At 39.2% G+C, this 142,252-nt stretch overlaps 9 protein-coding genes and 1 long non-coding RNA gene across 16 annotated transcripts in view; 3 read left to right on the plus strand and 7 right to left on the minus strand.

Annotated features, from left to right (window-relative positions):
• The first annotated feature begins 2,742 nt into the window (after positions 1–2,742).
• Positions 2,743–19,714, plus strand: si:zfos-911d5.4 (uncharacterized). The gene is made up of 7 exons (XM_005471399.4): positions 2,743–3,006; positions 3,472–3,596; positions 4,320–4,420; positions 4,673–4,821; positions 5,693–5,921; positions 7,244–7,464; positions 18,273–19,714. Exons 2-7 carry the CDS (start codon positions 3,478–3,480, stop codon positions 18,438–18,440), a joined length of 987 nt encoding a protein of 328 aa, XP_005471456.1. The 5' UTR covers positions 2,743–3,006; positions 3,472–3,477; the 3' UTR covers positions 18,441–19,714.
• Positions 19,715–31,830: 12,116 nt separating this feature from the next.
• On the minus strand, positions 31,831–37,706 carry bub3 (BUB3 mitotic checkpoint protein). Of its 2 annotated transcripts, XM_005471398.4 has the most exons (8): positions 37,529–37,706; positions 35,014–35,208; positions 34,853–34,922; positions 34,596–34,747; positions 33,946–34,104; positions 33,654–33,831; positions 33,194–33,410; positions 31,831–32,216 (listed from the first exon to the last, which is right to left on the minus strand). In XM_005471398.4, exons 2-8 carry the CDS (start codon positions 35,206–35,208, stop codon positions 32,207–32,209), a joined length of 981 nt encoding a protein of 326 aa, XP_005471455.1. In that variant the 5' UTR covers positions 37,529–37,706; the 3' UTR covers positions 31,831–32,206. The 2 variants fall into 2 exon arrangements, with proteins under 2 accessions (XP_005471455.1, XP_003441831.1); XM_003441783.5 differs by lacking the exon at positions 31,831–32,216 and having other exon boundaries at positions 33,190–33,410.
• Positions 37,707–38,735: 1,029 nt separating this feature from the next.
• Positions 38,736–42,302, minus strand: hmx3b (H6 family homeobox 3b). Its single transcript, XM_003441784.4, has 2 exons — positions 40,317–42,302; positions 38,736–40,034 (listed from the first exon to the last, which is right to left on the minus strand). Exons 1-2 carry the CDS (start codon positions 40,594–40,596, stop codon positions 39,442–39,444), a joined length of 873 nt encoding a protein of 290 aa, XP_003441832.1. The 5' UTR covers positions 40,597–42,302; the 3' UTR covers positions 38,736–39,441.
• A 580-nt stretch (positions 42,303–42,882) lies between these two features.
• acadsb (acyl-CoA dehydrogenase short/branched chain) lies at positions 42,883–47,627 on the minus strand. Of its 2 annotated transcripts, none has more exons than XM_003441785.3 (11): positions 47,521–47,627; positions 47,027–47,192; positions 46,838–46,938; positions 46,533–46,739; positions 45,506–45,676; positions 45,090–45,215; positions 44,905–44,997; positions 44,737–44,826; positions 44,497–44,634; positions 44,188–44,287; positions 42,883–43,668 (listed from the first exon to the last, which is right to left on the minus strand). In XM_003441785.3, the coding sequence occupies exons 1-11, from the start codon at positions 47,551–47,553 to the stop codon at positions 43,592–43,594; spliced, it is 1,302 nt and encodes a 433-aa protein (XP_003441833.1). In that variant the 5' UTR covers positions 47,554–47,627; the 3' UTR covers positions 42,883–43,591. The 2 variants fall into 2 exon arrangements, with proteins under 2 accessions (XP_003441833.1, XP_019218058.1); XM_019362513.2 differs by having other exon boundaries at positions 47,447–47,560.
• Positions 47,628–48,035: 408 nt separating this feature from the next.
• Positions 48,036–50,632, plus strand: LOC100692689 (zinc finger protein Pegasus). 3 transcript variants are annotated; one of them, XM_003441786.5, is made up of 4 exons: positions 48,036–48,127; positions 48,417–48,573; positions 48,665–48,853; positions 49,030–50,632. In XM_003441786.5, exons 2-4 carry the CDS (start codon positions 48,438–48,440, stop codon positions 49,956–49,958), a joined length of 1,254 nt encoding a protein of 417 aa, XP_003441834.1. In that variant the 5' UTR covers positions 48,036–48,127; positions 48,417–48,437; the 3' UTR covers positions 49,959–50,632. The 3 variants fall into 3 exon arrangements, with proteins under 3 accessions (XP_003441834.1, XP_013124964.1, XP_005471453.1); XM_013269510.3 differs by having other exon boundaries at positions 48,096–48,186; XM_005471396.3 differs by lacking the exon at positions 48,036–48,127 and adding an exon at positions 48,186–48,281.
• Positions 50,633–51,382: 750 nt separating this feature from the next.
• Positions 51,383–54,384, minus strand: pstk (phosphoseryl-tRNA kinase). 2 transcript variants are annotated; one of them, XM_005471397.2, is made up of 6 exons: positions 54,052–54,384; positions 53,160–53,361; positions 52,838–53,039; positions 52,657–52,732; positions 51,870–51,963; positions 51,383–51,773 (listed from the first exon to the last, which is right to left on the minus strand). In XM_005471397.2, the coding sequence occupies exons 1-6, from the start codon at positions 54,268–54,270 to the stop codon at positions 51,559–51,561; spliced, it is 1,008 nt and encodes a 335-aa protein (XP_005471454.1). In that variant the 5' UTR covers positions 54,271–54,384; the 3' UTR covers positions 51,383–51,558. The 2 variants fall into 2 exon arrangements, with proteins under 2 accessions (XP_005471454.1, XP_013124965.1); XM_013269511.2 differs by having other exon boundaries at positions 53,124–53,361; positions 54,052–54,383.
• A 1,143-nt stretch (positions 54,385–55,527) lies between these two features.
• Positions 55,528–66,605, minus strand: adam9b (ADAM metallopeptidase domain 9b). The gene is made up of 22 exons (XM_005471391.4): positions 66,422–66,605; positions 66,017–66,123; positions 65,853–65,929; positions 65,682–65,760; positions 65,524–65,600; positions 65,113–65,305; positions 64,958–65,020; positions 64,586–64,657; positions 64,321–64,490; positions 64,100–64,190; positions 63,447–63,577; positions 60,909–61,080; positions 59,876–59,965; positions 59,570–59,765; positions 59,336–59,447; positions 58,350–58,530; positions 58,132–58,218; positions 57,937–58,042; positions 57,456–57,576; positions 57,270–57,369; positions 56,294–56,331; positions 55,528–56,162 (listed from the first exon to the last, which is right to left on the minus strand). Exons 1-22 carry the CDS (start codon positions 66,489–66,491, stop codon positions 56,039–56,041), a joined length of 2,457 nt encoding a protein of 818 aa, XP_005471448.1. The 5' UTR covers positions 66,492–66,605; the 3' UTR covers positions 55,528–56,038.
• Positions 66,606–71,325: 4,720 nt separating this feature from the next.
• LOC112847626 (uncharacterized) lies at positions 71,326–73,147 on the minus strand. Its single transcript, XR_003221265.1, has 3 exons — positions 73,033–73,147; positions 72,652–72,839; positions 71,326–72,338 (listed from the first exon to the last, which is right to left on the minus strand). It is a non-coding gene; the product is annotated as an uncharacterized LOC112847626 (long non-coding RNA).
• Positions 73,148–73,216: 69 nt separating this feature from the next.
• LOC100700545 (poly(ADP-ribose) glycohydrolase) lies at positions 73,217–97,526 on the plus strand. 2 transcript variants are annotated; one of them, XM_005471394.4, is made up of 18 exons: positions 73,217–73,762; positions 73,852–73,940; positions 74,039–74,497; positions 74,603–74,787; positions 75,069–75,191; positions 76,914–77,000; positions 77,258–77,332; positions 81,155–81,247; positions 81,829–81,983; positions 84,832–84,911; positions 84,997–85,057; positions 85,177–85,252; positions 86,351–86,498; positions 90,286–90,364; positions 91,163–91,271; positions 93,917–94,022; positions 95,202–95,330; positions 96,692–97,526. In XM_005471394.4, the coding sequence occupies exons 1-18, from the start codon at positions 73,650–73,652 to the stop codon at positions 96,865–96,867; spliced, it is 2,343 nt and encodes a 780-aa protein (XP_005471451.1). In that variant the 5' UTR covers positions 73,217–73,649; the 3' UTR covers positions 96,868–97,526. The 2 variants fall into 2 exon arrangements, with proteins under 2 accessions (XP_005471451.1, XP_005471449.1); XM_005471392.4 differs by having other exon boundaries at positions 74,039–74,787.
• Positions 97,527–134,125: 36,599 nt separating this feature from the next.
• chatb (choline O-acetyltransferase b) overlaps positions 134,126–142,252 on the minus strand; it is a 12,019-nt gene continuing 3,892 nt past the window's right edge. The window contains exons 6-15 of the mRNA XM_005471390.4: positions 142,104–142,252; positions 140,057–140,234; positions 139,776–139,945; positions 139,599–139,699; positions 139,361–139,489; positions 139,133–139,255; positions 138,894–139,035; positions 138,594–138,656; positions 138,036–138,173; positions 134,126–135,905 (exon numbers count right to left, since the gene is read on the minus strand). The exon at positions 142,104–142,252 is cut by the window's right edge and continues 32 nt beyond it. Coding sequence (XP_005471447.1) covers positions 135,639–135,905; positions 138,036–138,173; positions 138,594–138,656; positions 138,894–139,035; positions 139,133–139,255; positions 139,361–139,489; positions 139,599–139,699; positions 139,776–139,945; positions 140,057–140,234; positions 142,104–142,252 — 1,460 coding nt within the window. The 3' untranslated portion in view covers positions 134,126–135,638. The remainder of the gene's footprint in view (positions 135,906–138,035; positions 138,174–138,593; positions 138,657–138,893; positions 139,036–139,132; positions 139,256–139,360; positions 139,490–139,598; positions 139,700–139,775; positions 139,946–140,056; positions 140,235–142,103) is intronic.

Genomic DNA, 142,252 nt, shown 5'->3' on the forward strand with positions numbered 1-142,252 from the left:
GGTGGTGATTGTAGACAATATTAAACTTCACAAAGGAGCTTTTGTTCTCAAATTCCTGCGGCAGTTCAGCCAGTATCGCCTCTGCTTTAATTTAATATCTATTTATTTTACTCCATTGTACGGGTTTTATTGAGGTTGCGCCTGCTTTATCGCCCCGATCTAAACCAGAAGTGAAGGTCAGGAGAGGCAGAGTGCCTCTGTTTATTGGCTTCCATTGAGCCCATATGAGCTGATTTGGCTATCTGCTCTTTCATAGTATTTTGTGCTATCCGGATATTGTTTATCACCGCATTGAGATATTCACTGTGTATTTACTGCTGAATTAAATATTCTTCATCACTTTTGTAATATCCTCTCTGTAGGCTCATGCAGGATGTGAGAATCCTGTTGGATGTGCCAGCAAATCCTCACTGACGATCTATGAGTTCAGGAAGAAAAAACAGCGTGGAACATATATTTGTCATCTGTGTATGCTTTGAAAATGTTAAATCACACTATTTTAGACAGCTTCACTAAATTATTTTGAAGTCTGGACTTGGGAGTGTGAATAAATCCTAAATTCACTTTAATCTTACTCAGCTATACCATAACATTAATCACCCAACTTAGCTGGTTATAAACAAACACAACTGAAAAGCACATTCATATTCATCAGTATGTCCAAGTTGTTCCAGCGACCTCAGATACAGTGTAATGTAAAAAAGAAAAAGCCCAGAAAACTCAGTTCAATACATTTGTGTGTATTTTCTTAATGTTTGGCTTTTCTTATTGCTTTTACAAATAATTACATATTTACACAAAGGTTCTGGTAACTTTGTTTGTTGTTTGAATAACTATAACTATAACTAAGACTGTACCATTCTGGTTTTGAACTCAATACCTTTCACATGATATGGTGAAAAGGTGGTAAATACACTAACTACTACCTGGACAAATAAAGGTTATTCATGTATGCAAAAGTATTGACGTACCTTTCATTTCCTTATATTTTGCCTCCAAGGAGCCAGACTTTCTTGTATTTTTTAACATGGTTTTGAGCAATAGTTCTCCAAGTTTTCTGATTGTCTTTCAGGATATTTTTTTTAATTTGCTGCTTTCTTGATCATTTTCAGTCTTCAGTGATTCCCTTCAGTTGCTCCATTTACTGTTAACTGAAGCCCTAGTCAGAAATTGTCTCAGTGGAAGGATGGCTGTCAAGAAGCCATTCCTAAGGAAGGGAAATGGCTGAGATGTGCCAAATTATACAAAACTGGACTGAAAATCAGTGGCAGTAGATTGTATGAAGTCATGAATCCAAATTTGAAATTTCTAATTCAAGTCGGTGTAAATTTTTTAGTGAGGAAGTCAGGAGAGACAGTCAGGAACAGTGAGACTCTACAGCCATTTGTAAAACAGGGTGGAGGTCCTTTTATGGTTCGGACCTGCATTTCAACCAGTGGTGTTGGGGATCCTTTGATGGAATTATGAACGCAGAAATGTAAAAATATGATTAGATTTTGATCCATCACGCAATGCCATCTACAAAATGCCTGACGGCAGTTTCATTTTTCAGTATGACCATGACCCAAACACAAACTCCCAATGCAGTCAAAGCGTTCGTGCAAAGTATCAGTCATGGACTCATCAGAACCCGGACCTCAACAGATACCAGAACAAAAGGCAGACAAGATCCAAAGAAGACAAACGAATGTCCAATGGGTACCAGTTATGGAGCTGTTTATCATACCATGTGAATGGAGTGATCTTTTTCCTCCCAACACTATTTATTTCTATTATCTATTTATTTTGAAATTTCATGAAAGAAAACTGAATGATCATGAAGTAAAATTTAAAGCTGCTAGATGATAAAGACACATGAACAGTGAAATAGAAACCAATTAGGAAGAAAATGATACTACATCAACCTTAACCTACATCTTGCCAGTTGTCTGATATTGCACAACTGTCAGAGGTGGATCTAGAAAATTTTACATGGGGGGCAAAAGAGGGGGAAGAGGTATACAGAGGGTGGCACATACCTCTTCATTAAACCATGTGAAAACCCCTTATATGTAAATGGAATCAACAATATATACACAAAAACACTTTAAAACTATTCATTGTATCATGATCTCTTCTTAGAAAACAAGTACAATTTTTTAGGTATAAATAAAATAAAAACATTTCCAAAAAATAAATACAAAACAAATACAGCAATAAAGAAATAAAAAGGAAAACAAATGCAGGAAAAGAACTTAAATTACTGTACAGGACTGATTCCAGCTATTCCTTTTAGGAGAGCTTAAGCTTGAAGTAGGGGGAAGGAGGGGTAAATAAGGCTCTACAGCAGGGTGGGCAGTTGACCCCTTTCCCCCTCTGTAGTTCTGGAATAAGCTGTATGGCGTCACTGCAGCCTCGAGAGTCTTGCATAATGTTGCCTCTTGTTGGTTTTTTGGGGGGTTATTTGTTCCTCCTTTACACAGGAACTGGAGGGGTCCTGTTTTGCCCGTGTGTGTGAAACAGATGAAGCTTGGTGTGATATTTTCCCTCACCTAGACTCTGCTACTGTTCATTTTTCACTACGTTAGTCTCCAAATACACCTACACTTGTTTATATTTACTCACACATATCATTGTGTGGCTTTTTCCTGTACCGACTTTGTACTTTTGTACAGTGTTATTGCGATTTGCACAGCGGATGAAAACAACAGTAATGGTTCCCTGAATGCATCATCATGCAAACACTGCAGTGATGGCTGAGTGACGTCACTCCTCCGTGGGAGAAATCTGATGCTGCAGGTCTTGCACGTGGTCTGTTGTTTACTTCTTCCAGGAACAGTGGAAGTGCAGTCAGATAGGGGGAGGAGGGGTAGTCGGCAGAATTGTGAAACAGCTGTCCTGGATAGAGTTACCTTGGAGAGGGGGAAAAAAGACGCGCAGGCTGACGTTAACACCGGGAAAATGTCGAACTGAATTCTCTGATGTTTCCATCTTCAGAGGCTCCGTAAACAGCGCGATACCTGAACAGTACGTATTTGTTTGGCGTCAGCATGCCGCTTTGCTCTCGCTCTTTGTTCTCCTCTTTGAGGTTCGTTAAAGTTCAAGCGTCCAAAGACCGTCAACAAAGCTGTTAACCCGAGTGTAGTTACGAGCACGCCGTTAAACGCAAACAGTGCAAATGCTGGAGTGATGAAAATTGTGAATTTGTTTTGCTAAAAGTTTGATTGGACTGAAAAAAGAGAAAAGAAAGGGGGGGGGAAACAAAAGAGGAAAAGTGTACACAAACATGCTGGATTTTACGACAACATCGCGTTTAATAAAGGGTTTCTGCTGGTCTCCAGTTTATGAGTTATGGGAAACATCTCCCGTTACATATAGACAAATCATTTACATTTCCTTACAGTAGCCGTTGTCTTTCTGTAAATATACCCCAACAACTATAATGCTTATGCTTTTCTTTATTCTCATTTTGTTTATGTGCTTATAATGAAGACTAGGATGTTTCAGCTTGGAAGTCTGCTGAGCCAGCTCCATCTCAGCTCCAAAGCTTCAGAAGCTGCTCATGGCCAAATCCCAAAGCAGACACCGACAGTACCTGACTTTTTACAAAGCGTGATGTAAGTATTAGGTCAACTTAAATCTGCATTAAATTTAGTTGTACAGTTAGTGTGTGTCAAGTGTGTACAGGGACACACTGGCAGTGGTAAACCCCCAGGGGCACAGTTTACTGTGGAGGGGGTCACCTGGGTCCTAAACAGGGCTTAGAAATGATTGAAGTCCAGATTTTTCTTTTTCTTGATGCATCATATTAAAGTTGTAGCACCTGTGCTCTAATGAGCAGCAGAAGAGAAAGAGTGACTGTGGTCCTGCCTACCGTTTATAATCCGTTACAGGTAATGCATGAGCCAAGCCCCCAGCTAGCAGTATTGTGGGCAATAAAGCCCATAATCTTTGTTTTGGGGTTTTTTTGGTTAAGTTGGGTAGAGTTGTCCCTTATAACGATCTTTGCCTATAATTACTGTTCCCCTACCCACTGCTGAAATCAATCCTCTGCCCATGCACTTCACTCTGAGCATTGCAGTGTCTTTCAGTTCATTGTTCTTGTCCATCGCCTACAACCTGCAACCCTAACACTGGTGTCCACAACCTGTGACAGCACTCAACAGCATAATAGTGGAGATGGAGCAGCTTAGGATGATCTAATATAACCTCTATCGGGGTAGCATTGGTGGAGTTTAAAGGCAACATGATAATTCATCACTATTCTGCTTGCAGCTTGTACCACTGCGCTCAAGTGGAGTAACAAAAATATATATTTTTACCATTTACTTCCTCTGTAGGAAACTCACCGGGCTGAAAAAGGAATATGTTTTCTGTAATCTGCGTATCCCCGACCAGCTTCAGACAGCCAAAGATGACATCAACCTTGTCATCCTTTCAGGTGGGTATCTGCTGAAGAAATGCATGGAATAATATGTGAAAATAATATACATATGACATAGGGATGTAAGATTTAGCATCTCCATCTAGATGTTTAAGATTAATTATGTGGACAACAGTTTTTGTAATTGTCTATTTTGCTGCATGCTACGAATTAAAATGGCTTTAGGAAAGAATAAGTTATATTCTAACAGTAACACTAATAGTATAAGACTAGTGACAAGGATTAATGTTTCATGATCTCTTTGCTAAGGTCATGGAATCTTCTGCATAGATGTTAAACCCTGGAGAGGCACAGTGTCTGCTCACAACCAAAACTGGCATGTGCAAGTGAAAGAAGAGGACCAGAACTTTACCAATACCTGCATTGAGCAGATTGAAGATCCACTCAAAGCTATCATGGTAAAAAAAAGACAAGTTTTATCTGAAATGTAGCAATGGCTCCATGAAAACCTAAATGTCAAACTGTCTGGCACACTCGAGTCCAAGGTCCAACCAATTGTCCAATACACTGTTTTCATCCAAACTGTGGTCGGGTTAAGAGATTCTGAGTCACTATAACAATTTATATGGAAATTTTAAATACAGAAGTGCTTCCTAAACTTCCCAAGTGGGCACTCTTCATTTGAAAGGCCGTAATTGTATTCACGGTTTGAGGAGGATGGGGGTGGGGGGTGGGAATGAAAGCAGGCAGGTGCCTAAACACAGCTGTCACCTTATGTGGCTGGGTCTGTTAGGAGTCATTCATTTCCATTTCTATAGATGCTCAAATTGGACTTGAAGCTTGACAGAACAGTTCAATGGCAAACACACACTGCAATATTGAAACGTGTTCTGCTTGAATTGGATCTATTAACTTCATTAATCTACACAAAACACGACAAATTTGAGGTTACATAATTTCTCTAAATGGGCCCTCTTTGAAATTAAAAAGTACACATCTACATCGTGTGTGTTTCAGGTCATCGCAGGAGGAATGTTGAGACATCCTGTGAATGTGAGCACATGCTCAAATTGATGAGTCTCAGCATTGTTCACGTAAATACTGGAACATTTAATACGTTAATCAGCTGGTCTTTAAATTAGATAACTGCTGGACATTTTGCTACTTTTCTCCAGGTGTTTTATGCAAAGTGGATATCAGTGTTGGCTGGTTGGATGAAACAAATCATCTTTTTAACCAAAACAATCCAGGCTTCTGAAAAGGTTTTTATTATTTAGATACTAATAAACAAACAAAATAATAAGTATCTACCTAATGTCTGTCTCTTAGACTAAAACAGCAAACTTCTGCAGTCATTTGAAGAGGAGTGGAGTGTCTGTGCGCCAAAGTCTCTTCTTCCCCAGAATCATCTTCCTCTCACCAGATTGTGAACTGGATAAGGAGCTGAGGAAGAAGAGGGAGCTGGTCTCCCACAGCCAAATAGAGGACTTCCTCAAATCTTTCAAGGAGGGCTATATTGCCTGGATATCAGATGCGCTGACGCCCTCCTGGATCTCTGGTGAATATGCATTAACACTTCGCTCAGTGTTCCAACACATTGCAAAAAGAATTGATCTATAATAACACGATATATGTCTGTTACTATGTCCTAAAACTTGTGAAGATATCCACTGCTGCCTAAAGTTCTGGTGGAATCAATCGCAAATTTACAGACACTCATCATGGGCAAGAATGTCATGGTAATTTGTACAGCATACATTTATCAATTTTGAATTTATTTAGGATTTTCTCTAATCCACACATGGCCAAAGTATCAATACAGGCCTAATATAAACATATACCCCCACTAATATTTGGTTAACTGTCCCTTAGCAAGTTCAACACTTTTGGTAGCCATCAACAAGTGTCTTGCGTAATTCTGCCTGGATATATGTTTAAATTGGTTGGTTTCTCCTGACATGGACCCGACGTTTAAGCATGGCCTACAAATTTTTAATAAGGTTGAGGTTGGGTCTTTGGGAGGGCCATTTCAGAAGCTTAATGTTGGCTTGCTTTATCCATTCCAAAGCCAACTTTGATGTGTGTTTGGGATCACTGCAACTGATCAAGCCGAAGAAACTGAAGGTAATCCTACTCCTTTATTATTCCATCCACTTTGTGCAATGTACGACTACCACTGGCAGCAAAACAGCCCTAGAGAGTGATGCCACCACCACCAGGATAGTGATGCTAGCATTCCAGCAATTTCTAGTTCAGGGCAGGCTTGGTGGTTCCTGGGTTGGTCCTGAACATGGTAACCATTTTCTTCTCATTTGGCAAAGATGTCATACATTTGAATAACTTGTACTTTCATACAGTTGTTTGAGCTGATGGTCTTGGAATCTGCAGTTTACCAATTCCTCCAAGAGACCATCTCAACTTGTGTAACTCTATAGTGCTCTTTCTTAGATCTTCACTGAGTACCTTCTCCATTGTTCTACGCGTCAATTCAACGAGAGCTGTCAAACATACCCTTTTTATGCCGAGAAAGAGAAACTTTGTGGGCCCTGGCCTTGTCAAGTTAAAAGACATAGTATAATTTTTAGCACTACTTATTAAAATATTGAAGTAAATGTATGTATAGATTTTGTATGGATACTTTTGACCCTGTGTGGATTAGAGACAATCCAAAATCAACTCACAACTGTGAACCCCTTGTTTTATGAAGATCTATGCTGTGCAATTATTCCCACCTGTAAATAGAACAGTTGAAAGAAATCATTTACAGCCCCAAATTACCACGACATTCATGAGTGCTTTGTAAACTTCTGACTTAAATTTAGCAATAAATATGACTGGCTCATAAAAGCCAGTTCAACTTGTGTTTTTCTTGTCCTGCAGGTCATCTGTCGTACAGGCAGATGGAATCAGTGCGAGAGGTCCTGAGGAGGGTGGGAACGTGGGATTTGGTGCGGCTGCACTGTGGCGAGCAGCTAAAAGGAGACTTCCAGAGCTGCCCGTATATCGCTCTCAACCGCCGGGAGACAGACACCCTCGAGTTTTCCAGTGTCAAGACCCTTTCTGCTGACTCGCTTTGGGCCCTGCTGGGACACGCTCCTCAGGTCAGTCCGCTACTGTGGTTCTGATGAAGCAGTCACAAACATAAACACCATTTGTAACTTGGGATCAAATGCTTTGTCCAAATGATAGTGTGAAGCATCACGCTCATCATGAACCAGCAGGTGGCAGTAGCACTTTATGACTGCCTCTGTCAATTATCCCGTTCTTCTGGTAACTGGAAAAACACAGGTTTGATTTGTGCTGAAGACCTCCAGAACATGACACCAATTTCACAATTATTTGAATACAATTAGGATCATTTCTGTTTAGAAGTATGAGAAAATTACTGTATAAACACAGATGAAGTGATACAGTTTAGCAATTAAGATAAGAAAGTGAACCGTTTTTTCTTTTTTTTTCACCACACCACAGAGAGCAGTCTAAGCGAGTACAGTGTTCAGCATTTAGATATAAATTAATTTAAATTGTACTGACCAATTTTCCAAACAAATGCTTTTTCACAAAATGTAAATGGTTGAATTTGGTTCTTTTTTTTAAAAACCACTTCGACCACCTACACTTTCTCTCTCAGATCATTTTAATGGACACCCTGGGTGTTATTGAAGCGTTAGGGCAGGTATTTTGTTTGCATCACAGTCTAAAAGGGATAATTTGAGCTGATTAAAATTGAGTTTATGTTTTGGGTTAATAAGCAGATTTCATTCAGACTCTGTAAATGTTGCCTCTCGGGATGCGATTGGCAAATCTTAGCAGTCACTAGAGCAATAACCGAAAAGGTGGTTTATATAGAAGTTTTTTTTCTTCCAAAAAGCAGTATCGAACCTTTAATTATTTTCACTTGGCAGCGGTGCCTCATTTCTGCTTGTCAGTTAACTAAATGTTACCTCTTTAAAGACCAGTGAGTGTGACCCGGCTCAGCATCCATTACAGATTCACACCCACCCTCGGCACCCAGACACTCAGCCTGCGATGTCCATGCAAGCCTGCTCAGGCATTAGTTTGCCCCCACCACCACCCAGCACCCCAGACTGTATGTACTCTCCCCCCTCGCCTCCAGCTGCTGTGTATTTGATACATGACCCAGCAGTCATTAGACAGTCTCCAGTGGGCTCTTTTCTTGCCCAGGGGGACACAAAACATGACAAGAAAATATATTATTTTCAAAGAAATATTTGCAAATGGAGGCACAGTGATGCAAAATTCATCCTCATATTAAAAACAAAAAGAAGGAAATTGGAGAATAGATGGTTAATATGCTTTTGTGAAATTGGTTTTATTTCTCTGATCGGGTTCTAGGTGTGTTGATGCCGTCCGCACCAGGGGAAATCGATTCTGGCACTGAATTTGGATTTTAAGCATTTGAAGGTTTTGCCCTTTTTAATTCAACGACTGTGTCACCTAATTTGCCTTTAGGAGAGAAAAAAATGCTCTCTGCTCATGTGCAGCAGCTGCCAGGGGAAGTTTGGGGGGGCAGCAAAGAAACCTGATAGCTACCCCCATTTTCAGAGCCTACAAATAATGCATGATTTTGATTTTTTTTTTTTAAACTTGTAAACACAGGCTAGAAGATCTCCAACATGACCTACGGTTTCTCTCGGGCATCTGTTAGGTTGCATGAAGTGGCACCAGATGCATTCAGAAAGCTGCTGTGGAGGCAGTAGGTGTGTTTTCTGTGAGCGCAGGCAATTACTCTGCAGAGAATGGGATGTCTACATGCACCAAAGTGGAGAATGATTGAGTGGAGTGGCTGTAATTTATTAATTATGGTCTATATTCTTAGACCACGGTTCTGGCTTCATTCAATTTGTATGGATTGAGGGGTAATTACGGTGTGTGTGTGTGTGTGTGTGTGTGTGTCTGTGTGTGTTAAGGAGAGAGAAAGAGCTGAAGATCTATTCATGTCATAATTTAAAGTGCAGGTTACTTGTGATATTCATCTTCATATTGTCCCCTCTTCTAATAAGGCCAGTTCATATAATGCAGTTTATTCAAGAGAAGACCCTGATTTTAAAAAAAAAAAAAAAAAAAAAAAGTTTCTGACTTGCAGTCAGCCTATACAGAGCCATCTATTAATTGCAGAACTGTGAAGCAACAATTAAGTTCTTTTGAGCGTAACTTGACTACACAGCCCCTCCTAGCTGATTAATAGAGGCAAAGCCGGTAGGTGAAAATCTGCAAATTCACAGACAACATCTCGGCTAACGGAGAATGGTACAAATAATCAGATCTCGGTTGCCGGAGATACATCTTGTCTCCCTGACAAGCTACAGATTCCACACAAATGTAGCTTGTTAATTTAACTCCACCATGACATTCCTCTCCATTTGGCCATCTCCCAGGCTGCACGCGTCACGGGCCTGTAATGGACAGCTGGTGCACTTGGTGCTTAGCACAGAAAAGGCAGAGAGGGTAGACATCAACTGCTTTGTGTGATAATGAATGGAGGCACACAAAAGGCCAGGAGCAGGCCATTTACAAAGCCTGCAAATTCTGCTGTCTAAATAGATAATATTGTCAGCCACTGTGTCTTTTTGGGTTTCTTTTACTGTAGTGAAAAAACAGCATTCATCCTTTTGAGGTAAATATATGCCTTCCCCATTACTTTCAAATATTTATGTTAATCATTAGAAACCATATTCTATGTGTTCTGTATGAGCATGGCAATATCTCCACTTATCAAAGGATCTGTTTCACTAAAAGAAAAAAAAGAAAGAAGACAGCTGTAGTTTTTTTTATTTTCAGTTATGCAAAATTAAACAAAGCGCACTTTAAAGTTGTGTCACTGAGACTACAATTTAGGCGCTAATTCCAGATTCATAGCTCACTTATTTCATGGCGTGCCCAACAAGCCTGTTGGGACACAGTGCGTAGGATGATATCTCCACTGCGGAAAAGTTTTCAAAGAAAAGTTTTTAGATGGATTTTTTTTTTTCTAGAAAGAAAGATCTATGAGTTGCATTGCATTTCCCAACAGAGATGAAAATTATGTGGACACTACCGTGATGTTCAGATTTCTGTAATTGGAGGATCGCTCTCGAAAGGAAACTGGAATTGGAAATAATTCGCGCCAAAGAGTGTGTAGGAAGCTATGGAGGAAAAATAACCGCGCAATTACGCATGAGAAGAGTGCTGCAGATTCACAAGTGTCTGTAATGAACTAGTGAAGACACCGGCACTTATACAGTGGAAGGCAATGATAAAAGCTGCCTTGTAATAGCATGTGATTAAACTTGGTAAAAAAAGAAAAAAAAAATCTATTTTTTCACTCGAGCACTGAACCACAGTGAAGAGTCCCGCGGAGAGATTCTGCATCTGTCAGTTTGAAGATGACTCAATGTGTTTCCTCCAAATTCATCACCCAGCATGCAGTTCCAGTCATTTTAGAGGGCTCTTCAAGTGCTCTTTTGTTAATTTAGTTAAACATGAAACGTTAGAGTTCATGTTTTACACATTCCTACTTAACACAGGTGGAGTTTGAGTTTCACTAAATTTGAATACATGTTTAAGATTAAGCTCCAAGCCATTATTATTCATTAGCAAATAATTTCCGTGAATGTGGAATGAGCCGGGGTTTGCAGGGCACTGTGGGTAATAATATCTGCTGTACTGCATGCATATATATAGAATATTAATTTGTATACTTTGTCTAGAAAATACAGTGCGTGCATTGATAGGGTTTTGTAATATGGTTGCACTAACAGGATTTTCTTTTTAAATATGTTACCACTCAGTTCAAATACACGAATGTTCAGCTATGTAAAATGTTCAAATACTTTTGAATTGAAACCATAAGAAATATTGTATAGGCACATTATAAATCGTTAGAGGATCAAAACTCTGTCACTGATCTTTTTGCAAGATAACTAAAGAACTAGGATGAAATTTTTCCCTCTTTTGTGCAGTTTTACAAAAAAACAACCTACAAATATGAAATAACTCCAAAGTATTTGGTAATGAAAATCATTAGTTATATATTCCTGACTGTATGATTCTGTAAACACAACTGAAAGTCAAAAACTAGTAATGAATTGTTGCACAGTCCTTTGTCGCAGCACATTTAATAAGACCCTATAAGCTTTTTTTTTCCAGTTGATGATTCTGTGACATTACCTAACTTGGCATTAAAAGCTGGTTTTAGTATTTAAAAGGAACTTTTCTGTGGTCATTGGCCAACATGTTAATTTTTATCTCTGTAGGCTCAGTTATTTGTTTTATGGATTCAGGATATTAGAGTGATCCCCGCAGCATAGGTTCTAAGATATGATCAATAGGGATTCATGAATAATGAAGAGGCCGAGTGGAGCAGAGGCACTTAATTACAGCTTCAAAAGCCATTCTCGTTAATTGAGGAGAATAAAGGTGCTGAAGTGGCTTGAATGGCAAAAACTGTAATTTTTTTAACTATTTTATTTTTTTAATTTAATGTCACTTTTCTTTTTTTTAAATTACAGCAAGTCTCTACCTGAAAGCCAGATGGATGCAAGTTCTCACCTTTTTTTCAAATAGATACATTTGTGTTTTTATATTTAGTTTATTTTTGTTCTCAGGCTTTCTTTGACCATTTGTGAGCAGACTCTCATTCTTTTAATGTAAATGCTAATATGCTGCATATCCAGACAGTGTGTGACTGCTGTGCACTGCAGATACAGTATATAATTGACAGCCCTGCCATCTGTTACAGTTATGTGAAATTATGGATAAACTAGTTAACAGACACTTTGGCCCATTGTCTGTTGTTTTGATAATCACCCTTAATAACGGACGGCATCAATATGGTCTTTAAACCTGATTTGGGAGTTAATGGAGTCAGATGGGGGCAGTCAGTGTATGCTCTGGGGGTAATGCTGTTAGAGATGTTCGTAAAGAGCAAATTAAATCAGTCATAGATTGTGCCCTCTCAAGTCAGCCAGACAACCAGACCTATTGAGGAGAAAAAGGAGGGGGATTCATATTTTAACCTCTCGCAGAAAATGCACTTATGTGGATGGAAATACAGTCAGAGCTGGGTGACCGCATGCAAATGGTTATTGCCCAGCCTAATGGCTTCCTGTTAGCTGAGGCAGGTTGGAAGGGGAGTCATATCTAATCGGAACTTAACCGGGCATTTTTTAAAAATATATATAATTTATTTATTTCTTTTTGTGGCCTCAGACGAGCACAGTTATTAACATGGACAGAAATGTCACCACCTCTATCTTAATGGATAGGGTTGGGAGTCAAAGAGAAACTCATATGATTCAATATGTTGCCCACGATAATATTGGTATCACAATACAGCCATTCCAAGATTCAAATAAATGAAAGAAAAAAAAAACAAAATACAGAATTGAAATGCTTAAAATTAATTGATATTCACTTTATTTCAATAGCTCTCTGATTTGCTCTGATATGCTTCATGGCATAGATTGAACAAGGTGCTGGAAAGGTTCCTTGGATGTTTTGATCCATATTGAAATGATAGCAGCACACAGTTGCTGCAGATTTTTCTGGCTGCACATCCATGATGCAAGTCTTCTGTTCCACCACATCCCAAAGGTGCTATATTGGACAAAGGTCTGGTGACTGTGCAGACTCTTAGAGTTCAGTGAACTCACTGTAATGTTCAAGAAACTAGTTTGGGAGAGGTTTGTGACATGGTGCGTTATCATGATAGAAGTAACCATCAGAAGATGGGTCAGGAACAATACTCAAGTAAGATGTGCCATTTAAATGATGCTCCGTTGATACTATGGGCTCAAAAAGGGTATTCTCAAAAGAATATCCCCCAATGCATTATACTGCCTCTGTCAGCCTGAATTGTAGATGGACTAATGCTTTCGTTTTGCCAAATTCTAGCCCTCTATTCAAAGCTCTCTTTCCTAGCGGTTCATGTCCCGCTCATGAAGGGTCCACATGCCTTCCTCCACTTCTTCCTATCCAGAGCGTCTTCTGGTGTGACATTTGCAGCCTTCATATCATCTTTGATTCGGTCCATCCAGTGATTTTTTTTTTTTTTTTTTTTTTTTTTTTTTTTTTTTTTTTTTTTTGGGTCTTCCTCATGGCCTGTTGCCGCCCAGGTCTAATCGTTGGGCTGTTTTAGCGATCAAGTTCTCATCGCTACAGACAACATGGCCGTACCATCGGAGACTCGCATCTTGTCCGTGATCGGCGCCACTCCCCATCGTTTCTTGACGTCTTCATTCACTCATTCATCACTAGCCCTCTATTCAAATGTTACAGCAGAAATCCAGACTCATGAGGCAACATTTTTCCAATCTTCTACTGCCCAGTTTTGGTGAGCCTGTGCAAACGGTAGCCTCAGTTTCCTGTCCTTAACTGATAGGAGTGACACCAGGTTGTGGTCTTCTGCTACTCTTACCCATTAGCTTTGAGATTTTAAATGTTGTGTCTTCAGAGATGGTCTTCTACGTACTTTGATTGTAACAAGTGGTTATATGGCAGTCTGGCCATTCTCCCCTGATGTCTGGTATCAACACAGCCATTCCTGATGCCTGTTTTGAACATTTGGTTATCTTGACCATGTCTACATGCTTAAATGCATTACTGCAATGTGACTGGCTGATTAGCTGTTTGCATTAATAAGCAGTTTAACAGGTGAATTTAACTCAGTGGTTGAATGTATTGTAGAGATAGAGATTGGACTCAGAATATGGGATGCTGTTTACATTTCTTTTTTTTTTTTAAATATCTTGTAAACTCAAAAAATAGCAGGTAAAAACAAAATCTTATCATATATTAAATTAGAATAAAGCTGGCTTATTTACTTGAGCCACTTCTATGGGGGGAAAACACTTTTGGCTGATTGTTAATCAGATTCTGTTTTGTGTCTTAATGGAAAATCATTGAGTCAGATCATCAAGATCATGACTTGCGTTGAATCAAATTACCGCTGGTAGTCACTCACTCAACGGATTGTTAATATATTCATCTTCTGAGCCAAACCACACAGTGCTTACCTAATTGCCTTGCAAACCATTTTTGGTCCATTTCCATGACATTTGGCCCATCGACAAAGAGGTTTGGTGCGCCAAAGGTGTGTTGCTCAGTGTCCCCCCCTTCGTCCGTGTCTAGTGAGACACGAAGTGGAACAAAGAGCCCGTCGTCTGAAGCTGGTGTGGCTTTACGCTCACTCAGAGTTCACCTGAAACACTGCACCATGGCTCCAGGTAACAGCCTCTGCTGACTGATACACCGCTGGGATTCTTTGACTTTATCAGGGGAAGAATCTGAACTTTGTGAATGGCAATACATGCAGGTGGTGACATGTCCCTACCCAATTACACAGTTCCTCGGATTTGTCATACCTGTCAGACCTTAATGACCAATAAATACATTTATACAGAAATAATTCTGTAGTCACGATTAAACATCATTGATTCATGTTGGTTTTATTAGCAGAAGTGATTTAGGACTCCTGAACTATCTTTAAAAGAACTAGCTCTAAATCTGTGCCATGAAGATCCCTGCAGATGGGAGATAAGATAACCACTGGAGATGGCTATCAGCAATTTGCATGGAGAGGTTTTCAGAGAATGAGTTGTCTTGTTGAGTATAAGAGGTTAAAAGGTGAACAGTGAACCAGACGTAGGATTTATGACTAGTAGCAGACGGTAAATAAGAAGAAGTTGTCTTGTTGAAATGTGAGGAGTGATGTCATTCACATGGCTCCTGCGACACTGAAAGTGAGAGGGAGATCAGGGTAGACACCGTTAGGTGAGCTCTCAGCCCTTTGTGTGACACCCAGCCTTAGCCCCAAGGGTCTTGTTCTTTCCATGAAATGCACCATTTTGGCCTGCTGGTGCTTGAAGTAGCGATGGTTCTCTTACAATTGTGAACAAATCACAGAAAAACCTAATACCTAATTTTAGTGACTTTAAAGTGTTCGTTTTGGCTTATTGGAGAGTGTGTCGCTGTGACATGTTGCATTTCATCTTAAGTGTCGGATAGATGACATTTTTGTTGCTATCAGCAGCTACTTTACTGGGGGGTTTTTTTCTTCTGCTGCAAGTCAGATACAGAATGATCTTTTACTCTTTAACACACCCTCTCATTCACTTGAGGGATAACATGCACTGACAGTTCCTGTACCTGGCACGCGGTCTGTGCTGAGCAACATCTGGCAGGCAGCTTGTCTAGACCACACAGAAACTTGTTTTGCTCTTTTGTATTTGAAATCTGTAGCTTACCTGCTTGGTAACTATTGTTTGGCGGATGATGCCGCAGAAACGGACGATGATGAATTTAAATGGCTGTAAATTAAATTTGACACAATTCATCTCTACACTAACATTCTCAGACAGGATTTACGTATACTCCAAAGCAACCACGGGCAGCAAATTAGCATGGTTGTTACTGTAAATATGTTTCTTAATATAATTTGCAGGATTGTTCTGCGGCGTGTTTTATAGCTTCCCTGCTTCTGTGTGGGTTTTGTATTGTCTGCCTCTTGTGCACTACAAGTATGGAAGTACTCAACTTTGGCTCCATTAAATTAGCTAATTGCTGATTATGAACTATTGCGCTGCGCTGTGATTTGTTAGAATAATTCCTTTCTGATGTCTTTGTCTCGGTTTGTGTGCCTCTCTGCCACCAGCTGTCATTAAGCTATTTTTTCATGTATCCCAAATTAATAGACACTCACTCACTCTGAAGTGTCTGATGCTATTGTAACAGAAGCCACGTGGCATTCGGCCAAGGCTGCAATATAAGACGCAATTGTTTAGCTTTTTTTCATCTTTATCCCTGTTTTAATGCACAGTAATAAGTAAGTAAATGCTGGAAAGACGTGTGTCTGAAATCGCAGTGGCCTTTGTTGTAGATAATTAGGTTAGCAGCAAGAGTGTGCAGGTGTTGAGGGTGTGCTGTGTGCTCATGTTGTGTTATCGACTTGCTCATATTCGTAGGCTGTCAGGGGTGTCGCACTTTCCATCAGCCCCAAAGCTCACCAACCTCTTCACTATTAAAATGATCACTTTCAATAGCAGACAAAGGAAAGAGGGAACATATCTAGTGCAGGGTATTTTCCCCACCTCTAATGCTTATCTGCCTTTTGATGTCGGCGTAATAAAAGGCCTATTGGGCTTTCACAATGACCTGCAAAATGGACAAGGGCCGATATACTGGGCTCTGACTGTCGCTACCATTAACTAAAAGGCCCAGACATTATGGAGAGCCGGGGATGAAAGTACATGGAAAAAAAAAATAATAATTGAAAAATTGCCTAATGCTAAAGTGAAAGAAAATGGAACTGTGAAAAGGCACTGTAATATTCTGTTATCCCCGGTAAATGCAGCCAAACAAGAGATGCAGCAAGGCATTCTTTTTGAAATGGATGTGGTTCAATTACCTGTATGTCTAAATCTAGTTAAGGCTTCCATTGTCGGGCTCGAAACATAACAGGCAGTTTTTGTAGTGTTAAAGCGTATTATGCCCTACAACCTACATAGAATCAAGAGAGGTATGACTCCATTCAAGATGCGGAGGGAATTAAAATTCACAGTGAGACCGAGGTTAATTTATGATTTAGTCTGTTTCGGGCTACTGTTTGGATCACTGTTCTAACAGAGTTCGAGCTCAATATTCGAACAAGCTCGAGAAGAACGTTTCTAAATATGTTTTAAAGAGTATTGAAGGATTAGCATCCAATAAAAGCAGAATCTGGTTTGTTTTACTGTGTAAAACAGTTGACTAATTCAGACTAGACTAGGCTACGTAGATGGGCATGATATTGATGAACAAAACTAGCAGACTGGCAAATATTTTACTAGTTTTACCTTTTCTTATATAATTTATTATTTCTTTGATATTATGTATTATTTATATTTTCAGTTATAAAGACACACAAAACCTAACCTGTAAACCTTGAGTTTGATGTTTAAGTAAATGCCTTAATGTTGGTGTGTCTGTGATAATCTAAAAAAAGAAAAACATGTGCCTTTAACCTATAATTTTTAAAAAAGACATATAGTAATATAGTGCATGTATTGATTTGTTTGGTCAATAATTTAAGATCCCAGTTGTAATACACATTGTACACATCTTACTTGAAATGTACCTGCCCCTGATTGGTTAACCTCAAACTGCTGACTTCATAGTAAATAAGTGAACATCTGTATTTAGATCTATTCTGTATATAATACACGAATGATTAACAACCACAAAAAATGTCAAATTAAAAATACAGTTTTACAATTTATAAAATTTTAAAATTTACATGGGGTTGTGCAGTCTTGGTGGTCGTCAATAACTTCTTCTACTTTACCATAATTAATCGTCATCTGTTGAGCTATATGTCTGTGATATCTAAGAACTTAATTTCTAATTCCGTATTCCATATTTAGTGGCGAGTCAGATACAGATTTAGGTATTATAATACATCTTTTTTTTTTAAAACATATAGATGGTTTCAGATTGGCCCAGCAGTTAAGGATGGGAGGAGATGGGGTGCATACAGACATGTATGCATACGCTACAATTATTTTAGTAAGGTTTACATATTATAAATTGATTCTATAGTGTTGTGGTTTACACATTGATTTATCCAAGTCGCTGGTTTTATTCTAGCTGAAGACATAAATCCCCTTTTGGGTCGTGGCATCTGGCGTTAAAACTCACTAGACATGCAGAGCCACCCATTGTAACAAGGAGCAGGTGAAAGTACCTTCATTCAACATTGTTATAAACTGATACAGTGATTACAGAAGAAACTGTAGATTTTTTTTTTAGTCATGAAAAACATCATTACCTGAAGTACTACTTTAGTAAGTTGCAGGTGTGATGCATACACGGTCCTAAAACCAAGAAATATCCAATGAATTTACTAATTATTTCTCTCTGTGGCACTTTGCAGGTAACTGTTAAAATGTATAAGCGCGGATCTAACAGCTGGCTGGGGAAATCCCTGAATGCCACCACCACCATCCCCTCCAACACCTCTGTGATCTTCAGGATCAGCGGCGAAGAATCAGATGCTAAAATCCCAGCAAACGCCATTCACAGCATCACGCTCAGCATATGACTGTGTGGAGATAATACAAACAGGATCGCCATCGCAACATGGCACTGAAGAAGCAAGGGGAAGAAAAATTGCTTACTTGTGTGTAGCATCTTTTTTTAACTGAGTGCCTTTTAACATGCAGTGTTTGTACTTTGCAATATTGTAGGACTTCCAGATGTTTTTATGTGCTCATTTATTGGGGAAAAAAGGAAATAGAAAAAAGGTCCTATTTGCCAATTTCCCTGATTCTCCTTAGTGACAATATTATGTTAATGTAGATGGTTTCAGACAATTAGCACGATTAGCTTTCTCTTGTTTTGAATTTCTAGGGCTGGCCCACACTTTACACTAGCCATTAATGAATCATTATGCAAGCTGATTGTGTCACACCGATTTAGGACTGAAGTGTTTAATGTGTTAATTGTGGCGGTTAAAAACCGGTGGCCTCCGGCACATCGAGGGCCGAGGATGTAACTGCCTCTGTGGGTTTAATGGGAAGTTATTTACGGTCTGTTTAGACAGTGGAACTGTAAGGTGCTTTATTAATATGCTCCACCGCACGGAGGAGATGATAACTATTCAAGAGCACACGGGCACAGCAACCAGCACCATTCATAACTGTGTCTGAGTCACTTTCCATCAGTTGCCCAGGCTTCCACAGCTGCGCTAACAGCTAGCAATTGCATTTACTGGGCCTGGCAGTGGTCATAATGAAGTTATTCCCAACAGGATATCAGTGCCTTTAGCTAACAGCTCTCTCTGTTGATGGTATCTTTCTGTATGGCATGTCTACCTGAAACATCATTACACTGTACTCAAGCTACTCACTTTTTCAAATGTCTGTTTACTGGTTTACCTGAGGGGCAGATCATTGGTGGTTTTAAAGCCATCACTGAGTTGTTTACATTGGTTGCTGCATATTTTTGAGACTGGTTGTTTTGTGGTTTGAGTCAACATTGCTTGAAATTATAGGTGTTTTCATGAATTTATTGCCTATACATATTTAAACCTACATAGTCCTCAGGAACTGTTTTCTCCAAAGCACTTGACAAACAATATTTGCAATATCAGATGGTCTGGTATGGGAAGGACTTCAAGGAAATTACTATGTGGATATCTGATAAGTGGTGGGTGCATGCACGTTTTACTGTAATTTCATTATACATTGAACCATGCTTCTCAGTTGATTTATTCAGGCATGTTTGCTTTATTCATTGGTGTGTGGGGTTTTTAGGCCATTGAGCTATCAAATGTTTGTACCACGTGTTGTTGTAATAAAGAGATGTGACTATTGATTGGTTCGGTTAGTTATTTATACCATTTTTGGACTGAAGTGGCCTCAACCATCTCAGTCCTATTTTTTTTTTTTGTTTTATTTTTGTAGTGTCATTATTGAATCATCTTAGGATACAGCAGAATAACAGGAATGGTTTGGAATCAGCCGATGCAGCTCTATCTCTGTAGTTCTTAGTTGTTATGCTGCAGCATTTTGGTTTAAATTCAGGTGTTTTAGAGTCCAAACTATTGTAATGTTCTTAATCATCCAAAAGTAACAAATGCATATTAGTGTCTCATAACAATTATACACTCCCCAGCCACTTTTTGGGGGGTATCTGATCAACTTTGGGGCTAAGAGTTGCCCACCAATTTGAATGACAGTGTATCGATCACTGAAACCTCTAGTCTGCATGCCAAATGTATCCGCGGTCAAGATATTGAACCCCAAGTTGCCCCCAGTGTATTTATTCACTGTCTATGTGTGTGTAAATGCACTTACACATAGGTACAACTCCTGCATGATTTTTTAGTGGAAAGTGCTTTGAGTATACTGAAAAGCAAGGTGCCAAATCTAATAAGCCAATCACATGGCAACCACTCTATTCATGTAAGTAGGACAACCTGCTGAAGTTCAGTCGAGCATTGGAAAAAGTTTTGTTCATGGCAGACGTCAGAGAATGGACTACTTCGAGCTGATAGGAAGGCAACAGTCAACCCAAATAACCACTCATTACAACAACAAGGCGTGCAGAGGAGGAACTCTGAACACAAAACACACTGAACTTTGTAGCAGATGAGCTACAGGAACACAACAGGTGCTACTTTTGTCAGCTAAAAACAGGAAACCGAAGATACAAATCACAATTGCTCACCAAAATTGGATTCTTGCTTTGGCATAATCAACATGGATGGCTCATGGATCCATCCTGCCTTGTATTGAAGTTATACTGCTGCTCATGGTATAATGGTTTAATGAAGTCTTCTTGGCCCACTTTGGCTCCTTTAGTACAAATTGTGCATTGTTTAAATGCCACAGCCTACTTACCTGAGTATTGTTGCTGACCATGTGTCCATGCATTTATAACCACAGTGTACCCATCTTCTAATTGTTGCTTCCAGAAGATGAATGCACCATATCACAAAGCTGAAAACATTCCAAAGTGGTTTCTTGAAGATGATGATGAATTCACGTACTCAGATGACAGTTACCTGATCTCTTAAACCAAATGCTCCAAATACAATTACTTCAATTATGTCTGAATTTAGAATCATGGATTGTTCAGACCTTTGTGTGCTCAAAATACCTTTGAAGTGTGACATTTGATCAGTACACGGACAAACATAAAAAACACTGTTTTTTAATATCACTGATTAAGGAACACATTTGTATGGGGAAAATTTTGGTTTTTATATTTTTGTTAATATTATTATATTCATTTTCTGTTTCCTTTAAGGACAATATGTTTCATTGTCTGTATATAATTGCGTGATAAATGGGTGTCATAGGCAGGATTAAGATAGAAAGACAAATGTGAGGATGAGTCAGTCGTCTAAACCTATTTCATGATTGTTGGTCACTTTCACCATTGCTGTTACTTTGCTTTGATGGACTCTTGACATAAATGATTTGAAACTGTTTTTCAAATATTTAAGAAGTAAAAGTGAGGTTTGCTGAAAGACTTGGATCAAAAGTAGGGTTTTTAGGTAGATGTTTTTACTTATACTTAATATTGTACCTAATTGCTTCCCTAAAGCTATAAGGTATCTGTAATAGTGAACCCCATATACAAAGTCATTTGTCACTACTGGGCCACAAGGTTTCTTCAAAGCCTTATTAGTGAGATGGAGGGCATCCATCAACAGCTTACCCTGCTCTTTGAAAGCATGCAGCATGTCTCCAGCACAGTAAAAGACTGGAGATTAGGAATGGATGGCTGGCCACAGGGACAAAGAAAAGTCTGTTGGACAGCGCTGTGGTGACTGGGAGGGGAGGCTGAGCGGAAATGGACATGGAGATCAGACCAGAACATAGTGTGACAATGTAACAAGGTAAACTGATCCAGGCTGTAATTCCTCTAAAAAACTGAATCAATGAGGGTTCTGTTAAAATGGAAATTCTCCAGGATATCGAGTTTAGGTGAATCTGGGAGTACATAATCAGCTGTAAATTTACAGCTGTCCCTTGCTGTAGCTGTATGAATATGTCAGGTAACCTGCGGATGGGTGTTCTGAACATCTCTAAGTTACACGTCATTGAACCAGAACATTCATGAATTGAATCTATCGTTTGAACCTACAGGTGTCCAACTTTGACCTCTAGTCATTCAATATGGTCCCAAGGGTGGCCAGGTCAGGTAGCTGGTTTGACCTTTTCTTTGTACAAGACATGGGACTCTTGCAACTTAGAGATGAAGGCCTAATCCCTCTCAAATAACAGCGAACGAGCCACTGTCTCAGCCGCAACCCTCGTGTTTCTACGCCACAGTAGCTGTATTCACATAAGTCCTCAAGTACTGACTGACCTAACTGTTTTTCCTCTCCAAAATGTTTGCTGCACTCCCTTTCACCTGCAGTTTCCCACTAGAATGTCAGCACTGCGCAAATCCAACAAACAGTTTGACCCCATTATGTGAGCGGCACATCTTCTGTGATGTTGCTGCTTCAGCTCGACTAGCTCAAAGGTTCTGATCAGACCCAGGTCAATGCACTCTTTTTAACTGTAATATTTTCTGAGATGCAAGCCTGTTTCATCTGTAGAGGGCCCTAGAGATGAAATTGTGTTGTACTCAGAGCCTAACCCTACGTGATAACCCTGTGGTTTACTGTAAGTGGGGAAATGGGTAGGAATAACTCCTGGCTCTGGTTGTGCCCTAACATAAACACTCTGAACATCAAAATGCCTGAAATTGCCAGTGAATTTGTATTCAGCAGTTAACAATTCTCGACTTTACTCTACATCTCTTATCTACCTGTAATTACAGCGGCAATTTTGGTCTCAGTTTTTCCACTTTTATGTATCCTGAACTCAAAAAAACTGGAAAAAAACTTGCACAATCACTGAGGCCAAAGCAAGTCAGGTCACCCAAATTTGAAAATGATGTTTTTCTTTCTTATATGTCCATTTTTGAGCTATCAGTCACATGGGATTTGGCTAAATTCTGTGTAATTAGTGTAAAAGCTAATTATAAAAATGGGTGGGGTGGGGGAATAAATCCACATATTTTGAGAAATTTCACCAAAGCAAAGCAAAACATATCAGAAACCCCACAAATATTAATCTAATTATTACAAAAGCATATGTATGAACATTATAGAATACTGTGTGCTAGTACTAAGATATTATAGCAGCTAAGTAAAGAAACTTCAACAATCAGAAAGTGCTCTATTATGAAGCACTTGGTGAAAGTGGGAAGGAAAAACTCACTTTTAACAGGAAGAAACCTTCAGCAGAACCAGACTCAGAGATGGGCAGCCATTCGCCATGACTGGTTGAAGGTTACCAGGTTATGGTGTATGTTTTTGGTACCAACAGCTGTACCAAATTTTATGGTCATGCATTTGACAGACCAAAAAGCTTACATCCATCCATAAACTCACACAACAAGCGCAGCTAAAAATTAATGGATACATATTTTACTCTCCAGTGAACATATTTTGCTCTTTATACTAAAGAAATAATGGGGTCAGGATTTGTGAAGGTGTAGAAAAATAAATAAGGAACAAAATTCTGCTTCCCAAAACTAAAAAAGAAACAATCGAAAGAGGTAAATCAGTTATGAATCATTGATTGAACTGACAGCTCAGAGATGTGGGTGACAAGAGGGTTGAAAAAGGCTTACAAGCAAACCACTGCTATACTTTAAAGTGTTGTGATGTAATTTTATTGCATGTGTGAATAGTAAATGCTTAAAATACTCACATATAGCACAGTATCCACGAGGAAATCAAAAACTCATGAGCTGGGAATAATCCTGAAAAATATCAGCAAAAGCAAATAGTAGATATTCCCCCTGAGAACTTTCTTGGCATCTGTATTTTTATAAAACTGATGTATGAGAGGGTTAAGAGTGCTTAAGAGAATAATGTACTGGTGTAACACAGCGAAAAATCTTTGAATGCATTTTACTGCAGCATAAAGTGTAATTGTGGTGAAAATACAACTGCAAGCTACATTTTACAGGCTTTTATACAACTACTACAATGTGATGATAAAAGGAGACGAGCCGCCCCTCTAATGCCCACCAACCCCTATTCTGTCACCACTACTTTGCTGAACAGCAATAAAGCTTTCAGAGTGTGAAAGCAGCAGGACTCGTAAGAGATTAAATATTTTCCCGCCTCTTGCGGATGTTCGAAATTAAGTGTCATCGAAATTCTATTAAATGTTCAATTAAATGTTTAGTTTTTAACACATTTCAGTGTCCAAAAAAAAGAAAAGAAAAGAGGAAAGAATCAAACAGTTGTGTATTTATGAATAAATAAATAAATGGCCACGCAGGCAGGAAGAGACAGGAGGCTGCAGAAATTAGCCGGTTTTGAAACTACTTTCAAAAGCACCACACTTGAACGAACCTACAGGACAACAAAAGACATACAGGAGTGAATAAAATAAAGCTTCCTTGCCAATTACTGTTGCGAATGCGGCCACGGTGGGGCTTTTTGTGCTTCACACAAGCAGTCTTTTCTCCCCTTATCCCCGGCTATTGAGAGGGATACATTAGCCTGGCAGGATGGATGTGGTGGAGAGGAGCAGAGCAGAGAGTTCGCAGTCATACAGCTCACTTCACGCCCAGTATTACAGATCTCTCTTATGATTTCACTCACAGTGCTCGCACACGATGTGATTTTTACCAAGTCTTTTTCTGCTTCCTAAGACTTCCACACAAATCTGCTCACTGTGCTCTTTTATCTTAAACATTTGGGTATAAAAGAGCTTTTAGTCTTTGAAGTCAGTTCATTAAAACACAGACATTTAAATGTTGCTGAAAAACTGTAACCTAAACAAGTAACCCGCTTCGACACTGATATGCTTTATTATGCTGAATATGCTTTATTTTATTTATTTATTTTGTCGCAATCATACCTCTGGACCACCTCGGCTCTTTATTATTTATGACAATTCCAGCGGGCTCTTCAGGGTCACAGTTATGTGTGAGTAAATGCTGGGTTAATGCTGCGGATAACAGCATCCATCATGCAGTTTCATTAGCACTGTCCTCTGACCCCTTCCACATAATGTTGTGAAATGTGTCAGGTGCCAGATTATGGGGAGGCATGACGATCAATACAGAAATAAGAGAGACGCGTGCGATGTTTCTGGCCCGGCTGCAGAATAAACCTTCATCCAGCATTCTGCCGCCTGTCACAAATCTGAAAAACAAATGCACTTGCCCACGGCAAGAGCCATCAATAATAATATAATGTGTGGACAATGATGAATTAGAGCCAGACTTCTCAGTGCATTGCTGTTCTACACACAGAAACATTATTGGATGAATGAATTGATCTCTGTATTCACATTAGTTTGCTTAATCTGTATTTGAGTCGATGGGACAACATACTGTTTCACTTCATCGAATTCAAAAAAGTTTATCATGTCCAATAATCAAAAGCTGTTTATGAAAGCATCTCCTTTTTGTCTCATTGATTAGGCACCATAATGCAGCCCAATCACTAATCACTCAGACAAAATGCACTTAGAAAATGACAAATGTATTTTATATTCAATAACATCGATTTTTTCTCCCCCTGCTTAGGTAACAGGTTGGAGCTTAAACAGAAGGGCAATCAAATGTATTTCCGCATAACAATTACCGACACTAACTGTGAACAACGAACATGTTTAAAATAGGTCGCTGTGTTTAATCAAAGATGTTGTAGTAACAGTTCAAATTCCCTTCAGTTTTTGTCACTGAACTGCTTCGGATCTGGGATGTTGCAATATGATCACATCAACAGTTGCTGCAGGTTTGTTGGCTGCACATCTTTGATGCGAATCTTTCTTTCCACCACATCCCAGTGGTGCTCTGTTGGATACAGTGCACTACAGTAAACTAATCTTCATATTTAAGAAATATCTCTTAGATGATTTGACCAGAACTTTTTTCTAATGTTCTGTTGTCCACTTTGGTGAACCTGTGTGTATTTTACCCTCAGTTTCCATTTGGTTGTGTCTTCTGCTGCTTCAAGGTATAACATGCTGTGGGTTCAGAGATGCTCTTCTGCATACTTCTTCATACTTCATACCTCTAACCTCTGGCATCAACAAGGCATTCCCTAGAGATGGTTGTAGGGGAAAAATCCCAGTAGATCAACTGTTTCTGAAATACTCAGACCAGGCCATCTGGCACCAACAACCATGCCATGTTCAAAGTTTCTTTAATCATCGTTTTTCCCTAATGATGCTTGTTTTCAACTTCAGCAGGTTGTTTGGCCATGGTCACATGCCTAATGCACTGAGTCATTGCCATGGGATTGGCTGATTAGATTTTTGACGTAATGAGCAGTTGAACAATTGAAAAGGTATAACTAACAAAGTGGCAGTTGAGTGCATATTATTAGTATTATACTATTTAGCACCAGTAATCGATGCCAAATATCGTAGTATAACTTGTAGTTTTTAAACAATACTATGGTCAACCTACATAAACGTCCACAGGTCCTTGTATAAACTAGTCAATATTACTGAATATAAAGAAAGCTAATACCAGAAAACAGCTCCAAGCAGCTTCATTTAAGTAGTTATGTTACTCTAGACCCATGAGATCCTCATGGCCCACAATGACAATAGCATTGGTATACATGTTCCTGTGATCTGTGTCTTGACCCAAATGTCACAGGGCATATACAAACACAAAAAGTAATAATAGTGCTAAGTGTTTTCATTTTCTTATGATGCAGGATTTAGACAAATAAATGAGAAGCAAATATAGATTGATAGTGAAAAGGAAATGGACTATATTGATTTGAACTGAAAATGAAGGCCACTGGCTACTGTGGCTTTGCCTTCCACCCATTGTGACCCGAGTGTTAATATAAATGCAAGTATTTAACCTTAAGCTATGCTGTATATAATTGCATGGTAAGCCCAGGTTTAGCTGTGCCTTCTTCTATTTGACACTAACACTTAATTGTCTGATAATGGCTGTCTTGAAATTTTATTCTGCAAGGGATTTTGCCAATAACCTCTAATAAAGCAGGTTGAAATGGATACAAGGAGTAAGTTAAATCTTGGCCACACTCACCCAGAGGCACAGAGGAAACTTGAGCCTCAAAGATTTGGTGCATTAGTTCTGCTAAGCTAACCGTGAATGCTAATTGCAGGAAGGACAAACTGTAACCCCTGCCCTGTGGCCATGAACCCATTAAACAGCACAGAGAGTTCATAGGTATGGAGAGTGCACAAAGAGGCTTGCCTGAAAAGACCTGCAATCTGATTTCAGTTTAAATGGGGATACCTACTTACTGTTTTTCAAAGGTTCCCCAGGGATGTGCCCTCCCTGTATTCAAAGTAAGACTGCTTGTCACTCCAAAACTGACCGCAAATCATCTGTACAATGCAACAGGTTCTGGAGTCTGTTGTGTGATACAGAGAACTTGGGTGTCTCTCTACAGGACACAGATCAGTTATGTCTAAGTGCTTGTGGTTTCACGCCCTGGAGGGTAACAACCCAGTCATGGTAACATATGACACCCTGTACATGGAAAAGGTGTTCTTTATGATAAGGAGCAATAAAGCATTGCCACTGAATCACCAACCTTAATTATTTAGATTGAACTTTCATTTAGGCATAGATTGCTAAAAACACACCAGACAAAATACAAAACCATGCTAGTGATAAAACATTACCACGAATGCTATTATGCACACAACAGTATCCCAATTTAGATTGATTGCTTGCTAATGTTTGCTGATTAGCACCAAACATAAATGTGTTTGTTCAAAACCAGATGCTGGACAAACCAGATTCTTTATCAAATCTGACATTTGATAAAGTTCATGATTTCTTAGTTTTGTCCATATTTCTCACACTTAAATGTTTAAAATCTTCAAATAAATGTTCATATTTGACAAAGGTAACTATAAAAAAAAAATCTCAATTTTATTACTTTATGAAAAAGTCACAGCTACTTTCTGAATGTGCCATCTGCATCTGCTAACCACTCTTCTGCAGAATAAGTGGTCAAATGGTCCATTTATGAGGCCTTGGACAGTTTACATTGGTGGAAGATACACACAAGTGTAACTGATAACCTGGTAGCCGAACGTTCCACGTATTAATGCTTACGTTTGTTTACGCTGTTTGTGTAAAATACAGAAATACATTTATTATGTGATGCCCTTTATAGTGAAGTTAGTCTAAATGTAATACCTAATAAGATGTGGTAGTGTGATTAACACAACAGTGGCTGTGTAATTTAAAACAGCATCAATTTAGTTTTTATACAAGGTTGTTACACTGATAATTTCTTTCAATTTCTACAGTTTCCAAAGTTAATATCATGGTCTTTTCCTCCCCAGATTTAGCATGCTGTGTCCACTTCATCCAAACTTCGGGGAACGAAACCCAACCCTTTCACTCGGACATGGCTGTGGCCTGCCTCAGCACCTCGCTCCTATCTGCCCCTGCCCCAGGGAGGCTTTTAAAGGAGCTTTGGTGGGCGAGACAACATCTTCTCAAGAGCATTGTAGTTACATTAGAGCGTAATTAGGCGATAAAGCTTAAGGCCATGTAACCCACTGCTAGGTGTCACACTCACAGCTATCCATCTCTTTTACAGGGCTGACAGGGGACAGGGGCACTCCTCTGGGAGCTGGACTGTAGTAAATTAAAAATCTCTGGGCATGACAAGGGGGGTCACAGTTATTTGGTTTGACGTTCCATTTTGGCTCGTAAGCTTTGCGCTGGAGATTAAGTTAAATACAGTGCAGTCCAAATCCTTATTTAAATCATTTAAAAATTTAGTAAAGGTCTCTAAAATTATTAATTTGGATTACATTTCTTTATTAAATTAAATGTATGAATGATATTTTAGAAAAAATATAAAATAAATAACTTTTTAACCTCACTGGTGGCATAGTGCTATGAAAAAGTACTTTCCCCCATCCACATTTTTTTTTTTTTGCACGTTTTTCACATGTGTTTGAGATCATCAAACAAATTGTAATTAGACAAAGATAACTAGAGTGAATGCAAAATGCTATTTTAAAATGATGGTTTCATTTATTAAGGGGAAAAACCTATCCAAAGCTACCTGACCCTGTGCCAAAAAGTAATTGCCCCCTAAACCTAATAACTGCTTGTGCCTCCCTTGGCAGCAAAAACTGCAATCAAGCATTTGTGATAACTGACAATGAGCCTTTCACATCACTGTGGAAGAATTTTGACCTACTGACAATTCTTTTGATTCAGCCCATTGAAGGTTTTTCGAGCGTGAACCTTCTGTTTAAGGTCATACCAAAGCATCTCAGATTTAGGGCTAGACTTTGAATAGGCCACTCCAAAACCTTCATTTTGTTTTTTTGAGCAGAGGTGAGTTTACCGGCATGTTTTGGATCTTTGTCCTGCTGCATAAACCCAGGTGTGCTTACGCTTTAGGGCACAAACTGATGGCCAGACTATCACACTACCGCCATGTTTCACTGTTGGTATGAAATTTGTATTATGAAATACAGTTTGGCAAATGTGAGACAGCCTTGTTTGGTCAACAGTAGTTTTCACCTTGAAACTTTCCCGTGGGCTCCATCTTTGCTCATCCTCTTTCTTATTGTTGAATCATGAACTCTAACCTTAAATGTTTTGGGTGCTTTTGTGACCTGGATGAGTCGTCGATGCACTCTTGGAGTAATTTTCATGAGCTGGCCCCTGCTGGGAAGGTTTTCTCTCCATGGTTTGCTGGAGTCCCAAATCCTTAGAAATGGCTTTGCCACCCTTTCCTGCCTGATAGATGCCAATGACTTTGTTTCTCTGCTAATTCTTTAGATCATGGCATGATGTGTTGCTTCATGAGATCTTTTAGCCTCCTTCACTTTGTCAGACAAGTTCAGTTTAACTGAAACTAAACTCACTTTTCCAAAAAATGCAGTTAATAACATTTAATTTTTAATTTAACAAAGGGTATATTTACCTTTTCTCACACAGGGATACACAGGTTTGGAAAGCTTGTTTCTCTTATTAAAATAAATCATTATTTGTATATACTTGGGTTAATTACTGTAATTTTACAATTTGTTTGATAATTTATGTAACAAATATGCAAAAATAACTGAATAAAAACCAGGAAGAGGGCAAACATTTTTTCATAAGTATTAAAGGAGGCTTTGTTAGAAAATGACATTCACAACATTCTGCTCTTTATGCATTTACTCAACACCGCCCCCCCCAAAAAACCGTAATACCTTGAACACTGAACCATATTAGGTGTGCTGATATGGTTATGAAATCTTGTAATCAGTTTTCTTCCAGCATGAAATATAATTTATGCTCATTAAAGATTACCATAGTCTAATTTTTATGATTTAAAATTGTGATTTTACAATGAAAGGCTTGAAGGAAGTGCATTATAGCATGGTGTCACTGTGTGTCTTTGTGGTCTACAGTAAGTAACAATGAAATGTAAGACAAACCAGAATGTGGTCAATAGTTTCCTGATGCATCATGTGATTTCCCCATTTTTCCCCAGCTCACGAAGGACGCAGGGCTATCATCAGCTTGATATAATATTAGAAACCGGTCTTGAGAGATAAGGTGTCTGCTGAAGGTCATCTGCGCCCTCTTGAGTGAACATAAGAGCCCTTTGTGGTTGGGTTAAATGCACCTGACAGGCTGTTGGAGGACAATCACCCATTTTAATTGTCATGTAACGGTTTCATGTAGAGCCAAAGTGTCTGCAACACTTCAGTGGTTGGAAATCAGAGCCCAGCCACACAACCACAGATGTGGTTATCTGAACATTTGCTAGAGGAAATTTAAAAAAAAAAGACATTTGGAAGAACATGCTGATAGATAATCCAGCTATCTGCAACAATTTGTTAAATTACAGAGCTTAATAAATCTTTTAATAAAAGGGTTGGAAAAATACTAACTGCCTTAATGCACCTTTCAAATAGACTGCTAAATTACTTTTTCCTGTGTAACACCTATCCAATATGGGTTTAATGAACACTCACTAAATTTTGCAATTTAGTAGAAGCCAAAAAATGACAGGAAACAAGGTAATTCACTACAGCCACAATAACAAACCCCTGCCCATTCTCCCTCTATTTCCATGAATGCCATTTCATATTAAGCTGCAGTCCTAATCCAACGTCAAAGACAGACTCATTATCGACAATCATGGGAATTAGTTACATCATTTCACCAAAGTGGACTAATCATTTCCAGGATACTGCAGAAGCAGATAAAACCATTAGGAAAAAAATAGGATCTCTTAAATAGAATAATTGACATCTATATCTTCTCTCATGCTTAGGCTGAAAGGTTTCAGAAACTGCATTAGATGCCATTGAAAATCTGCAGGAAAAAGACATCGCTTATATTTTTCCAGAGCTGCGCTGTGCCAGTCGTATATTACCAAATACTGCATTAAAAAAGCCTGTGTTGCATCTAATTCTGTCACCAGTGTAACAACTGGCACAGTCTAGCAGATAAATTCAGTGATAATACACTTTTAAAAAGTTTTAGTCCTCTGAAATATCACTGCTGTCATCTGCTAAAACAGCAGAATTAGCTCAGTGTTTATGGGTTGGATGTTACCATAAATCCACTACTAAGGGATCGATCTATCTATTTAAAAAAACGACTAAACTTGATGACCCGGCCTATTTAATCATCCTTTTTTTAAAAGGATGATTAAATAGGCCGGGTCATCAAGTTTAGTCGTTTTTTTTTTTCTCCAAATTTTTCCACAGTAATAAACCAGGATCTTGTTTAGGCCAAAGACCTCTGATGTCTATCAGCAGAGGTCACTGTCTGGGGGCAAGTGGAGCCCACAGCAAGATGAGTGGATCATCACTTTCCCTCAACACATCATCAAGAGAACAATCCTTATTGCCTTGACACATTCCTAGCATTTCTCCAGCTGTTGTTCATGCAGGTAGCATGTGACAGAATATAAATGAACTTCATGCTGGTCATATTTGAACATTTATTAAATTCCAAGTATCAAACTGTGAGCATTGAAAGACTGATCCAAGAACAGCTGCAACTGTGCCTTGTTAAAATGTCAAAATACCAAAATGACCAAGGGGAAAGAAAAGTCAAAAAAGTACAGTATATACAAAAATGATTTTAGTCAAGAAAGAACAAGACAAATACATGAAAGAATGACATATTTAACACAGACCAGAAACGAGAAGAAAATGTAACAACTGTTACTTAAATTACAAATGCTGTTTGGGAATGGAAAGAAATGACAGGAAACGATATAGTAATGGTACACTGGATGCCAGCAGATAAATCCAATGTGATAAAGGCTTCAAAGGCAGAGGGAAGTCTTCCTCTGTGCACTTAGGTTGACCTGTAAACCAAAAAACACAAGAAGAGATTCAATTAACTTGAGCAATCACTGAATAGATACATGGAGACAAGTCATATCCCATTTGGTAACTACAGTTTTGTATCATTGCTTCTTTTCAAAGTTCTCGACAAAAGCCACTCGCCTTTAAATTAAGTCGGTACTTTAAAATTACTTTTAACATCTGCTTATTGAGATTACAATCAATCTTTCTGCATCTAAAAGCTGCAATGAAAAAAAGCACATTTAAGGCATCCTGAGGTGAAGGACAAGATAACCTTAAAGAGATTTGGATTTTTTGGCCAGAGTCCCAGTATAGTCATGGCTATGATATACACCACAAAGATAAGCCTCAAAATGCCAGGTCGTGGTTACCAAACACATGACAAGAAACTGTTGAGCTCTGCAACCAAGTTCTAGGGACAAGTATGGCTGATGGTGAAAGAGACAATCTGGTATTTGAAAAGTATGTTGTGATGTTTATGGACTATTATGGATGTTTACCTGCCAGTACCTATTCAGCTTACTCAAATAAAGCTGAAAATGAACTCTATTAAAATCTATGATTTATTTCAAATTAGATACAGATGGAAATATTAAGAATTCCTTTTAAAATACTTTAGGTCTGGATTGAAAAACAAGTCAAAAGAACACCTCAATGCTTTTGACATTGATAAAACAGGGGTAGTATTTATAACAGGCCCACTTTAATGGACTGCCTCATGCTATACAGAAGGTTTATATTTATTTGGTCACTGGGTGTATATTTATAACAGCCATAGATGTACAAAGTGAAAGGGGGACTTCAAGTTCTCATCTATCTTTCACTATCGGATATTGAAAAGTGGATGGACAGAGATAAAGATCAGCATATGCTGCAGCTCGACGTGCACATTGTAAACAGCACTGCTCAGAGATTCAGAGGTATGAAACTGCCATTCTGAGCAGTACTTTGCACAGCAGACAAGAGGAAGACTCACTTGGGCTTTGTCTCAGCATCTGTGACCTGGCGGATAAAGATGGCATCCTCTGGATGGCTGATGTCTCCTTTCTCAAACATGTAGGAGGCGGCGATTGCAAGCATGGTGCCATCATTATTAAAGGCCAGTGATGCAATACTGGTCGGGTACCGATGGAACTGACACAGACGCTTCTTGTTGAATGGATCCCAGATGTTCACAAAGCCATCTGAGCCACCTGGTAAAAGGAGAGGTTCAAGGTCAACCTCAAAAAGTTTTTAAGCCTTGGTATTGCTGAGATTTGGATCTATATTAACAAGAGTTCTGGATGCAACCTTGGCAGTTAAGAGGTGAAGGTCAGAGAAAAATCTGAGATATTTTCTGTAACTGTGACTTTTTTTGTATATACATATATAAGCTAAGAAAGGTCTAAGAAGAAACAAATACCTGCTTTTGTCAAGTACTAACTAGCCAATCTTACCTGTGGCAAAGGTGTTATGAACACTGTGAAATGAGATGGCATTGACAGGATAAACATGCTCGATTCCTTCTTCCTTCAGCCTGTGGCACTTGAAAGCGTATTTCTTCTTCTGAACTTCCTGGCTTGGGTCCAGGTACTCCACAGCTACACGTCCCTCAATTGAACTCAAGACATACCCCTGGAGCCAAGACAGAAAATATGAGGTTAAAATTTGACTCTATATTATCAGGTTCTATTAAGAACAAATTATCAGCCAGGTTTTAACACAGTCTTTATATTTTATAAAGTCTACCTGTTTGTTGGGGAAGGCTCTAATGCAGCGCGTCTGATACTTCAGACTGGACTCTCTTCTTTGCTGTACATATCCCATGTTTCTCAAATCCCACACCAGTACTCGTCGTCCTGCTGTGCCAACAATCAGCCTATCTCCAGCCACAGAGAGGGTATACACCTTTGACAGAGACAAGTTATGAGACAAGATGGCGACATCACTAGCAGTACCAAAAATCATATGAAATGTATATGCATATGCATACAACATTACTTAACCACATGCAAACATATTAAACTTAACATCTTTTTCTGTGTTAACCATTATGGGAAAGTAAATGAATACAATGTCTAATGTAGGGAGCTTTCTAGAAAGTATCTTAATAGCTACATCACTGTGTACCAGTATTAGGAGTAAAGCCAAAATAAAATGTAAATAAAATCCATCAAAAAAATGTCCTGTTTTCATTAATAGTCTTATCAACTCATTCTCAATAACAACTGCTGAACAAATGCCCTCCCGAGAATCCAAAATACTTTGTTGCTTTGAAAAGCATGAATCTCCAAAAATGTCATGTTTTCTTTTTAAACTTTAATAGCAATTCTGAAAACATGTATATAACAATCTTATAAACAATGTGATTAAGCTCAGTGGTGGCTCGACTGCTTTACCTTGTCTGGCTGAGTAAAGGTGCCAGCGTTGCAGGGCGTTCGTGGGTCCCACAGTCGAACTGATCTATCCCAGCTACCTGTTACCATGACATTAACTTCTGGGCAGTACTCTACACAACGAATGGCAGCATCATGTGTTCCAACAATTGTGTCTGTTTAAAGAGAAGAAACCAGCAGAATATAGATGAAAGCATTCCAACATATATGTTTTACTACTACTACTACTTCTTAATCCACCTACCAGATTAGTAACATACCTTGGTCTGTGTTCAAATCATGCATTTTTAACTGTGCATCTAAACCTCCACTCCAAGAATGTGTTGGATCCTGAAAGTTAAAGGTTTCATCATTTGAGCACACCAGACTTCAAGGTTATAATATAACAAGAAGAAACCTAAGCACAAAATATGTGACCTACATAAAATGCACAATCCAGAACTGGAGCCGTGTGCTGGTACTTCATTCGCATGGTGTTGCCTCCCACGTCATAGAGACGGACAGTGCAGTCCCAAGAGGAAACCAGGAGAAACTGTGCTGTGCTGGGACTGAACTTGACAGCAGAGATGCCATCCTCTGGTCCCTGATTGAGCTTGTACTCGTTTGAACCTGTCATCTGCAGCAGAGAAAAATGAGCAAGCGATTTAAACTTTAATAGTAATCAACCCTGCAAGGTGTTTTAATGCAACCTAACTGACATTTAGACTGGAGTCACAACAAAACACAACAGAGGTCAAACATTATAAACTGGGCTGTTAATTTCAATCTAACTACCCAGTTTTAAATACTGCTCCACTATGAACATCTATGACACTGTCAAAACACATATTTTATTCATTTCCTCATTCATTTGGAAAAAAATGTCTGTATAGAAATTTTTAACACTTTATTGGGTAAGGAGCTATATTTGGTAACTTAATAGCCAAAATTAGCACCCCAATGCTTCATATTAAGATTGTAGAGCCATGGATTCCTCCCAGTGAGTCAGCAAAGATCAGGTTATACACACACACACACACACACACATATGTATATATACACATATATATACACATATACATATATATATGTGTGTGTGTGTGTGTATGTATATATATATATACATACATACATACATACATACATACATACATGTATGTATATATATATATATATATATATATATATATATATATATATATATATATATATATATATACACACACACACACACACACACACACACACACACACATATATATACATACATGTATACGTGTGTATACGTGTATATACGTGTACGTACGTACGTACGTACATACGTACATACATATATATATATATATATACACACACACACACACACACACAGACAGTGACCTACACTTCAGTATTCTTTCACAAATTGGGGAACTGTGTTTTTGACCCTTATCTACTCCCATACCATTCATCATAAAATTGAAATTAACACTGGTAGCTGTGCATATAGTTCCAGTTGTATAGTTGTGATAGAAGTTGAGATAGGTGTTGTTTGTTCAGGATTTCTGGAAATTTGAGACATCTGTGGCATAAAAACGGTAGCAACATATTTGATCATATGACCTGTTCACCTGAAACTGGTACAAGGGATGTCAAGTCCACTTTAGACACACAATGGATGTATCTAGCAAGCCATACTTGTGTTATGAAAAACAAAAAAAATAAAAAACTATTATAAACGTAGGACAGCAGATGTCAATTGTATATTGAACCTTGCCACAAGTTTGTGTGATAATATAAAGTGATTCAGTGATAAATTTATTCCACTTGACATTTTCAGGCTATAAATAGAACCACAGATGCTATATGTAGTTCATTTTATAAGCATACATCCATGTATTTTTTACCGTGAGTCTTGTTACTGCTAAAACTGACTTAGTATTTCAATATATGTGAATAATTTATTTTTGACTGAATCACATGTAAGAGAAAATAAGTGGTACCACCACTAGTTATACCATTTTTACTCCTTGTTATACATTTACATTCTGCATCACCATTTTAGATTAAGGCTTCACTGTTAATGCTCACCTTCAAAGTTGGCTGGATATTTATGTTCTCTCTTTTATTTTGCATTTGAGTAGTTGCAACCTTTTTTAAGTACCATGCCACAAAATAAACCCTATATCCGGGTGGATACACATGCAGCGAAAGAGCTTAAATTGTTGCTGGAAATTATAAATATTTTGTTACAATGTCTTATTGGAAATTATGTCACCTTACAGAAGCTTCACCAAGTATCATAAGGCCTGTGACTGAACAGGACTGCTGTTATCGTTGTGACAAATGCCAGTATTATACAAGATAAAAATGTTTCCCTAAAATCGTTTTTAGTTTTTCCAGTACTTTATTTTATATACACACACTTTTTGGAAACATGTTTACCTAAGATGGGGAGGAGTGACTATACTGATTGTGATTTGCAACACAACGTGCTCCAATGACACTTCAGATTTGAAATTTTGAATTTCCACGTCTTTCAGTGACTCCCTTATAAAGGGTTACTATTACTTAGAAGTTATTAGTGGCTTCAGTGAAAACCAAACATGCGTTTTTATACACATTAGAAAGCTAAATAAATTACCTGGTCGCAACCACAGCCTAACAGCAGCTGGTTAAAGGCTTTGTTGCTTGTTTTTAATGCAGCCCACCGACAGAATACCCGCCCCAAATAGTAGCTAGCAACCATATAAACTAAAATACATGTTTATATGCCTTTCTGTCAGTTGAATGACTGCGTTACTTGTGACTTTATAACCGCATTACTTTTTGTTCCACACTGACTGGACTCATTGTTCAGTTAAATCCAGGAATTACACCAAGCCCACTACTACTACTCTTGCCACTGGTGTTAGCTAATGCTAGCTTGAAAGGGTAAAAGCAACGAGCACAAATGTTAGTAGTTTCACTTCACTTACCGCTTCAGTCAGATGTCGTTCGGACGTGACCAGTTGGTTTATTTGTCAAGAGCGATTATTATACCTTTTTAGTTAACTATAAAATATAAAAATATATGAATATACGAGAACACAATGTGGCTGCGTGAGGCTAGCTCGCTACCGATGGTCCACAAGGCGCTGATTGGTTGAAAGAAATGTTCAAGTTCGCGCCTGCGATTTCATTGGCTGAGCTGATTTCTACGGTTATTTCCGTTGTTTCAATACAGAACACGTGACATGGGTCCCTTTTCCGTCTTACGCCGTATTTCTTACTAGAGCCTACTTTCTAAGATGATTAGCCCTGATATCTATCTATCTATCTATCTATCTATCTATCTATCTATCTATCTATCTATGCAAGCATTTATCTGTAGTTTTATTCTAAAATCATGAAGTTGTATAGCTCATATGTTAAATAAACAGGTAGCAGAAAAGCTGAGAAAAAAGTGAGCACATTTTGAAACAGGCACCTGTACAATGTGCCTTTTTTGTTGTCCATTGTTTTGCTTTTGGCTTTTTGGTTTTGGTTTTTGAAGTTTGACGAGGAATTTACCACATACATTAACCACCATAAATCAACCATATTGAGGCACATGTAATGGTATATTTTAGTTTAAGTTGCTCTCATGCGCCATTCAATAAGGGAAATAATAATAAAAATTAAAAAAAAAAGAATAATAAAATAAAGCATTTAGGAACGTGATGAATTTATGAAAAATTAAGAAGCCTGGCTCTCAATCTTTCGGATTCATTTTGTAATTTAGGCTAGTACATTCTAATTTGTGTGGATATATGACAGTTTTGTTTCTTCTAATTATAGGACATGTTTTCCGCAATATTTTTTCTTAATTATATAAAGCAAAAATTATATAAGATGATGAGATTTAAAAGAGCAGACGCTGAGGCCTAAATGCTTCACAGAAACCCAACATTTGGTTCATCCAATGTTCCTATAATTTAGAATGCAGTTGTTTATTTTCTAAGTCATCGGTATAGATATTGTTGTCACTCTAATGCTGATCCGTGTTTTACCTTCGAATAAAACACGGATCAGCATTAGAACAGACTTAAGAATCCTTAAGAACAGACCCCTCACAAATGTTTGAAACCAAGAAACGACATCACTTGAATAAACATTCGTGTTGCACACACCACAGCTATATAAAAGGAAACATTTCTTGCTTGAATGAATTTTTACTGAGTGCGAGACCATATAATATACAGAATTTCAATAACAACATCAGAAGAAAACCATACACAAAAACAGAGGCTTTTTTGGCTTTTTCATGGCTTTAAAATTACGCCAACCACTGCGTCATAAAGACAAATGCCTGTATCATCTGCAGTTGTTTTTTTGGTGGTGGGGGGGTGGGGTGGAAGGTATTTTAAGAATGACATGATTGTCCTGACTATTACAAAGTGAGCTATAGGCCTATGGGAGACAAAGGCTGGCAGCCTAATTTAAAGCCAACAGTATTGCACAATATTGAAAAATATTAAAATATTTAATCCCACATTCAAACACTGACACAAATCTCTGTAAATTACATAGCCTATAGACAGCCAACCCTGTTCAACTGAATAGGTTCAAATATATGCACCCATTTCGAAATCGATCGTAATAATTAAAAAGAAAAATAAAATAACCAGTAATCCATTACTTTTGTTCCCCACACGCGTGGGAGCTGTAAAAGGGACCCTGTCTTGCTCAAGGACACTTTAGTAGAAGAAAGCATGATTACACATGATCATCATAATAATAATAATAATAATAATAATAATAATAACTACCGTGTCCGTTCAATCTACAAAATATACAAAATTGTATTTTTTTTTTTCCAGTTAATCACTCTCATTTAAAAATATATGTACAATGCTTTATGACACAAATGTTAAACGGGTCTCAGCAGTGGGACTGGGTGAGAATAGTACATGTGATGGGGGAAAGCCAAGAGTGCTTGGCCGCCCGGTGAGTTTGTAGCAGGGCCCCCGCTCGTTTCTGGAGCTCCATTCTCGTGGTAGAGTATGGGAACCCGCACAATCCTCTGTGCCGCCGCATGGCTCAGGTTGGCCGCCTCCAGCTCGGCGGCCAGCTGCCTTTTCCACTTATTCCTCCGGTTCTGGAACCAGATTTTCACCTGCGTCTCGGTTAAGTGCAGGGACGCGGCTAGGCCTGCCCTCTCTGAGCTGCTCAGGTAGCGCTTAATGTCGAAAGTGGACTCCAGCTGAAAGACCTGACTTCTGGAAAACACGGTGCGCGTCTTTTTCTTCCGACAGGGCTTCTTCTCGGAGTCCAGCTCGTCGTTTTTTCTCCTCCAGTCGTCCTCCTGGTCTGTTTCTTTCTTTGGCTCCTCCGAGTCACTTTCATCCAGGGCGATGTCATCGTCGGCGCTTTCATCTTTGGCATCTTGATCACTTTTCTGGAGATCCGGAGAGCGCCTGTCCGGTGCCTGTGATGCTTCTCTTAAGCTGACCTTCTCAGACCCTGGAGAAAAACACATTTTATTTTGTTAAAACCTACTCTTCAACGACATAAAATTCTGCCGTGAAAGCTATCCTACCTGCATTCTATTTTTTCCCCTTTATGTAATAGGTTTATTGTTGGGATACATTAAGTTTAATTTAGAGTTTTAAGTATTTAAAACATTTTATTAAGATTTACGTATCCATTCACGATGTTAAATACACCACAGCTTTTCCGATAGAAGAACGTGAATTAATATTAAAACACTATAAGTCCCTCGTCTAAAGCAATACAATAATTTACCTCCAGTCCTAAAATGTGCTCCAAGCGTGTAGGGGTACCACCAGGTAGATGCTCTTTCCAGATATTGCGCGGATAGTCCAATTCTCTGTGCTGGCAGCTCAAATCGAGGAACAGACAAATCACCGAACCGAGAAAAGAAACTGCCTTCCAAAACCCCCTTGTGCGAGCCGAGGATGCTTTTTGGCTTCGTGGGTTTGTCTTCAATATTCAGCAGGTTCTTTATGGAGAACGGCGAGTCTTTTGCAGGTTGGCGAGCCTCTTGAGTATCAGAGTCTGCCATCACCGTTTAGTGTCCGACAGGGATCACCATCAAAAGCTGAAAAAAGATATTAAACAGATCTAAAGGATTCTCTGGCGTTAAAGTCCGAGCTAAAATAGTTCGCATAAGATGGAGGGAAAACTCGGAAAGTCGCGTAAAGCTGCGCCCAGCTTCCCCCCCACGAGAATGATCAGCGTGAGAGCGCAGAGATCACTGCGTCAGACTTGCTCCGGATCGTAGTGATGAAATAAAAATGCCATCCGAGTTAAAGCGTGCTCGGTGGCTGCTATTGGACAGGTACAATAGCAAATGGGATTTGAGATGAAACCGCGTGGGGGTCTGACAAGAATGGACTCCAAAGAAAAAGGCCGCGCGAGAGTTTTGGCTTCGGGCTCAGCAGTACGCACCCACTTATCAACCAATTAGATAAAAGAGGAAAATGTATCAGGGTTATGAGGGGCGTGCGCGAGCCACAATTACCTGTCAGTAAATTGAATAAATGGTCCATTGATTAAATGGTCCAGCGAAATCAAGCAACTTAGCCTTATTAAACAAATTACGCATAGGTTTTACGCTCGAATGTAAGCTACGATATACAATAACAAAACGGCGAAGAACTATTATTCTTAACCCACAAAAAGATTCAGAAAATTGTTAAATATTTAGTCATTTAATGATTTTTGTCATTAAAAGCGGACGCTGAACACTATGACGCACGATTTCGGCGTGCCACTCTTCTGTTGCGTCCTGACGCGCATGTGTTCGGCAGGAAAGCTGTCCATTTCACCTGCACCGGAGCGCATTGACTTCGGTGTAATTTTATTAGCCAGGAAGCGCTACAGGCAGACATCAAATTGAATGCTTAACCATCGTGATAAAGTCTTTTCACATCAGCTTAGTACCAAAGCAGACAAACCCACAGGGGCAGCAGGTGATCTAATGCGCGAGGATGACAATAGGCCTGTTTCTGTCACACACACACCAGTGCTAGTACTTGAATTAAGCAAATTTCAATTGTGTACCTGAAGAGACATGTATAAGAGCTGTTCGGTCACATTTTATTTGTGCGTATGATGAACGAAAGAAAGACCAGGAAAGAAAATGAATTTATAAGCACACTGCTTTTCTGATCTCTATTTAGACTAAGGGCATATATCTCTAAAATGGAAGAGATATCAACATTTTGCGTGTCTGTGTATTTGGTATACGCATACTCAAAGAAAAAATGAGACACTAAAAAACATTTAAGATGCACCATTTAAACCAAAGTTGAAGCAAATGCAGAGAACTAATCAAACAAATTGAATTTGCTCAACCTGCAAATATGCAGCCTGTCCTTTTAGCTCGTGGAGCGCTCTCCAGCTCTAGAGGACAACACTGTGTTTTGTGAAAAGCTACTTGAATCCTTGCATAATTAGAGGTCTCATAGCTGTGTTAAAGATGGGGGCGGAGAAAGAGGCTAGCTGAGCAGCATTTTGCCGAAGCAAAGTGAAAAGCGGATAGCTGTGTTTTCATCAGATTATGTTCATTAAAGAGAGGTGGGGGGGGGGAGGTCCACGAGTCAGAGTGGATCAGAGGGGCAAACAAAGTACACTCAATCAGTGATGCAAATGCAGGCTTGATTTTCTGTTCTATCTTTATGTGATTAAAAAAAAAGAAAAAAAATCTTTTACTTAAACATTATTCTAAGAGAAATTTAGGTTTAAAGAACAGGTGTTTGTATGCAGTTACACTGGAGCCTAGCACGTTTGATTCTAACTTCTATCAGCGAAGTCCCAGCAGTAAATAACGCTCAATTCATCTTTAAATTCAAAGCTTTTGTTACAGATACAGCGGTGGTGTCAAGAATTATACTGATCTTTAAGAAACACACAGGTAATCCTAGAATTTTTATGAGGGCAAAGACATTTTAGTCCATTTCACTCTTCAAATGTAAAAAGATTAACAGCTGTCGTTTCTGATCAGGCCACACAAATTATTATACAAATACATGAAGTAAGAAGCAAAAGCAAATCTTAATATAAAATTATCTGCTACAAAAACATTAAGTTTCTGTATTATAGCCAGGAAACGGTGTGACTAATAAAAATCATCAAATAGTATCCATGTCTGTTTTAATTTTTCCCTCTCCATTTATTTAACAGTAATAAAAAATAGCAACACATAACTATTTGCAAGACGTCTTGGCTAAAAGCTTAAAAGCTGTTTAAACAATAGACCTTATTTTGCACAGCACATGTAGCCTGTGCAAATTTAATCAGTCACACCCACAAAATTATCAATGAGTCAATTATGCAAGGCGAGCTCTTTTCATCTGAAGCACCGGCATAATTAAATTGATATAAAATATCATTAGAGGTGACAAGCTGTTAAAAGACATGATAATTGACTGCCCCGTCTGTGAGCGGCTGTCACTCGGGAAAATGCTGCCATCTAGTGAGAGGACTTGGTATTAACCTGGACTCCTCAGCAAATACAAACGACCGTACATTGCACTACAGCATACTTCACATTTAATAGTACTGACAGATCATTCTTTACAGATGATTTCCTGAAAGTATGTAGAATCACTTGCTGTACAGAGAACACACACCTTTACATCACTGATCTCAGTAATCGCAAATCTTCCGAAGGCACTGAAACATAATCCTAATCATCAGCTTTCAACAACTGACTCCCACATTGCAAATGTATGGATCATTTATGTTACTGTTACATTAATAATCATCCTAGAAGAAATGTGGGGTGAAGTTAGTAAAGGTCTTAAAATGATATACAGTTTCTTACTCATTGTCTTTGAACCGATGGAAAGCTCACTGAATACAAAAAGGAAAAAAAACATCATTAAACCAGAGCAGCTTTATCTCTAAACCTGAAGAAATGTAACCAAAACACCAGTAACTATGAGCTGCTACACGAGAACTAATCTATAGCAACATGGTGTGGATCAATCCCATTATAATCACTGGGGGGGGAAAATGCGGAGTGTAATCGTTTAGGCTTTGCTCATAAAGTTTCAAACATTGTACTCCTTATCAATGAACTTGGCCATAGTGGACAGCTGGATATTCGTCGTGCCCTCATAAATGGTACCTGCACAAAGAGAGAAAACAAAGCATTAGCACAGATTCCTGACATACACAACAAAGTCCATTTTGTCAAACTCTGCACACTACATGAATCCGCCGCTTTCACAAGCAGGAGACAAGGGGGCTTAGCGAGCAGCTAGGTCTGTCGGTGCTCCAGCCGGAGAGCTCGGGAGCCAAAGTGGCAGTGATGAAAGGAAAAGTAACATTTTGCAATGGCAGCTTCCTTGGCTGTGTGCTGGTATAATGGCACTCTGAGGGGTCAGACTGGGGAATTCCAGCAGAGTCCGATTACAGCCACTGCTATCGGGCCTTCTCTCTCCGCCCCACTCTGGTCCAATCATGAACATCTACACCTGACCCTCCTGTAGCACTCACAAGTTTCGCACTTTTCACAGTAGGACTCCAGCCACAGTTACACTAACTACAGCTTATTTAAGCAGCAATCTCACTAACAGCATACAAACACAAGCCAATATTTGCAGAGTGGTCCAGAGTCCAAGCACATTTGTCGAGTTAGGCTCACCAATTTTACAGTCTCTGTAGTATTTTTCAATAGGGTAGTCTTTAGTGAAGCCTACTCCTCCCATCCACTCGATGCACTTTGATGTGGTAAGGGTGGCAACCTGAAGAAAGTAAATAATAAAAAGAGACAGAGAAAATAAAAAGACTTTTTGAGTTGAACATGAAGAGTCTCAGCAAAAACTTCCACTTCTTCTACCGTTGGTTATATGAACTCATGACACAAATAACTTTATGACAACATATGTAAACAGGTCAGAAAAATATCCTTATTCTGTCCTACAGTGTACTACCATGAAAACAAGATGCTCACCTCTGCGCTGAAGTATTTAGCCATGCAGGCTTCTTTAATGAAAGTTCTTCCGGCTTCTTTCAGACGAGCAGCGTTGTACGTCAACAGCCGAGCAGCTTCAATCTGCGTTGCTACATGGGCAATTTGGTGCTGCATCCCCTGGAATATAAGGAGCACCAACGGCAGCATCAGAATGTATTGAACCAAGCCTTATCACCACAAGGTGTTGTAAAAAATCAGAGTCCAAATATAGATCGTGACCTGGAAGTCAAAGATACGTTTTCCAAACTGCACCCTCTGTCTGGTGTAAGGAACAGTGTGATCAAAGCAACCCTGCGCCAGTCCAAGCATCTGAAACACACACAAAGTTAGAGCACCACTCTGCTGAATTTGACATTTTAACAGAGCAGATTTTGTGTTTTAATTTACCTGTGCAGCTATTCCAATCCTACCCTCGTTCAACATCCCGATGGCATACTTATAGCCATGACCGACCTCTCCTAAAATGTTCTTCTCTGGCACCTAGAACAGAGAACAGAGAAGTAAAAAAAAAAAATCTATCTAATGCACTTGCCAGGCATTTCTCTGGTAACGTACACGATGTATGGTCTCACCTTGATATTGTCAAAGTTGAGCGGGCAGGTGGAGGAGGCCCGCAGTCCAAGCTTGTTCTCCTTCTTGCCGATTTCTAGCCCCTCGGTGTCCCGGTCCACGATGAAGCAGGTGATGCCTCTGTATCCCTGCCAAACAAAGGTGACTTTATATTTACCTTTCTGTCACAGGGGAATGCATTTAATCACGACAAAGCATCAATACAACCTATAGTGGGTGGGTCTTATAAAGTAAAGTTTCACTTGATGTTTTTATTCATTGGAATTTGTTAAAAAAAATCCAGCATGTCTTGGTAATTTCCGAGACAAAAAAATAAAAGCAATCAACTCAGAAGCGACTGTTGAGAGGGGCCTTAAAAATCTAGGCTCAAAAAGAAATACTGCACACTGTGAGAATAGAAACATCAGTAGCTACTCACAGCAGAGAGATCCACATTGGCCATTACCAGGAAAACACCTGCATGCTCTGCATTACTGATCCACATCTTGGATCCATTGATTACATAATAGTCCTTGTGCTTTTCAGCACGCGTCTTCAGAGCAAAAGCATCGCTTCCCGACTCTGCTTCAGAGAGACAGAAGCTTCCAATCTGGTACAAATAAACATAATGTAACAAATATGAAGAAATTTGCACACCCTGTTTCCAAAAAATAACAGCATATAATGTAAATAAATCTCTTTGACTTAACAGCAGATTAAACCAGTACAAAGAAAACAAATCACATGATAAATGATAAAACAAAGAATTTTTCCTTTTTTTGGGGATGATTTTTGGAATCATAAATACCACATCTTTGGGCTAATGGGGAGAAAGATCATCAACTTATTAACAGTGCACAAGTTCAAAAGTCAGAATTCATGACAGTAAGGGGACACATTAATGCATATCGAAGGTTTCTTATTCAGAGAAGCGCATGCTTATTTCATGATGGGAAGGCAATGAATCAAATAACTATTGGTTATGACCAAGTCCTGCAGAAGAGCATTTTTCAATGCTCTTGAAGCAGATGAGCTGGAGCAGCAGAAGACCACACCAGGTTTAACTTGTATAAACTAAGAACAGGAAACTGAGACTACAATTTATAAGGGTTCACCAAAACTGGGCAATATTAAAATGTAAAATCATTGCCTGAGATATTTTCTTATTACCCTTTAGGCCCCTTAGTAGCAACTAAGCATCATTTAAACACTTCATTTAAACAGTCTTGTTGCTGACCATGTCCACCCCTTTATGATCACGAAGTACCCATCATCCAATGGCTGGACAGCCATTAGTTAACTATTGCTTTGACTCGACTGCTGTTGTGATCTTGCACTAAATAAATAAATAAAACTAAACAGAATTGAAAACATGATCAGAAAACATTAATCAGTTGCACTGGAGAACAGTAATGTTGGATTGTTGTACACTGGTTTTTTTTTTTCCAGATTATGAAGCTGCTCACCATGTCCGTTGACAGTCGATTGAGGTACTTCTCTTTCTGAGCTGGGGTACCGAGTTTAACAAACAGCGTGTTGATCAGAGTGTTCTGGATGTCACACAGTACAGCCACAGAGGGATCCACCTTCGCCAGCTCCTCGATGACCAGAATAGAGGAGAAAAACGAGGAGCCAGTCCCACCATATTCGGGGTCGATCTCAATGCCCATGAGCTACAAAAAACAAATGAATCACTCGAAGGGAAAAAAAACTGACACTGGCATATTTTTAATGACACTTACGTTAATTCACGATTAAATTAGTTACGTACACCTTGTTCAAAGAGGGATTTGATCACTTCCTCATCCATATGCGAATTCTCATCCATTTTTGACACAAGTGGGGCGATGCGCTCCTGTGCATATTTTTTCACTGTCAAACAGCAATGCAGATATTCAGCATTTTAAGAAATCCTGTCTCCAGCTGTGCACTACAACATGAAACAAGAGGTCCTGCTTACCTGCTTCCCTCATCATGCCTTCCTCCTCTGTGTATGTCTGAAGCGGAGGGAAGGAGGAGGCCACCTCGGCTGGCTGGTGTGAAGCCACATCTGGGGCAGATCTGGAGAAAGTGCTTCTCCACCCTGCCTGGCATGCCCCCCATGGACGAGAGAGTTGTTTGAAAGACTGAAAAACAAACAGCAGTAGAAATATGTAACATCGTTTAGTAAATAATTGGCAATGAACACACAGTGTCACTGAGCATTACGCAGTAATGTCGGGCACGGTTGAACACTGTTTGAGGATTAAATGTTGAAACTGTTTTGGGATGAAACTACTTAGTTTTGAGCTTTAGCAAACATTAGCATCAGTTAGCTAAAAACGTCACGTAGGCAAGAGCCAGACAGGTTACACAATTCAATGATAAAAAATGGTTATACCGTAGAAAAGATATTCAAATGAGCGCAGAAACTCTTCAAATGCAAATAATAATAACCTAAATATTCTGTATAACCTTTGAGAAAATCCTGACCAACGGGGCAGCCATGATGTTTGTTATGAAATGTTTAGCAGCGTACGTCCACCAGAGGGCTCATTGCTGCCTTCATTGACCTCCTGCAAGAGTCAGACACAAGAAGTTACACTGTGTGGGAGATTATAACTGCAATACATTAATCATTAACATGTACTTGTGGGATTATCTTTATGAGCAGGAGTGGAGAAAAAACATACATGGCAAGTGATTCACTGTCTGTAAAAGAAAATCCTGTTACTCTTGTGAATCTTTAACTTTGTGTATGTACTTATGAAATTAAGAAATCACACGAAAGAGACAAACTTATGCCAGTTTCATTACGTGTGTCATGTGCAAAATTATAAGGCCATTATTGTAGGCTTGTGAGAATGTGTGTGTGTTTCCATCTGTTTGTGCGTACTGAAACCCATGTGAGCGTATTCAGATTTCACCCAGGTTCTTAACTGTCTGCCATTAAAAAAGACAACGACAGACCTACACAAAAACAAGCATAGGTTATATTTTTCCTATAACAGCGAAGGCAACAGTTGCGTTTGGGTGACCGCTAACATATCAGAAAAAACGGAAGCGATCGCATGTTCGCCAGGTAACAGCATGAGATGATAAACTGTCCCCATTAAACTCTGCTGTTAGCTCGAAAAAAGGGTTTGTCAGAGTTGTTATGGCAAAATATTGACCACAGTAACGATTGTGCTTAATTTGGATGTTAAAATTTAAAATACTAGAGCTTAAATATATAGGTAATGTTAGCACTGCTGCTAAAAGCTGTAGGCTAGTCATTAAGAACGCTAGCAGCAGTAGGTTAGCTGCTGTCAGAATACCAAAGCAGACTTGTAGTACATGTCGCTATCACCTTTTAATCTTTTATTTATCAGGCTCAGCACATGTGAAGGAACATGGAGGAGATAAAGACCGAGCCCGTGGATTTTGTAAAGGAATTTCAAGAATACCTGACCCAGCAAACCCAGCATGTCAACATGATTTCAGGCTCCGTTTGTGGTGAAAAAGAGACAGCGGAGTCCTTTCAAGCCGGTGAGAAGGAAGCACACTAATATACAAACAACGTATTTACGTGTTTACTAAGCAAAATCAGATGTTGAAGTCATGCTGTGTTTGTTTGTAGTTGCCCCAAGGTGCGAGCAAAATGGTCTGGACCCCCCGTCTGTGGAGGTGAGACTGTCTGTGGAGGATGGGTCAGATGTGCAGATGGATGGCCTGGAGAGGACCTGCGATGGAAAGTATAAGTGCAGCTACTGCAGTTATGCAAACAAGGGCATGGCTCGCTTAATAGAGCACATCCGCATCCACACAGGTCAGATTTCCCACCTTGTAAATATCCTTGATATACAGCTGATAAAGTGAAATACTGAAAAGCTTCACCTTGTTTAAACCTTGTGTAATAGACACTTCTTTTCCTCAGTGCACACCATCACAGTAAAATATGCTGGTTAATATCAGAGTTATAACTGCAGTTATTTCCTTGCCCAGGAGAAAAGCCTCACCGCTGCCAGCTGTGCCCATTTGCATCTGCGTACGAGCGTCACTTGGAAGCCCACATGCGCTCACACACAGGAGAGAAACCGTACAAGTGTGACCTCTGCGCCTTTCGATGCAGTGACCGCAGCAACCTGTCGCATCATCGGCGACGCCGCCACAAGCTTTTGCCCACCAGGGTGGCACGCTCTCCTTTCTCCAACAAGAGAATGCTGAGCGCTTTGCAGAAGAGGACGGCCTCGCTGGGGTTTGGACGGCGCCTCCTCATCAATCTCAACCCGCCCTCCGTGGTGATGCCAAAATCGGATTTTCTGAATGACTTGTCTCACAAAATCCACCATTTAAACAGCAGCGAGTATAAGAACGCTCCCAGGGTGGATGAGAAGGAAAGTCGCAACAGGAGTGCTAATGGTTTGACTTTTAAAAACCCACTCGACCACATGTCTACACTAGCCGGTCAGTTGGCTGAGCTCCACCCTGAGTCTCAGACTCCCGTGTCCCCAGACAGGGAGTCAATAAAAGATGAGAAGCCCATCCTAATACATAATGTCTCCAGTGAACAGGTTGCAATGTGCTCAAATGGAGTGCAGATATCATCACCTAAAAAAGAATCTCCCACCTCATGCCACGAGAACTGTAGTCCTGCTCTGAGCCTTGGCTTTGAGAACAACATGAACGCTCTGACTGGGTGTGTTAGCAACAGCCAGTCGGGCACACCCACCCCTGCCCTCACTATACCGGACCAGCAGGTCATGTATAAATGCCAACATTGTGATATTCACTTTTCTGACAATATCCTCTACACTATTCACATGGGCTGCCACGGCTATGAACATCCATTCCAGTGCAACAGCTGTGGGCATAAATGCGCAGACAAATACGATTTTGCCTGCCATTTTGCCCGTGGCCAACATAAAAAGTGATTTCTGGCAACACAGATGCATATGGAGCTTTGTTTTTGTTATATTGGTTATATTTAGCAACTGAACATAGTGAGACTGTTTTACATTTCATGTTTTAAGTTGTTTTTTTTATTTTACACTTCTACATCTGCACTATACTGTTGCCTTACTGCTTTTCTACCTTAATCCCAACTTTGGGCTTCTCATATTAGTTGTGAGTGCACAAAACCACACGACACATTGCAACACGGCATAGTTTGTTGTTAGTTAATGCCTTATGACATCTGTACTCCTTTGCTCATGCAGCTTATTGGATTTGGCATTATGGGATGGGATTTGCAGTGTTTCATCGCTTTGGAGTGAGTCATTAGGATTTCATTCAGCCTGTTGAGTAAATCACATTTATAAAGGCAGCTATATACACTGATCAGCCAGAACATTGAAACCACTGACAGGCAAAATGAATAGCAGTGATTATATCGTTACAGTGCAATGAAATTGGCTTTTGTGGCCCGTCTACTAGCTGGAAGGTTGGTTGGTTGGTTGGTTGATCCTCGGGTGAGCTATTGAACCCCCAAAGTATCAATTGGAGTGTACGTGAGAATGTTAGAAAGTGCCGTGTGAATGTGTGTGTATGTGATTGGGTGAATGAGGTCTTGCAGCTATACAAGTACCAGTTCATTTGCCAGTGTTCAGACCAAGCCCCACAGTGCATCACCCTGCTGCCAACAGGTGCAGTGTCCACACCATGAATGCTTAGATCTCTGTTTTCCAGCAGGAAGGTGGGGCCCAGTTCAATATTATGAGGGTGGTTTTAATGTTGTGGCTGTTGGGTGTGGCGTATAAATTATTATTTTTTAAATACAACACCAAAACAGTATTAAGCACCAAACATTTCAAGCTCAACCAGCTTTGTATTCACAGTGGAGCCATCGAGCTGCCATTCTCACCACCATTTATAAATTGCTTGTTTGCCTAATAATTATACACAAGTCTCAATCATGGTTAAATTAGCCGGACACATTCCTCAGTGGGAGTTGTGGTTCTCATATTTATTTATATCTAACCTCAGAGACTACAATTAGTAGTTTTTTTCCTTTTTACAGTTGTGTTACATCCCTTTTTAAAAATTAATATTTATATACTATCTCAAGTAACGTTGTTTTTCTGTACATACAACTTTAAAATCAACCATAGCCACTTACTGTCTGTATATTAGCCAATGCTGAGCCATATTAAAGATCCCATATAACCCTCATTATGTTACATGTAATGTGAACTAATGTTAGCGGCTTTCCGTTTGTGCAAATCTTGGACACATTAACTTGTTTGTACATGATAATGTTAGTATGGGCAGAAAATGTGAGTGAGATTAATAATGATCCATTTACTCTTAATTACCACACTGTACCATATCAGGAGAGAAGTCACGTAGACATGTGAAATCAGTTGAGGAGAATTTATTTTAAAAAATAAACATTTCATTCACAGTTGTAATTACCAAGTTATTAAATTACAACCATTTACGAGTGTTTCACTTAGTAGCAGAAAAATAATTTTTAAAAAGCATTTTCAATTATTACATTTAATAAAATACAGTACATTGGATATTCAGTCAAGCTTATTTGTCATTTATGATTCTAGACAAGATTTCTTTCAAGTCATCATTAAAAATTTCAGCTGCTCTCTTCACTGCGTGCTCTACGTTGATTTCCTCTTCTTGGATAAATGACACGTCATTCAGAAAATGTTTCCGCAGGTTATGAAGAAACGTTGCTTTGGATTCACTCAGCTGAGCAGCCAAAGACCTCATGCGTTCAGGAGGTACTTGGTTCTCTGAAATTAGGCAAAGACGAGTTGATCATTCAGCTAGGCTTCAAGTGGCAGCATGCTCTGTTAAACTTGAAATATTAAGCATTTTCCGAGGCTGACCTCTGGCAGTTTTCATGGCTTCGGAGATGAGGCGTCGACAGGCCTGGTCAGCCTGGTGGACAACACTATTGGCACATTTCAGACGATCAGCTTCCTGCAAAATAGATGATGACATATGTGCAGGTGTATGTCTTAAGCCAATACCTATGTATATATGAAAACAGCAACATGTATAGAAATAATTCAGCTATGCATAATGGTATTTCTCTGAGTTCTTGCATTTCCACTACTAATGATGCATTCTTACCTCAGTGCAAAACTATCCTTTTAATATGTTTCTAATTTTCCACTTATTATTATAATATGTAGTATTGAAGGACCTGTTATTACTACTGTAGTATCAAGACAAGACTACCAGCTAGTACTGTTGTTTATGACCATAAGTGATTATTTTTTTAAACAGTATGTGTTAATAATGAATCATTGTTATTATTATTGCATGTTGATGATGATATATTTTACCCCCTCGCCTTCATGTTTTTTCCTTCTCTGTCTCCTTTCCCATCCCTCATCCATCCCCTTTAAGGTACTCGGTATAATGATGTTCCAATATGGCTGACCGTATGGCTGACAACCCACTTATAAACAGTCTCACCCCTTAGGGTCTGAGGGCTGTTTTAAAAGGGGGTCATGCTTGAGGTTGGCTCCCTTTGATTAGGTACTGTTGATTTGAAGAGTCTTGACTATGCGTTATTTCATATGTTAAACCTTTAGAAATGATAGAAATGATCTGCTTCTGTAGCTACATCACTGGCATGTGTCTCAAGTTTACTCTACAGTGTCTCACCTTTTGTTCTTTGTTATCTTCCCCCATGCTTAGTGGGTTACTTAGTGCAGAGGAGATCAATTCCATCACCCTCTGGCTGAGGATAAGCCACATAGGAGAACACAGAGGCAACAAATTAAAGCCTGACTTATGAATTGACTTTGGTAATTAATCTTTATGGCTGCTCTTTCTGCTGCCTTACATGTCAGATTTGGACACAGTTCCTGTGCTGTTAAGAGTAATGCTGTTAATCTCCCATGAGTTCTTCTGAGGATTCGGAGACTCCAACCTCTTCACCATCTCCAGTATCACCTCAGTGGGAACTGGCTGAGACCTGCTCTGGTTTCTGCTGATGCATGATTCTAAATCACACTGTAGGTAGACCTGGCAGAAACCCAGCGAATCTGCAACATCAGAAGACGTTAACCCAATATTTGAAGAGCCGCATAGCGTTAAGTGGCATATTCAGTTGATAAGAAGGTTCTTACACTTCCTTGCAAGCTGACAAACTTCATATCTCATACTTGGATAGTAGAAGTTGTCATCCAGTAGAAAGACGAGAGGTGGCTTCAGACCTTTAGGCCCCATCAGAGCTTGAGTGCACTGCTCCCAGGTAGCAATGCTGATCCCAGAGCTGCTCGGTGCCTCTGGCAGTATTTCTGACTTCTGCAAGAACTGCTCAATACAGTACAACACTGCTTGTCTGTGTGACTTCCATTCAGTGTGCTAGAGAGGAGAATCAGTTCTAAAATTAGTAGGACATACTCAAGCTACTTATGATGTATGGAGACAATATTGATTTTAAAAACAATCTGCTGGAGAATAAAAGTACTTTGAATATTTAATACAGTCACATATCGTGCAGCAAAAGGTAACATTACAGGGAAATCAAGAAGCTTGTTGTTTATGTTGGCTCAAGACTTACAGCAGGTTGTTTACTAATGTTGGGTCAATCCCCAGCTCCTGGACTCTATATGATGAAGTGTCCTTGGACAAAATACTTATCCTCAAATATCCTATGATGCAAGTGCTAAAATTTACCATGGCCTAAACTATCTGATGTTTTGTCTATCTCAATGTTTTACCCTTTCCTAAACTGGGAAAAGGTAAAACATTGGATGGAAAAGTGTAGTGAGAGTTACCTAAAAAGACCAAAACAAATCTAACCTCTAATCTTCAAGCACTGAACACATGAAATTTACTTACATGGATGGGTAAATTGACCTAACCTAGTGCTGTCAAAGGGCTAAACCTTTTATTTTTATTTTTTTACCTTTTCTATTAATTAGCACCAAACTATAGCTTTAATGTAAAGCTATACTATTTTGATTGCGTTCTCTAATAGTCATAATGCCCTACTATAGCTAATATTACGCAGGATGGTTGGTTCACATTACATTTGAATCATGTCCTTACCATTTCTTGTAGGTTAACACCATCCTCGACCACTTTGGTCCGAAAAGCTTGCTCTGGGATCAGGTCATCGTATGGCACCACAGTGGCTCTCCATCCGTGCTGTGCGGCGGTACTGACAATCCGGCGGGCCAGGGTGGACTTCCCAGCAGCGGGTAGCCCGCAGAGGACACACAGACAGGCCGAAGCCCTGCTGACACTCACGGCCTCCTCTGTTGCCATGGGCTACGAGAGAGCAGCTTCACAACCCAGCTTCTACTACTTACATTTGTACTCTGTTTGCAGCCATGTTGGATATTAACTTCCGCATATTCTTCCGCATGTCATTTCCTACCGACGTCCTTCAAAATAAAAGCACATAATATTTTAAAAGGTTACTCCAAAAGAATTTTAAAAATTTGACTGTTGTAAACGACCTGTTAGGGCGTGTTGGACAGTACTAAAAAATATTGTAACTTGTAACTAAAGGATTGGAATATCCAAATAACTTTCAAATACAAAATAGAACGACTAGTGACATAAAACAAATCGCAAATGGTTTTAATGACTTTTTTCTTAATGTTGGTCCTAGCTTGGCTAAAGAAATTGTAAAATCTGGGCACCCTCCTAAAACTATTAATGTAGCAAACTCAATGTTTATGAGGGGAGTAGATGAAGAGGAAATTATGGATGTAGTTACATCCTTTAACTCCAAGAAATCAGCTGACTGTGATGGCATTGCTATGGACTTAATTAAAGATATTATTGGATGCATTGTGAAACCATTTACCTACATTTGTAATCTGTTATTACAAAGCGGATTATTTTCTGATAAGATGAAAATTGCAAAGGTAGTTCCAATGTATAAAGCTGGAGATAACAAACTATCGGCCCATCTCTCTACTACTGCAGTTCTCTAAGATACTGGTAAAAGTATTTTACAATAGATTTTATGACTTTATCACAAAAAACAATGTACTATATGAACAGCAGTATGGATTTAGACCCAAAATGACCACAATGCATGCCTTAATGGAGTTTATTATTCAACTGCTATTGAAAACAAAGAATATGCTGTCGGAGTTTTTTTTAGATTTAAAGAAAGCATTTGATACAGTTGATCACAACCTTTTACTTAACAAACTATGTACATATGGGGTCAGAGGGGTGGCATTATCATGGGTTAACAGTTACCTTAAAAGTATTGAGGGCAACAGAAATTTCTAAATAAATAAATTGCAGTTCTATCAACATATCCTAAGTGGTCAAAATGGACTGGATGCTGAAACTTTATTTAGTTTTACATTTTACTTTTTGCCATTTTGACTCTCTATGATTGTACACACAGTGTTTCTGTTTCTATTCTTAGTGTAGAAATAATTTAAAAGCCACAAGAATTTTTTGCAGTAAACATTTGTTTTGGCGACTGTCAGAAACTCCAATTAATGATAACATCATTTAATTGCCTAATAAAAGCCACAGATAATAAATGCCATGAAGTTAGCCTTCGCTAAAGTTATTTATTCTGTACTTAGAAACATGTATAAATGTGCAAACTTTGACAACAGAAGGGCAAGTATTAAAGCAATGACATTGCACTGAAGACCCATTTGCATGATACTTTGAACAACTCAGTTACAATGAAACAATCAAAGTCCATTTTTGATACCCTTCATTATTACATTGCACACATTAAAACAATTGCATTTAACTGCAAGAAACATCAATAATATATATATATTTTTTTTTAAAAAAGCATGATGATGTAAAATATAAAACTTTTGTTGACATTTTATTTGCATGTATCCCCAAATAGTAACAAAGACCTAATAAAACAGTCATTTCAGTAAACATTTACCAGCCTCATCCACCACCACATAATAACAGTCAATCTTACAAACAGCATGCCTTTAATTATCACAGTGTTTTAAAATAGTCTCTTCATACAGTGTTGATCTGTAGTAAATTCAAAACTTCAGAAAATAATTTAAATGATACTGTATGAAAACAATTAGCTTGGTAGATGTTTCGGTGGGATTGGTCTGGGTACTCCAGGGCCCTGTACAAGAGGTGGTTGTTGAGGGGGGTCATGACTGTTTTCATCATCCCAGTAGTTCGTTTCTCCGTACCTGAAACTGACAGATTATGTTTAAAGTGAGTCAGAAACCAATCACACATGTTTGTTTGTGTACTGACAGCTTCAGTTTCCATTTATCTATGAAGGAAGTATGGATTTAGTTAAGTAAAAAAGTAAGTCAGTTCATACCCAGAAACTGGAGTTGAGGCAGCTGCTGGAAATGCAGGCTAGAATAAGAACAAAGCAAACACAACAATGAGCAACACTAAACATCTAACCGAGTTACTTTTCCTCTTTAGGGATTTGCATTTTCACTAGAAAATAAACAAACACTGCACTTCACGTTCTTCACACAAGAAAGTACACTCTTTAAGTTTTAAGGTTTTATGCATCAGGATATGACATATTGCATGATGTCAGCCAAAATGCAGAAACTGTGTGTGAAAAATGAACTACACCCTGTGATCCAACAGCATCTAAAACCACCTTAAACAGCAATAACTTCATGCAATCATTTAAGTCTCACGTGACTGTGGACAATGTTGTTTCTGTTAATTGAGCTTTGCATGCACAACTGTCTTAAAGTCCTGCCACAGGTTTAAGTCTGGACTTTGACTGGGCCATTCTTTGACTGGGCTCCTTTCTTTTTCAGAATGTTACAAATTTCCTTTGCAAAGTTTGGCAAACTTTGCAAAGCTAAGCTGTGCTGCCATGTTTTCATTTTAAAGAGAAACGGCTTCCTTGACCAACATTTTGTTTCTGTTTGTGCCGTCATGGAATTGTTGCCATTTCTCCAAGCATTGCATGGTCTGACCTTGGGATGAATTTGGGAAGACTAGCAGCTGTCTCGAATGTGTTCCACTTGTGAATCTTTTTCACTGTAGAATGATGGCCTTCATATTGTGTGGCCTTATAACCCTTCCCAGATTAATAGACAGATCATTTAAGTTCATTTCTGATGTCTTTCCTGCTGTGCATTTTCACAATTTCTGTTCATTTGAGAATGACACAGTTTGTTCTTGTGCCTATCAGGTTGCATTTAAATCATTTTAGAACCTGTTAAGGACATTTGTAACATGCCCTGAGATGTAAAAGCCTTGAATCGACAGAGTGTGTACTTTCTTTTAAACCATAACTATGAAGATAAGAGGATAAATATATTTACCCGGTTGGTGGGACGCTCCGGTGGAGGTATGGTTGTGGCACCCGTTTGAGCATTGCTGTTTGAGCCTGCATTTCTGTTTTTGGTTTGAGTCTTATGTAACCTGAAAAAAAAAAAAAATCAAAATGTACAACACCATATGAAAAACAAAACTATTAGTATGTACACTTAATTTGAGTTGAGGTTTACCTTTTGATGCACGGCTCTAAGGACTCTCTCCTAAAGATGTAAAGGAGCACCAAAATGAGAAGAACCAGAAGAGGAACCACCAAGAGGAAGAAGATCAGCAGGCCGTTTCTGAGGGAGTAGTCTTATGCAAAAAAGAGACGTTTGTTCTTTATTAAGTTCAGATGTGAATTAGGAATAATAGTGACATTTGAATTGCACCAGGAAGGAACTTTCTAAAAGTTCTGCATTTTATAAGATGAAAATTAATAGTTAACTATCACAATGTTTTTGATCCAGCAGACATACCCTGCATGTAGTTGGTGAAAATGAAAATTTTCCCATACAGACGATACAACAGCAAATGCTACGGCAATAATGTCTCCCCTAATGAAGGGATAACAGATGACTGTGTATCTAATGATGAATTCAGATGGTCATATTGACACACGTGGTATTAGGGGACTTATTTGTCATAAGTCATAACCAGTGAATTCAGACGTACCTATTTGAGCAGGACCGCTGTCTATGCTGCCACCCCACCCTGACCTGTCACAGTAGGGTGGGCCCCAGCCATTTTCACAGTGGCAGTGACCTAGGTTGTTACAAACCTGAAATAAACATTAAAGAGTAAATATCCAGCATGTCCTAAGTGGCTGGAATCTGAGTAAAGAAAGACAAAAAAAAGAAGAAATTTTACCCCTCGGCCATTACAGGTAGTTTTTGCATCACAGGTCAAGTTGGGCAGGAGAGCAGAGGCATTCACACACTGAAAGTTCACACAGGTCTAAAAGAAAAGTGATGTTACTTACTGGTGCAGTTAGATTGAGTCATTAGCAGTTTTTCCTTATGATGTTGACAGTATTTTTGCATTAGTTGTTACATTTCTTTCCTTTGGCATTAAAATAGTTTGCTCACCTTTCCTGTAGCACAGGGGCTGCCAGGGTTAACATAGGCTGGGTCCAGCACATCTGTGCCAAGGTTGAAGTCTGCATTAACACAAGTCTGCCCAGCAACTATTTTGATACTGACTGAGGCACCGAGAGGAGGTTTATTCACATTCACGTTGGTGCACTGCACCTTTCCACACATGGCATTTCTGTGTAACAAAGTCAAATTAACAAAATGAATCACAGTTGCAAATGACTTAAACACTGGATGAAAAAAAGGTAAATCTAATCTTTAACTGAAATGCTACAATTGCATCTTATCACTCAGTTACTGCCATCAGATAAAGTAATGCTACTTTTTTTTTTTCAAACACATTCACATATGCTTAACTGAATACATGCTGAATTTAGTGTACCAGCAAAGCTTCACATGCTCATGATGAGAGAGGAGATTCATGACATCATGCTTATCAGCAATAGGTTGAAGTTAAAACCCAAGAACCACACTTTTATTTTATAAACAAGTATAATCTACACTTCTGGTTTCTCATGTTTTTAGTTCAATGAGTAAATATAATCTCACATTTAACATTTGGCAAGTAAAAGGAAAAAAGTTTGTTCACAAATAAAGTTGTTCCATAAGAAATCATGGCTAGAATTAAGTATCAAAACATAGTTAGGAAGGTGCTTGTTTCAACCAAACATCTTTGAAAAGCGAACTCCAACAGGGGATCAAAAAATGGAAAATAAGACGACTTAGAAAGTGCCAAATTATAAGAGTAAAATTGTCCATGTTTTCATTAGATATAATTAGATATAGCTATACATCGTTGTACAAAAAGAGAAAAGTCTGAGGGGATGGGATTAAGATGGGAATTCTTCTCAGATTTGACCGACTTTATAAAACAAAGTCGATGTTCAACATGACTAGTGCAGTACTTTTTCAACACATGTTATCTAAAATCCTTAAATTCATGAGATGATGAATTAATTACATCATTAGAGAGTACTTACGCTGATGTACATTTGATGTAGATTCCATTGGTGTTGATTCCACAGTTACCAAACCGATCTCCCTGAAGATTTGCATCTTGGAAACAAATATCTGCTGCTTTTATTGCATTATCTGCCAAAAAGAGAAATATAATCCAGAAAAAAGAACAAGAAAAGTCTGAGAAGTCTTGCCTAGTAACCACATTAGTGAAAACTAAAAGCATGAAAAAAGTAATGAATTATTATTAGATGTACCTGGTGCAAACAGATGTCCGCACTGATAATCATATGTCTGACAGCGTCCTTCATAGCAGTACGCAGCATTGTTTTGACAGGGCACACCATCCATGAGATAAAAGTCATTCGGACAGGATTCATTTCTTCCATTACAATATTCAGGAAGATCACAGGTATTGACAGAATCTCTGCATGGCGTTCCTGCAACTTTCAGCTAAAAAACAGAAGAGAGAAAAAAGTTAACTCACCCACATTTCCAAATGTTTTTCTTGGTGCAAAAAGCACAAAAATCAACCATAAATCTAAATCCAACACATTTCAGACCTGACAGTTTTCACAACATGCTCCGTGAGCACATGCAGACCCGCGGGTAAATGTGCATGTGGCAGCATTGCAGCACTTGTTCGTACATTCCTGTATGAAACAGATGAAAGAAAAGACAGTTATTAATTATTTAAACAAAAGATACAAAAGTTCAACACCGCCAGAGCATTTTCACTCTCAGAGGCATGAAGCAGAAGTGTAATTGGGTAATTGTGCCGCAATAAGTGAAATTAATTTACAAAAAAAGGTTGCAATTCTTCGCACATTGTATTCAATTTGTAAATGTCTGTTTTCATATTTAGACATCCTGATATGATATGATGTGATATGATATGATATGATATGATATCTAATATTCCCTCTCAAGACTTGATGCAATTTAAACAGATGGTGCTATTAATTCAAATTTCTAAGGCATGTAAGAAAAACCTTTACATGATTACCTATTGTTAATGCTTGTTATTAAGTGTTATTTCCAGTGTGTTTGACTTTATAGTACTGAGCAAAAGACTTAAGCCACCCCTTATTTCATTATAGTTTGCAAGGAAACTGGAAAATAATTGCAGTGATTTATTGAAACTTGCAAACATACATGGACATACAGTGGGGTTTTTTTTTTCATTTGCTGCAGATAGATTTTCAGGTCGGTCACTTCGCCCTTTTTTCCCCCATCCATCCAGTTTCCTCAAAAATTTGCACACAATACCAAACATGCCATGTTTTTGGCTAATGGCTCTTTGGCAATCACCTTGATGGTGCTAAAATACAATTTATGATTGCTAAACTATGCTATTTTTGGTATTTCCTGAATATTCAAAAAATTTAAGTGAAGTAGCTTAAAAAATATAATAATAAAATAATAATAAAAGAAATGACATTTAGATGAACTCTTAGAAAGTCTAAAAAACTATTGCTCAATAAATAAATAAATAAACAATTACAAGAAAGTTCAGCTCCCTGGAAGCAAAATATAAAGAAATGAGGGTTGGTTCAAGACTTCTGCACAGTACTATATTTGACAGTAGTACTCTACCTGTGGTTTGCCACAATCACACTGCTCCCCTTGTTCCAGTAGGCCATTGCCACACTCAGGATTGCTAATCACATTTGATGCAGCGGGCTGATTTCTCAGACACAGGCCTCCTCCTCTTAAAATCAGTGCTTCAAAATCTGCTTCACTGCATTGGCTAAAATGTGTGGCACCACTGCAAAATAACAGGATAAATCATTTATAGAAATATACAGTTGGACAGGCCTCATATAGATTTTTTAAAAACCCTACTATAGTGAAAGGTTTCTGTTGTCAAATTCTAAATATCTATACTGATCTAAAACCTTTATATATCTTTCAGCATTGATGGTGCCATTCCAGATGTTAAAGCTGCCATTTCCATAGGCACTAACGCACCCACATACCATCAGAGATGCAGGCTTTTGTACTGAGTACTAACAAGTCAGATGGCCCCGCTCCTCTTTAGTCCAGCGCCCATGTTTCCGAAAAAGAATTTCAAATTTTGATTTGTACAACCACAGAACAGTTTTTCACTTTGGTTCATCCATCCATCCATCCATCTTCATCCGCTTTATCCGAGACCGGGTCGCGGGGGCAGTAGCCTAAGCAGGGAAGCCCAGACCTCCCTCTCCCCAGCCACCTCCTCCAGCTTATCCGGGGAACACCAAGGCGCTCCCAGGCCAGCCGAGAGATGTAATCTCTCCAGCGTGTCCTGGGTCTGCCCCGGGGCCTCCTCCCGGTGGGACATGCCCGGAACACCTCACCCAGGAGGCGCCCAGGAGGCATCCTTGTCAGATGCCCGAACCACCTCAACTGGCTCCTTTCGATGTGGAGGAGCAGCGGCTCTACTCTGAGCCCCTCCCGGATGGCTGAACTTCTCACCCTATCTCTAAGGGAGAGGCCAGCCACCCTTCGGAGGAAGCTCATTTCTGCCGCTTGTATCCGCGATCTCGTTCTTTCGGTCACTACCCACAGCTCGTGGCCATAGGTGAGGGTAGGGACGTAGATCGACCGGTAAATTGAGAGCTTCGCTTTTACACTTAGCTCCCTCTTCACCACGACGGACCAGTGCAGCGTCCGCATCACTGCAGCCGCAGCACCAATCCGTCTGTCGATCTCCGGCTCCCTTCTCCCATCACTCGCGAACAAGACCCCGAGATACTTGAACTCCTCCACTTGGGGCAGGAACTCATCCCCGACCCGGAGTGGGCACTCCACCCTTTTCCGGCTGAGAACCATGGCCTCAGATTTGGAGGTGCTGATCCTCATTCCCACTGCTTCACACTCGGCTGCGAACCGTTCCAGTGCGAGCTGGAGGCCTTCACCCGATGAAGCCAACAGAACCACATCATCTGCAAAAAGCAGAGATGAGATTCTGAGGCCACCGAAGTGAAAGCCCTCCGCCACTTGGCTGCGCCTAGAAATCCTGTCCATAAAAATTATGAACAGAACCGGTGACAAAGGGCAGCCCTGGCGGAGCCCATCACCCACCGGAAACGAGTCCGACTTATTGCCGGCAATGCGAACCAAACTCTTGCAACGGTTGTATAGGGATCGAATGGCCCGTAGCAATGGGCCAGACACCCCATACTCCCGCAACACCTCCCACAGGACACCCCAAGGGACACGGTCGAATGCCTTCTCCAAGTCCACAAAACACATGTAGACTGGTTGGGCAAACTCCCATGCACCCTCAAGTATCCTTGAGAGGCTAAAGAGCTGGTCCAGTGTTCCGCGACCAGGACGAAAACCGCATTGTTCCTCCTGTATCCGAGGTTCGACTAGCGGACGAACTCTCCTTTCCAGCACCCTGGCATAGACTTTCCCAGGGTACTTTGGTTCAGTTCATTTTAAATGAGGTAGTGACAGCGTTTCCAGATAACGTTCACATACAGCTTTCTCTTTGCATAATACAGCTTTAACCTGCAGTTCACAGACAGTGATTTCTGAAAGTGTATCTGACCCACATAATGACTTGAAGATCACAGGAATGCAATATTCATTTAAAGACTTCTCCAGATTGTCATAATCTTTGATTATATCATTTATTGTAGATGATGACATATACAAAGTCTTTTTTTATACTGAGGAACATTATTCTGAAATTGCTTGACAATTTCTGGGCAGTTTTTTCAAAGGCTGGTGAACCTCTGCCCATTTTTACTTTTGAGAAATTCTGCCTCACTTTTTTTTACCCATATTATATAATATTATTGTCCTGTTGTCTCATTAGTTGCAAAATGTTTCTTTCTAGTATCACTTTTTCATCCTTCTGTGGCCTCCATCCCAACGTTTTTGAGTTGTGTTGCTGATATCATATTCTAAATGAGCTAATACAAACCGTACATTTCCCAGTTCAAACGTTTGATACGTTTTCTATGTTTGATGTATGCATGTTTGATTTATGACCTTTACTAGTGATTGGATTCATTGTTTCCTTAAATTTTACATATCGTCCCAAATTTTCAGAATTGGAATTGTAAGGAATGTTAAAAAAAGACTTCTATGGAAAAAACAATAAATTAAACATTTTTTGAACATTAGTGAAAACTGTATTACCTGGCACCTCCTGACATGATGCAGCTTGTTCCATTACAGGCGCAGCTCGCAGTGTCATGATTCATGCCCAGGTTATGACCCATCTCATGAGCCACCACAGTGGAGACAAAAGCCAAATTCTTGTCGCTGAACTGTAAAAACAAACACAGGACATTAAATGGTGACATTTTAACAGCATTTATGCCCAATTTGCAGCTCCTGAATTTGAAATGAGAGTTTAAATCAATGATATGATGAATCATTATTCGTGTATAGCCAGAAGAAAAAAATGTAAATGAACTTAAAAGCATATATCAAAAATATCTACTAAAAGTATAACATTATATAGTATATAGCTAGATTTCTACTAATATTAGAAATCAATTTATCGATCTAATCACTTTCTTAACTGCAATAGCAATAGTAATAACAATCTATACATGTTATACATTATGCTGTTTGACTGATAAGAAAAGCAGTTTACAAAAATGCAAGAAATGTAATAATACAAGAAAGATGCCTTGTCACGGTGGTGGAGTGCATTCAGGTATAACCTGTTTGACTAGAGTAGAATGTATTCAAAGCCTGCGAGAATAAGCTGCAGTTTTCATGAATAATGTATGATTGGTATCAGTTTCTGTGCCGGTGTTAGAAGTTAACCGAGATGAACTAACCACATTGATTCCTCCAGAACTTGAGGCAGAGCAGACTGTGCCCACAAAGGCCATACCTAATACACCTCCTGGATAAGTCCCAGACCGACCACTGACAAATATGGAAAAAGGGATAAATGTGTCAGAGAGCAGTTGATATTCTGATATTAAGCATTATTGATACAACATCCTGCTCAGAAAAAAATAAATAAACTAAAGGATAAAGACCACGCGTTACTTACACAATGAGTTGTCCAATGTCATGCCTGATTTTGGGTATCAGAAAAGTCTTCCTCCACTGAACAAAATTTCCCAACACATCTCCTCCACTGCCTTCCACACTAAAAGGATTACTATCCTTAAAAATCTCCAGGCCCACCAGGACAACTCGGATGTTCAGCTGCTTGTAGTACTACAACAAAGAGGAAAATAAAACATACCAGTGTTTTAGTACAGAATCTAGTTTAACTAGGCACATTTTCTTTTACAAACAACTTAAAATCTCACCCCGTCCAGTAGATTAGCCATTTGCACCATCTCCTCTCTCACCGCTGTCGCATTGTTTTTCTCAAAAGTATACTGTCAACACATTTAACGTAACAACAATAAAATTAATTTGTATTTAATGGCGTTTATATTAACATGCTGCTCAATAGATTTGGCACTATATTTTACAATATAAGCACTCCAGATTTTGTGGGAAAAGCAATTTTAAAAACTAAAAACTGCCTGGTGACACCAGGAGTAATATGTTCATTTACTGCACCAGTTTACAAAAGTAAATCCCGTGCAGCCTAGTCATTATTTCCATATCAGTGAGTTCATAGACAAATATATATCTATATACCTATCTGTCTACATATATATTTACACACTCACCCTGAGATTATCCACAACCAGCACCAACTCCACATAACTGGTCTGTGGTAAATTGCGTTTTCTCTGTTAAAGCAACAAAATCCCCCAATGATTTTCATGTTGTATAACCTTTTAACACTGCAAATATATGTTGAAGTAACAAATGAGCATCTAACCCGCAGCAGAGAAGTTAGGGATTGGCCAGGCTTGAAGGGTTCGTGGCTCGGCGCTGAAGTAGCCTCAGTAATGACTCCACAGGTGATGGGCTCGGTCTGAACGTCCTCCAAAAGGTAGAGAAGGTGGTCATTGGTGGTGGACTGTGGCACAGGCTCCAGGCCAAAGGCCTTATTTTCAAAGAAGATCACACCCCTACAGAAAAGCATTCCAGACATTCTAGGTGACAAATGCTCTAATCCTATTCAGGGGCTTGGCATGGCAATCCTGTAGCAGTTACTATGAGCTCAGGAAACTTAGATACTATTCCTTACAAAGGTTAAAGTAAATAATTGGCACTTATCGAGAACATTTCCCAATAAATAGAATAATTGGAAAATAATTTAAATTGCTTTAAATAGGGATGGTCAAACCTGAGACCAGAGCATGTGCTCAGCGCTACCATTGAATCCTCATAGCCTTCCACCTCCCCGTGGTAATAACAATGTACCTGAAAAACAACAAAATTAAAACAGGTTTTAGTGTTAATGCTCAAGACCAGCCTTATAACTTAAGCTGTGTTTCAACATACATGTTGTTTCGGATACGATGTGTTGTAGTTCCCGGCAGCGTCACGTGAATATTGAACAAAATTTGGGTGTAAGAAGTCTCTGAAAAGAAAAGAAAACATGTACATATATTTATTTTTTTGTCTGCAGCTTTAATATAAGCTTATAATGTCACTACAACCAAATTCACATACCTGTTCTTTTTCAGATGAATGACATGCTTTTGGTTGTTTATGTTGACTGCATATGACACCGTCTCATCTCCATATTTCTTAATATGTAAAGAGCATTTTTTTAAAAAAAGTTCATATTAAACCATCAGCTGAAAAGATAATTCAGTCAGGTATCAGGTACTCACATCTTTTAAATGATGTTGTCTGTTGATGCTCCTAGACCCTCTATGAATCACTTGAGGATTTACAATGGAATACTTGGAAAGCTTTGATGTAAACCCCTGGAAAGCATCTGGAATGTAAATTCAACAAGATACTATAAAAATAGAGAAGTCACTCCATGATTACCTAATGCAAGTTCTCAGGAAAGGAGACATTTAAGAACACACCCAAATTAAAATGACCAGAGCAACATTTAAGCTTATTTTGCTGTACTTTCAGGAGCTAAATATGTCCTGATTAACCACACAAAGCTTTTTTTCTGGACTTTTTTTTCTCCTTTTTTTTAAGAATGAAAAATTCCAAGTTTTAGTCATATGTCCTTTAACATCGACAGCCTACGCATTTAGCCAAGCTCAGAGGAGTCTTACCTTTGTTATCGATCCCAGAAATAAAGGAAAAAACGAAAACAGTTATTAGGATGGGATTTTTGATGATCATTTTTGAAGTCTGTAGATTACGTCCCCGTTAAGCCCACGGAGTGCCTGCTTTGAGTCTTTGCTTCCTGCTCCTTGTCAGGTGGCTAACGATGGGTGTGGCTACAGACAGGTGAGCGACTTAGAAAACCAGACTTTGTTGCAGGGACAATTCAAAGCGATTTGTCAGAGGATTTTTACATGAGAAGTTTTGTTTTAAGTGTTAAAGGTTATATTTCAGTCCTACTTTGTTCCAAATAACTTTTCTACTTAGAGAAGCCTCCGTTTGTTTGTGTTGATAATATAAAGACTGCAATCTTTTTAACAATGTTTGCTGAGTGGATATTTTCGGTATATATTACGTCAGGGTTAAGATCTCGGAGGCTATTAGGAAGTCATAAATTCGAGGAGCTTATGGATAAACCAACTATAGCATATTAGACTAGTGATGACATGGTTTATGGTACCAAACCTAAGTATATACGACAGAAATTATCAGGTTGTATCACTGAGATCAAGATTTATTTTCCCCAAGAAATACCTGTGTACAAAAGACATTTACAGTCTAATTTCAAACAAGTAGCAGACAAACACATATGGTAAAGCACAATATTCACGTTCACAAACTAGAAGGCATGAACAAAAGTAACTGCTGATGGATTTAATTTTTTAAAATATATTTTTTAACACAACCAGAATTTAGCTTCATAATTTTTATTAAATCATTTACACTTTATTTTTGGTGGCTCATTTCATTGGTCAAATCCATTCTTACCAAGTTCAGTGTGACAAGAAGTGCAGCTAAAATGAGCTGTAATTAAATACATTCCTTCCAATAGAGGCTTGTAAAAAAAAAAAAGATAAAGAAAAAAACCTCATAACATGCCGCTTAGTTATTTATTGTTTGTTAACGTTTTTATATAAGACACATTGCTGAGTGAGAAAATCTTCACTTGTTATAAATGACACAATCAAGATGTTAGAAGCAACTGTATCATCATAATCAAGTGCACTGATCTCACAAATAGTGAAAGAGAAACTATGTAGGTTCACCCATAAGAAAACATTTCTGAGTATCTTAAGAGGAGATAAAAGCTGATTAGTGATCAGTAGGGGAAAAGGGGAAAGCAAACAAAAAAAAAATGCTGTCATGAGCTTTGTTTACTGTTGTCTGTTCTTTGAATTATTATTAGTACTTTATTCCTGGAGTTTCAGTTTATTCGCTTCCCCCTTCTGTTTCCCCATGGTTAAGGCCATCCTTGTGTTTGGTGTCACAGTTTTGTTATTTCCTGTTTTATTTTGTTAGCCTCTCTTGTCTTGTCCGCATCGTGTTTAGACTTGCTTTTCCTGTCTCATTTTCTTTGATTAGAATCAGGTGTTTCTCATTATCCTGCTTTGTCCACTTCCATTGATCACTTTGTGTGTATTTAAGCCCACTTCTTGCTTTAGATTTTTGCTACATTATACTACTTTTGTTTGGCTACTTGAGCTGCCCCTGGTTGAATTTCTGGATTCTGTTTGTTTAATGGCCTTTTGGATCTTTGGCTTCACCTTAATAAAGTACCTTTTCAGTTTTCTTTGAGTCTGCATTCCAGACAACACCCAGCCAACACCTATTAATAACAACAAAGCATTCAAGTTTCGTCACCATGAAAAGTTTTACTATGCACCATTGGCTGAATACTTTTTGGTGTCATGCACTTTTATTTCTCAGAATTAAAAACAAGCTTATGTTTCTTGAGAGATGTCTTTCAAAAGCAGACTTGAGATTTACAATGGCCAAATCAAAAGAAGATCCTGCATGAATTGCATGAAAATATACATTACAGTAATGACAGAAATAATAATAGTTACTTACACAGAATTTCAAGTTCAAAAAGCTGACCTGATAAATTCTATTCTCAACTTCAGAAGAAGGGAGGTTTATTTGGATTTCAGCAAATAAAATGGCTGACACTATGATGCTAAATGGGTGCAAGGCAGGGCAAAGGTGACAATAAGGAGCAAAGGGTCTGATAGATCCAGTGAAATGTCACTCTGCCTTGACTTTGGAGGCTCTCAATGCAGTGCAAGTGCAGAAAAGTATGCTTAAGGTTTAGAAGACGGATAAGTAATTAGAAGTCAATGTTTCAAAGTGTTGAGAATAATTAAAGTAATTGTTCAATTTGTTTGTGTCAGAGCCAAGGGCGTAGATTTGGCATGGACGGAAGGGACATGTCCCCACCAATATCCAGCGATTATTGATTTGTCCCCACCAATAATTTGATCTCTTCGAGTAAAGAAAAACAAAACCGATAGAAAGAAAAAAAACGATCTGTCAACGTCTCATTCACCCAGCGGTGCAGAAAGAGTTAAATTATGTTCTCTACTGGAGTTCTACCTCCTGTGACAAATATGGCCAATGTGATTGGCTGTGCCTATCAGGGAGCTCTGTTTAGTTTTAGCAGCGGCAAGCCTGCGCTGCCTGCAAGGAGGAGAGGAGGATGGCAGCAAAAAGGAAGAACCTGGATATAAGAAAGTATTTTTCAAAGAAACCTGTAAGTCACTTAAAGTCAAGTTCACTCATAAAATGTGTCCGTCATAATAACGTTACAGGCTATGCTAGGCCATACATGCCAACACTCCTGATTTTTCCAGGAGAATCCCAAATTTCAGTGCCCCTCCCGAAAATCTCCCGGAACCACCATTCTCGAGAATTTCTCCTGTTTTTCCACCCGGACAACAAAATTGAAAAACCATATCCCAGACTGGCCCAGCCAATTCCAGTTTCCAACAACTACACTGCAGCTACTTAGTTTTAATATTAGTCTTATTACTCTTTCTGGGTCGCAAAATAAACTTTTAACATATTTTCATCGTTTTAGCCTTTGGCCCACATCAGTCTAAAATTGTATGTAACCATGAATAACGTTTTGCCATGTCCACCAGGAGAGACTGGACAGTATAGATGTAAAACAAATATGCCAGCAGTTTATCTCAGTTAACGAGAGGAGAAGGCATGTGTTTGGCTGCTTCACATACTGGACATTGAGTTGTTGTGTGGGGCACCAGTAGTCCATGTCTGTTGCTGTAACAGTAGTTCATGTTTAGAATAAAAAATCCCAGCTCACTGAGTTGATCGGGGCAATAGTGTGCCTAAAATGTTGCATAATTTTGCTGAGAGATCTTTTACTTTGTGGTAATCTTAGATGAGTAGTTTTCTGGACAAAAACCACCAGGTCATTCAGTGTTCCCTTAGTGCTAATGTATCAGAGATGTTGGTGTACTATAACTGAAGTAATGTTGTTAAGTCCTTAAAGTCAAATTCTTTTATTGTCATGACTCTATTTGAAGCTATTTTTATTTTTGTATGATACCTGATTTATATGGAATATGGCTGAAGTAAACTAAAGTCTAAAATACTTAGTCATTTGTTTAATAGTAATTTAACATTATATAATTCACATATGAATTGTAATTTTAAATGGTTTAAAAGCATGTAGAATAGCATATGTAGGCAAGTATATTTCTGCTTTTTTTTTTTTTTTATCAAAAAGCAAAGACAAAAAAGGAAAAAAAAAAGAGGAGCCGTGCAGGGTTCGGTGGTTGTATCATCCGTCCCCACCAAAACCAAATCTACGCCCTTGGTCAGAGCTATTAACCATTTCTATCATTGATCTCAATTCACTGACCTGTGTTATTTGTCTACAAAAGCTTTTAAAATAGTGACCCCTGCTGACGGTTTCATGACAAAACTGAACCACACATCTCTATTCTTTCCAAACTGAACCTTTGGCTCATACATGGCTTTCCTGAACAGGTATTAATGAAAAAAAAAAATACAAAGGAGAACATGAATGTACACTTAGTACTAACCATAATGGGATGAAGGGAAAGCGAACAGAGCAGAGAGAGACAAAAGCACAGAGTACACAAGAGCAGCAGCACAACAATATTGACACGCAATAACGGCTTGTGTAGTAAAAAGGGCTACTGGCTACATTTTAAAAAAATAAATAAATTTTTTAAAAATGTTCACTGATCACGTAAACTCTATACCTTCACATTGCAATTTAAAACCATTTAAGAAGATTAGGGTCCCACACCGGAACTGATAGTTTTTCTGCATTCCAACATTCCAGTTCTCCATACCAAACACTGACATTTAATTCAAGTGAAACCAGTTTGGCAGATCAGCTTGTGTATCTCCCTTTGAGGTAGATGTGAAATCAGTGAACATAAAGGTATTATTGAAAGATACATTAAAAATATGAGTTTACTTTTAATTTAGTCAACTTCCCTTGCCCCTGCACTGATTACATTTTAAGCAAAAGCATCATTTCTTCCTTAAATAACAACAAAAAAGGCAGTGTTTCCTTTCTCTGTAGAGATGATTAAGATATTTACAGTGTGTCTCAAAATGCAGAGTGACACCAGAATGAGAAAGACCAGTGGATGAACCACCAACAGGCAGAAGACCAGGAGGCTGTTCCTGAAAGAGCAGTCTGTGGTAGAGAAAGTCTTATTACTTAACTTATGTCTTGCTAGCTTGCCTGCGCTCAGTGGATCTGCACTCGACACGACAGTGTAGCCTAGGCGGAGTAGTCAAACGCAGATCCACTGAGCGCTCAACACAGACAGCATCGTCAGAAGAAAAGTTGATAAAATAAATTAAAAATTTTGTGTTGTTCGATACATATGCTTACTGAACCGAAAGCACTGTATCGAAAGGTTCAATATCGATACGAGTATTGTTGCACCCCTAATATATACATATATATATATATCAATTGATACATTATTACATATCCAATGGTAGCCTATGTATTATCTCAGCAGGGCTGCTGTACATTGAATGACCAGCACATATCAGGAAGCAAAGCAGAACATAAAACATGCAACATGAGGGACTGTCAAAATAAAACAGGAACTAAACCACAGACATTCCAATTTACAGTAACATAGGGAAAATGTGAACAAACAATGAGAGCACACACACTTTGAAGACAGGACACAGAGGCTGGACAGAAAGAGGGGAAAAAAGCCGAAACTAGAATGAAGGACATGGGGCACAACTGTAGGGACAGACAGGGATACAATATAAGCAAAACAGAACAGAACTAGATAAGAAACAAAACTATAGATTGTTAATAAATAAATAAAAACAGGAAATGGGAAAACAACAAAAAACGCAAAAAAACTGGGACCAAAACGCAGGGATCCTAACATTGAAGGAGGAACTAGAAAGCCACTTCCAGTTATCAGGAGGAGTATGAAACTAGCCTGACTCCAGATGAAATAGAGTTATTTATACCTGAGACCAGAGCATGTGCTAACTGCTACAAGTGAATTCTTATATCCTTCCACTTCTCCGTGGTAATAGCAATGCACCTGGGAAATGCAAAGAAAAAAACAGGTTTTAGAACTAGTCTTCAGATCCAGCCTTACAAGTGAGTTTGAGCTTAAACTTACTTGATTTGCTGGATATGATGTGTCGTAGTTACCGGTGGCATCACGCAAATACTGAACAAAATTTGAGTGTAAGAAGTCTCTGAATGGAAGAGAAATCTTTTTTTTTTCTTTTAAAGCGCAAAAAAGGAACTTACATTAATATCTGTGTGGCCTAATTCTGCACATACCTGTTCTTTTTCAGATGAAGGATGTGCTTTTTATTGTCTATAGTGACTGCATATGACAAGGTCTCATCTCCATATTTCTAAATGTATACAAAAAATGTTAAATGCTCCATATTAGACCATCTGCTGAAAAGATGATTCGGTCAGGTATCAGGTACCCACCTCTTTTGAATGTCGTGGACTGTTAATGCTGCTAGACCATCTGTGAATCACCTGAGGATTTACAATGGAATACTTGGAAAGCCCATGGAAAACATCTGGAAGGTAAATTCAGTAAGATACTATAAATACTGAGAAGTGCTCACTTATAATCTCATTATTACCTATCAGTACAAGGTCTTTTAAATGCCAACACCCAAAACACAATCAGATTTCCGCGATCCAATCCTTTTAAATGATAAAGAATTAAGTATACACTATAGAGCAAACAAAGCTCTTAGTCGGAGTAATAATGAAAATACAAATGAACAACAATATGTAGCAATCGTCGAGTGTAATTATGAGTGTACAAAAAGACAAAGGTCAGCAGACAAACAACACAACATTGAGCTCATCTCAAATGTGTCTCACCTCTGCTATCAATCCCAGAAACATGAAAGTGCAAGAAAATAGTGATCAGAGTGTATGATCTGACCATGATGATCCTTGAAGTATCCAGGTCTCGTGCCTATTGAGTCTACTGAGTGTCTTTTATACCTAATTCAAGGCAAACCAAAGTAGGTCTACCTGTGTTTTGCTTCCTTGTAATAAGGAACCTCCTTTGACAGGAAAGACAGGTATGATAAATTTAGGCAGAAAATTACAGCAATTTAAAATATTTGTCATACAACAGGTATGCATTGGTGCACTTATTTAATTTTAATTATATGTGTGGACTTTTATGACAGGTGTGTGTAGAGCTGTTGAATGGAATGAGCTCTCAAATACGCCTCAAATATGTGAAACACTTACGTAACATGATAAAAATAAAGATTTTCTCTGTTTCTATAAAACAATGCTGTAAACCACGTCTGCAGTATCGTGTGATGGCTGTGATGCAACAAGAGCAGGTTAGACTTCCGGCCTTCGAAGGGCGCTTTCAAGTGATGTACGTGTGAGTTATCGCGTTTTTCTCGTAGACATCTTACGTCACTCTCACGGAAGTGTTTGTTGTTTTTAAAGGCACTGGTGACAGTGCTAGTGAACTGTAGCATCGCTTCAGTGAAAGTTAAAAAAGTACGGGTCTACGGTTTAACAATAACAAAAGGCTGGAAAGTTCCTATGCTGTCCTTCGAGTTTCTTTCCAAGTAAAACGCTATCGATTAACACAGCAGCTGCTCAAGTTTTTTGGATCATTGTTGGTTCAAAAATAGTTAGCACGTAGGCTAACCAAAAAGCTACGACTACGTGAGTCGTTTGTAGATAGCCTATCAACTATCTGCTGAATGTGAAATGCAAACATATGTTTCCCTTTATTGGCATGCATTAAACTTTTAGTGTGATAACGAGTAAGTTAATGGGCTACGTTAGTAATTACGTTCACAAGTAAAGCACTGGCATCTACTTTCTAAGAATAGATTGCGTTATGTATGGCTGCGCACCATTTTTTAGGATTTGTTCATCTACTGAAAAAGGGGCTGTATAAGAATCAAGTCTGTGCAAAAAACAGCACCTTATTTTTGGCGTCAGCTCAAGTTGTCCTGTAAGTGCACATGTACGGTACAGTCTTCAAGTTTAAATTGAATCCGCGCGGCACGGACATGTTTTATGTGTTGTTCTGTTCTTTTGTAGAATGACTGCACTGACAGACTTAGAACCTTTAGCAAAAAGACTAAAGGTGGAAACAAGTGCTCCATTGTCATCTTCATCTTCTCGTGGAGGTATTTGTCTAAAAATATTTTTTTTCCCCTGCAGAGCATATTACTACATTGTAGTGCCCCCCCTTTGTAAAATAAAAATGTTGTGTTTTATTTGTCAGGCTCACTTTCGAGTAGTCAGAGCGTCGGTGCTGCGACTTCAGATCAAGAAAGAATGGAAAATAAAACCGAGACAAAGGTGGTAATAAGGCCAAAAACAAGTGGGGCAGGTGACTTACGAGGTGTCAAAATGAAAGGTCGCCTTCAAAGAATTGGTCCCAGACAGCAACAAAAGTTCAGAAATACTCTTGAAAGATGGTTGATCAAACCAGTGGAAACCTCGAGTACAGGAGATGTGTGCCAAACCCAAAATGATGAAGAAATGATGGATGATGATGGTTTTCAAAGCACCTCAGCCCAGCCTTTAGACTCCAAAGAAGCTGAAATGCTTTTTGTCACTGACACAGATGAAGAAACCCAGCCATTAACTCCAACAGACTTAGATCAAGATCCTCCTGTATCACCAGCTTCCAAAGATTCTGCAGGGAGTGATCTTACACCAACATTGCTTCAAAGTGATGGTGATTTAGAAAAAACAAAAATGGACACATGCCCAGCAACCTCCGATGGTTCAGTCAAACTAAATTCTAAAATTACAGACTTCTTTTCGGGGGTGTCATCACCAGGTTTTCCTGTGAAACGACGCAGATCAGAAAAGTCTCCAGAGAAACAAGGTACAGAAAAGGAAACTAACCCTTCTGAAGTCAGTTGGCTCGGGACACCAATAAGTGAGCTAAAGAGGATGCCAGAATGTGGTGAACCACTTTCTCCGCTGAAGGATGTTCCTGGCCATCACGCCGTGATGATTAGGGTTTGATCAATTCTCTTTTATTCAGATCACAGCACAGATATAGTAATATACCTAACAATTCAAGAAGTTAATATTAAACCTAACAATTCAAGAAGTTAATGTTAAGTGAAGTTTGAAATTGAAATTCACCTGTGATTTTAAGAGATTTTGATGTGATTTTATCTCAGTGTTTATCCTGAGTATATAGAGTACACATACTTGTATTACTAATCATAAGACTGTTTGGTTTGCACACGTGGAATGTCCATATTAATGTAATTCATTTTGATTCTCATTAACAGACAGATCTTCTTAAAAAGGATAAAGTTCCTGTTCCATATCCCACTAGATTTCAGGATGCGTGGAATGATGTACATGTCAAGATGCCTTGTTCCAGCAGGAACTTATTTCCTATAGAAGATGAGGTAAAGGCTCAAGTGTTTAAAACTTATTTTTGATATGAATTAAAAAAATGCACAGTAAGTTACAGGTTGAGGGCATAAATTCGCAAGTTCTACTTAAGTTGTTTAGTGTGGGTTATGTAGTCAGTGCAGTCACATGATACACATTACTGATGGTAACTATTTAATTCTCTAAGGAGTCTAAAGGGAACCATAATTAAATGGAGAAACTATGGATGATGGATAGATGTAAAAAACAGGATGTGTGTAAAAAAACAATCATAGTAAATTCATAGTATGTGGAAAAGAGAATATTTAGAAGAAATGTGCACGGTGCACCGTCCAATCTGACGAGGCAGTGACGCTTCATGGTCAAATAGCCAATCACATAATTTTTTTGAGTGCCATGTCTCACTCGTATAGTGTCCTAACATAACAGTGACCATGGATGCTAGAAGCTTCTCTGCACCAGTGCTACATAGGCCATCACTGTAAACTGTACCCAGTTTAGCCTTTGTTTACTGTCTATTATAACATTTGAATAACAGAAAGTTATCACAATTCATTTAGTTTTTAAAGATTTCTTTATATTAAATCAAAAACTTGAATTAATAATAAACAACATCAAGAACACTTCATGTATCAATGTCTTTGTGATTTTAAACCACCCCTGTGGTTCAGGGGGTTGGGAAGCTCATCTTGTAACCGGAAGGTTGCCGGGTTGATCCCCAGCTCTGTCTGTCTTGGTCGTTCTATCCTTGGGCGAGACACTTCACCTACCGCCTACTGGTGATGGCCAGAGGGGTCGATGGCGCGATATGGCAGCCTCGCTTCTGTCAGTCTGCCCCAGAGCAGCTGTGGCTACAACTGTAGCTTTCCTCCACCAGTGTGTGAATGTGTGAGTGAATGAATAGTGGAATTGTAAAGCGCTTTGAGGGTCTCGAAAAGCGCTGTATAAATGCAATCCATTATTACATGGATTAAAACTTAATGCATAACCTTTAAATTTACTGTTTATCAAATGTCACCTGCTTAGGCCTTACCTTTGACCTCAATATTATCTTTCTCTCCTGTCCTCTCTTTCATGCCTTTTTCTTGATTTCAGAGAGTAAAGCTCTCACACATTAAGATTTTTCTTCTAGGGAAATAGAACAATTAAAAATCACAAGTTGTGATACAAACTGCACAGAGGGAGTTTGTATGTTTGCTGATATTTGTTGAGCTGCATTTGAAAAAGAAGCATCTTAAACTCTGTTTATGGTTGCTCATGAATTGCTAAAGTCCCAAAACTGCAACTTTACTTGCTTTAATGACATGAACACATGACAGGAATGAGAAGTAAAAAAAACCCCAGTGTGTGCAGTGTGCAGATGGGACCATGGGGTGGCGTTAATTTCTCGCTGATATCAGAGGTAAGCAGCACCAGGCTGCAACACACAAAAAAAATTAACTCCTTTGATATTTTTGTGTATTCAATGGACTCTAAAATGTGGTTCACTAACTCATTAATGCTGGTCCGGATCCTGCCAGCTCACTTTAACTCTTTTATAAAGTTTGCAGCATTATAGCTGGCAAGATGTCAAAAAATAGCAAAGCATATGATGCTTATTCATCCAGGCTGGGGTTATTCCTTCAACAAAAGCTGTAAAGATTCCTCACATCTCTGAAGTCGTGAAGTACAACAAAACAGCTCATTGTTTGTGCATAAAACATCTCAGAACTTTATTGAAATTTATACTTCCACAGGAAACACAAGAACTGCAGAATAAAAGTCGGTGGGAGCTGATCAAGGAAACTTTAAACAAGACATTTACAAATCCACATGAGCTGAAGGTACGTTTTATATCTTTGTCCCTTCATTGGCAAGACATAGTATGTCTCCTCTAGTATGTCTCAGTTGTTGTTACCAGACTCTACCATAAGATGGCATGATTAACCCAGAAACCAAAAAGCATACTGTCAGAGAATTTAAGTAAGCTGACACTTTAAAAATGCAGGTATGCATACATATGTAGTAATTGTGACTTGAAGTGATGTTTAAGATTAATTTTGATTAACAATCTTATATGTTTATTTTTGTGATGTTACAGAATGCAATGTTGAAGTACAGTTCATCACATGCCAAGAAATGGGACTTCACAGCACTTCATTTGTACTGCACAAAGGTAAACAGCATAGCTATATGTTCATTTTTTTTGATCGCATTGAAAATATAGTGAATTAAGCTTATTTTGTTTGGAGCTGTCATTGAATTAATACTGACACAGAGGTTTGTAATCACACACAAGCACATCTTGTAGATGTCAAAGGATTAGCTGTAGTCTAATAAAGTATTAACTGTCCAATCACGATGCTTAATTGCCAGCAGAAAGCACTGTGTTCATCTGTTAATTATTCTGCTATAAAAACACTATTAAAAAGCAGCATGAATCAGTATCAGTAGATAAGACTAATAACCAAATTTGCAGCTCCATAATTGCAAATACTATGAAAACAGACAAAACTTGTTTGAGGTTATTGATACTAAGAGAGATTCATCTGGTTAAATCCTTGCCATCCACACCTGGACTTCATTAAATGGATATTAAAATGTTACAATCGTTAGCCTGCCTCTACTTGTACCTTAGAAAAACTTAACATAATTGTTTTAAAGGAGAATGTAAGGTAATTATAAATTGTTCTAAAGTTCTCTTACTAATGTAAGTAAATCAAGTTTTGATAGATTCCCCTTGAAAAGATTTGATTTGTTTTGCCCTTTTTTAAACTTTGCTTTTGCAGCATTACAGACATGAGAGTGAAGGTTGCTCATAATTATAGAGAATTTCACAGGCTTTAAGATGTTGTTTACATGATTTTTTTTTGTACTGTCCCGAGCTAAGTAAAAGCACAAACAAAGATGAGCCTGAGTTGCATCATAATTTCCAGAGCACTGTTGGTTCATTGGTCTTTGCTCAGAGTTGTCAGCGTCTTCTCCGGCCTTGTTTGGATCCCATCCATCATCTGTTGTCTTAATGTGCTCTGTGTCATTCTGTGTAGAGAATCACAGAGGACTGTACTACTATCTGCCTCATGAAGGGGATCAGCTATATGTTTCACTGATATCTCTTATGCCGCATGAAAAAGGACACGTAAAACCTTTTTTCATGAATGTCATTATACCAAATGGGTTTCTGTTATTTTGCTGAGCAATAATGGATTTAACAGTGGGACAGAATCCTGCAGCCCTTTACAGGCAAAATGGGAGTCGAGAGAAAATATTTGGTCTTTAGTCAAAAGGTCACATTTAGTAACTTGTCAGAAATGAAAGTGGTTGAGTTTACATTCCCGGAAACTGATTTATTCCAGCCTTATGATGTTAAATAAATTGTATGGTGTATGTATGATATAATTTATGTTATAAAGGGAAGTCTGTTAGCAAATTTTCAACATGTTGAGGCTGAGAGGCTTTAGCCATAGGCTAAGTATTATTGTTTCAGCTGGCTTTGGATTGTGTCATTTGTCAAATTGAATGACAAAGTTGTCTTATATCATACAAAAATCCAAGTACCAATTAACATTTCAAATAAAGTTACATTTTAGATGAGGCCCCCTGTAAAGTGTAGATAGAGACATCAAACATCTGGTTGTGTGCACATTTGACTGCTAAATTGTAAAAACAAAAATTGGTATAATTGAGGGTTATGTTTGATACTAGCTGATAACTAGTGACATAAGTGTCACTGATGGGAACCGTACGTAACTTTTTTACTTTCGTGCCATATAGAATTTACTCAGAACTTTCATGTGTTACAAATCTGTGATTTTTATAATATATTAAAGGGCTGAGGTCCACCAGAGCCGAGCTCCACCTCCCGATAACTAAATCACTGCTTGTTAGAGCTCAGCTCTAGCTCCATCAGCATCACAAACTCACAAACAGCTCTTGAAATCTGTTTTCAGAACAAATGTAAAGCATCAGCTTCTTTCCTTTGTCTTAATGAAACAGCAGCACTGTCATGCAGGAGCACAGTTTATAAGATTCGGCAGCATGCATTTTACGTAGCTGCCAGAGCAGAGGTTTCTTTATTAATGATTGAAATCATCTGATTTATTGTCATCTTACAGTAACTTTATTAACCTAAGTACATTCCTGCACAGAAAACAGCCGAGCTGTTGCAGAGTCAATGTTTTTACTGTGACACAGTAACAAAGCAGTCATGACCAGCTTTTTTATTTTCAAAGCAAAAATATTATTTTCTTTTGAGACATTTTTGCTCTTTTTGTTCTGGCACAGATGCATTTTTTAAGGATTGCTCCTTAAACACAATAAAATTAGCCACAGTAGACATTATTACAAATACAGGAGATGCCAAGTGAATAAAAAATAAAGAATTAAAAGACAGTTATTCTAGTTATTCTAATAATGGAAACACAGTTTCTTATATTAATCCTATAAGCTCTTTTAGATACAATATTTTATTGAATGATAATTCTATAATAAACTGAAAAATAAGATTGCTTGTTTTTTAAATGCACAAATGACACAATACATTTAAATAACTATTAGTCTTCTGCTTTTTATAGTTTCATGGGAACTAATTTCTACTAAAGGGTAATTCTCCCAGTTGAACCCCAGAATGAACCCTGGAATAAGCCAATAGTCTCCATGGGTGGAAATGATCCAAGAGAGCAAGTAGAGTTTAGTATTTGTTGACATTTAATTAAAAATAAAAGTGTTTGTATTATTTCCAGTTGTGTGGAAAAGCGAACACTGTAGAATAATGCACGCAGCTTTTCACCTCCTGACTTCTCCCGTGCTCCTTGCCACATTGTATGATTTGAGTGTCAGAGAAAAGGAGGGATTGAATAGCATGGAGTGATGGGCCAGGCAGTTTCATTGAATATTCATCTGAGGACGGATTCCTTATGAATAAGTGAACAGCTGTTGACAGACAGCATCAGTTTTGTTCATTTCTCTTTCATCCGCCCAGTCAGTGCTGTATTTACAGTTAGGAGCATGTGTGTTTTACTTTTACATGGTCGCATGTCCGTGGACTTGGTTAAGCAGATTGCTTTAATTTGTAGACCTGTTGGGAAAACCTCTGGTTTCTTGCTGCTTACACCCCCACGTCTTGGTTGATTGCTTTGTCAGTTCGGTGTGATGTATGGGGCAGTATGAAGTCATACAGAGAGTTAGTATAGCTGATTTGATGCACCGTCTTCTTCTGATTTAAAGAGTTCAGCTTATACTGCCTCAGCTATTTCTACTGTCTCCTCCGTCAGCTGCCTTAATTTATAATGCCTGTAGGAGCAGTTTACAATGTCAGCTAGGTCATTACTTACAACACTGTTTAGTCAGGCTTCTTTTGCCATAATATAAATGTCCAAGGCTAAATCAACAGTCAAGGCTTCTTGTGCTGGGAACACACTGTCCTTTCTATTTCAGACACTTGGTCATTTGCATCTCTTCCAGGAAGACTGTTTAATCAGTTGGCATGCAAGTGTAACCTTGATGAAATTGCTCTGTTATTGATCATTCTGACATTTTGTAGCCAATATGGATGTAAAAAAAAAAGGAATATATAATGTCTGTTGTCTATACGATTCATAAATGTGGTGTAGTCATGGAGGATATGCTACTATGGGGTGATATTATTATTAACATAGATGAACTGTCCCACTAAGACTTGATGTATTTTTATAGTATGTCACCACATCTTTCACATTCCCTTTTTAATTTCCAGTATAAGAAGAGAACAGTCAGCTGTAACAGTTATTGAACTGCCATAGATGTTTTACATCGGCATATTGTGGATTGGAAAGCCCTTTGATTTTCTATAATGCAGATATTTCAACAGTATTTGTTTCACCCTAAAAATTTTGATATGGATCATAGCTCGTAATTCTCTCTGTCTGTCTCAAACTAATCAGCCGAAACAGCTAATAATGTCACAGCTGATATTTGTGGCAAAGCAACAAATATAAACAGATCTCTGGTTCTCTCCAAGGTCCTGGAGCCTGATGCTGCTGAACATCTGTTTGAGTCCCTGCTGCCAGACATGGTGCAATTAGCGCTGAGAGCATCTGAACTCTGTACCAAGGTAAATCCGTTGCTAACCAATGGAGACTGACATACTGGTCTTTAACATTATAGATCACTGCAGCACATTGATCAGAAAAGTCATATAATCCTGTAAAATCATAGTAAAAATTATGAGTTCAAAACACATAAGATGAGATGTTTTGGTCATCTGGATCTTACATCATGTAGTTAGTGTGTTTTTGCAGTAGGAAAAAAAATCTGTGCCCTAATTTGACCAAGCAGCCTATCATCTTGTTTAAATATTACTTCACTGCATTGATTTTATTTCTACTGTGATTCATTTAAAAACTCAAAGTGGCCCTCACAAGTAGGCACATTAGCTAAACAGATTTGTGATGGAACATTATTCATGTAACAAACTCTACATTGTTCTTCCTTGCTTATACAAATTTATTTATGAAACCATAACTGTAAATCTCCCAAGCATGAGGGTGTATAGACTTTGATTTAAATTACTATGGTTGATTCAAGAAGCACATAATGGTGCAAGATTATTACGATTTTTCAGCGTCTAATTCAATAAATTGACAAAACAAATTATTTTGACCTTCCTCGGTTGTACCTATTTTCCTCTTCTAGCCAATACCCCTCCTCAAGGCAGGCATGAACCACTCCATCACCATGTCTCAGGAGCAGGTGGCATGTCTGCTCGCCAACGCCTTCTTCTGCACCTTCCCCCGACGGAACTCTAGAAAGATGGAGTACTCCAACTACCCTGACATTAACTTTTTCAGGTAATCTAGTGATGTACTACTCTTTGACTCATGGTGCTAAACGTAAGATGATCTGGTTGGTAAAGTATGGATTTGGGACAACTAACTTCATTTACTATGCATGCTTTTTTTATTGTCACATGACGTAATGCTGTTCTTTGTTAGGATTATCAATTTAGGTCTTCACTTGGAAAGTATGAAGCATGGCTTGAGGGAAACCAGGGCCCAGGATGTGCAAAAAGTGAATTCTGTAGTAAAACATTTTGAACATAGGAGTATGAGTGTTAGCTAATGGAGCCATGCAGCAAGCTCCTGGTAAATGCAAATCATCCATCAAGCCTATCATTGGACGTTTTTCATACATAGAAGAAGATAGATATTGGTGCATTTTCACATGGATTTTTTTCTACTCAGTATAAACACAGATGATTCAGAAAATGTTTGCTTATAAAAATTTGCTTCGGAGATGTAAAAGCATCATGGAAATTCATCAGTAAAATGTATGTGAGCTCAATTCAAGAATTTAGAGATATTATATAGTTTTGCATTTTCTTTGCATTTGCATTTTAATTTTAACTTTCTTTTCCTTTTTCTTTTTTGTTTTTAATTCAGTCTAGTTCATTTAGAGTCCAGAGTAGATTTTCTTGTTTCAGTTTAGTTTTCGCTGTTTGAAAATATTTAATTTTAGTTTTCATTGTTAATTTTTTTGTCTTTTTGATTATTAATATTTGAAGGTGATTTGTCAGAGGAAAGATTCAGGAAAATTGGTACAGCTACGAGAATAAAAACACAACTTCCAGCGTCTCAATAAACACGCCCAGCAGTGCCTCATGCCCTTTGTTAATACAATTTTACCAAACTAACAAATACTAGAAATATGGATGTTCCCTCCATTTTTTTTTAAAGTTTTCTAAGTTAAGAAAATCATTAAAGTTATTCAATTAATTCTAAGTCTAGTTTCTATTTTTATTTTTGTTATGTAAATTTTTACACACCCGCTTTTAGTTTTTACTTTAGTTTTAGTTAACTATAATAATCGTGCAAAGATTAAGTTACAAACTATGACTTAAAAGACAGGTTGAAGAGAAATGTGCCAGAGCCAACCCTAAAGGGAGTGTTTTTCTGAACAAACTGATGCTGGTGTTTTCTGTTGAACATAAATTTACATTTATTCACCGAATCTGAACGATGCTACTGTTTGCCTTCTCTTGCACTTGAACGTTTCTCCAGTATGAGAATGTAAAAACAAGTGCATTTCATTAAAAAAACACTGCATGCGACAAACATTAGGGTGTTTTCTTAATTCTGCAAACTTTCATTGTGGAGATTGTGTGGGCGGTGTAATGTAAATGAGTCTGCAGTTCACTGCAGAGTCATCTCTGTTGGCATCACATTGTAATTACCTAAATGGAAGAGGAAATTAGATTAACATTGACTCAGATGGCTGCTTGTGACAATAGAGAAGGCCGTTGGCTATTTTGCAAAAGGCAGTAAAGGAGTTCACTGGCATCTGAATTTCATTTATGTTGTGGTTGTGCTGTAATTTCAAAGAAACTCCAGCATCGTCCCCTTTTCTTCCTGCGAAAAAGTGTCCTAAATATCCTATGTGGTATGAGACAGAAATTAAGTTTATTTCATTATTCAAAATCCTTAATAAATTTTTATTTCACAGGAATACCCAGAGGGTATCTAAAGGAAAAACAAACACTCATTATCTGTGAACATTATTTTTTTATCTCAAAGCAGTCTTCTTATTTGCATTGAGATAAAAATGACTATAAACACTATTATCTTTGGCTTGTTTTTTTTTTTAGCATTGACTCTGCCATTCAAGGTGTTCTTCCTGAAACTGTATCTATTATTTTACCACAGAGTGCAGCTACATTTATTAGAAACCCAGCAGTTATACTAAATGTAGCTGTATACACCCTTATACTGAGTTGCATCATACCTTCTGTACATCTGTAGGAGGTAAATTGATGTTATATAATTATATATTAATACCGTATTCCCTAAAGACTGTATGGCGATCTGTTACTAAAAGGCTGCCTTATGTAGTAGCTACCTTATGTCTAAGACATTTTCCCCGGGGACTACATGAGGCATGATTGTTTCTCGAGTCCACACTGACAAAGAGAAATGAGTGCTGGAACTGACTGCGATGAATGAGTTTCCCATCCCCTAAAGTGCTCTCAGTGCACTGAGCTTTTGTCATTATTTCATTTCCTTCACTTGGAATTTCTCTCTTTATATTGTGGCATGTGGGGTGAGCTGCAGGGTTTTTTAGAGTGTGCTTGAGTGGGAGATGGTGGGCTTAATGCTCAAAGTGTATTCAAACCCATCCACTGCGCCTCGCTGCTAGCAGCTTTGTGTGTATGTGTGCTATATTCCAGGGGGATTGCCCTTTTGCCTCCTGAGGACTCTGTTGCTTAAAAGGGACACGGGGCTTCTTAATGTATCCCCAAAGAGGGAGGCCTGTTTCCCTCTCTCTCCCTTTTTGTGTGAGTGCTGTGAAGTGGCACATGAGTATTGCTCTGTGATGGCAAGCCTGGGGCAACTCCGTTGTCGTAACAGCGAAGGAGCTCCTACATAATCGGCTACTGACTGAAAAGGGAACTGAGTGAGAGGTGAACTAATTCATATCAAACGTTAAAGCATGACTGAACTCACATGGCTAAAGTGGACATCCTGTGTCTCTATTTTTCCTGTTCTTAGCTGTGGCATTTTGATTGTGAGGGATGGGCATTTGGTTGGGATGCTCTGTTAAACCAACTTTCTTAAGAAGTAAGCTTTTAATTTTTGTTTAAAGAACAGGATGTACAATATCAACAGTTATGTAACTAAATCCATGATTTGTTCTCATCTGCAGGCTTTTTGAGGGGTCCTCTGCAAAGAAGACTGAAAAGCTGAAAACCCTTATGTGCTATTTTAAAAGTGTTACTGAGAAAAGTGAGTGGTCACGTTTTCTTCATTTTAAAAATTAACTGCCACATAATCGTCTTGCAAGATAAAACATTGACCTTGTTTTTTGCAGTGCCTACAGGTCTTGTAACATTCACCCGAAAAAGTCTGGATAAACCACCAAATTGGAAAAGGTATAATAATATGATGTCAAAATAATATTATATGATGTATTCATTGGGCTGTTTGGAAGCAAGCATGGATACATGTTCACATGTTCTTGATGTTGATTAAAAACTGGAAACTGTTTCAGCTCACAGACTCCACTCACAAAGCTTCACATCACCTGTGAAGGAACCATTGAAGATGATGGTTATGGAATGCTTCAGGTAAGAGAGTATGCGAAGAATGCACGAGTTGGAGAGACTTGAACCCATTGAATCTTTGGCCAAACGAGCTGTGTGTTTGAGTGTGCTTGGTCCCCATCCTCTTTCCCTTCACTGAGCCGCCTCGTTCTAGAGTCTTCCACCCAGAATGCTTACTACTGCTGAAAAGGCCTTTGAGGGAGCATTTGATGTGTCGAAGGGAGTTTGTGCTGGGACTGGGGTCGAGGCCTCTGAGCCTCCTGTGCTTTCTGCGTCGACGATACTTCCTGTGTACTGTCAGGATGGCCTGCTCTGGCTTTCACCTTTTGTTTGCCTCCCGTTGCCACAAACTGACAGTTGATGTGCACACATGACCAGCTCCGGGGCACACTGCAACTTGGATTGATGGATGCTCTGTTGGGGTGGGGGCTGTGGTGAGGTGCTGACAGCCTGTCAAAGCAGACTTTGGAGGCTGGCTCGCTGTCCCAGAGATGAGTGACCAGTTTAGGGAGATCTGCTCTCAAACTGCTCCTCATCCCTTTGCAGCTTCTTCCTGGGGTTTGGTCTGGTCTGTCTACAGGCCAATGAGCAACTGTCAGAGATGAAATTGTAAGATTATATGTTCCACATGGGTGCTTTCTGACTAAAACAATCAATTCGCGTCTCTCTGAGCTGAATCGATGAGATGTACGTTTGTTCTGAATCACAAACAGGCTGAAATAGCAGTATTTTTGACTGGAGAAATATGTTTATTTTCACCTGTAGGACTGCTCTCTTCATTTGATATTTGCTACTGGCAGCCTTATACCTAAATGCCTCTCCTGGGAAGAGTTTATTTTGGCATGGAGGACAGATCTCTGAGTAATGCCAGCACCTTAGGGCACCTTTCCAATCAGCTTGTCAGGGATTCTGTCACAAACTGAATAAAAAGGGCAAAGACCGTTTCATGAGGTGCTTTCTTCCTGTTTCCGAAACTGTCCATTTTAACGTCAGACAGAATGTTAGCACTTAGATATTTTCCTTTATTTTCTAACATTTTCACATGTGACAAAACAATAGATGCTGCAAGAGTATTAATAATGTTTCATAATCTTTCCTTCATCCATCTGTCTTGATTTGCAGGTGGATTTTGCAAATCGGTTTGTGGGAGGAGGGGTCACCGGGTCTGGTCTGGTTCAAGAGGAAATACGTTTCCTTATTAACCCCGAGCTAATTGTTTCTCGTCTCTTCACTGAAGCACTGGATCATAATGAATGTCTGATTGTCACAGGTAAGTGACAAACACTCTTTAACCTTGTTAAACAGTAGTTGTTACTAGAGGAATCCTATTCAGTGATTCACAATTTAATCATATGATTCCGATCAAATCAATAACGCCATAGTCTCATTCTTCTACTTTTCTTCTGCTTTGCTTTTTCTAATTTGACAGTAGAAAAATTGCATTGATTTCTAGTCACACCCAGCATGGAGAACCCATTGCGCAGCTTGAGTTTACCCCTTTCTGACTCAGCATGGGGCCAAAGGATGTTTGTGGCAATTGTTCTGTTTTCTGTATCTGTCCTTGTCACCTGTTTCCTTTTGATTGGGTACACACGGTAAATTCTGGAGACAGACTATGCTGTCCTGATTGCGCTGTTGGGGCTTTCTGTTGAGTAATTCCCACTGACTGTACTTCAGAAAGTAGTGTTTGCCACAAACAAGGCTGGAACAGGCCAGTAGACCCAGTAACAAGAGCTTCCGCTGAGGGAGCCCCAGCAGGAGGCTGATGGCACCTGTCTGCTTTGTGGCTTGATTGTGTTCGATGAAGACTTTAGACAACCAACCAAGATACAAACTAACAAAAAAAACAAAGAAAATAAACAAACCCTACTCAAATTCTCAAATATAATGTGACAGTAAAGGCCGCTATTGGAACCAAGTCACAATAGTGAGTATGGTTGATGTGTCTTCTGATAGAAGTAAACAGAAATAGATTAATTGGTTTCACTGTGTAAGTGACCCAAAGCATACTGCTAAAGCAACCAAAGCATTTTTCAGGGCAAAGAAATTTGATACTCTTCAGTGGCCAAGTCATCTAATCTCAGCTCAATAGAGTGTGCTACTCAGTTATTAAAAGCTTTAAAGTGAATGCAGAGAAACTCAGAAACAATCATTAACTTAAGTAGGTTAGGGCAAAGGTTTGCCAGACCATCTCAAGGAGGAAACAGCATGTGGTGATCTTCATGCGTTCTAACTTCAGGTAGTCATTGACAGAAAATTATTTTCATCCAAGTATTAAAGACAGTATTTAAAATTCTGTTAGTTTAGTCCATTTACTTTTGAGCCTCTGGCGGATGTCAGAGGTATGTAATGTAAATAATTCCTATGTAGTTAATGCAATTCTTTTGTTAAACTCTTAGAATTAAAGCTGAAAGTCTGCACTTTATTCACAGCTTGAATTTTTGATTTGACAAAAACAAAACAATTTGTCGTTGTCTAAATACTTCTGGACTTGACTGTGTACCATTGATGTATATGTGTATTTTAAAAAATAAAAATAAAAATTAGTCAGATCTGTCTCTCTTTGGCCCCACCGGACGTATTTATGCACCATTTGTTTTAGTTGTTTTATTTTGTATAACTGATAGAACATATAAGCTGCTGTAATTAATCCAGGTGTCTGCACAGGCCACATATTACACATTTTGAAACCATGCTGAGTAAAATCACTATGAAGTACTCCAAATATCTACTATGTTTTTGCCTATTTCAGCTTGTTGTTTTGCATTGATTGCAATGTTTTGGTTAATCCGCAACTCATTTCGATACCCTTAAGGGACAACAAACATCATGGATTATATTATATCATGTTTAAATAGAAACATCTTAAATTAAATGTCCTCCTTACATAGCACGTGCATTGGGTAAGAACAGGAAGTGAGATCCTAGAGACACCAGTCATACTGCAGCATAAGAGTTTCTCGCTCTCATAGAGTCACCTTGAGACTTCTTGCTGGCCGCCTTTCCCGCGTCTCTGCTTATGCCACTTAACTTTATTACTTGGGCCCAGAATTAATTATAGCTGGAAGACCTGACCCAGACCTGCTCTACTAATGGACTCTTCCATTCCATCATCTTTATTAAACCCGGCTCTATCGCTTGTCCTCCATTGTAAAAGTCCAAGCCTTTGCTGCAATGTGGTCATGTGGTAAATCATGTTCCCTTGTGATACATTTTGGCATACAGTACCGAAGCTAATGGATCGTACTCCTGCACTGAAATTTGCAAAAGTGCCTTATCCTAATTGAATTTTCCTTGATTGCTAGATATCTGGCTGCCAGTGGGGCGGTCACAAGTATAAATAGTATCAAGGAGAACTCATATGAACCATATGAATGGTGGTGCTGACCAGAAAATGTGGTTCATGCTTGGTGCATAGGGATTTCATAGGGATTTTTATTTTTTGACAGTATTTTTTTTTTTACAGCATCTATAATTTACACATAATTAAAAGCTATATTTTACCCATGTGCTATCCTCTTTTGTTCAAATGCAGAAGTAAAACTTGTTAAAATGAGATACACTGCTGACTTTCTAGTGTCTGGTCTTCCACAAGAATGTGAGACAATTTGTTTTGATGCATTTACACATGAATTGGACGACCTTCAGGATTTAGTGAATTACACCTGCTGTTTTTTAATGCAACCTGTTCATTTATAAATAATTTCTAAGGAACAGACACATCTTCTTCTGGCCAAGATCGATCCTCTTCAATTCTTACTAGAATTAATTTTTAAATGGCAAATGGGTTGAATAAAAAGCAAAAGCCTAATCTGTTTTGCTCCTGAAGAACATCCCATTCAAATGCAAAAATGTTTGAGAAAAGAAATATTTGGAAAACCAGTAAAGGTCAGGTGCACTATGCATAGTGTATGCACACAAAACCATCTAGTACAACGGCTGTAATATCCCATCTTTAGATTAGATATCAACATCACTAAAGTATTTATTAAGTAGCAACTTTATGTGTTTTTTTTTTTAATTCAGTGATAGTGCTGGGTGCAAGTTGACATGTGTTTGCCATCAATAGCATGACTGAAAAGTACCTGTGCATGTATCTCAGTCTTTTGCAGACCTTTCCAAAGTATGCATCTCTAATTTCAAATGTGTCAATTGCACTGAAGCTAAGCAGTAACATGAAATACTATTTTTTGGTCCCATAAGTCATGTAGGTTTTCTTTCTAGTGCTGTTAAACTACATGAGGTACGTCACTGTCTTACTCATTTTGCTTATTTAAAAAAATAGAGGCTGGTTAATTATTAATGACGTGTCTGTCAAGTGGAATGAACCCTAGAGATTCCCCCATGTGTTACTAATAATAGCTGCTGACCAAGGCTCCTCTACTAATCACTTGGTTTATTCACCTTGCAGCATGAAGCATCTCTGCAAGTGCTCTCAACAGCTAGGTACTAATGAGTGTTAATGAATGGGAAGTTAATCTGTGGCCCAATTATATTGACTGTCCTGTTGTCTACCCCCCTCTGCTCCCTCTTTATGGGTGTTGAGTGCTTCGCTGTGTGCTGGTGGTCAGTCATTGCTTCTTGCGTCATTTCATGAGGGGTAACAACTTGACCTTCTGTTTGTCAGCAATCGGATGCTCTTCGATCACGTTTCACCCCCTGAATAGTATTTAGTACAATAAAATAGTAATAATTTGTTTTCTTCTTCTGTGTGCATGACTTGTTTTAACAATATTAATTTTCCTTGTGATTTTAAGCATTGAACTGTGTTTAGGAGCCAGTTGTTCGTCTTACGCTAAAGTATAGTAACATGGGTTTTCAATCACTAATAGCATTTAGGTGGGAGCCCTAACAGAGTTTTTAAATGTCATTCCTTTTACCTATCAAAGATTTGTTATTCTGTATGTTAACACAATAAATTAACCCACATTTTTAGTTTTGAATCATGAAGAGAAAGATAAATAATCTTTAATTCTAAATATGTGTAAATAAAATGGAGATTTATATGTTTATATGTTGCTTGCTTAAGTGTGCCTGAAGTTCCTGTTTGTTATTAGGAACACAGCAGTACAGTAAATACACAGGATATGCACAGACCTACCAGTGGGGTGGCAGCCATTTGGACACAACTCCAAGGTATCTGGTAATTTTACTTGGTTTAAGACCTTTAACATTTTTAAATAATAAATAAAAACTGTTGTAACTTTGTTAGATCTCCTTACTTTGATTAGCTTGTCTTTTTTCACCACCTTGGTCTAGTTGAAAGATCTTGTAAAATAGTCACACTAGTCAAGCTGTGGCATGACCAAAATTACTGCGAGCGTGTGCAATGAACCTGTGAAATTGTTGCTTCTGAAATCGTTGCTATGTCAAGACAGCCATAAAACCGAAATGAGATGGAGTCAGTTTTCTATCAGACTGAGACCAAGTTGCCAGTTACAAGCAATCTGTTTGTGATAAAATGGCCATTAACTCTGATAAATCAGCAGATATTGCAAATCTGTTGCCATCTGTTACAAATCTGTTGCCATCTACATACATAGAACATCACAATTACTAATTACTTTCAGAATCCAGACAGAATTTCATAGATCTGAAAGAGAAATTCATATATTTCTCCTTAAATAGTGATGTGGTAGCTACGGAATTTAAGCTGCAATTATTAAAGGAGTTACTGAAGGAAACATGCAGTGGTAGATTCTTTCCTTAAAATGCATGTAAGCCACACAAAAACCAAGGCTTTCACTGGCCAGCTGGCCCCACTCTGAGATCCCATTTAGAAAGGTTACCATATACGTTTTCCTCATGTTCTACCTTTAAATTTAAATCTCACAATGGATGGATTGTCTTGTCCTGTTTGACTCAGGGCAGAATTTTGTTCTACTAAAACAATTGAAAACCATTTCTTTGATTTAATTTTTATTTCCATTTCAGTGATGGCTGGCAGAGAAGATGCACCTCGATTGTGGCCATTGATGCGCTGCAGTTCAGGAACTTTCTTGAACAATTTCGCCCAGATCGACTCAACCGAGAACTTAACAAGGTCATCTTTTACTTTTGTTTCACTCTGTATTTTGTGTTATTTTTTGCAGTTGTTTTTCTTCGCTCTGTATGTTACGATGAGTAAAGTATTTGCCCAAAATTGTTGAAATTAGGACCATAAATTTTGGAGTTCAGTGTGGTCACTTATAGCTAGCTCCAAAAGTGAGTCAGTCCTCACAGACTTCATGGCCAGCTTTGCAGCAGAAAGAATTTTGTTTACAACTTCCTATGAAGAATATTACCCTAACACACATCTTTAAAGGCCTAAATTTAATTAGGGCTGTGGTCTTTTTGCATGCCAGGTTGGCTTTGTTATAAGGCGGTCTTACATTAGCCAGTATTAACATCCCATTTATTATCATAGTGAATAATGGCTGCACCTTCATACCCATTGTGTGCTAACTGTTAACTTGTAGTAGATTCACCCCGGTAAGCGTTAATGACTTTGTGCTTCATCTCTGTCATCTCCTACAGCCCTTCACCGGCTATATGGGGAGAGAGAATAATTATCAGGTGTGCCAGCTCCACCTCTCCCTCCAATCCTTGAGGTTATTGTTGCTGGGATTTGGCACTATATGAATTGAAATCAATTGAATTGAAAGACATAGAACCCCACAGCCAAGCCACTGCAGTACCCTTTTCCAAATACGGTCACATGCAGTTAAAACAATAGCTAAACAACAGCGAACTAAACTTCACAGATATAGTCCACAAACCAGTTGGTTATGTCATAGTAGATGCAGCCATCTTTTATATCCAGTCTACAATTTGTCTTATGTTTCACACCTGTTTAGATAGAATAAAAAAGAAAATTGTGTCATATATGGTGAGTGCTGCTGAAAATAGTTTTTTTTTTCCTTTTACAAATTAAAGAAAGCTACTTTCAGATGCTCATTTTTCACAAGGGGTCCCCATAGGGTAGCGCTGTATGTTTGATTTGGCAAATTTACACTGCATGCAGAGGGATATGTGTAGCAGCCTAGCCTGCCAAGTGACTTTGTTAACCACTACACTATAGAGCAGCTAGGGTTTAAAAATCTACTCCTAATTTCTGAATTCTCTGTTAATTTTTACAAATTTGTATTTATGATGGTGAATCTGTAGGCAACTTCTATCACTACCACTGAAGTAATGCCATTTTAGACTTTGATTTGCATTGTTTTAATGGTGTGAAGCAAATGAAAAAAAGTCTCATCACAAATGTCATCTGAGATGATATTGACTCGTGTTTACTTTTCTCAGGCTAAAGAGATGAATTATGACGTGTCATATGCATGTAATACGTACTGATAGATTACTGTATTTGTAAAGAATAAACATAATCATATTCATTACACTGTCCATTAGGCCCAGAATGAATTCTAATAAGCATAATTGACCTTAGTGCAATTAATCACAGTTAGCACATTTGCATCATGTTAAAGAAACAAAAAACAAAAACAAAAGTTCTTTGTTATGTGTAATCTTCCCATGGTTGTCATATCTATTTGTAATAGAAAATCAAGATGTTGATGTTGTCAGGTCTGCTGTCAGAAATCATGGAGGGGTTTGTCAGCTCTGACAAGGATTTAAAAAATGGACCAACACGAAGATCAATCCCAGTTCGACTATTGTTCAGTTAACTGTCATATCTGCCCTTTCACAGGAAGAATTTATGACTGGTCAGTTGGAGGACGGACACTTACAATTCGTTTCCAGTATGCATCATTAATGTTAAGAGCCCCTGCAGATGTAACAACCTTTTACAAATAATTTGCCATGTCACAAAACCCACCCAACATCTGATTTCATATGTTTTTGGTTATAGCACATGGGTTTAGTCAAACGAATCGATAACATTGAGTGAATAGCCATGAAGTGGAACAATGATGCTAAATGACATCGTGTTAAAAAGGCATGTTCAGCCTAGTCAACCGAACCTTATTTTTCATGGCCTGTCACCAGCATGACTGTTATTACAAAACAAATATTCAGTTACTTTTTGTAGTCAAACCATTTCACTTACATCACAGCTGGACAATTACACTATTTTGCCACTTCGTTAGGTGTACCATGCTTGTACTGGGCTTGAACTGCCTCAGTTGGCCATGGCATAGATTCAACAAGGTTGTGAAAAAATTCATCAGAGACTTTGGTCCATATTGATACAATAGTATCACAAAGTTGCTGTTTATTTTTTAGCTGTACATCAGTGATGTTAAGATCCCATTGAATCGAATCCCAATGTTGTCCTTTTGGACTGGGCTCTGCTGACTGTGGACTTTGAAGAACAGTGAACTCATGGTCATGTTCAAGAGACCAGTTTGAGATTATTTGAGCTTCTTTACATGGCATGTTATCCTGCTGGAAGAAGCTATCAAAAGATGTGTATACTGTGATCAGAAATGGATGGACATGTACTCAGTATTGAATCCTACAGCCAAGCTACAAACCACATCCCGCCACTGCAATCCAGAAACACTCAGGTAGGCTGTGGTGTTTAAGCAATGCTCGTTTGGGGCCCAAAAAATATCCCCATAAATTACAGGACCACCATCAGCAGTCTGAACCATTGATACAAGGCAAAATGAATCCGTCCTATCATGTTGCTTACAATATAATTACATTAAATGATTGCATTTCTAATTTTCTGCTGTCTTCATGTAGGCTTACTGTGGCTTTGCACGCCCTGAAGAAAAAAGTCAGAACCTTGCAGCAGTTGCGACAGGAAACTGGGGCTGTGGGGTTTTCGGAGGTGACACACGTCTGAAAGGTAAGCACTGACGTAACACTGCCGTCAGAGGATCTTGTGGCGAAAAGGGCTCCTGTAATCTTTGTGCACTTGGCAGTCTAATTGGAGTCTCTTCCTCGATATAACAGAATGTATTTTAGATAGAAAAGCTCCAGCAGATCAGTATGAGCATCCATTTGTCTTCTGGGAATGCGTTCATTTACTTAAGGCCTGTTCGTTGGCTTCCTTCTATTGATCAAATGACAAAGTTAATATGTTTCATTAATAGTGAAATTGATCGCCTGCTTGAGTCCATCAATCTGTTGCAGCTTTCTGTCTGTGCTTTGTATCACTGTCACAGCGAAGGGAGCTCCTTTTTGCTAACAATTTGCAGTAATAGCTCCGCTTCTCGCTTACTATCTGACTTGGAGCCCTCGTGCTTACAAACTATACATCCATCCATTTATTAATTAGCTGTAGCAAGGTACAGTCCGTTATAGGCACTATCACTACTGTCTGCTTAATGATGTGCCTCCAGGGAAGAGCTCTGTAATTCAGATGCTGTTCTCTGCCTCGATTTATTGTCTGTAGCGTCACATAGACCCCCTTTTTTTTAATTGCCGGATAATTTTTGAGGAAAGAGTTGAAAGGAGAAGGGGAGAGAAACAGCTGAAATGAAGAGATTTTCAGCTCAGACGTCCTGTGAAAATGTTGATTCAGTTTTGCTCATTAACTTGGCAGTGTGCTAACATTCATTAATCAGTAGACACATTTCCGGTCTCTTAAAATATTCACAGCTCACCGGGGCCAGACCTGGACTCCCTTTGTAACTAATCCAGCATTCTCAGTAGGGGTGAGACCAGTTCCCCAGATAACTTACCTTTTGCTGTAGGCTACAGAAGCTGATACTTCTCAGTTTTAAACAAAAGCTATCGGATGACTTTTCAGACCTCTGTTTTATTTGTCTTTGCTTTGTTTTTGCAAGTGAATCTATGAACGTGTGTGGAAAACACTTCAAAAGGATGTTCAAACTGTTTTTAGCTCCTATATTTTCCTTTCAAGTATTTGCTTGAATCCTTAATATACTTGAATACTCAGTTATTTTCCTTTCGAACTATAAATAATATTTTTTTAAAGTCCAGTTTAGTTGATATACTGGATTGAAACATATTTTGTGTCACATACACTGTTGAGGCTCATCACTGCCTTCTTTTCCTCCAGCTCTGCTCCAGATGCTGGCAGCTGCTGAGGCGGGCCGAGATGTAGCCTACTTCACCTTTGGTGACAGCCAGCTCATGACAGATGTCCACAACATGCACTCTTTCCTCATTCAGAAGAACATCAGTGTTGGTAAGGGGAACAGCCCAGGCATCGTGCCAGCTTCTGGTTTTTATGAAACTTTTTGCACTTTTACATTCAACATTTTTAAATTGTCAAAGATGCAATTAAAGAAATAAAGTAAATACAGAAAATATGTATAGAACACGTCACCAATTTTCTAGGTAAATATAAGTAAATACTAAATATTTTTCTAAAGGTGCTATTGACATTAAATTCTCACCAGATGTCTGTAATAACCAATCCAGTCCATACATGCAAAGAAATCAAACAATAGATGTCCATAGATTATATGTAACAATGAGAAATGACAGAGAAATGGTATTGAACACATGAAGAAAGGGAGGTGCGAAAAGGCATGGAAAGAGAGGACACCAGCTGAAATCTATCAGTAATCAGAAAGCAATCCTGCCACTTTGTGCAAATTAATATCAACTGGTTCGGTTCCCAACCGATGGCCTACAAAAAGGTGTCTCGTTACCATGGTGTCACACAAGAAACATTTCATGATGGGTAAAATCAATGCGATTTATCAAGACCTCTGCAACCTTATTGTTGTAAAACATACTGATGGCGTTGGTTACAAAAGAATTTCTAAACTACTGAATTTTCCAGTGAACACTGTTGGGGCCACAATCGAGAATCGGAAAGAAGATAATTTCATCATAAATTGGCCACGACTAGGTGCTCCCCGCAAGATTTCAGACAGGAGTGAAAATAATTATGAGAAGAATTGTTCAAGAGCAATGGAGCACTTTTGGAGAGCTACAGAAAGGAAGGATGAATGGATGAAATCTAAAAAAAACCAATCAAACAATCAAAATAAAAATCTGCTGCCATCTACCAAAAGACAGTGATCCAAAACACACATCCAAGGACACTTTCAGTTGGTTTTGGAGAAAACACATAAAGGTCTATGGAAAGCACTAAAGCTCAGAGTTCATAGAAGGGGCCCACGAAACCTTCAGGAGTTGAAGACTGTGTGAAAGAATGGGCGTGGCATGTGACTAGTTTCTCCATACAGGAGGCGTCTTCAAGCTGTCATCATGAACAGGCTTTTGTATGTTCAATACTTTTTCCCCTGTGTCACTTAATTATGTAACATAATTATGTTACAACTATGGTTTGATTTCTTTGAATGTCTGGATTGGATGGGTTGTTGCCAACATCTGGTCAGAATTTCATTACAATAGCACCTTTAGAAACATATTTACTTAGAAGATTGTGTTTGATACTTATTTTACCGACTGCAATAATGCAATTATTTTTGTTATGAGTTTCGGAAAATAATATGATCTCATGAACCATGAAATTTCCATCCCATATTTCAGTCTAATATGAAGATTAAAAAATATCTCCTTGTCTTGTTACAGGAAAGGTGTATGATCTCTTGGGGCAGTATTACAACTCAGAGTGCAAGAACTGCCTTGGTCGACGCCCTGACGTCAGCCTCTATTCCTTCATCTACCAGCAGGTCAACTCCTCCCTGGCGCCTGATGACTCCAACATGGGTTCAGCCAGACAACACGCACCCACTGACTGCCATTAAAGTTAGGTGGCTGATGAGTCACCGTGACTTGCCTTCAAAAAATGAACATTAAATGAATAAAATATTTTCAGTTCCTTTTCTTTAGCTTTTTTTTTTTAAAAAAAACAACAAACTATTTTCTTTTGTTTGTATGATGGTGCGTGTACCAGATGTGGTTTTAACCACAGGCTGATGAAAATGATAATGAAGGTCTAGCATGCATACCCTTTAAAAAAGGCAGGGGGTGGTTAGTTATGGCCGTGTCTGGCACTGTACTCCAAGATGTGTTCATTTGGCTGTAGCTGGTAATACTGCAGTAGATTGAGCTTCAGTGTGACGCGATTGTGATTTTAATGGTGAAGCAAAGGTTGCCATCCATCTTCTCAGTTTGTCATGTTGCCTATTTTTTTACACCAACACATATCCAGCCTAATTGAATTGGCTGTCAGAAATCAAGTTAGAGGAAAAGAGTAATAAGAATTGTGTATTGGAAACCTTGGAGCGGTCCCAGAAAAGCGGTTTGATTTAAAGAGCAGCCTATTTCTCGGCAATAATCGCTTAACTTCTGTGTTTATTTATTTGCAGTCATTGAAAATGGATCCATTCAGATTACATTGTGTTGGGTATTGCTCTGTTTGTGATTGCAATTAAGATATTAAACATGGATTGTTTGCATCTTCCATCAGTCTCAATGTAAAACTGTTTTCTTTGCCTTTTTAATTTTTATACAACTGCACTAGAATTAAAAATCTGAAATATTCCTGGCAAATTTTGATTTTAAAAGAATTTAAAAATCATTTTAATTAAATGTGATATTCTAGTTTTTAATGTTACATTAAAAATCAGCAGCAAAACTTAAATTGAGCCACAAATCTTATCTCTGACTTGATGAATGATGGCTCCTTGTCCCACAGATGTTATAGCAAAATGACTTTCTACACAGCCTTACCGTTTATCTGTCCCCAACTATTGCTTCATCCTTTCCTTCACAGTTTAATAAGGTCACACCTTTTATATAAACCGCACATGACACCTCATTAAGTGAAGAGTAGATCATAGAGCATCCAGTCAGATCTGGGAGTCAGGTAGTGGGACTCTGTGTGATTTGTCTGCCTGTTATACAAAATGCAGCTGGCTGACCAAAGTTTCAGCAGGTAGATCTTTGACACAATTTGTTTAGCTTTCATGCATTTCCATTTGGGTCATTATTACAGTTATGTATTTAAACCAATTTGTGTTAAATAAAAGCCAATTAACACCATCAGCAGTCTGACATCAATACAGTTTTATCCTTTAATGGTAGCTAAAGCACGAGCTCAAGCTCGAATTGTGTACTTCAATGAAATAGTTGGTGTTTTGTTTCACATTTGACCATCATTTATTCAAACGCATAAGTTGTTATCTTTCAATTAATAGATTGGCCAGTCAACAGAGGTCTATATGCACTATTGTGCAAAAATCTTGAGCCACCTCTCATTTCTTTATTTTGCTAGGAAAAATTTAAATTGGGTCAGCAATCTATTGTGTATAAGAATTTCTTTTATGTATGTATTTATGAAAACAACTGCCTTTAAGTGGGAGAATTGAGAAAGTGTCTGAAGCACGACAAAATGAGTGAAACTAATAGATTATTGAGTTTCTTGTTTCTGTTGTGTGGGGGAGGTTTTACCATGGCACACACCTGGTTACATGGGAAGGAACTTAGTATCTAATAGGACATTGGGGTTGTGTGGTGTGTGTGTGGCTGATGGATGAATGTTTTGGGGATTGATTTTTTACTTTAACAGTGCACTGGAGTGGAGGGAGAGACTGAGGTGCAGAGGACCAGTGAGAAGCAGGGACCATTTCCAACGCAACTGACAACCCAGAGAGAAGTTAAGGCAGACGGCTGCACCACTTGGCTTTCTAGAGTTCGTCACGAGGAGATTTTGAACAACAGCAAAATCCAAAATAAAGTGGAAAAGATCCTACGGTGACGTTGAGGAAGACTACAGGAGTGTACAACTTGCTCTGCGCCTAAATCTACAGCGGCGTTGGAACGGAAACTGAGGGATGAAGAGAAAATGACTGACAGCAACCGGAAATGACTGACAGCAATTTCCCATGAATGACCACCTAATGCTGTTTCACTCTGTCATGCATACTTTGACAATCTGGAGAGGGCCTTTCCTTTGTATCATTGTTGTTGTCATTTGCATGTGAGAGCTTAGATTGTGAGGATGATTAAAGATGAACAAAGGGTGGTGAGAGAACAGTTAAGTGAGGATACACAGTGTGAAACTCAGAGAGAGTCTCAGAGAGAGACTCTGCTGACCGTCTGCCCCGCGATCATGCGTGCTCTCCACCAAGCTTGGTTTTCTGTTCTTTGTTTTGATTAGTTACCTACCGCTCACCGCTTGTCTGCAGGCTTTATTTAATGGAAAACTTCCACAACAGTTGACACATGTACAAACATATATGGAAATACAGAATATAAGGCACAGCGTTTGTGCAATTCTAATGAGTTTGAAAGGCAATATTTGGTAGGACCACCTTTATTTTTCCAAATCAACCTCTACCCTTTCAGAAAAGTAGTTTTCCGGAATAGTTCTCCAGTCTTACTGAAGGACATTCATGGCTCTTCTTTGCATGTTGGCTACTTTTAGCTCTGTTCCCGTCAAAATGACCCCACACTGATTCAATAATGCTGAGTACCAGGCTTTAGGGAGGCTAATTCATGACTGATAGTGTTCCAGTGTTTTCTGTCCAGGTATGCTTTTACCGCATTGGCAGTGTGTTGGAGATGCAAGGTGGATCAAAATCTAATGGTACCTTTCAGTATTTACAATTCCAGTGAGTTTGACAAGATCCTCAAAACCTCAAAATTACCTTTGCAAACCATGGCAATATTTCTGTTAATAGCTATTTGGGACTAAATATTCATTTACAACTGGCATTTTTTAATAAAGTCAACAAAAGAAAGGGAAAAAAATGTGTTTTGTGACAGGTTGCTAGTAACAAAGCTCTACTAAGGATGCAGTACAATATAAAATTGGTTCTTTGCTAAGTTGTCTGTTGTGTGGAGGCATAGCACTGGTTTATCCCTTGAGTTTGGTGTCTTTTTCAGCTTCAGTGATTCATAGATGATTGCTAAGTGGTTCAATAAATGAAAACAATTCTTCTGAAAATTGTCAGGTACCAAGACTGGACTGAAAATTAGTGAAAAGGCAGCAAATGTCCCCAAGAAAGCTCCTTGGAAGTAAAACGTAAAGAAATTAAGGGTGGTTCAAGACTTTTGCACAGTACTATATGATAAATTATTTTTAATTTAGTTTTGTTTGCTGAATGGATTCATGGGAGCTTGTAAGTAAACGAGAGATATGTAGGTGCCTCTAAGCTTGGTGCTGTCTGCCTTTATGGAATCAGGGCCTGAAGCAGGGGGTCTCTCTTTGTACCTTGCTGGCTTCAAAAAAGCCTTTGGTGGCATCTCTCCAGAGGGGTTCCACCATAGACACACAGGGGTATCCTACTGGACTGATCCCTCTACAGTGAGCCTCATGTGTGTTTTCGACCTTTAGCCTGCCATCTGTCAGAAAGTCACAAACATGCCCTGTGTTTAGTCTTCTAAACATCACTGTAATACAGTCTGGTAATGAAAAGTTCTATTAATAATGCAGTTTCTAGATAGATCTCAGTATGGAGTGGGTCCTTGAAAATAATTTTCTGTTGTGTATGCTTATATTCTGTTAGCTCTTCAGCTTACTTCCACTGGTTATTTATTTTATAGTATGTAGAATATCTTTTGCTGTTTTAGACATCCAGTAAGTACAGCTCTAGATTGATTTTCTTGGCTTACTTTCATCTCAAAGATCTCAAGAAGTCTTGGAAGACACCGTGTACATAAATTCAGGGATTAATCCTAATTAATATGGGAACCCACTTTTGCTTTAATGCTAAATTCTAAAAAAAAATTGTCAATGGTTTGTGATGAAATTTAGTGCAGACAAATGTACACATCATTTGTACACATCATCATCAACAAAAGATCGGCCCCTTTAGTGCTTCAAAGAGCATCAAAAGTTGGCACTGGAGTAGAAGGTGATTCCTTTGTAGCAGGCTGATCCAAATAAAAAAACATTGGACTAATAAAAAAGCTTTTTGAGTAATTACTTTGGACTTTGGAAAAAGGTTTCCTGTGCCACTTGGGTTATTTTTTCCCCGTGGTGACTGCACTGTTAACAAAGTAATTATTAAAAAGTTTCCAGCAGTGTAGGTTTTTTCTACAGTAGTATATAAGGAAGTGTTTAAAGAAGTATATAGCTAGGTTTTTCTGGTGTAAACAAAGGTAGCTTACAGTGGAAATCTAAGAAGGCTAAAAAAAAAAAGCTAATAAAGTAGAATCTACACTGTATTGTAAAAAAATCGTTAGGTAAGCCCAGAGTTTAAGCCACCATTGCCATTTTGCGCTAGGCTACAAGTGCGGTACTCAGGAAGTTTATCATTGAAAAAGCTGTCCTCGAGAATGGTCTAACATATACTGACCACCTGTCCAGTGGTGGTCCCTATCCTGTAACAGCTGGGATAAGCTCCAGCACCCCCGCTGCCCTGAACGGGATAAGAAGTGGATGAATGGATGGGTGGATGGTTATTATGTTTATTAATTAAGGCAGATGTGGCTCAGGAGTTAAATCATGTCACCTATAAATTGAAAGGTTGGTGGTTTGATCTCTGTCTCCTCTAGTGTACATGTCGAAGTGTCTTTGGGTAAGATACTGAACCCCGAGTTGACCCGATACATCCATCACGATGTGATTGTAACATTAAAAGTGCGTAGGCATCACAAAAGGCACTTGTGTAACTGTGTACGTGAATGGTTTGATGAGGCTTGTTCGCATCATTAGGAAGAAATTATCAGCAGTATGATAATAAAACAACAAACTCAAATTTAAGTTTATGTTTCATGTGTAAAATACGGAGCGTTAGCAGAAATAATTACACATGCATGTGCACTGAGTTACTGTAAAAATAGACTATGTGGCGTACTGATGTAAAGCCATCTTTTTCGATGATTCTGACCGAATCATCAATGCAGCCCAGACAACAAAGACAACACATTAAACAGCCCATCAATAAATTCGTTTTGAAGCTTGAAAAATAAAAAAACATCCACTTGTGTTTTGTTTCCATCCAAGGGGGTCAGCTTGGATAATGTAGGGTGCTGTATTATAAATGGGGAGGCCTATTAAAATTAATTATAAGCTATTTACTTCATATTTCCTCATCATTTTTGATCATTAGTGGAAACTCCCTGTAGCGTTTTGAGGAGTTATGCAAGGCTTTCTTGGCCACAGATTAAAGGTATTATCAGCTGAATATTGATATGTTTGATGAAACCCTGGGAGCTGCGGCTTGTATTTGTTTGGACTGAAGACATAAAACCAAAATAGGATTCGCTGTCATGAGCAGCCTTTTGCTAATTATTCATACTCTGTCCTTTTCCATGATAAAGTCCTTATGGGGAAAAAAAGGATGAATGTTGCAAATACACCTGGGGCATTGAGTTCTAATGCCATGCTGCTAATTTGCAAATGATTCTGATCTGGGAAAATTTGTTATGTTTTTTACAGTATTGGTACTAACATTGATGGTTAATATATGTAAAAATAGTCACTGCTAACACCGAAATAGACAGAACTAAGCGTACTAACCTAAAATTTCATCCAAGGTCAGCCTATGTAGAAGCAAACTGTGGGATTTGTTTGTCCTAATTTGTCTTCATTGTGCATATTACCAATTAATTTTAAAACTGAATGACTGAACTTTTAAAGAAATGACCTCTTTATAATTAAATATTTAATTAGACATCAAAGAGCTCTGAGTGTGCTCTAATTAATCTGCACACTGCAGTTTTTATTACACAATGTTCTTTAGGAAGATCTTTAACGCAGGTACATCCTATTACAGTAGCTACATTGCTGGCGTGGGACACAGTCAGTTAAGCTTAGAGTGATCAGGTTGTCACTTTATGCGCATGACATTTTTGTCGCTTGTCGCACTTACTACGATAAAAGTCAAAGGTGAATGAGAAGAAATACGAGATGTGTTATTTTAGGGATGCACTGGCAGAACAGCAGCTGAAATAAATTATGCATTAGCTTCCATTTTGGCTTGTTTTATTTAATTAGAGAAAAGTGTGAAATTTTTTTTACTGAAATGTAATGCAGTGGATTTGTCATATGATAAATGCTAAACCTTAAATTTGCATAGTTTGTTTGTTTTTATTTTCCAAGTTTAGATATACACTTCATTACTTGCCACTTGCAAATACTAGCTTGGACTCCAATCTAGTATTAGAAGAGCTGTTAAAACCCCCCTTTAACAGGTCTTCCTGTTAAAAGGGGGTTTTTCCTTCCCACTGTTACCAAGTGCTTGCTCAAAGGGGTTGTTTAATTGTTGAGGTTTTCTCCGACTGTTGTAGTGATTTGTCGCTGCATGAATTGAATTGAACTTAGTTAATAGCATCACACAGTTGCTCCATAAACCATGATGGGAATCTCCAGTTTGACCACATCCCAAAAGAACTCTATTGGATTGAGATCTGGTTACTCCATTTGAGTGCAGTGAACTCATTGTTATGTTCAAGAAACTGCTTTAAACCACTGATACAAGGCAGGATGGATTCATGATTTCATGTTGTTTATGCCAACATATCTGACCCTACCGCCTGAACGTTTTAGGAGAAACAAGTCATTAAACCAGACAACATTTTCTAATGTGTTAGAGAGCAGATGAACAAATATACCTAACAAATTTCAGACAGTAAAATGCCCCATATTGTCCTACATAAAAAAAAAGTTCAACATTGGTTTGTTGGGAACCTGAATGTGTCATTATTTACAGTTTATCATTGCAACACATAAAACCAACATGTGATTTTAAAGCTGGGACTTAAGAAAAAAAATCTGCAGGATTCAAACTGTAATGATACTTTTTTATGTTGAAACAAATTATTCCCACTGACATTAAAATCCTATATTTTGTGGTAACCCCCATTCAGCCATTGTTAAGTTTAATAAAGCATCAGTAACATTCAGTAATATTCCTTTGCAGACACGTTTGCCTTTTAGTGCTGATCTTGCAATGTAAATGCATATGCTCTGCCCTTTAATCAGATTTGTGCCATCCTGATTCACAGCTGTATCTGTAAATCCCCTCTCACACAGCTGTATCTGTGTGTGTGTGTTTGAACTCGGTGTGACCTAAATGTTTGACTACTTCCTCTGCGTCCTGTGTGGTGCCTCAGCAGTGGCATAGTTGCCATCGTTTGATGGTAATTTTGTCTCTCCTCCGGCTCTACACATGCTGAGATGGTTCCTCGTCCAAAGGCAGTTCCTTTGCTGCCCAGAAAATCTGCTTGCATTGTCTTTTATTTGGCCTAAACAGCCAGCAGCCGAAATAAATATGGGCTGCTGTATAAAGCGTGGAGGTAGTGGATAAATCCATTTAAACAGATTTTATTTATTAGTGACAGCTTTCTATGACCATTTTCGTTTAAATGTTTACACAGCAATTGATCCAAAAGAAAAATCAATTTTAATTGATAGCCAGCACTAATACCTAAACTGACTGCTCGTTCTGTAAGGTCAAGGACTGAGTGAGTGAAATAATTCTTTGCTCCTTGTGTTATTCGATTGCCTATTTGTCACTGGAGTGTCATGTGATTGATACTGACTCGGCTTCAATGAAAGATGAAGGAAGGCCATCCCTTCTGGCATGCAGGAGTAGTGTGTGTTGCAAGCATAAAAACCTCATTAAAGACATATGCTGTACAATCATTCCACACTGGAAAAAAAGCAGTTCTTCTGGCCATAATTGTGTATGGGAGAAAATGCATGTGTTAGCTTCCTAGCATTTCTATTGAATCTAGTGTCAGAGTTCTTAAAAATCTGCTGGATAGGCCTTTGCAGAAGAAAGAGCACATTTAAATGTGAGTGTATAAAACTGAGAGAACCTGCAAAGTGCTGGCCACTTAAAATTGCATGAACTGTTCATTAGTGCCCATGTTTGCTGATTTTCCATTTTTGCCATGCATTTGGATTCACTACATCAAATTGAACTCTCTAAATGCACCATGCAGGAAGTTGTCTTCTTCTTCTTTTTAGTTGTGCTGGTTTGCTTTCTGGAGTTTGTGTTTTTGAATGAAGTAGTTCCTCGGGCCTTTAATTGCACACTTGTTGCTCCACTCACCCGTGAGGTAGATAACACCATCTGTTCCATATCCGCACAAGACCAATCATAATTTCAGAAAGAGAAAAACATACTCCGTTCCCTGGCAAAAAATTCAAAGCAGCTAATCTTATTAGGGAATATGAAACACACCTTTAAAATAGGCTTTAAAAATATTTCAAATTACAGTATTATTTGAGAAAAGACACATTTTCAAGAGAAATGTATTGATGTACATGTCAGTGTTGATCTTTGGGCACTTGCATGTTACCGCATCAGACAGATGTCTCTATCTGGGTTTCAAAGGTGCCGGAGGCAGATGCTTCCCAAACATTTCAAAGGAGACATTTTCCTGGCTTTTGGCCTTGATCATTTTCAGGATATGATTAGATTCCAACACATGGTCACTGGGGAGAAAACAAAGTAACAAAAATAAGTTTAAGTAGACTTTACTCACTAAGACGTAGATAATGGATTAATCAAAATATGGTGGGTTCTAATTTAAACATGAGGATATGTTGCACTGCAAATTGAAGATCTTTGCAGTTTTTCACTGTTTATCAGACAAACCTGCAACTTTACATTTTTACAACCCTGACATTAACTTTCAAACAGTTAAACCTTCAATAGAAAGCCATAGCTGCAATTTTTCCTTTAACGTCTCCCATAAAATGCTTGATATGTTGTTTTGTGCATGCATGTGAAGGGTCTTTGACAGGGTGGGGACCATGGAGAATAGCACTGCGTGGTGACTCGAGGCAAGGACCCGTCACGTGTCGCAGGTTGACTCTGTTTCTGTCTGTCCATAGAGCGAAGGGAGCTTTCAGGGCTTTTCAGAGTAGCTTTGGCAGAGTGAACCCCAAGGCTCTGCTGTGCACTGGGCTTGTTACAAAACTGTCAGTGTTAGGGTGGCAGCACACAATGCAGTGATCCCTTTGCTGGATGTAGGACAAGTAATGCATAGCTGACTGTTATTCACAGATAAATTAAGAAACCAAATGTAGTACTTGTCTTTGTTCCCACAGGGCGAGGGTTGAGGATTTCCTGGTTAAAATGTAATTTCCTGCTGGGCCTTTTTAAAGCCCTCCGGTCCTTTAGGAGATGTGTTTTTTTAATCAACACATAGTAAATGAAACATAATAACATGTAGCAGCTACCTCAGATAACTCAGGGGATTTATGGCTTCTAATTGAAAAGAGCATCGAAAGACTCTTTTATCTTTGCTCTCTGCTTAAGATTATTCATGACTGAGTTCTTAACATGAGGTTAATATGATATATTAAAGCACATCACAAAAGAAAAAAGTGGATAGATTTACAAATTTTTGCAGTTTTTTTTGTCATTCTTTTTCATGCAATCATAATATAAAATCTCCAGCAGCTTGATGGTCATACTGGGACTTCTCTTATTTGTTTCTTTGCATAGCTGCCAGGATTTTAGTCATGGAAGTAAAATTTTACCTTTATTTTATGATGTTTGGCTTCTGTCTGGCATAAGCAATGGTGAATCTTTACTAGCATATATTTCTGAGTCAGTCGCCATATAGTTTATCTCAGTGTTGGGTAATTGTAAACTACAGACACAAAGGCTATTTGTTGTGCCCATCTGAGCTGTCTTGTAGGCCACTTCCCTTGACAAGTGTGGCTTGAGGAGCTATAAAGCAGCACTACCGTCATCCCTCAGCCCTGTCCTCTATTACATATGAACCTGTGGCTAAACTGACAGGCTTATTTACACCAGGACACATGTAGCCTAGATAACGCCATCGCTCCAGTGCCAAACACTGCAAGTTCACAAACATATCTTATTGACATATTCCTAAAAGGCAACAAAGAGATGGAGAGTAGGATCCCCATTTCAGTTCACCAGTCATTTAGTTTAGATACACTTCCTTCACGCGTAAGTGAATGAGATCTTTTCCGCTGTTGCTGCTCAATTACCTGAGCACCCATAAAAAGCCTCAGCTTCAGTCTTCGGAGTGAGATATTGTGGCGCTGCTTGTAGAAATCAGAGGATGATTTAAGATGAGCCCTTCCCTTGTGAGAGAGACTCGGCAAAGGGATTCTCTGTGTCACCAGATATTGCAAGCTGCAGCTGCTCATTTACCTCGGGACCATTACTTTGCGGCGCCGACTCGCCTTCTCGGCACCTCCTTCATGTGCCTTCACGGCCCCGTGGAAGTAAATAGACACAAATGAGCCCAAGAATGTACAGGAAACACTTAAACTGTATCTGTGAAAAGAGTTCACGCGGCATTATTTCACAGCTGTGCCATCCGTAAAGTTTTTAATGCTTCTTATCTTATTTCTCATAAGAAATCTTCATGGTTGGATTACGTTTATATCACAGGGAAGTCCCCTGTGAACTATGTTGCATAATGTGTTCGTTGATCACAGTATGTGCATTCCCTATGGTATTGTCTGTATTTCAGCTGTGATATTTGCTTTACCAGTAGGGGAAGAATGATAAACAAAAATCTAAATTCCTTTCTGCTAGTTAGGTTCGTGGATTTAATTAGAAACTACTTCTACCAAAATTCCAGGTATCAGGTAAATGTAGCTTTGTAAAGACTCGGAAGGCTGACGAAATTAGCTTATACACTGTAAAATGTAATATTGTGTTTAATTAAAAATATTAAATAGGCTGAACTCAATTTTTATCAATTTGTTATTAGAACTCAATTTAAATAAGTTACCAGTACTTTTTATGCAAAAATGCTGATAAACTCGATTAATTTGAGTTGTCCTAACTTAGAAAAACTAAGTAAGCTGGAAGTTTTGCTTCTCAGGGCGGAAGGATGAAAGATGTGTTTTGAAAATGCCACGTGACTGCCGTTCTCCTCCCTCCCGGATCAGTCCGCATGTTCATGGCGCCAGCATTTGTTATGGAATATATTGAGCAAACCTGGAGATATTATTGTTGTCATTGCTGTGGATCTTTACTGACTTGGTGAGTAAATGTTTACTCTTATTCAAACTGATTTTGTGGCTTCTCTTAGTTTAGCACCAGGTTTATAATCTTGCTAGCTAGTTAGTGTTAGCCTAGCGTTGCTGCTGCCGCTGTGCTCATGTTACATGTTACAGCCTTAAAAACCTTACATAAAACTACGTCGGTGAATTTTTTTGTTGATTATTTGAAATAAATAAGTGAGATAAGAGCCCAGACAAAATTCTTTGGGAGGTGCAGCCGTTAGGGGTGGGGTGGGTGTGGGTGTGGGGGGTGGATAACGGAGCTCTCCGAAAACGTGGAAGCACTTTTGCAAATATGTGATATTTTGATAAATTAAGTAGATATTTGAGCATTACTCAGCTACATTCTCGCCTGAAAATATCTTAAAAGGTTATTTTGTGACCCAGAAAGGGTAGTCTGGTGAAAAAGAGGATCGCATTTGTCGGCCACGGTTGTCGGAGCCTGTGCGCACTTGTAAGCGCGGCAATGGCGGAGGAGCACTGCTGAAAAACGTATTACTTTTTCTGGGTCACAAAATAAACTTTTAAGATATTTTCAGGCAAGAATGTAGCTGTGTAAATTTCAAATATCTGCTCGATTTATCAAGACATCACATATTTGCAAAAATGCTCCGACGTTTTCGGAGACGTCTATTTTTTCATGCTTTGTGGCAGCTTTAGAACATCTGTGGCATCTATTAATGTCAAATCTAGCCTTTATTTAACAACATAAGCGAACTCTATGTTACAATGATTGCACAGCCATTAAGGATCAAATCAGTTTCTGAAAAATGTTCTGTTTTTTCTCCCTCTGCTTGCTTCTTACTGTCTTTGAGGCTCGGGACCAGCACTCCTGCTGTTGGACAGAAAGACATCAACTCAGTGGTAAGTATTTTGGTTTTCCAATATATTAGCAACTGTCAGTGACATTTATATTAATCAGGCTGAACTTTAATCATACTTTAGATCAGCCTGTTTTACTTATTGTTTTGTTTGTGCTTTGGTTTGGGGAAGTTTTTTCTTTACTGATCTTTTCCTGTCTTCTGTTATTAGACTTGAGATATGACTGCACTATGCTGTTGCTGGTGACCACAGTTAATTCTACAAGACATGCTGTGTAAGTAAACAAACAACAACAGTTTGGTCTGCATTTCTTGAAAGATCACATCCCCCAAACTTAGTTTAGAGGGTCTACACTGTATATAGTGAAGTCTGCAAGTTTTCTAACAGCAAAATTTGTTTTGTGCCCAAAATCATTTTGCACATCATTAGAATGAAAGTTATTGCCCATGTTTGCATAGCCCTTTTTAAAATGATGCTTTCATGACATTATTGTGTGTTGCGTGGTGGTCACGGCTATCCAGACTGACAATTTGGGACATTGAATGTCACCTCTCCAGCGGGGAGGGAGCCTGAGATTGTCTAAATTGGAGTCTGTTTTATACCAAATGCAGAAAAAATGTTTTAAGAAAGCAATTAAGTTCATGTTCCAAAAAATATGATTGTTTGCTTGCAGGACACCAGGAGAGATGAGTCCCCCGTCACAGATGGTGTGGTCAGTGAAGATGGTCGCCTGCAGGTTCAAGCTCATTGCATCTCCAACCCACATCCACTGCCACTGTACTTAAGGGAAGTTAAAGACTTTCTTCTGCACTTACATTTGGATCACCTCGATCCATGATAGTCATTCAGGCAGTAATGCCTGGACTGGAAACAAGCCATCCTTCAAATAATACAACATTCCAGCTCATGTGTTGGAATGGAAAACAAATGTGTTGTTTAAATCAGAGACTGCACTTGTGACAGAACAACAAATATTTTATTTTGATTATATAAGTAATGTAAGTACAAAACAAACTTGTGGTAGGCCTAAACTTATTTTCAGAATAATTACATCTAAGACTTTGTTTCGTTGTAAGATTATAACAGTGATGGCAATATCATTTTTATTCAGCAGAACAGTGTCCAGTATGTTGGCTGTTGTACTTTGTTGTGTTTGAAAATAAAAGTTGTGCTCATTTTAACATCATTACAAAAGTGTTGTTAATTATTTTTAATGATATTCATGGTACCACAAATTGTTTTTTCATTTAGTTGAACTTGAAATGTTTGTCAGTAGGTAAACAATTAGTATTGTCAGAAAGTCAGAAATATCAAGTTATTCTTAATACTGCAGACTTGCAATGTATAAGTTGTCCTAACAGTCATCCTAAGTAAGCTTTACTTAGTTTTTTTGAGGCAACGAGTTTCCATAATTTTTTTGAGTTCTGGGAACTAACACGGCTGTGTACATTTTGAGTAGGGTGTACTCAAAATGAGTAAGTTGCCCTAACTTGGTCATCTTACGTAAACTTGATCCAATTTTTTTGAGTTCTGGGAACAAATGAGCTTGTACAGAATACTCAAAATAAATACGTTGTCCTAACTTAGTCATTTTTAGCTAAGCTTTACTCAATTTTTTTGAGGCAACGAGTTTCCATAATTTTTTTGAGTTCTGGGAACTAATTAGATTTTACAGTGTATCCACAGTACTTATTTGGGGATTTGGATAGAACTAATGGGAATGTATGGTCTTTGTTGATATAGCATAAACTATATTTATGATAAGGTCACACACAGTTCATCATTTCCGGAAAACATGACCCGGGTAATCAGAAAAATCCACAAACCTTGAGCTCTTTCATATAGGAACTTTTTTATTTCTACAGAATGACAGAAGAAAATATGCATCTACCCATGATGAGAGGCTCATGGTAGTGCATGAGTGGTGTCCCCCTTATGTAAGCTAACTTCATGCTTCTGCAAAAGAAAATACTTCCTGCTTCAAATTGCACACAACAAGGTGTGTGGATTTCTTTTCTTTTCAATAGCTGTGCCATGATTTCTGGAAAAAAAGACCATACGTCCATGAAACTGCTTTTTCAGATGTACATTCCTGGACAATGCTGTTAAGTCAGGTTGGTAAAGTGTCCCTTTAAAACACCTTCTGGCATGTTAAGAACTGAAATGTTACATGAAAATAAGAAAGTTCAGTTAGATGAGAGGTTCAAAGTTTACACTCCTCTTTCACAGAACAGGCAAATAAACATTTCTTTTCTTCATCTGCTGAAGCAGCAGTTGTTTTTCTTAATGGGTCACTGTAATTGGCAGCGGTCAGGGAGCGAGCGCTGCTTCGTGGTGTGTGGTTTAGTTACTGACGTCTTGAGAGCGATGGAGCCATTGGCAGCTGTGGGCTCGAGGATGCTGCTTCTGCTGAGGGGGGCCTCTGTTCATCTCCTCTTCACCCCACACAGTTTTGCTCCACAGGGACAGTGCTACTGGGACAAATGGCCACCTGGGATTTGAGCACTTAATGAAGCACACCTTTTTTCACCGCTCTTCTCCTCAGTCAACCTCTTTTTCCTAAGGCCAACGATCCCCGCATCTCACATCTGGCCTAGCAGCTAAGTAGATCTGTTGGGGGAATTTAGGGAATGAGAGAATTGCCTTATTGGAAAGTGTCTCACATGACCAGAGCCACAAAGCCTACATGCATGCGAACTCATGCCTTTTTATTTGCCCTCGTGACAGTATAGCCATTAGCTGCCTGGTGGCGATTTTCACTTGTCAAGTGTTATGAGATATCCTTCAGAACTCATGGCCAGTTTGCAAATTTCTCTGCATTACTGAGATAGGGTTTGTGAGGAGAGTGCAGCTCTCCTAATGACTTCCTTCCATCTAACTTTTCTCCCTCCTGTCGCCTTGGATCCATTCATATTTTGCCCTTATGCAACCAGCTCTCATGCTGAATTGGGAGGTCGTGCAGTCAGACGAGCGGTTGTTACTCCGATGTGAGGAGAGCATTTAAACGTTTGTCTCTTTGCAGCGCTTTAGTGTATGATTGACTCTGGTCTTAAGATGATGGCCTGGCACAACCATTTACCTTCTTAACTTGCTCAAGTCATGGACTGAGACTTTGTTTCTTTTTGTTTGTCTCCTTTCAATCTAATAAGTGCATGCAAGTGTTTCAAAGTCATAGAGACATCTTTATTGCTGTGAGGTGCTTATAGTAATGATTATGCTGATGACTGCAATGCTGAATGACTCTTAAGGTTTTTTCCTCCTCCCCGACACACAACTTTCTTCACTTTTTCTAACTGTAAAACCCTTTCACTTACCGTCCCCACTATTCACGCAGAAACCTCCTTTATCGAGGCCACTCAAATTAGCCACGCCTGTTCGATGAAAGCACAACCACTGCTGGACTCATCGCAGGGCCGAGGCATAAATCATTCCCCCAGAGCAGGAGCCCGTGGCAGGCCTGGACACACATCCACCAGCCGAGATTTACGCTGCACATCGGAGCATAGCTTCGCAATCTTGATCCTCTCCACCAGGTCATCTTCAAATTGGTTATTGATCTTCCAATCACAAAATGAATCATACGTTGCCAACACTGTTTAGGCGCTATAGTTTACAGTAGCGTGGCTTGGATAATGTGCAGTCTGGGGATGGATTATAGTTTAGAAACCATGAGAAAACAAGTACCTGGGCTGAACAGAGTAAATAGGAAAATAAATTAGAGGCAGTGTGCTTTGAGATGAATGGGTGTCATGCTGTCATCCAACAGAGCCTCATTATAACATTATCACAACAGCTGAAGAAACTGTTGACAGTCGCTGAAGTGAAGAGTTTGAAGTTAGCCGCTCTACTACAGTGAAATTCAAGTGTGTGATAAAGACCGGAGTCATTTCAACATTTTCATTCAGTAATAATTATTGCTATTATTCTGCAGTCCGTCAGAAAATATGAATAGTTAGTGCTTTATTTGATGGAAACAAATCCTTCGCATAACTCTTAATATTGCTTTTCCTTCTCTGAAAAAGCTACTTAATCTAAGCTGAAATGCTCCAGGTTTGGAATTTACTGTGAATGATTCTCTCACATCTACATTAAATGGGACCAGTACTGTGGAAGTAGTTCATTTCAGCTCTTGGCATATACTCTTCTGTGACATATTATTTAATGGGACCTCACTTCTCACCCAATTAGGCTTCAAGAACATGTCTAAATGTAGCTCCTGCCCTGGGATCAGCTTCCCCATAAATGCCAGTATGGCCATTATCAGTATACCTTTGTGATGGAAAACAGACAGCTAACTATAAACCCAGCCTTAATTGAAATATTGTAAGAATGGCAGTGGTAATGTCTTTGAATTCTCTCATAAATGTCAATATCTGAGACACAAGACAATGGGACATTTCTTTCCTGTCCCATTTTGGAGGGAAAATGTCAAGCTCATTTTCATTTTCAAAGCAGGCTGCATGAGTACTCGGGTTTCTGAATTATCTGATGATAATATTAACAGTGAAAGGACAGGTTCAGAGTAACTAATTAGCTGCTGAATGGAGACATGTAATCTTGTAGCTACTGATTTTTTTTATATATATACATGTTGCATATGTCCAATTACTGATCCTCATTATGAGCACGGCACACCAGGATTAGTGATTACAACAGTTGCATGATTTGTGATTCTCAGTGATAAATGGGCACCGTTCAGCTGTGAGGTTGTATCTTCTGCACTCTTAAAGAAGTAGTGTTTGAAAATACTTTCTCAGTTTTCATGAACTCTGCACCTACTTTGCCTTCGTGTTTCTCAGTTGCCAAGAGCCTTAGTGGCTTTTCATTTCTCTTGTACTCTGCCAAGCACACGAGCAGGAAAGAGGATATGTGAATGGACAGCTCTGCTCTACTCTCCCTCTCTAGTCGATAGCAGCTAGCAAGTAAGGTCCTGACTCTGTCGGCAGTGTGGCAGAGGCTTATTAGTGGTAATGTTCTCCCATCATCCATCTCCAGGTGGGCTTCCGCCATTGATCTCACCGCCAAGTCTTGTCACAGGCTGCTCCTCATGAAGTGAAAGCGCTGGTCGCCATCAGCACTCACTTTCCACAGCCAATCGTAGTGTTCTGTCAATAGACCTTTGAGCTGGACAGCCTGTATTCGACCTTTGAGCTGTTTGTCCCCTATTGTGGAGCTAAATTCAGCCAATAAACAGCTCAGAGTTTATTGAAAGCAAGCATATAGGCATAATGCCATATAGCGTTTAGGTTGAAGAATACACACCTGCATTCTGACTCAGTTAATTCATGACATTACAACAAACATAAAAAAAAAGTTATTGCATTAGTTAGTGCAGTTTACCAGCGCTCTGAGCTCTTTACAAACAATGATTTTTCTGTAAACACTTTATTTGTCAAGCCACTGCTTTGGCCTGTCAAATGCAAGTACAAATTCCTGTTTAATCACTCTGTGTAAACAGTACATTTGTAGGATTATTGTAAGTGGTGCATTCATCAGACTGGGAGTGCATGTGTGAATGTTAGACACAACAAGTGCTTGCATGAATCTCTTTAAGATTCAGAGTAGAAAAGCACTGCCTAAGTAACTGGGTGATGTCAGATAGCAACCTGTTTTTGAGCCTTGTGCTGGTCAGTGGCATTTTAATTTTTTTAGACCATCAAGAGGGTTACATCCATCTGTATCCATATTTTATACACTGCTCAAAAAAATGAAAGAAACACATCAGATTTCAATGTAAAAAAGAAAAAAAAAAGATAATAGACTTCTATACTAAAATGCATTCGGAATGAAAGATCGTTTGTTTGAAATGAAAATTATCAATCTACAGAGGGCTGAATTTAAAGACACTCCAAAAATAAAAGTGAAAAAAAAAAAAGGATGTGGCAAGCTAGTTCATTTGGGTAAAATTTAATTCCAGCAACTCAAAATAGTGCTCAGTAGTTTGTATGCATGTGCTTGTATGCATTCCCTCCATGCATCACATCCCCACACCATCACAAACTCACCACCATTCTGGTCATGCTGAATGACGTTACAGGCAGCATTACGTTCTCCAGTCTCTTTCACGTCTGTAACATTTGTGAAAAACACAGGGTGCTGATGGACTTGCTAATTTGGGTATTCTATAGCAAATGCCAAGGCCAGGCTTCATGGTAACAGGCAGTGAGCACAGGGCCCACTAGACGCCGGGCTCGGGCTCTCAGGCCCCCATGAAATCTGTTTCTGATTGTTTGGTCAGAGACATTCACACCAGTGGCCTACTGGAGGTGATTTTGTGGCTCTGGCAGTGCTCATCCTGTTCCTCTATCCACAAAGGTGGAGATACCGGTCCTGCTGATTGGTTAAGGATCTTCTACGGTCCTGTCCTAGAGTAACTGGCTGTCTCCTGGAATATCCCATACTCTTTAGACTATGCAGCAAACCACAGCAAACCTTCTGGCAATGGCACGTATTGATATGCCTTCCTGGAGGAATTGGACTACCTGTGTGACCTCTGTAGGGTCCAGGTATCACCTCATGCCACCAGCAGTGAGACTACCCGTAACAACAACAAAAAAAAAAAAGATGGGGAAAAAATGCCACTGGGCTCCACCTGTATTTCTAATTTGGGGGTTGTCTCATTGTTGCCCTTCTAGTGCACCTGCTGTTGATTACATTAACACCAAAGCAGGTGAAACGTATTTACAAACCCCCTCTGCTACTTAACTGACCGGATCAATATTCCAGAAAACGAATTGACTTGATGTTATACTCTGATTAAAAAGACTTCCTTTAATTATTTTTGATCGGTGTAAATACAATATGTGTGAAAAGCTTGTGGTGGTTAGCACAGACATCTCACAGGAAGAGAGAATTTCCTGTATCCCCGTCCACTGTCTCTGGTTCTCTCTGGGAATGTGAGCGGGAATGGTTTGCTGTCTCTTTGTGTTAACCCTGAATCGGACTGGCAACCTTTCCTTGGTGTATCCTGCCTCTCACCCTGTGACAGCTGGGATAGGATCCAGTTTCCCCCTTGACCATAAAATGATAAGTGGTTAAAAAAAATATGGATGGGTGGATTATTGAAGAAGACTTGTTAAGAACTTCTGAGACCAAATTGAAACTATCTGTGGAAGAAGCAGACCCAAAAAGACACGGGGGGCTCAGCTCTGCCCGTTTCTCTGGTGGGTGCCACTTAGACTAAAAGCCCCTCAGTGGTTTGGCACAGTTTGTACTGTAGATGATCATCATCTCAGGCTGCAGGAGGTGCTCCCTGGTGGCCATTGCTTTTTAGTTTTCTCAAGAACAGGGCTTGAAATGTCAATCAAAAACTGGAAACTGAGATACTTGCTGTCATAAAAATAAATAAATAAATAAGATAAAAAATAAATAAACCAAGAAACACTTCTCCTTTCCTTAGCAAGATACAAGGCAGCCCGATTAGTTCTGTATTGTTAGTATTTGCTAGATGTAAATACTTCAAGAAAGAAGTTGCTTGTAACTAATTTATTTCTTCAACAGATCGATGATACAGAATATTTACTTTTACCAAAGTAAAGGCAGCATCAGAAAACCCCACACTAACCTGGAGGCTTTTGAGGCACAAGAGTGATTCAGTTAAACATTTCACTGTTTTCATGAAAGCCACTGAATACAGAGATGATGATTTGCATTATCATGGAACCAGACAGCTATGAGTGTGCTACTGTAACACTTCTGGAGTCGTCAGGACCGCTACGGGCCTCCACCAGAGTTTCCTCTGGCTTCGCCCTGCCCAGGCATAGTTCACCATCTTTCGGGTCCTATCGCACGCTAGGACCAGTTAGGTTCAACTACTAGAGTAGTAATGAGTGTAGCGTGTGATAAAGACCACAGACCAGAAAATAAGTTTAAATTGCCGGCTTATTATTTTGTGAAGACAGAGAATAGACAGTTAACACACATTACATAAAACATTAAACATCACACATTTAAGGAAACAAGATATTTTCTTTCCCTTTTTTAGTTCAGTAATTTCTGTTAATTTATCCTATTTATCTCAAAACCCTTTATTTGGCTTAAAAGGATGTTATGTTTTATTTATTCCAAGTTCTAAGTTCAAGTTTATCCTTTAATCTATCTGAGTTAACACTGTGTTATTTTAAATCAAGTTTAGTTCTTTAGGCCCAAGATTTAATTTAATCTTGGTCTAGGTTCACCTTTAAATTTCAATCAGTTCTTATTTTGTTTTAACCCAACAAAATTATTTACATTTCCATTAACACCATTACAGCATTAAAATGTAAGGTTGACCAAAATAAATTACAAAAACATGTAAAAACTGAAAACAATTCAGCAAAAGGCTGAACAAATCCCTTAAACAAACAAATAAACAAAAGAAAATTGTCTCTGTGTCCTTTAACTATAAATCCTGGAATTGCTCTGAATGGTTATCCAGTGCTTTGAAAGTCCACTGTTCTTTTGCAGAGGTGTATGGATTAATCCTACCAGTTTTTTCAGCGAAAGAGTTCAACGTCCAGCAGGGGCCATTTTTCCTTTTCCTGCTCGGTACAGTTCAATGGGTCCGTGGGTGGCTCGCCATCTTGTTTTCTCGCTCAGCGGATCAAACTCCGATTCTAGCTCGGCATTTCCCGATCCAAACCTTAATGGCCTACCATAACAACAAAGCAATATACATCACCATTTGAAAATAACACATGGGTAGCCCTTAAATAACAGTAAAAGCCAGTTTTTTCCATCTTATTTAGCCGTAAATGAGGTGACGCCAACATGGCGCGCTGATACACCGTCATCTCCGACACCTAAGACAGATTCGGTTACATGTTTGTCATATCTAGCTTTGTTACGTTCAGCAACTTTGCTAACATTTTTGGTAGCCAGTTGGTAGCTCTCCTGAAGGTGAGATTTGAGGGCTTACATACTGTGAGTGAGATTGCTGCTGGCGATGGTTAGGGGACTTGAGGCAGATCGTGGGTAACCTAGGCTGCTGCCAAACATTAACTCATACGGCGTAAATCCTGTACTTTCATGTTTGGTGCAGTTATACACGTGAACGAGTGGCTTAACAAAGTCACGCCAATGTTTCTTGTCTTCGTCTTTGAGTGTACCCAACATGTTTAGCAGGGTTCTATTAAACCTCTCCACAGGGTTTCCCCTGGGATGGTAGGGTGAAGTTCTGACCTTTTGAATCCCAGCTAGGTCGCATAACTCTTTGATAGTTTTTGACTCAAAGTCTGCTCCCTGATCGCTATGCAACTTCTCTGGAAAACCGTAGTGGATTATAAAGTTTTCCCACAGGGCCTTGGCTACAGTTTTAGCCTTTTGGTTGGGGTTGTCATTGCTACAGCATACTTAGTAAAGAAATCTTAATAACTAAGAAACTTAGTGTTGCTGCGATCTGGTCAATCGTCAAGAAATCAATACACACCAACCTAGAGGTCTGGTGACTTGAATGTACTAGGGCGCCGCCTCTGGCAGGGTCTTTCTGCAAACACACCTGCTACAGCTTTTGATCTTTTGCTCTATTCGAGGCCATTTGGCCAGAAAATCTGGTTCTGACTAAATCAAGGGTCCGGTCAAGTACCGAAATGATCACATGTCACCGTTCAGAAGGCTTTGAACACCATAGGTCTTAGACTTTCAGGATAAAGCAGTGGTACTGGCTCTCTCACCTAGCACTAGCCTGTTTCTGTCAAGATCCGATTTGGGGCTTAACATCTGTGAGTGAGATTGCTGCTGGCGATGGTTCAGGGGACATTGAGGCAAGATCAGTGGGAACTAGGCGCCTGCAAACATTAACTCATACGGCGTAAATCCTGTACTTTCATGTTGGTGCAGTTATACACGTGAACGAGTGGCTTAACAAAGTCACGCCAATGTTTCTGTCTTCGTCTTTGAGTGTACCCAACATGTTTAGCAGGGTTCTATTAAACCTCTCCACAGGGTTTCCCCTGGGATGGTAGGTGAAGTTCTGACCTTTTGAATCCCAGCTAGGTCGCATAACTCTTGATAGTTTTTGACTCAAAGTCTGCTCCCTGATCGTATGCAACTTCTCTGGAAAACCGTAGTGGATTATAAAGTTTCCCACAGGGCCTTGGCTACAGTTTTAGCTTTTGGTTGGGGTTGTCATTGCTACAGCATACTTAGTAAAGAAATCTGTAATAACTAAGACAACTTTAGTGTTGCTGCGATCTGGTTCAATCGTCAAGAAATCAATACACACCAACTCTAGAGGTCTGGTGACTTGAATGTTTACTAGGGGCGCCGCCCTCTCTGCAGGGTCTTTCTGCAAACACACCTGCTACAGCTTTTGATCTTTTGCTCTATGTCTGAGCCATTTTTGGCCAGAAAATCTGGTTTGACTAAATCAAGGGTCCGGTCAAGACCGAAATGATCCATGTCACCGTGAAGGCTTTTGAACACCATAGGTCTTAGACTTTCAGGAAGAACCAGCTGGTACTGGGCCTCTTCACCTACCTACTTGCCTTTTTCTGTACAAGATCCCGTTCTGCAACTCAAGTTTGTTTAACTCACGCAGAAGGATGCTAAGTTGTGGGATCTCGTTGCGTACAGTAGGAGGAGATGTTTCACCTGTTTCAAGCTGGTGTATGATTTCACTGATAGCAGGATCGTTTGTTTGACTTTGTCTTAACTCTTCTTCTGACAAGCTTGGAATGACAGGAAAGCATCACACCGGTCGAAACTGTCGGGAACAGCATCAACGGACATAGACAGAGATGTCACGAGTGGGCAGGCGAGAGCATGGTCTGTGTCAAGAGACTGGAGGACTAGATGTTTCTCACAGATTGCACTGACAGCTTGAGTGGGAACGTGAGTGAAAGGATCGGTGCCAGGCAAGTGGTGTTGCACAAACTGACGGATCCGCTCCTGTTCCTTCAGGGAGACAAGGTCATTTAATGGCTCGAGATGCGGGCGACGAGATAGGCCATCTGCGTCCATGTTTTGTTTGCCTGCTCTGTATCTAAGCTGGAACTCAAAAGAGGACAGGGCGGACAACCAGCGATAGCTCGTCGCGTCTAACTTAGCGGTGGTCAAAATGTAAGTTAGAGGGTTACTGTCAGTTATTACTGTGAAAGGACTGCCATATAAGTAATCGCAAAACTTTTCCATTACAGCCCATTTGAGGGCAAGAAACTCAAGCTTATGAGCAGGATAACGGCTTTCGCTTTTTGATAGTCCTCTACTTGCGTATGCAATTACTCGCAACTCTCCCTCCTGCTCTTGATAAAGAGCTGCCCCTAACCCAGTTGTGCTTGCATCTGTGTGTAATATGTAAGGCAACTTGGGGTTGGCAAAGCCTAAAATTGGGGCAGAAGTCAGTTTGTCTATAATCGCCTCAAACGCGTTCTGACAACTCTCTGTCCATCTCTCTCCGAAAGGAGCTTTTGGCTGAAAGTATTGGACGTGGTTGGACTTAGAGCTATTGCTTTTCCACAGTGGGGGGTATCCGGCAGTTAGGTTGGTAAGGGGTTTTACGATCTAAGAAAAGTCCTTAATAAACCACCTATAATACCCCGCAAACCCTAAGAAGGAGCGGAGTTCTTTCAAGTTCTTGGGACTTGGCCATGTTTTTAACGCTGCTACTTTTTCGGGGTCTGTTTCTACACCGTTTTGGGAGACAATGTGCCCTAAGTACCGAACTGACGTCTGAAAAACATACATTTTTCAGGTGATAGCTTCGGACCGTATTCTTTGAGACGATTAAGCACATGGAGAAGGCGGGTCTCGTGTTGTTCGAGGGTTTCGGAGTAAACTATAAGGTCGTCTAGATAGACCAGGACTTCCTTAAGGTTGATGTCGCCCATACATTTCTCCATCAGCCTTTGAAATGTGCTGGGAGCGTTTGTTATGCCTTGGGGCATCCGGTTAAACTCAAGAACCCCATCGGACATACGAAGGCTGTTTTGTGCTATCTGCCTCATCGACCTCGATCTGGTAGTACCCGCTTTTGAGGTCAAGAACCGAGAACTTCGATCCTGTCAAGGCGGAGAACGCTTCTTCCAAATTAGGAAGTGCGTAGGCATCTCTGATGGTGTTCAGATTCAACTTGCGGTAATCTACACAAAGTCTCACGTCTCCGTTTTTCTTCCTTACACCACTATCGGTGAGGAAAATGGCGACTCGGATTCGCGAATAACACCTGCATCGCTTAGTTCCTGCAGATGCCTCCGTACAGCGTCAAGATCTTGTGTCGTACGGGACGGGGTCTGTGTTTAAAGGGGTTCATCGCTCAGTTTGATTTGGTGTTTTACTTTGTTAGTGCAACCAAAGTCTGTATCATGTAGTGCGAAAACCTCCGACATAGCACTTAACTTTTGTGTGATTCGTTCTTTCCATTCAGCAGGGACTGGAGAACAGCAAGTTAAGATTAAGCTCACAGGGTTCGAGCTGGTCTGTTTGGACTGTTCTGTGAGTGACTGTTTGGTATGATTTTGAATAGCATGCATTTCAGCAATGAACTTTCGCAGGATACTATGTCGTGCTTATTATTCGCAGGACATGGAGCTTTGTGAGGGTTTCAGCAGGTAAGTGACAGTTGGTGAAGACACCTGCAGGGGATGTGAGGGGTCTGACTACCACCTGCTGAGTGTTAGTTTGCTGACTAACCCTAAACTCGATTTGCCTGCAGATGATTCAGGCTTTCCTGACGAGTGACAAGCCAGGCTGTCTCTTTTTGCTTGTGTCTTGTTGTACACGCTCAGCAGACTAAACATAAGAATATGAGTCTGTATCAGCCAAGGAAGATTCAAACAAGTAAATGTTATGCAATAAGAGAAAACTGAACATAAGTGTGTCAAAAAATAAAGAAAACGTAAATAAAAACATTCTTAAAGTAATGTGAAAAATATAGCTGAATATGGAATTCGACATTTGCAGCTTCGACTCTAGCGGTCTGTATTGGTGATTCAGTGCTAAAGACGGAACTGTGTCATTGCATCGTATCAAAGCAGTGCAGTTGATCATTGATTTTTATTGAGCAGTGTACTTAGCTCATTAGACTTTGGGTATTTCACAGGCTGATGGCCGTCTTCGCCGCACTGGAAACAGTATCCAGGCTTGGGCCTACTCTTTGCAGCTTGGGATGTCAAGGGGGTTTGTTCTGGTACTTTGGAGTTGGTCTTAGCATTAGCTTTTGGAGGGTTAGACTTTTTCCTAGGAGGGTTCGGGGTTAATGTTGCGAGATGGCTTTGAAGCTGACTGATTTGTGCTTTTAGTTCTGTGACCAGATCTGTTTGAGCATCTACTGGTGGGTCTACTTTCTGGGGTTTCAATCTTGTCAGTTCACTCTGTAGCGTAGTTATTTGTGTTCGCATTTCAGTGAGATCGTTTTGCATGGTGAGCGCAGGGAAGTCAGCATTTGCAGCAATAGAGTGAGAGGCTACTTTTGGTCTGGTGGCAGCAAAGTGTTTTTTCATTCAGCTTTCTTTTGCAGTATGCTTGTCCTCTTCTACTCTCAACTGTAGCAGCAGCTCGGTGAATGAGGGGGGTTTATCTTTTTTCCTTTCGAGCTGAAGATCTGTTAACAAGGCATTATCCCAACACCCCCGACAGAATTGACGCAGAAGGTGTCGGTCCGCTTCACCAGCTACGACACCACCTCTTTTCAGAGCTTTTGAGAGAGCTGTTTGCAAGCGATGGAGATAGTGTGAAGGCTTTTCACCTGCATCTTGCAACGTGTTGAGAAATTTGGCGAAAAGCTCATCGCCATCCTCCACAGTGCCAAAAGCTGAATGGAGTAGTTCAAGATAAGCTGAAGGCAAGGCTTCAGGGCCCAGAGGTTTCACCACGTTGGCAGCAGGCGGTACAAGACTGTCTAGGATTTTCCGCGAGCGTTGCAAGTCAGACAGATTGGGATCTTGAAGTAGGAGCTCTACACTGTGGCGCAATGTATCAAAGTCCACCTCATGACTAGGACAGGGCAGTTTGCCTGAAAAATTTCTGAGGCGGAAAGAGGCGTTCACTGATGAGACAAGAGCTTCACTTCGCACAATGTGCTCTACTACAACCTTTTGCGCCTCAGGGTGTGTTATAAAGCTCTGTGGAATGGTAGTTTGTAGATCTGGTTGTGTCTGGTTGACTGACTCAGAATCGCTGATGCGTTCGTTAGCTTTGATTGGTTCTGAAGTTTCACTCTGGATTGGTTTATCATTTGCTTGTACCTGGGTTGTTGGTTCACTTTGTGCGTCTGGGGTAGGAGCTTTTGTGCTGTGTGTGACTGATTGAGCACATTAGGAATGGTGTTCATGCAGAACAGCTTCAAAAGATTTGCCACTAAGTTTAGCAATGCTTTGCAGTTCATTGAAAAAACTGTTGGTGGCGATGTTGGTAACAGCTGCGATGTACTCAGGTGACAGGGCTCGTATCTGATAAGTGACTTCATTCGGACACTCAAGTGTGTAAGGTAGTAAGGGTTCAAGTGTTGACAGAGCAGCTCCACTCTCATACTCCACAATAACATTTTTGTTGTAAGAAGACTTGGGATCATCTATCTTAAGGGTTCTCGCTGTTCGACCATATCTGTTTAAAAAGTCTTTTAAAGCTTCATCAGCATCTGTGCCGGTAATCCCACTAACAATAATTGAGTTTGGGATTTTAACATTCTCTCTGTCAACTATTTCCATTTTGCTGGACTTGGCCTATTTTGGAGGTCTGGGTCAGGAAATCAAGCTTGGGGATCAATTACTACTCCTGGCTGGCTCGCCACTTCTGTAACACTTCTGGAGTCGTTACAGTATACTAGGACCAGTTAGGTTCGACTACTAGAGTAGTAATGAGTGTAGCGTGTGATAAAGACCACAGACCAGAAAATAAGTTTAAATTGCCGGCTTATTATTTTGTGAAGACAGAGAATAGACAGTTAACACACATTACATAAAACATTAAACATCACACATTTAAAGAAACAAGATATTTTCTTTCCCCTTTTTAGTTCAGTAATTTCTGTTAATTTATCCTATTTATCTCAAAACCCTTTATTTGGCTTAAAAGGATGTTATGTTTTATTTATTCCAAGTTCTAAGTTCAAGTTTATCCTTTAATCTATCTGAGTTAACACTGTGTTATTTTAAATCAAGTTTTAGTTCTTTAGGCCCAAGATTTAATTTAATCTTGGTCTAGGTTCACCTTTAAATTTCAATCAGTTCTTATTTTGTTTTAACCCAACAAAATTATTTACATTTCCATTAACACCATTACAGCATTAAAATGTAAGGTTGACCAAAATAAATTACAAAAACATGTAAAAACTGAAAACAATTCAGCAAAAGGCTGAACAAATCCCTTAAACAAACAAATAAACAAAAGAAAATTGTCTCTGTGTCCTTTAACTATAAATCCTGGAATTGCTCTGAATGGTTATCCAGTGCTTTGAAAGTCCACTGTTCTTTTGCAGAGGTGTATGGATTAATCCTACCAGTTTTTTCAGCGAAAGAGTTCAACGTCCAGCAGGGGCCATTTTTCCTTTTCCTGCTCGGTACAGTTCAATGGGTCCGTGGGTGGCTCGCCATCTTGTTTTCTCGCTCAGCGGATCAAACTCCGATTCTAGCTCGGCATTTCCCGATCCAAACCTTAATGGCCTACCATAACAACAAAGCAATATACATCACCATTTGAAAATAACACATGGGTAGCCCTTAAATAACAGTAAAAGCCAGTTTTTTCCATCTTATTTAGCCGTAAATGAGGTGACGCCAACATGGCGCGCTGATACACCGTCATCTCCGACACCTAAGACAGATTCGGTTACATGTTTGTCATATCTAGCTTTGTTACGTTCAGCAACTTTGCTAACATTTTTGGTAGCCAGTTGGTAGCTCTCCTGAAGGTGAGATTTGAGGGCTTTAACATACTGTGAGTGAGATTGCTGCTGGCGATGGTTCAGGGGGACATTGAAGGCAAGATCAGTGGGTAACCTAGGCTGCCTGCCAAACATTAACTCATACGGCGTAAATCCTGTACTTTCATGTTTGGTGCAGTTATACACGTGAACGAGTGGCTTAACAAAGTCACGCCAATGTTTCTTGTCTTCGTCTTTGAGTGTACCCAACATGTTTAGCAGGGTTCTATTAAACCTCTCCACAGGGTTTCCCCTGGGATGGTAGGGTGAAGTTCTGACCTTTTGAATCCCAGCTAGGTCGCATAACTCTTTGATAGTTTTTGACTCAAAGTCTGCTCCCTGATCGCTATGCAACTTCTCTGGAAAACCGTAGTGGATTATAAAGTTTTCCCACAGGGCCTTGGCTACAGTTTTAGCCTTTTGGTTGGGGGTTGTCATTGCTACAGCATACTTAGTAAAGAAATCTGTAATAACTAAGACAACTTTAGTGTTGCTGCGATCTGGTTCAATCGTCAAGAAATCAATACACACCAACTCTAGAGGTCTGGTGACTTGAATGTTTACTAGGGGCGCCGCCCTCTCTGGCAGGGTCTTTCTGCAAACACACCTGCTACAGCTTTTGATCTTTTGCTCTATGTCTGAGGCCATTTTTGGCCAGAAAAATCTGGTTCTGACTAAATCAAGGGTCCGGTCAAGACCGAAATGATCCATGTCACCGTGAAGGCTTTTGAACACCATAGGTCTTAGACTTTCAGGAAGAACCAGCTGGTACTGGGCCTCTTCACCTACCTACTTGCCTTTTTCTGTACAAGATCCCGTTCTGCAACTCAAGTTTGTTTAACTCACGCAGAAGGATGCTAAGTTGTGGGATCTCGTTGCGTACAGTAGGAGGAGATGTTTCACCTGTTTCAAGCTGGTGTATGATTTCACTGATAGCAGGATCGTTTGTTTGACTTTGTCTTAACTCTTCTTCTGACAAGCTTGGAATGACAGGAAAAGCATCACACCGGTCGAAACTGTCGGGAACAGCATCAACGGACATAGACAGAGATGTCACGAGTGGGCAGGCGAGAGCATGGTCTGTGTCAAGAGACTGGAGGACTAGATGTTTCTCACAGATTGCACTGACAGCTTGAGTGGGAACGTGAGTGAAAGGATCGGTGCCAGGCAAGTGGTGTTGCACAAACTGACGGATCCGCTCCTGTTCCTTCAGGGAGACAAGGTCATTTAATGGCTCGAGATGCGGGCGACGAGATAGGCCATCTGCGTCCATGTTTTGTTTGCCTGCTCTGTATCTAAGCTGGAACTCAAAAGAGGACAGGGCGGACAACCAGCGATAGCTCGTCGCGTCTAACTTAGCGGTGGTCAAAATGTAAGTTAGAGGGTTACTGTCAGTTATTACTGTGAAAGGACTGCCATATAAGTAATCGCAAAACTTTTCCATTACAGCCCATTTGAGGGCAAGAAACTCAAGCTTATGAGCAGGATAACGGCTTTCGCTTTTTGATAGTCCTCTACTTGCGTATGCAATTACTCGCAACTCTCCCTCCTGCTCTTGATAAAGAGCTGCCCCTAACCCAGTTGTGCTTGCATCTGTGTGTAATATGTAAGGCAACTTGGGGTTGGCAAAGCCTAAAATTGGGGCAGAAGTCAGTTTGTCTATAATCGCCTCAAACGCGTTCTGACAACTCTCTGTCCATCTCTCTCCGAAAGGAGCTTTTGGCTGAAAGTATTGGACGTGGTTGGACTTAGAGCTATTGCTTTTCCACAGTGGGGGGTATCCGGCAGTTAGGTTGGTAAGGGGTTTTACGATCTAAGAAAAGTCCTTAATAAACCACCTATAATACCCCGCAAACCCTAAGAAGGAGCGGAGTTCTTTCAAGTTCTTGGGACTTGGCCATGTTTTTAACGCTGCTACTTTTTCGGGGTCTGTTTCTACACCGTTTTGGGAGACAATGTGCCCTAAGTACCGAACTGACGTCTGAAAAAACATACATTTTTCAGGTGATAGCTTCGGACCGTATTCTTTGAGACGATTAAGCACATGGAGAAGGCGGGTCTCGTGTTGTTCGAGGGTTTCGGAGTAAACTATAAGGTCGTCTAGATAGACCAGGACTTCCTTAAGGTTGATGTCGCCCATACATTTCTCCATCAGCCTTTGAAATGTGCTGGGAGCGTTTGTTATGCCTTGGGGCATCCGGTTAAACTCAAAGAACCCCATCGGACATACGAAGGCTGTTTTGTGCTTATCTGCCTCATCGACCTCGATCTGGTAGTACCCGCTTTTGAGGTCAAGAACCGAGAACCACTTCGATCCTGTCAAGGCGGAGAACGCTTCTTCCAAATTAGGAAGTGCGTAGGCATCTCTGATGGTGTTCAGATTCAACTTGCGGTAATCTACACAAAGTCTCACGTCTCCGTTTTTCTTCCTTACCACCACTATCGGTGAGGAAAATGGCGACTCGGATTCGCGAATAACACCTGCATCGCTTAGTTCCTGCAGATGCCTCCGTACAGCGTCAAGATCTTGTGGTCGTACGGGACGGGGTCTGTGTTTAAAGGGGGTTTCATCGCTCAGTTTGATTTGGTGTTTTACTTTGTTAGTGCAACCAAAGTCTGTATCATGTAGTGCGAAAACCTCCGACATAGCACTTAACTTTTGTGTGATTCGTTCTTTCCATTCAGCAGGGACTGGAGAATCAGCAAAGTTAAGATTAAGCTCAGCAGGGTTCGAGCTGGAAGTCTGTTTGGACTGTTCTGTGAGCTGACTGTTTGGTATGATCTCTTGAATAGCATGCATTTCAGCAATGACACTTTTCGCAGGGATAACTATGTCGTGCTTACTTTCATTTCGCAGGACCACTGGAAGCTTTTGTGAGGGTTTCTCAGCAAGGGTAAGTAGACAGTTGGTGACCAAGACACCACCTGGCAAGGAGGATGTAGAGGGGGTCTTGACTACTACCCACCTGCCTGAGTGTTCAGTTTTTGCGTGGACTAAACCCTCTAAGACTCGACTTTGGCCTGCAGGAATGACTTCAGGCTCTTTCCCTGACAGAGTGACAAGACCAAGGCTGTCATCCTCTTTTTGCTTGTGTCTTTGTTGTAACACGCTCAGCACGACTCTATAACCATAAGGCAGGATACTGAGGTCTGTATCAGCCAAGGAGAGACTTTCAAAGACAAGGTCAAGAGTGTTAGTGCCAATTAAGAGAGAAGACTGAACACTAGAGCGTGTGTCTAGAACAATTAATGCAAGAGAAGACACGGTAAGTTCAGTACCAAAACAGTTCTTTGGAAAGGTAATGTTGACACAAATATAGCCTGAATATGGGACATTCTGACCATTTGCAGCTTCGACTTCTAGCAGGTCCTGTATTGGATGGATTTCAAGGTCTGCTTGAAAGAACGACCGGGACACTGTGGTCACTTGCGATCCGGTATCAAGAAGGCAGTTGCAAGCTTGATCATTGATTTTTACTTGAGCAGTGTACTTAGCTCCAATTAGACCTTTGGGTAGTTTCACAGTGGCTGATTTATTGTTTGAGAATCGTCTTTTGGGTTTATGTGAAGGTTCGGTGGGACTGGTTTTATCTGTAGCACCCATTTGTCCCGCAATGAGGGCTTCCTTTAGTTTAAAGGCTGTGTTTGCTTGTTTTGTCTATCCCACAGTAACTGTTTTTCTTTCAACTGTTTCCTTTTGTCAGTGACTAAAGACGGGTTTGGGTCATTTGGGCACACAGAGGCAATATGGCCGTCTTCGCCGCACTGGAAACAGTATCCAGGCTTGGGCCTACTCTTTGCAGCTTGGGATGTCAAGGGGGTTTGTTCTGGTACTTTGGAGTTGGTCTTAGCATTAGCTTTTGGAGGGTTAGACTTTTTCCTAGGAGGGTTCGGGGTTAATGTTGCGAGATGGCTTTGAAGCTGACTGATTTGTGCTTTTAGTTCTGTGACCAGATCTGTTTGAGCATCTACTGGTGGGTCTACTTTCTGGGGTTTCAATCTTGTCAGTTCACTCTGTAGCGTAGTTATTTGTGTTCGCATTTCAGTGAGATCGTTTTGCATGGTGAGCGCAGGGAAGTCAGCATTTGCAGCAATAGAGTGAGAGGCTACTTTTGGTCTGGTGGCAGCAAAGTGTTTTTTCATTCAGCTTTCTTTTGCAGTATGCTTGTCCTCTTCTACTCTCAACTGTAGCAGCAGCTCGGTGAATGAGGGGGGTTTATCTTTTTTCCTTTCGAGCTGAAGATCTGTTAACAAGGCATTATCCCAACACCCCCGACAGAATTGACGCAGAAGGTGTCGGTCCGCTTCACCAGCTACGACACCACCTCTTTTCAGAGCTTTTGAGAGAGCTGTTTGCAAGCGATGGAGATAGTGTGAAGGCTTTTCACCTGCATCTTGCAACGTGTTGAGAAATTTGGCGAAAAGCTCATCGCCATCCTCCACAGTGCCAAAAGCTGAATGGAGTAGTTCAAGATAAGCTGAAGGCAAGGCTTCAGGGCCCAGAGGTTTCACCACGTTGGCAGCAGGCGGTACAAGACTGTCTAGGATTTTCCGCGAGCGTTGCAAGTCAGACAGATTGGGATCTTGAAGTAGGAGCTCTACACTGTGGCGCAATGTATCAAAGTCCACCTCATGACTAGGACAGGGCAGTTTGCCTGAAAAATTTCTGAGGCGGAAAGAGGCGTTCACTGATGAGACAAGAGCTTCACTTCGCACAATGTGCTCTACTACAACCTTTTGCGCCTCAGGGTGTGTTATAAAGCTCTGTGGAATGGTAGTTTGTAGATCTGGTTGTGTCTGGTTGACTGACTCAGAATCGCTGATGCGTTCGTTAGCTTTGATTGGTTCTGAAGTTTCACTCTGGATTGGTTTATCATTTGCTTGTACCTGGGTTGTTGGTTCACTTTGTGCGTCTGGGGTAGGAGCTTTTGTGCTGTGTGTGACTGATTGAGCACATTAGGAATGGTGTTCATGCAGAACAGCTTCAAAAGATTTGCCACTAAGTTTAGCAATGCTTTGCAGTTCATTGAAAAAACTGTTGGTGGCGATGTTGGTAACAGCTGCGATGTACTCAGGTGACAGGGCTCGTATCTGATAAGTGACTTCATTCGGACACTCAAGTGTGTAAGGTAGTAAGGGTTCAAGTGTTGACAGAGCAGCTCCACTCTCATACTCCACAATAACATTTTTGTTGTAAGAAGACTTGGGATCATCTATCTTAAGGGTTCTCGCTGTTCGACCATATCTGTTTAAAAAGTCTTTTAAAGCTTCATCAGCATCTGTGCCGGTAATCCCACTAACAATAATTGAGTTTGGGATTTTAACATTCTCTCTGTCAACTATTTCCATTTTGCTGGACTTGGCCTATTTTGGAGGTCTGGGTCAGGAAATCAAGCTTGGGGATCAATTACTACTCCTGGCTGGCTCGCCACTTCTGTAACACTTCTGGAGTCGTTACAGTATACTAGGACCAGTTAGGTTCGACTACTAGAGTAGTAATGAGTGTAGCGTGTGATAAAGACCACAGACCAGAAAATAAGTTTAAATTGCCGGCTTATTATTTTGTGAAGACAGAGAATAGACAGTTAACACACATTACATAAAACATTAAACATCACACATTTAAAGAAACAAGATATTTTCTTTCCCCTTTTTAGTTCAGTAATTTCTGTTAATTTATCCTATTTATCTCAAAACCCTTTATTTGGCTTAAAAGGATGTTATGTTTTATTTATTCCAAGTTCTAAGTTCAAGTTTATCCTTTAATCTATCTGAGTTAACACTGTGTTATTTTAAATCAAGTTTTAGTTCTTTAGGCCCAAGATTTAATTTAATCTTGGTCTAGGTTCACCTTTAAATTTCAATCAGTTCTTATTTTGTTTTAACCCAACAAAATTATTTACATTTCCATTAACACCATTACAGCATTAAAATGTAAGGTTGACCAAAATAAATTACAAAAACATGTAAAAACTGAAAACAATTCAGCAAAAGGCTGAACAAATCCCTTAAACAAACAAATAAACAAAAGAAAATTGTCTCTGTGTCCTTTAACTATAAATCCTGGAATTGCTCTGAATGGTTATCCAGTGCTTTGAAAGTCCACTGTTCTTTTGCAGAGGTGTATGGATTAATCCTACCAGTTTTTTCAGCGAAAGAGTTCAACGTCCAGCAGGGGCCATTTTTCCTTTTCCTGCTCGGTACAGTTCAATGGGTCCGTGGGTGGCTCGCCATCTTGTTTTCTCGCTCAGCGGATCAAACTCCGATTCTAGCTCGGCATTTCCCGATCCAAACCTTAATGGCCTACCATAACAACAAAGCAATATACATCACCATTTGAAAATAACACACGGGTAGCCCTTAAATAACAGTAAAAGTCAGTTTTTTCCATCTTATTTAGCCGTAAATGAGGTGACGCCAACATGGCGCGCTGAAACACCGTCAAAGGCCTTTGAACTGCAGCCTGTGTGTCGGTTAAGCACCAATCCACCGTTTTTTAACATAAAACAGCATAAATCTGCTACCTTGACTTTCCATTTGCATGAAATGAGCAATATAATTCAACAAAACATATCTTGTATGAAATAAAATAAAATAACAAAAATGGCTTTATGTAGACTTCTGGCTTGTTTTTTACTATTTTTTCACTCATTTAGGCAGCAGCTCCACAAGGACTGTCTGCATTTCTCCCTCTCCAGCATCAAAAAGAAGGAACAACCCGATTGGGTGTGGCTGGTCACAGGAGTCACGCTGCAGCGTACCCTTTCACAATAAGAGTCTGAACACATATTTTAGCCATTTTACCAGAATTAACATAAAAACACCATGAATTAGTAAGTTTTTAAACCTTTTAACATGTTTTTAAACACAAATGAAATCCTATACCATGAATTATATCATTGCTGATGTTTTTAATTAATTTTCTAACCATTATGATCTATTTATTGACTATTTATCACCAGTAATATATTTCTTATGACTGTTTTTACTAACAGGCTTTTATTTATTGACAGCTATGTTAACCAGGGTTACACTACCACTGACACATTGAGCTGTTTCATCCACATGAGTCCACATTTTTCCTTAGCCTAATTTTTATTCCAGATTTAATTGGACCAGTTCATGGAAGCTTTGCTAAATGGGCACTTGGTCGACCTGGTTCAGTGGTTTAACCAATGGAGAATTAAATTTGTCTCTCTCCCTAAAGACCTCATCTGATGCCAATGAAATTAGGCCATCTGTTGAGAACGTGTGACTCAAGTGGCAATGCTGCAAACAGACATCCCCATGCAAATGAGTCCAGTTACATACAGCTGTAATTGAGACTAATCATCATTGTTAGGGTTTTCTTTACAGCTATGTTAGCTTTGCACTAACAGAAATTAAAGTAAGGTCATTTGTATTTGTCTGTGTGATGTTCTACTTCAAGATGAGGCTGTTTTATTCAGCTGTTAAGACTACTGGACCTGAAACCATTCACAGCATCTGAACAGTAATAGTTAGTTATCTGATATTTAATTATTAGACTGTCTAGTGCCAGGCATTTTGGTTGTTGATTAAACAGATTTTATTGCATGTTTGGAAGATTGAAAAAGCTACAGCTGCATCAGTAATTGAGATGATCAATTAATGTTATAGCAGTTAACGGCATACTTATTGGAGTTTGCAGTGTGGTCACATTAAAAGAAAAAAAAATGAGGGGGAGGGCAGGTGTGGAAGACAGTATCCATTCCCAATTACAGCAGCATAGCAACATATTAACTGTGCAAAGTAAATGTTTAAAGTTCAAGAATCTGTTAAACGATACTCCATTTAAACAATTCTTTGAATTTCAAGGCTTTTCTCTTTTAATCGAGGTTCTCCAGTCATGTGAAAAAGGAAGTTTGCTCACTTTTTCACTGGAATGCATAGAGGCCTGTGAAAAACTGCGTATACCCTTACTGCATCTATAGGAGTTAAGAAGGTAAGTATCAGCCAGGCATTGCTAATCAAATGCAGTTGATTAATAGATCATCAGAAGGAGTGACCACCTCTAAAAGCAAAAAAGTCAAAGTTGACATTTTGCAAATCTGGGGCATTCAGCTGTATTTTAACCAAATGCCAGCAAATTCAACTCAAAGTCAGACCATGCATTGCTCAGTGAAACTGCAAAAAACCCAAAAGCTACATATCAGACTCTACAGACATTAAATTTTAAATTGGGTGACAGTACAATTAAAAAAACAAAGCCGGGATAATGACTCTTCTATCTGAAAAGAAGATGGCAACATGATTTCGGTTTGCAAAGCTGCATGCAACAAGCCATAAGACTTCTGGAGCAATGTCCTTTGGACAAATCAGACCAAAATGAAGAAGCACAAACACAGAACATTAGCACAAACACCTCATACCAACTGTCAGCACGGTGGTGGAAAGGTGAGGATTTTGGGCTTGTTTACAGCCACAGGAGCTTTAGCACCTTGCAGTCATTGACCATGAGCTCCACTGTTCACAAATTATACAAATGTGAGCTAAAACTTTGGCAAACTGGGAAATGATCCCACCATAGCAGCTAATCTACAACAGAATGCTTGAAAATGAAAAGAATCAAGGTGTTGTAATGGCCCACTCAAAGTCCAGACCTCAAGCTCATTGAAATGCTGTGGTAGCTTTGCATAAACAAATGCCCGCAAACCTTAATGAACTGAAGCAACGTTGTAAACAAGTCTGGGCCAAAATTCCTCCACAATGATGTGGGAGACTGATAAAGTGAAGAAGTGCAGAAAATAATTAACAATTAAGTTTTCCATTAGGTGGTGGTACCTGATACCATTTTTAGTACCTGTTGGGCTTCAAGCGAGCTGAGTTGATCCGAAAATGTGGCATAAACAACCTGCATGCACTAATTGGCCAGTGAGCGGCGACACTTGATGAGTCATGAGAGCGTCTCCTTCACAAAAATCAAAACCCCCCATAAAACCCGGCAATACAAAAGCTATAACTTCTTCATGGTACCTACAACACCACGGTAAGGATAATTAGCAAGACACAAGAAAAAATAAATAAATAAAATACTGATGAGATTTTAGTTTTAAGTTATTTTTATTTATGGAATAGTTTCCATTTTTGCTACATGACAGTTTTATTATAGCTTTTACATGTTACATATTACATTTTCTTCTGTGAACAAAATATTGCTACTGCCTTTCAAAATAAATTAGTATTTTGTTTTCCTTGTCAAAATAAAGAAGACTGGACTTTTCACTGCACTTCATAAAACACCATGTCTGATCTGCCAGAGACATGTTACACATTAATTACTTTTATAAAAATGTTATCATAGATGAGTGTAACATTATTTAAACAGGCCGCTTTGCTGCAAATATATTCTTTTACATGTATCACCCAGATTAGACAGCAAACGCCAAGAGGAAACACATCAAATTAACATCAAAGCACTGAACATCAATAGATTATAACACTTTATTGAAATTATTGAAAACAGCTTGCATGACTTTAGTTTTAAGGCATTTTTTAAATTCTCTTTAACAATATTTCATTATATCATAAGACTTTCCACATAGACATATAAAAATACAGCTATTATTCTAAGAATAAACATGCATGTGTCACCTAGTAATTTTTCTGGACATGGTTTTGGAAATTGTGACATTCACTTTGGCTGATGATACACAGATACATATCCTACGTGTCATATGCACACGACTAATATTCTCACACACCGCACCGCTAAGTAACCACGGATTTGCTTCGAAGTAACACAAGCCACCACACGAGATTTTAAAAAAAAACACTCGCAATTTATATGTGTAGACAAATCTACATCCCAGTTTTAATGAACATTTAAACACTATAACATCATGCAGGATGTAGATCGCCAGAATCGATTGAAATCTTACTCTGTTTTGTCTGAATATCAAAAATACTCACTGTAGTTAATTTAAAATTACATAAGCTCCATGCATTTAATGAGCTGTTTTGGCAAATTGCACATATACCCTTGATTTTGTGTTATTGCACAGAGAACCTACAGTGTAGCTAACATCAACTTCTTTCTACCTCCAAGTGCAAATAAAAAGCACTTACATAAGTGAACACAGTGGTATGCCTCAGTCATCAGTGGACTGTATCTTGCTTATAATGCGGCACTGTTCATAACACTTTACACATAATATAACTATTGCTATTAAATACAGTACATACATTATAGCTAGACAACTCTGAATGTGCCACTGAAACCATATCACATAACTCACTTACAGCCACTTTTCTATGTTTGAAGGTATTCACACACGCGTTGACATAAACATCTTAAAGTGCCTCATCACACAGACTTCACATTTGCACAGCCTCTTTGGCAACCTGATGACATCAGAAGAATAAAAAAAAACACACATCCAAGAGTTAAAAATAACTTTAGAACATTTAAATCTTACAGCACACAACAAGTGAGGTTTGCAGAATCACATTTACAGGATGTTATGATTGTTATAAGTGACTTTTATATAGTGTTGGTATTTTTTTGTCATGTAAAGTGTGTTACTAGTCTAAAATATACACTAAGATCATTCGGCTGAATCTCTCACTGACTGAGGAATTGACCGTCAGATCAGTGCTACAAAGCGGACATGGCTTTAGTTTCCTAAAGGCAGCAGACCATTTAATGTCAGTCTACCAAGTCAAGCAGGGTCAGTGCTGGACCAAAATCGTTCTGTTGTCCACACAGATCCAAGAAAAAACTTTTTATTTCTTCTTTTAATTTTCATTTATATATATATTTTTAAATTTACATGTTTTATATACAGTTACATGTGAACTTTAAGGCTTTGAATTTTGTGATGAAAGTAACACTATTACACAGACAACAAAGACATATGAAGGCATCTTAACTACTGAGTCTAATGCTAAAGTCTAACAGTGGCGAGTGGAGCAGCTGAGTGGGCGTACTCCCTCAGTATGGCTTACTTCCCTGATTTATGAGGCTGGCTGGCTCCCTGGCTGGCGACAGCTAGTTTGCTAGCTGTAGCACTGCTTCTATTGCACAAGTCCCTGATTTCCAGCAGGCCCTCGTTCAAGGCTTTAACGAAAACGACCGAGCTAGTCTCTGTGTTGTCCCAGAAACTAGATACGCAGAAGATGATGTGATCTGACTGTGGGTTGTAACAGGCGCCGTAACCGTTGGGCACCACTGGGCCATAGCAGCAGAACATTTCCACAGTGGTAGGAACCTGGAGTCAAGACCACATAATTATAATCATCATCATAATAATACTACATTTTATTTATAGATGCCTTTTAAAACACTAAACGACACAGTTGAAGACATCATAGAAAAAAAAAAGCCAGTACATCATAAAATAAAATCAAACAGAATAGAAAATTTTAAAAAAGATGTGTTTTAAGGCTGGCATTATAGATAGGTAGAGAATCAACATTGCAAATGTGGTGTGGGAGAGACTTCCAGAGATGAAGAGCCACTCAGCTGAAAGCTCTAAAGTCCATGGTGGTCAGGTAATCAGATGGTATAATGAAAGTAACAGAGGCAGAGGATCTGAGACTATGGTAAGGAGTGGCCATGTGCAGAAATTTAGAAAGATGTGGAGGTGCGAGATTACGGACAGACTTGAAGGTAAGAAGCAGATTCCTAAAATTAACCTCCTAGGACCTGGCGTCCACACACATGGACATTGCATTTTGGGTTGTCTAGACCAAAATACTAAATTTTCCTCTACAAGGGTCTGATATCAACATGATACTGCCACTGTTATAGTGAAATTTAAAGTGAATGTCCTAATATGTGGATTTCATTTTTCTCAGAAACAAAAATCAGATAAAAAAAAAAATCACGTAATTCTTTGTTTTTACATTCATCAGGTCCCAATCAGCCCAAATAGCAAAGAGAAATTAAAAATGCATAACATGAAAGAGTTCAGGTCTCAGGAGGTTAATGTGATAGTTTACAGGAAGCCAGTGAAGCTGCCGAAGGACGGGAATAGACCAGATTAATTTGCTACTGTGGGGTGAAAATGTTCTGAGGGAAGCAAAAGCTAAATCTAAAGATGGTCTAACAGAATAAACTCACTATCAGGGGACGTCAGATTCAGGTGAAGTCTAGCAAAAGAAACAAAAGCAAAAAAAATTGTTTTGGTTGGATAAACAACATCATCATCATCATCGTCATCTTCTTTTTCTTCTTCTTCTTTAAGCTGTTCAACTTAGGGGTCACCACAGTGGATCATCTACCATCTCACTAAACACCACAGCAGGTCTTATTACCGTCTTGTAAATCTTCCCTTTCACTGTTGCTGCTATCTCCACCCACCCACCTTGCATTCATCCCTTCTCTATCTCTTTTGTGGGCTGTCCATTGGTTTGGATGGTTGACCATATAGGTATTTAAACTGATCTACCTTCACTATGTCTCCTTGCAGCCTCACAGATAAACCTGTCTCCGTCTCATTCACACACATCTGCTTCTTTTCCTTTTCATTCCTATTCTCAAGCGCATACCTCCACCTATCCAGGCTCTCTTCCACCTGCTCCCTGCTCACACTACACATCACAATGTTGTCTGCGAATATTATAGTCCACGGACACTCCTGCCTGACCTCATCTGTCAACCTGTCCATCACCACTGCAAACAAGAAGGGGCTCTCTCTTATTAACCTAGCTTCAACAACTCTTCCCCATTTCTTCATGGTGTGGTTCATCAGCTTTATCCTTCTGTAGTTACTATAGATGTCCACATAATTCTTGTTCTTGAAAACTGCTACCAGTACACTTGTTCTCCATTCCTCAGACATCAGCTCAGTCTCTAAGGTTGTGACAAACGATGTGGTGAAAAAGTCCACTGCCCTCTCTCCTCCGCATCTCCTTAAACTTAATATCTTTAATTAGGCTTCTGCAGTTTGGAAATTGGCACGTGCACATTTGCAGACTCCATTACTGCTTTAAAATAATTACTTTATGGTTTAGTGATTCTCTTTAAGAGGTCTCTTCTTTGTTCTTGATTGTCTTTGTTGGTTATAGAGTGTGGTACTGAATGAAAATTTGCCCTTAAAAAACTCCACAGCGGTTTAACTTGAATTAAATGCAAACGAGTATCCTCAAATTGCAGAAAACACAATAGCAGATTTATTTGTGCATCTTTTTCATCTTTTTCTTTTTCATTCTTAGTTTGTGGAAAAGCAGAGGAACATCTGTATTTCTCTTTTTGTCTCCATGGAACATCTGGCATTTCATCTGTCCCGATAACAGGGAAAAATGTGTAACTTGATGAGTGCAGGTTCTGCAGAGGATTTTGTATTTCTGGTATCAATTATATATATATATTTTAGTAGCATATGATTATGTGGTACCTGACTGGTAGAGAGGATGAAGTGGTTACTGGCCAGATATGTCTCATCACAAAAGATTTCTGGCTTTTCCATGTTGAGCTCCTTTGAGATCCTCAGAAGTCCAAGGAGGTGATTGTCTATCGCCATTCCTGTAATTGCCTGAAAAACATATTTTTGACGATTTAAAGGTTTTATGAATAGTTACTTTTCCACCTCCATTCACTAGAATGGACTTCCTTATCCAAGAAATGTGGCTCACTGTTCATTGAAATGCAGCTGAGCCACAACCAGAACCTCATCAAAGCTTTCACCAGCCTCTTACAGTCATTTTTGGAAGTTTGGAAGAATTTGGGAAGTAAAACTTGTTCCCATTTTTTTTTGCCAAAAATTAGATGAGGAAATTAATGTAGAATTTCCATCTGTGAATTATAGATGTAGAATCTAGAATCTAGAATCTGCCAGTACTTTTAAAGCTAATTACATTGCATACTTTTTTGCACATGTGGACCATTTCTTGGCTGGTGTGGTGATAATTTTGTGGACCGGAGAACTTTGGATTTTCTTAATAATAATACTCACTGCAATTGTATAACTTGTCTGGGCTTTAATTGCATCCCCTAGTCGTTTCATCTTTTCTGAGTCCTGTCAGAGAAGAAAAGTCATTCAATGAAAAAAAAAAGTGGACATAGGACATTTGTTGCATCGAGACAGCAGCAAAGCCAGCCATTTTTCATAGATCCGCTAAATCTTCAGGGGAGTCATCTGTTTGACTGACTTTTCCTTGCCAAGGTTTCCAGTCGCACCTGTTTCATTAGAGAGGCGCAATGAGCAGTAAAGTGGGAGTCAGTAATTAAAGCGGGAGTGAGAAAAATGACTCACGGAGAACGTTCCCCTCTCATCTGCCATAGACTTCACAAAGGCCAGGGCCTCGGCGGTCGCTGAGCGAATGTTATCTACGCGACCTTCTTGGAAACGCCGAATTGACGCACTCTCGTAAGTGGACACGAGCCTTCCAGTGCATCTAAGTACAGGGCAGACATGATTTGAAACTGCACCTTAATGGCAAACAGTTCAATTAGAGATAATGCTTATGATATCACACATTGAATATTTATTACTTGAAAAATGCAAGCTGCAAGGCAACTTGTATGAAGGCATCTGGACTCATCTTCTGTTGCTTGATAAATTCTTTCCCATAATCTCTGAATTTGAATACAGTCATGTCGAGATTATTCACCAGCCTGAAGAAGAAAACAGTAGATTTTTGTGACCTCCTGTCTCAAAAAAATAAAAAATAAATCTTGTACTTATTTATAATTGTAGTTGTGTGTTTGTGCTGGTCTTGCCTCTGCAGTCTCTCTGCAGATGCTGCTAAGAGTCCTTGGATATGTGGGTTACATTTCCAGCGTAGCCTCCTTGGAGGGGGAAGCTCTCTAAAGCTGGAGGACTTCACCATCTTAGAAGAACTTTCCATTCTGTTCAGAACAACAACACGTTTGTTTCAGACACTTCTGGCCTCATCAGCATTCATTTAGATGACCATATTCAGTGTGCGGCCTGTCTTGCTACAGTGAACTAACTTACATATATTTCATTATGTATTCGCAGCACTGCACCAGAACAATCCCTTCAAATGGCGAATGCTCACACACCACTCCACATATCCCATCCATGCCTACAACAAACTGAGAAAATGGGGATTAAGTGATTACCCAAACTTTGCAGTCATGGAAAACTGAAGCGCCTGGAATATCGTCTTACCTGCATTGACTTGTCATACCAGCGGTTTGCACCGTTCTTTTCATGTCCTCCACCATGTAGCATCAACAGGGCCCTGTTGGTGTCACTGGGTTGCAGGCCGCTGGGCTCATCCAGACACACCACACAGATGCAGCTCTCAATCAGCGCCAGAGAGTCCCTGTTGATCTGATCTGGACAGATGAAAGAAAGAGAACCATGTCCTGGATTTGCTTTTTCTAAAAAAAATTTTTTTTAAGTTGATTAAAATGTTAAATTGATTAAGAATGAAGTTGTGGTAAGACCTTTTATTAGTGCCTCTCTAGCTTGTGCCCATTCTGTCCTCCCATCAGATGTCAAGATGCCAAAAGGGGGGAGCCTCTCCTCAGCGTTTTCAGACATTTTCACAATCTTCTCCAGCTGGGATAAGATCTCCTCCTCACTGAGCTGCTTGCTGTTTGCGACTACATCCAACACGAAAAACTAGTGAGAAAAATAAATTACAGCAATCACAAGTCTCTCAACTGTTCCATCAAGTACAGCTTCACCAGGATGATTCAACTCGACAGGAGAATATCTAAGTTAAAATGTGTCCTTGCATGCTAATTGCGCTTTATAGCTAACCTTACGGCTACTGTTTGAACAGCTGAGATAATAACGACATTAGTAATAATGGCAGGGACTGAGAAGGGCCAATTACCTGCTTCTCTTCCACGATCAGTTTAACATGCGACTCAAGGAAGCTCTCAGACAAAGTGGCCGATTTAATCTGCAGTAATTAAGTTAACTCCCTGTATCTCCATAGGGACGGGCCCTTAGAGGCTACAGATTGATGGCTCCCAGAATCATTTCCAGGGGAGAGTTCCTGAATTTTTCCATGTTAATTTGCAGTCTCATTCGTAACCTTCATAAAAATCAATATATTAGCCATGGACTATAGATGCTGCAGATGTTTGTAGCATGTGTTTGAATGTGGATCGGTGACATTGATCTGACTCTGAGATGAGATGGTAATGAGTGCAGGCTGTTTTGTACAGGGGATTTTGTTAGATGATAGGTAAGGAAAAGACCACACACACACACACACACACACACACACACACACACACACACACACACACACACAAACTTGTTTTGATGTCTTAGTGAGGACATCTAATTAACATAACGTTTCCCTAGCCGCTTACCCTAAACCTAACCATCAAAATTGAATGCCTAACCCTAACCCTTAGCCTAAACCTAACTATAACCTAATTGTAACCCTGACACTAAAACCACATTTTGAGTCTCAAAAATGCCTTTAAACTCGTGGGGACGGGTATTTTGTCCCCTTAAGGGACTGTTGGTCCCCACAAGTACAGTAGCACAAGTATAGTAGCAAGTATAGTTTTTGGTCCTCACAAAACTATCTAAATGCACACACACACACAAACATAATTCTCTTACATGGCTGCTATTCTCTTAAATGTCTTTATGGGTTTAAAATAAAGCAGTTAAACTTTAAAAATTAAGTAGGAGAGCCTGATTGGGGATTTAAATGACTTCTGTCACCTGGCTCCTGCTGTGAAACTATAGCTTACCTTACCGCTACATGCTGTCTATTATGACAATTCCTGTTTAGTACTTCCTGGTCTGTCTTGTCCCAGTATGTAACTTTGGCCAGTTTAAATATTCAAATAGACACTATCAGCCACAGATAGCCACACTTCATAGCAGGCGCTGCTTTTTGAGAAAGAACTGACTCCCCTGTTACAGCAGAATTAAAATTAGGGATAAAATTAGTCAAATGATATTGAACTAACAGGTCTAATTCTGTTCTGCCTGTCCTTCATGCAAAAGGTCTATAAGATGATCCTCAGGAGGTGCAGCAGTGGGTAGATTGGGTAAGTTTGTTAGATTCTTTTGTAATATATCTATATCATGGCTAAAGCACTTCTGGATGGATGCAAACTGCATTTCGGTGCCCTGTACCTGTGACATGTGCAATGACAATAAAGTTGAATTCTATTCTATTCTATTCTATTCTATTCTATTCTATTCTTTTCAATAATGACTTTACTTACAATTATTGTTTTTCTTAGCTCTTTTCTGTATTTGAGAGGGGTGAAGAAAAGGGAGTTGGTTGTTTCTTTATTTACTCTTACCACAGGAAAAAAAAACATATAATTTATCTTCACTCAAGTAAAGGGGCTTAGACTAGTCTTTACTTTAAAATCTGACTTGAGCATCTCTGCTACATGGAAACTGACTTGTATGTCACTATATATGTATTCTCTCAAATGGACAGAAAACACTCTTTAATCAGCAGTATTACTGAGTGTGAGAAGTCTCCTCAACGGCCAGTGTCCTGACCTGATTCTTGCATGCCACAATCATGTGCTCCGGTGCTGAAAATGCTGCCTTCATCTGGACCGTCAGCGTGTCTGTCTTTAACCCCGGATAGCGGTAGGAGGTGAAGAGGCGATAGTACTGCTCCATGCACATAGGCATGACAGCTAGCT

The sequence above is a fragment of the Oreochromis niloticus genome, linkage group LG8 (genome assembly GCF_001858045.2).
Source record: "Oreochromis niloticus isolate F11D_XX linkage group LG8, O_niloticus_UMD_NMBU, whole genome shotgun sequence".
Lineage (NCBI taxonomy): Eukaryota > Metazoa > Chordata > Actinopteri > Cichliformes > Cichlidae > Oreochromis > Oreochromis niloticus.

What these genes read in the sequence shown, in the direction of transcription:
- si:zfos-911d5.4 (XM_005471399.4), top strand. Translation starts at nt 3,478, where the DNA reads ATGTTTCAGCTTGGAAGTCTGCTGAGCCAGCTCCATCTCAGCTCCAAA. An exon ending in GACTTTTTACAAAGCGTGAT is followed by an intron (nt 3,597 to 4,319) that starts GTAAGTATTAGG and finishes CTTCCTCTGTAG; the next exon opens with GAAACTCACCGGGCTGAAAA. An exon ending in GACGCCCTCCTGGATCTCTG is followed by an intron (nt 5,922 to 7,243) that starts GTGAATATGCAT and finishes CTTGTCCTGCAG; the next exon opens with GTCATCTGTCGTACAGGCAG.
- bub3 (XM_005471398.4), bottom strand. Translation starts at nt 35,208, where the DNA reads ATGACAGGTTCAAACGAGTACAAGCTCAATCAGGGACCAGAGGATGGC. An exon ending in TTCTGGATTGTGCATTTTAT is followed by an intron (nt 34,923 to 35,013) that starts GTAGGTCACATA and finishes TTTAACTTTCAG; the next exon opens with GATCCAACACATTCTTGGAG. An exon ending in GAGCCTTCCCCAACAAACAG is followed by an intron (nt 33,832 to 33,945) that starts GTAGACTTTATA and finishes TCTTGGCTCCAG; the next exon opens with GGGTATGTCTTGAGTTCAAT.
- hmx3b (XM_003441784.4), bottom strand. Translation starts at nt 40,596, where the DNA reads ATGGCAGACTCTGATACTCAAGAGGCTCGCCAACCTGCAAAAGACTCG. An exon ending in AGCACATTTTAGGACTGGAG is followed by an intron (nt 40,035 to 40,316) that starts GTAAATTATTGT and finishes GTTTTTCTCCAG; the next exon opens with GGTCTGAGAAGGTCAGCTTA.
- acadsb (XM_003441785.3), bottom strand. Translation starts at nt 47,553, where the DNA reads ATGGCTGCCCCGTTGGTCAGGATTTTCTCAAAG. An exon ending in CCAATGTGGATCTCTCTGCT is followed by an intron (nt 45,216 to 45,505) that starts GTGAGTAGCTAC and finishes TTTGTTTGGCAG; the next exon opens with GGATACAGAGGCATCACCTG. An exon ending in CTACAGAGACTGTAAAATTG is followed by an intron (nt 43,669 to 44,187) that starts GTGAGCCTAACT and finishes CTCTTTGTGCAG; the next exon opens with GTACCATTTATGAGGGCACG.
- LOC100692689 (XM_003441786.5), top strand. Translation starts at nt 48,438, where the DNA reads ATGGAGGAGATAAAGACCGAGCCCGTGGATTTTGTAAAGGAATTTCAA. An exon ending in AGCGGAGTCCTTTCAAGCCG is followed by an intron (nt 48,574 to 48,664) that starts GTGAGAAGGAAG and finishes GTTTGTTTGTAG; the next exon opens with TTGCCCCAAGGTGCGAGCAA. An exon ending in GCACATCCGCATCCACACAG is followed by an intron (nt 48,854 to 49,029) that starts GTCAGATTTCCC and finishes TTCCTTGCCCAG; the next exon opens with GAGAAAAGCCTCACCGCTGC.
- pstk (XM_013269511.2), bottom strand. Translation starts at nt 54,270, where the DNA reads ATGGCAACAGAGGAGGCCGTGAGTGTCAGCAGGGCTTCGGCCTGTCTG. An exon ending in ACTGTGTCCAAATCTGACAT is followed by an intron (nt 52,733 to 52,837) that starts GTAAGGCAGCAG and finishes GCTTATCCTCAG; the next exon opens with CCAGAGGGTGATGGAATTGA. An exon ending in AAGATAACAAAGAACAAAAG is followed by an intron (nt 51,964 to 52,656) that starts GTGAGACACTGT and finishes TCTATTTTGCAG; the next exon opens with GAAGCTGATCGTCTGAAATG.
- adam9b (XM_005471391.4), bottom strand. Translation starts at nt 66,491, where the DNA reads ATGATCATCAAAAATCCCATCCTAATAACTGTTTTCGTTTTTTCCTTT. An exon ending in ATTCATCTGAAAAAGAACAG is followed by an intron (nt 65,761 to 65,852) that starts GTATGTGAATTT and finishes TTTTCTTTTCAG; the next exon opens with AGACTTCTTACACCCAAATT. An exon ending in ATCATGTCAGGAGGTGCCAG is followed by an intron (nt 61,081 to 63,446) that starts GTAATACAGTTT and finishes GTTATTTTGCAG; the next exon opens with TGGTGCCACACATTTTAGCC.
- LOC100700545 (XM_005471392.4), top strand. Translation starts at nt 73,650, where the DNA reads ATGGCTGCGCACCATTTTTTAGGATTTGTTCATCTACTGAAAAAGGGG. An exon ending in ATCTTCATCTTCTCGTGGAG is followed by an intron (nt 73,941 to 74,038) that starts GTATTTGTCTAA and finishes TTTATTTGTCAG; the next exon opens with GCTCACTTTCGAGTAGTCAG. An exon ending in TATTTCCTATAGAAGATGAG is followed by an intron (nt 75,192 to 76,913) that starts GTAAAGGCTCAA and finishes ATACTTCCACAG; the next exon opens with GAAACACAAGAACTGCAGAA.